The sequence below is a fragment of the Triturus cristatus genome, chromosome 5_1 (assembly GCF_964204655.1).
Source record: "Triturus cristatus chromosome 5_1, aTriCri1.1, whole genome shotgun sequence".
NCBI lineage: Eukaryota > Metazoa > Chordata > Amphibia > Caudata > Salamandridae > Triturus > Triturus cristatus.
In genome coordinates, this window is record NC_140587.1 from 581,945,699 (window position 1) to 582,089,877 (window position 144,179).

Here is a 144,179-nt window from a genome sequence, read left to right on the forward strand (position 1 = left end):
TCAATTCAATTCAAAAAGTGCTTTATTCGAGAATTACTCATAAAAGCAGACATACAAACATATAATAAGAAACAATTAAATCTGAGATGTCATATTGACAAACGCACAGTTCTTAAAAAGATACAAATTATTTTCAAAGATGAAATAAAATCAATCACAATAATAAAATTCATTATTATAGATAGTGCAATTGTGTACAGTTTATATAATCTTTGTGCTAATGAGAGAGCCATTTAAACATACATTTCACAGGTGTAAAGTTCATTAATGTTGTTAATACAATTAAGTGTAATTTTATAAAATCTTTGTTCTAAAAAGAATCATTTAAAATTGTTTTTTCCAGATGACACGATAAATTACACTAAACAGAGAATAGACAATACTCTAGCAGTCTCTGTTCATCTGGGCAGAGAGTAATCACCGGACTAGCAATCTCTGCCTGATTGTCCATGCCCACCCCAAATACTTGGCGGTGGCGATTATAATCCAAGTTAAAGTAGTCGATCTTACTATGCGCAAAGCCACCATACTACTTTTGGTACCCAGATTCCTACACATAGGTGCCAACCAAACACGCCTTGGAGTAGAGTATGGTTTGCAGGAAAACAAAAAGTGACCAAGTGTTTCATTACCTTCCCCACAAGCTGGGCATATAGCAGGGCCTCCTTCCCTCCATTTAGATGTTAGATAACGAAGAGGAAGAGAGCCCGCCCTTAATTGAAAAAGCAATTTCCTATCCAAAGGTTTGGATATATAATCCCAATACAGTTCATACATGGGGTACAGTTTAACCTCGAGAAAACTAGCAGTCATGGCCCCACAATTGATACTGAGGAGACTTTTATTAGCGACATTATCCCCAAAAATATTTTTTAGGGTTGTCTTATTAGGGAATGATGCCCCAGCTGGGTCGGACCATAGTGCATTCAGGCCTAGTTCAAATAGTACTAGTTTTAATAATTTGAACCATCTGATTTTGTTAAAGCAATCTGCTCTAATAACATCAGTGAACCCGGATGCATAATGAGTGAGCTCAGGTGTGGTCCATAACCTACGCCAGTATAGAATTGGTCGTAGTTTGGCCATTTCCGAGATTTCTTTTCTTCCAAGCTCGTATCTCAGAGGCAATAACGGACTACTCTGAGGAGTACCCGTTAGTTTCCTAAGAAATTTATTCTCTGAGATTTGCAACTCCTGTAGGTTATCATGCCCCCATAACTCAGCCCCATATAATGCCGACCCAATTGCTTTTGCCTCGTATATGATCAGGGGTGGTTTGATCGGTTTAGTTAATGATTTCCTATGCTCCTTTATAATGGTTCCAGCTAGTTGCTTGTGCCTCAAAGTTGCAATGTTTAGATGCTGGTTCCACCTATTATCATTAGAAATAAGGATTCCCAGGTATGTGAATGATGATACGACCTCAAGAGTGCGTCCACTCATGGTAATGTTAGATTTAAAATTACGATACGGATTAAAAACCATGAGTTTTGTTTTAGACGCGTTCACCTCCAGACCGTGATCCCCGCAGAACTTATCGAAAATATCCAATGCTTTTTGCAATCCACTTGGAGTTTTAGATAAAATTAACGTGTCATCGGCAAACATTAAAATCGGAACTTTTACACCTGTAAGAGAAGGAGCATCAACTGCCTGTGATTGAATACAGGGGACTATGCCATTAATGAAAAGGGTGAACAAAGTAGGTGCCATTGAGCACCCCTGCCGAACCCCACGCTCAACAGGAAATTCGGCAGTATCTTTACCGTATCCACCCCATTGAATTTTAGCATAGGTGCCTTCATGTAATCTCATGATCATAGTCAACAGGACTCCTGGGACCCCCAAGGCCGCAAGTACTTCCCACAGTTTCGCCCTTGGTACCATGTCGAAGGCAGCCCTCAAGTCGACAAAAGCCGCATAAAGACTGCCCCCGGCTAGCACCACAGTTCTCCACTGGATCAGCTGGAACCGAAAAACTTGGTCCACAGTACTAGTGGCCTTACGAAACCCAGCCTGAAATGGAGATAGAATATTGAATTCTTCCGCCCAATCGAGCAATCGATTAACAATCACTCGCCCAACGATTTTTTGCACTGTGTCAATTAGGCTAATCGGGCGGTAATTACAAGGCTGGGAACGGTCACCTTTTTTGTACACAGGGATGATAACAGCACTCCGCCATGATGCCGGGATAGCTGCTCCCCTCGCTATGTGGTTTATTAGTAAGTGAATATATTTACACCACCTATCAGTGTCGTTTAAGAAAACGTCCGCTGGGACTCCATCAATGCCAGGAGCACGTCCACTGTGTACAGTTTTGAGGGCCGACAGAATTTCACCCGTCGTAAAGACATTGTCCTCAGAAGTTATATAGATAGGGCTAATGTTATTTACAATCTGGACCCTGTTAGCATATTGATCACTTGCCCTGCTTTCTCTGGAAGAAGTTGAACTTGTCAACGGCTACGCAAATTGTGGGTAGATAATAGTGATCCAAGTCATCAAGAGCATTCACAAAAACATCCTCTTCTTCTGCTGTTCTAGCCTTCTCCAGTTGAAGGTAGATGCATATCCCTTCAGGACCCAGACTATGCAGTGAAATTTTCTTTTTAAGTAAGGAAGTAAACTCCTCAGACCCCTCCTCTTCAACTGCTGATAAATAGTTCATAAAATAGTCCTTCCATTCAGGCCATTTCATGTGTGGTTCCCCTGGTCCAGGTAAAAATGGCAATGGAGGAGTAAGTGAAAGAAAATTGAGCCTAGTACACAGTGTTTATATAAATACCCAAAGAAGATGGGAGCAAATTACTAACCCCACAAAACTGTTATGTAAACCTCTTAAAAATGAGCAGTGCACATCACCATAAATTTCATGTAGTGCGAAATGTGTGCGCATCCATTCACTTTGTAGAGCTAGAAGGCTTCAAGATGTGCACAAAGGATTGGAAATGCATCCCCAAGTGTGCGCGTCACTAAAACCTTGATGTGATGAAGAAATTAATATTTCTCTTCTTAAGATGTGCGTATCACCGTGACACGCAAAGCCAGAAACGCATCATGAACTTTGCACATTGAAGAGGGCAAAATTCCTCTAAAGGGGTGCGTATCACTGTGACACACCAACCCTGAAGATAATACTTCAACTGAAATACACCCCCAAGCGTGCGCGTCACTGAATCATCAACGTGTTGAAGAAAATTAAATTTCCTCACGAGGTGTTCATATCACTGTGATGCACCAGGCCAGAAGAAATGACTATACTGCTGCTGACGTACTTGTAATAACATGCAGCTGGCACTCCTCAGCACTGGTGCGGAAATAGGCGCATATCCACAGACTCATCACCGCAGTACACTGGTAGGAGGATCGGGGCAGACAAGCTCGTCCTCAACAACTTCTCGCAGCCTCAGTCAAAACCAAAGAAAGTACCTGCAAAGCTCTCGCTCTTCCTCCAGCACAGCGGTGGACCCCAACGAAAAGGACACAGTGTTAACAGGATTACTCACTGCACAAAGCCGTCGGAATAAAGAATCTCCTTGCGGCATACATGGCTCTCCAACACAGAACAAGGAAACTGCACACGTGGCTCACAGGTCCAGATGTAGCCAAATTGTGGTAAATAAGACTCCAACACTTCTTGTAGTAGTTTAAATAACAGTTTGCAGTTTAACAGTTTATTTATTATGATTTGGGACTCCGAGGAGTTCCACATAAAAGAAAAGGATACATCTAAAAATCAACATTACACTCCATCAAAAGAGAAAGAGAAAAGTACTAAATTCGTCATAGCATATCATATAGGAACAAGTAAAAACATGTACATGGGAACCATTCAATAAATGTTCGGGTGCCAAGAGGATTTATCTGCAATAAATCAAATTACCATCGATTGATACTCAGGGGACTTTTACAAAGATTATAATCTAAAACTACCATACAAACGTTCAAAATTCAAACCATATAATAAAATGCAGGGATCTGTGAATTCGTAATACAGTACAGGATAACCAGCAGCATAACCATGTAGTCGAAAGTGGGAATTTGTCCATTCATAGTACAGTACAAAACATCAACAGCATAATAATAATACAAAAAATATTTTAAAACTTCTCCCAAAAAAAAATCAGCTTACGATACTCAATAGCTAGCAGCAAAAAAAGATTGAAAAAGTGCAAGTGCTCAAATACACACTTAGAAAATCAGCATACTGTACTCGTTAGGTAGCAGCAAGAAGGTTTGGAAAAGTGCCGGTGCCTTTTCAACATACGGTACTCGATAGCTAGCGGTATAAAAAGATTGAAGACATGCAAGTGCTCAGATACACACATAAGAAATCAGAATACAGTACTTGTTAGCTAGCAGCATGAAAGTTGAGAAAAGTGCCAGTGCTCAAATACTTACATAAATAATCAGCATACAGTACTCATTAGCTAGCAGCAAGTAGGTTTTCAAAAGTGCACGTGCCCAGAAACATACGGAGTAAATCAGTCAATACTGTTCTAATATATATTTAAAAATTGTTTAAAAAAGCTAACAATGTAAAACACACGAGTTCAGGTGGGGGTGCCAGCAGACAGTTCCGTGCCGCTTCTGCTGTGGTAATATTATACTTTAGAAAACAATTCCTTAGGTATCTGCGACGTATTATTTGCAACGTCCGGCAAACAAATAGAACATGATTTAAGTCTTGTATACAGTTTAAATAAGTTTATTCTTCGTGAGGGAAAGCGACAGAGGCACGACTGGATAAGCCGCAGAACAACTGTCAACGCATAACTGTTCTCAACCGAACGTTCCATACCTAGGCATTCTCCCCCACGTGCTCAGTAGCAACATAGCACAACAGGTAGAACGCCAACATGACAAAGTACATGAAAGACGCTCAAGGCAAGTTTTATTCTGGCAGACACATTCCCTAGGTGCGCCTGATGGTACAATCTAGTCAGGTGAGTCGTGCACTCTCTCTGCACTGAAGTTCATTCATCTCTGCAGCATGTACATTTACCTATTTGGCCACTCTTACAGTTTTAGTTATATTGTACTGTCAAGAAGAGAGAGACATGTTTTTATTCATTCTATTAAATTTTAGATGCACTGGTCTCTAAAACTTATTTGGTGCCTATTACATAACATAGTGTTGATTCACAATTGGAATCTTGTCATGCTGAGCATAAAGCTCCACAGGCCCCTGCAACTTCCTCAAGATTTGTCCTAATTACTATGATTTTTTTTATGTAATGCGATTTTAGCGCAAACATTACCCGAAGGTGTCAGGGCGCTTTACAAAAGAACCAGTTGAATTACATAGGGACTTTGTATTGCACGAGTTACATAAGAGATACAAACAGAATGATGATATGAATGATAGTGCCGCAATTGTTTTGCAGAAGGGTCATTCTAGAAAGAGGATTTAGATTAGCCGCATTCTATCTCAGGAGTTTTGCGTTCGTTTCAAGATATTTTTAGAGCTTCTCATTGTTCACAAAATTGTAATGTGTGCTATTTAGCTCTTTCAAAGAACTTCATTTTTTTGTTTTTACTGACGAGAAAGAGCCACTCCAAGTGCCACACATTTTGCAGTCCAATGTCACCCGTAAGTGCACCATTGAAATGTCACGCATAACCAATCTAAAAACTTGGCAGGTAAGTTCATGTTCCTTTCTGCTTATGGATGGATAAAAGCGATAAAACAATGAAGTGTTGAACCTCGTGATACAATGCAGTTTGTGCTACGGTGAATAACCTGTTGCTATGGCTCAAGAAGACTTCCCAACAAGAGAAACGAAGCACAAGGCAAAGAAGGAAGTCAATGTGGTCTTTCAGCTTAATGAACGTTGAAGCAGGGCTAGGTTCGCAAAGTCATTCTTCAATACAAATCAAGAACAGCAGCCGTTTTGGTACTATTTGTTGAGCCGCTGCCACGTATTGATATGAGGATTTGCAGAACCTTAATGTATGTCGTATGTGGTTATTTGTGTTGAAAGTTTGTTTGAAGTATTAGAAAACTAACGAGCTGATTGTATTGTTCAGATACACTCATTTCCCCAATTTATTGAAGCAAATAGTTAAGATACGATCATGTTTGGGTGTTGAATGGTAATCTTACACCTTCTAATGAAAATTAAATCGTTCTATCATGGCGGCTATTTTCAATTGCTATTTTGTGACCGTGCCCGCATTGTCCTTTAACTATGTTTCTGCCTCCATTCTCGCAAGTCGCTTATCTGGTTGACAATTCGTCAGTTGCTAGTGCCATAGGTCCGAGCGTGCATTGTGAGGTAAACACTCCCGACACAGCTGCATGCCGGTTCTTGCAGTCCATAGAAAACACCCGCTAACCCCAGAAGCAGAATACGGTGGCAAAATAGAACTACATTTCCCAAAAGAGTGCCACTCTTAATGCGCCTGCGCATTGCCAGCCGGCGGGTGGGAAAGGCCGTTACGTCTGTCAACGGCTACACTAGGCATGAAAAGGCAAAGAGAGGCGCTTCCGTGTTGGTCGGACAGAGAATCAAAACAAAGGCCTCCCAGAGGACGATGAGCTGGTGAGGGTGCCCCACCAGGGGTGTCAGTAGGCATGGCCCAGCCTGGACCCAAGAGGAAAGACCGGCGCATCTTTTCGGGAAGTTGCCCGGATCCCAAATGCCAGGCGCGGCTCTTCTTCCCGGCTGCCCAAGGCTCAGCAAGCATCGAGTGCACTGAGTGCGGTCGCCGGCATGAGCAGAGGCAGCTTAGCGGAGTTGAAGAAGTCACCGATCCAGACGTGGTACTGCATAACCTTCTCCGCAACGCGCTTCTGGGTGTTAGCGGTGCCGCCCGATCTCGAGGCAGCGGCGGGAGCAACAACAGCAATGAACCTGTAAAAGTACTGGGCCTGAGCAACTACCACTGCAAGCTCCTATCTCCAATCCTGGCGCGCTATGGCATGGATAAGGCCACCGGCAAAGCAAAGCCGCTGCGCGACATGGGACAGGGTCCGGTCTTCGACTGCGCTCTCCTGGCAGACAGAGCTTTCCTCATAGAGCCAGAGCACGTGGACGCTGTGGGCTACGGCCGCGACCGCTCGGGCAGTCTGTCCTATCTGCGCGACACGCTCGAGGCCGTCCGCCGGGCCAACGGAGGCCGCGAGGGGCTAGTGCCGGTGCATGTGGACGGCGACGGGCACTGCCTGGTGCACGCCGTGTCGCGCTCGCTGGTGGGCCGCGAGTTGTTTTGGCACGCGCTGAGGGAGAACCTGCAGGCGCACCTACGGCGGAACCTGCCTCGCTACCGGGCACTTCTGAGTGACTTTATCGACGCGGCGGAATGGCCCGATATCGTGGGCGAGTGCGACCCTCTCTTCGTGCCACCTGATGGCGTGCCGCTAGGACTGCGCAACGTGCACGTCTTTGGACTGGCCAATGTCCTGCACCGGCCCGTTATACTGCTGGACTCGTTGAGCGGCATGCGCAGCCCCGGGGACTACTCGGCTACCTTCCTGCCTGGCTTGGTGCCCCCCGAACAGTGCAGGGGCAAGGACGGGCAGTTGAACAAGCCCATCTGTATTGCATGGAGCAGCTCTGGTCGCAACCACTACATCCCGCTGGTGGGAGTCAAGGGCGCAGCGTTGCCCCGTCTTCCTGCCAAGCTCCTACCCAAGGCATGGGGGATGCCGCAGGAGCTTATCAGCACATACATCCATCTGGAGGATGACGGCAGCTGCGTGATCGGTGGCGACCGTGGCCTGCAAGATAAGTATCTATTGCGGCTGGTGGCTGCCATGGAAGAGGTGTTTATGGACAAGTACGGGGTACACCCCAGCCTGGTGTCTGACGTGCACCATTACTTTTACCGCCGCACTGGCGTAATCGGAGCCCAGCCCGAAGATGTGACCACGGCCGCCAAGAAGGCAGTGGAAGAGAGCAGACTGCACAGATGCCTGGTGTGTGGAGCCTTGTCGGAGCTGCACGTGGCTCCCGAGTGGTTGTCGCCTGGGGGGAAGCTTTACAACCTGGCCAAGAGTACACACGGGCAACTAAGATCCGACAAGAACTATAGCTTTCCACTTAACAACATTGTTTGCTCCTACGACGTGGACAACGACGTGCTAGTGCCGGACTACAGCCAGAGTAACCTAACCGCCTGCAACTGGTGCCATGCCACCTCTGTGCGCCGTGTAAGGGCCGATGCCTCTATATGCTTCCTGGACGGGGACAGAACTAACAGCAGGTCCGCTGGAGGCAAGTGTGGCTGCGGGTTCAAGCACTATTGGGATGGGAAGGAGTATGACAACCTACCAGAGGCCTTCCCCATCAACTTGGACTGGAATGGAAGAACGGTGCGGGAGACCGTCTACTGGTTCCAGTATGAGACCGACGTGACATTGAATAGCAACGTCTATGACGTTGCAATGAAGTTGGTGACCAAACACTTTCCTGGCGAATTTGGGAGTGAGATTCTGATTCAAAAAGTTGTTAATACGATACTGCACCATACTGCCAAAAAGAATCCAGATGACTACACTCCTGTCAACATTGATGGTGCTCACGCTCCCCGCATCACAGATCCAGGGCATGAGGCAGAGAGTTCCCTTCCAACAAAAATTATCCTCACTGGTCAAAAGGGAAAAACGCTGCATAAAGAAGAATTGACTATGAGCAAAACAGAAAGAACAATTCAGCAAAATATTGCAGAACAGGCTTCGCTGATGCAGAAACGAAAAACCGATTCTTTGAAGCAAGAGCAGAAAGCACCACCTCGGGCAGCTTCACCTAGTTTGATGCGAGATGAATCCTCTTCTGCTCCCGCGACTCCTACGAAGGCTCTCTACTCACCAACTGCTACTAAAGAAAAGAAAATAAGAATGACCACTAATGATGGCCGACAGGCTATGCTTACTCTTAAATCGTCTACCACGTTTTGTGAGTTACAGGAAGGAATTACAAAAGAATTCGACATTCCCTCATATCTGCAGTGTATACGCTATGGTTTCCCACCCAAAGAGCTTTTGCCTCCCAAGAACGGCATGGAAAATGAACCTGTTCCTCTACAGCATGGCGATAGGATCACAATCGAGATCCTTAAGGGTAAAAGTGAACAACCTATCCAGCCCTCTTCTGCTCACACAGTAAAGCATGACGATGTTGCAGTGACAAATGCGATATCTAAGGAACTTCAAGAACAGATTGACAAGGAGATGTATTCTTTATGCCTTCTTGCAACACTGATGGGTAAGACTGACGTTGTTTGAATATCTAAACGGAGTGTTTGCGTTTTTCACTTGCCCTGTTATGTAACCTGATTATGCTATTTGTTACTGTTGCCTCAAGGCCACTTTATATCATGAAAGCGGAACCCCTAATTTGAGGTTGTGACCTCTTTATCAATAGTGCAAACGTGATGTTGTGTACTCATTAGATCGAGGAACTTAACGTGTTCCACAGCTTGACCTTGCACTGCCAGCGCCCATTGCTTTCACTGTATTGCTAATCCAATCTTCAAACTCTCCTAAGAATGCTTTAGCATCTGTGCGTAGTCCTATTTGGATGGGTTTTGGGACATGATTGGCCAAAGCTCTGTTATCTAAAGTTTTTAAAGTGAATCAAACCGAAATCCATAGAAATGTATTAACTATTTGCCATCTTAATTAAGCAGTTTCAAGTTTATTTTTATTTGCCTAGTTACAACCATTGCAATAAAATACAACAGACAATAAACCCAAAGACGTACAACAATATAAAAGATCGACAGCTTGCATCCGGTATCTATTGCAGATTTGACTAAATTTTAGAATCACAGCCATCTGATAAAGTGCAAGCAGGGTTTCAGCGAGGTTAACCACCCCTATACAATAAAATACAATAAGACAATAAAACCAAAGATACACAACAATCTAAAAGAATGACAACTTGCGCCATGTATCTATAGCAGCTATAACAGATTTGAGTAGATTCAAGAAACTCTTCCATCATATAAAGTGCAAGCAGATCAATAAAGTGCGAGCAGGGTTCCAGAGAGTTCAACCACCCCTTTTCTCAGTAGATCGTTTATCTGGATATATTTATTAAGTGCATAGTTAATTAAAACCATTACACTACCAGCTGTTCATTATGTGCCTATGTCCCATCTTTTACTATTGAAAGAGGTCTTAAAATGGTAATAAGAAACGAAGGGTTCATAAAAGGTGATGTTCCCTAAGCAGTTATGCAAATTCATTCTTGGTTAACCCCATTACACTGTGCTGCGGCTGCTACCTCGTTCTTGGAGAGGTCAAAGAATTGGACTATGCGAATGTTTGGCATAAGGTTTTGTGTGGTTAAATAAGCGCTTGCCTGCAACTCAGAATTCCCAGAGCCCTTAGTTCTTTATGTAGCAAGACCCTGTGGTGGTTCAACAAGCGCGCATAAATGAAAAAAAAAAACATGTATAAGGGTTCGTCATCTGAGCTACATAGTTGGCATTTTTTGCTCGTGTCAATCCCTGTTTCCATTCACTTCGGGGTATCATTCAAGATCGGGATAGACTCTAGCTGCAAAGTCATCAACTTTTTCATGATGTGAATTGAGTAGCTGGGCCCCAAATACGGTTGCTCCAGGCTATATGTAAAAGAACATATGGGACCTCTTAGTTAGGTTGTTCTTATCCTCCAGTCAACCTATCATTTGGCTACATTTATTTACTTATTATTATTATTATTATTATTATTATTATTATTATATATATTTTTTAATACAGCCTGGGTAGTTGACAGTTGCCACAGCTCACCAAGACCCACAATTTCAATGGATTCCTCTAAGTAGTTCTTAAAATGTACTGCTTCTGTGTGTGAATTTATTTCAGTCAAAATTTAGTAATTCAAGGATTCCCTTGCAGCAGACAGAGCTTTGTAGCAGAATTTCAAGAAGGCGCCTCTCCTGGCCCACGTTTGTTTTTGCCAGGACAAACTCGAGCCTTACTTGGGCTGGGGAAGCCGCTCTTGGAAGGTGGAAGATGAGCTTATACGTTCTGATCTGAAGGGAATCCAGAAGTTTTGCATCGCACCTGAGGATCAGTTAGCTGCTGTATGCTAGTGTTCGTGAACATTTGACTTTAATCACATCTAGAAGTGGCATCAGAGAGTGGACCCCTATTATTATTATTATTATTATTATTATTATTATATATTTTTTTTTTTGTTGAAAGGGCTACAAGTGCAAAGATCAAATCCATGGCTTTTTCCTTGATCATGTCTTTTTTTGGGGGGGGTGGGGCGGGAAGGAGGCCAGTGAGACTAGCTCAACTCCAAGATTATAAGAAGTTACGCCTTCTATCGGCTGGCCATTAAGCCACCTCCGGCCCTGTCCGGTGATGTGCTTCCTAAGTGACATCACGTTGTTTTTGTTTAAAGATTGATTGCCAGGTGGTTATACATTGTATACCTAGAGAGCTCGAATCAAGAAGTTGAAAATACACCAATACTTTTTTAAATAAGTGGACCATGTCACTTTGAGAGAGTGCTGTGCTTGTGTACAAATAACTTGCATTTGGTTTGAGTTTAGGGTTGGACACGAGCTACAGGTTAGGAATTACTATTGCAAGAAAGAGGAATTACATGGAAGACTCCTGTTGACCCATTAGTTTTTGACAAATATCACGTATTTGCTATTCAGACCGAAAAATGTTCATGTCTCGCAAAACTTATTCTCAATTTTGTGGTGAATGAATAAGTCAATCATTTGTAGGGAGCCAATAATCACCTGTGAGGATCTCAAGGTGCTGAGGGGCGGCAGCTACTGCTCGAACAGCCAGATCTTGATAAGTCTCCTGAAGGTCAGCAGGTCCTGGGTCTGTCGCAGCTGTGTGGGGAGGGTGTTCCATGTCTTGGTGGTGAGGTAGGAGAAGGATCTGCCGCCGGTGGAGGTCCTGTGGATGCGTGGGACGGTGGTGAGGGCGAGGTCGGCGAAGCTGGCGGTTCGGAGTGTAGAAGGTGAGACATTGGTTGAGGTATGCTGGTCTGGTGTTGTGGAGTGCTTTGTGGGTGAGGAATTTGAAGGTGATCCCCTTGTTGACTGGGAGCCAGTGCAGGTCTTTCAGGTGGGCAGTGATGTGGCTGTGGCGGGGTATGTCGAGGATGAGGTGTGCGGAGGCGTTCTTTATGCGTTGGAGTCTCTTCTGGAGTTTGGCCGTGGTCCCTGCTTAGAGGGCGTTGCCGTAGTCCAGTCTGCTGCTGACGAGGGCCTGTGTGACCGTCCTTCCGGTTCTGGTGGGGATCCATCTGTAGATCTTGCGGAGGGTGTTGAAGCAGGAGGAGGCGATTGCGTTGACTGGTTGGGTCATTGAGAGCGATGAGTCCAGGATGAACCCCAGGTTGCATGCATGGTCGGTGGGTGCGACTGGCCACCAGGAATCGTCCCAGGCGGAGGGGGTGGATCCAAGGAGGAGGACCTCTGTCTTGTTCAAGTTGAGTTTCAGGCGGCTAGTCTGCATCCAGCTGGCGATGGCCTTCATTCCTTCGTGGAGGTTGGTTTTGGCGGTGTCAGGGTTTTTGGTGAGTGAGAGGATCAGTTGAGTGTCGTGGGCGTAGGAGACAATGTTGAGGTTGTGCGAGCGGACGATGTTGGCGAGCGGTGCCATGTAGACATTGGTAAACGGTAGGGCTGAGGGATGATCCTTGGGGCACGCCGCAGATTATCTTGGTGGCTTCAGACCGGAATGGGGGGAGGTGGACCCTCTGGGTTCTGTCCGTGAGGAAGGAGGTGGTCCAGTCCAGGGCTTTGTCGCGTATTCCTGCGTCGTGTAGGTGTGTGCGTAGGATGTGGTGGCAGACGGTGTCGAAGGAGGATGAGGGCCGCGCTTTCGCTGTTGCCCAGTAGGGTCCTGATATAGTCTGTGGCAGCTACGAGGGCGGTTTCGGTGCAGTGAATGCTGCGGAATCTGGATTGGGACGGGTCCAGGATGTACTCCTTGAGAAAGTGGGTCAGTTGCCTGTTGACGATCTTTTCGATGACTTTCGCCGGGAAGGGAGATGGGGCGGAATTTCTTGAGGTCCTTTGGGTCTGCTGTGGGTTTCTTGAGTAGGGCGTTGATCTCTGTGTGCTTCCAGCTTTCCGGGAAGGTGGCGGTCTTGAAGGAGCTGTTGATGATCTTCCGGGGTTTGGGTGCGATGATGAGGTTTGCTTTGTTGAAGATGTGGTGAGGGCAGGGGTCGGATGGTGAGCCGGAGTGGATGGTGTTCATGGTCTTGATGGTGTCATCGTTGACGTTGGTCCAGGAGAGCAGGTGGTTGGTGAGGCTGGGGGGCGGCGAGTCTGCAGTGTCGGCGGCTGTAGGGAGGGTCTGGGTGTTGAAGCTGTCGTGGATGTCTACAATCTTGCGGTGAAAGAAGTTGGCTAGGGAGTAGCATAGGTCTTGCGACGGCGGGATGTTGTTGGAGCTGGGGTTGGAGAGTTCCTTCACGATGTTGAAGAGCTCTTTGCTGTTGTGTGTTTTGTCAATGCGTTCCTTGAAGGAGGTCCTTTTGGTGGCTCGGATGAGTTGGTGGTGCTTGCGGCTGGCGTTCTTTAGAGCTGCTTGGTTGTCCGGTGTCTTTTCGTGGCACCACTTTTTCTCGAGTCTTCGGCAGGTCCGCTTGGATCCCTGGAGGTCGGTGGTGAACCAGCTGGTCTTTCTGTCGGTGCGTCTGTTTTAGGGTTTGTTGCTCGGGCGAGAGTGTTGGCACAGTCGTTGATCCATTGCCTGAGGTTGCTGGTGTCGGTAGTTGGGTCTCTGGGTCAATGCCCGTATGCTGCTTTTGTATGCTGCTTCTGGCCCCGCCCCGCTTAATAGAAGCCACCGGAGCCCGGTAGTAGCCGTGCAGGAGCTTTGCAGTCGCAGCCAGCTTGTTTCCCGCAGCTGGTTTTTAGGAAGCCCTTTAGCCCTTGTCATGACTCCTTTCCCCCTGTGCCTGCCGTCTGATGCAGGAGTCGGAGCTGTGTGGGAGCTGCACAGGTTCCTCGTGGCTGCCATAGTGCCATTGGAAGACGCCTGTTTCGGCAGTTTGTCAGCGGAGGTGATTGGAAGCGAGACAGATTTGCTAGGTGCAGTGGGGGCAGTCCCGATGGCGGAAAGACCTACGCAGTGATAATTACGGTGACAATGGCGGACTGTGGCTTGTGCTGGCCCAGGTCGGTGGCCTGAATCTCCGGCCCACTAGCCTTCGGCCCCCAGATGCTTTAGGACTCATTGGGCTTTGGATAGGAGCCGCGCGAGAGCTCCATGACCCCCCCCCCCCTCCCCCCTCCCCCCCCCCCCTCCCCCCCTCCCCCCCTCCCCCCTCCCCCCCCCCCCCTCCCCCCCTCCCTCCCTCCCCCCCCCCCCCCTCCCCCCCTCCCTCCCTCCCCCCCCCCCCTCCCCCCCTCCCTCCCCCCCCCCTCCCCCCCCCCTCCCCTCCCCCTCCCCCTCCCCTCCCCTCCCCTCCCCTCCCCTCCTCCCAACCCACTGGTTTCATTTGATTGACTGCCTACTGCTTTCTTGACCTACCAGGAGGTTATTCCTCCGTGTTTTTAGACTACGCAGAGTTTGAGGCTCTGGTTATTGGGGGCCTTTAATCCGGTGACTTGAGGGTTTAAGAGCTGGTGTGATGGTGTCTTAGGGAGGCCTAGTCTGCGAGCCCCTTCGGTGTTGCCGAGGCGGCGGGCATTAGGCTGATTACGCTTGTGCCTCGGGAGAGGGAGCAAGGGGTCCTGCTCCATGCATGCACACATACTATTTTCTTTGTGCCCTCCCTTGCTTTCAACTCCTTGCTGCTTTCTCCCACTGTGCGTTGCTAGTTTGTGGAACTGCGGGGGAAAGGAGAGTGAGGAGAAGAAAGAGTGGGTAGCAGGAATCTGGTACTCTAAGCATCTGTGGGTAAGTTGTATATCAACCAAATCCCCATTGAGCCGGTTGAAGAACTTTGGCTATGTACGGTAGATGTAAAATCATTATATACCTCAATCCCACATGATTTAGCCATCAAAGCCATAGAAGAAACTTTGTAACACTCCAATCTTGACTTGAATTTTCAAATATTCCTCATGGAACTACTTCATTTCACCCTTTACCAAAGCTATTTTAAATGGGAAGACCAGTGGTTTCTACAGCTCACTGGAATGTCCATGGGCAATTGCGCCGCGCTGGCTTATGCTAACATCTTCATGCACAAATTCGAGGAAGATAACATCTTAAGCCTGACAACTTGGAAAGAACACGCTTCAGTATTCTTGAGATGACATTTTCATTCTATGGTGAGGGCCATATACCGTGTTGATAGCTGATGCTTTTGATGAAATTCATGACAGGATTTAATTCACGTTCGAAGTACATCAAAACACAATGAGCTTTCTGGTTGTTCAGATCGGTAGAATCTCCAACAAGCTGGTAACCAACCTCTTTCGGAAAACTACTGACAGAAACAATGTACTGCATTTTAACAGCTTTCACCAAAAAACCCTTAATCATCTACCGTACTCGCAACTGTTGCGAGTTAAACGCAATGTATCTCAACCAGAAAATTGTGCAGAACAAAGTGATATCATGCTCACGAGTTTTGCGCAACATGGTTACCCACAGAGAGTGTTGGTGCAAGCCAAAAGTCAAAGTGCCAAGAAAACACATGCTGATTTACTAATGAAAATTCAGAAGCCGGTACAAAATTGGATGGTGGTGGTGTCTAAATATGTCACCATGAGTCATCGTTGCAAGAATACCATCAACAAACATTGGTCGATTCTTGCCATGAAACCTGTATTTAAAGGCCTTTTTTTCTGAGAACCCCATTTTGGCATATAGCGGAGGTAAACATGTGAAGTAACTGTTAACCAAACCTCCCAAAGACACTACTTCTACCAATTACAAAGGAACTGTACCCTGTTATAATTGCAGCAACTGCAATAATGTTATCTAAGGATCTTGGATGCACCATCCCATGACGGGCACACATCAAACTGAAAATAACTGCAAACTGCAACACGACTAACGTTGTTTACCTTTTGAAATGCCCATGTGGCTTAGTCTATGTGGGCAAAACTGAAAGAAAAATTATAACTAGAATCCATGAACATAAGAGCATCATCTGGACAATGAATACAAATTCAGTGGTTGCTGCCCACTTTCTTGAACATCACCACAACATATGTCCACTATAGTTCTTAGTCTTGGATGTAGTGGCCAAATCGGAAGGAAGAGACCACAACAACCACCTGCTGCAAAGAGAAAACCACTGGATTAAATTTCTCGACTCTCTGAAGCCCAATGGTCTTAATGACAGAATGGAGTTTTTGTGTTATCTGTAACTCTTGTAACAGATTCTTACACTCTTTCAATCTCATTTCCCTGACCTTTCTCACTTTGTCCAGAGTGTGTTTTACCTTTTTAGGTCTCGGCTAGCATGGCTGCACACATGCGCAGCTCGCTCGGCGAGATTTAATGTCTTTGAGGATTTTCAGTAAAGGGCTTCAAGCCCGCCCCTCTTTTCCATTGGCTGGCATCACCGTTTATGCTAAACGGTGGCCAGCCATTGGAAAAACAGCTTTCTATGTTGCCTCGCTTTGGCTTTTTAGGACGGCCTACTTGGACTCCCTCGCCTGCTTTCCTCCCGTCGCAAACGTTTTCTTATCTTTATGTGGCCATGTGTTTCAAACACATGGCCCCATAAAGACAAGCTCGTTACATCTACTTATAGCAAGGAATACATAAAACTGCGCTTTCAATGCTCTCTAGAAGGCGGGATTCCACGTTGTCTGCCTGGTTTATATTTTGGGCTGGCTCTTCTCCGTCCGAGGTTTGCTTCCTCCCCCACCTGTTGAGAACAGTCTCAGAAGGCACCACTTGCACTATCCGGGCAAGGGGCGAAAAGATGCGCTCGGAGACCGCGTGAAAAAGCAACGCGTGTCCGGGAAAGAAAACATTAAAAAAAGATAATAATAAAAGCGACGTAGAAGCTAACATAAGAAAAAACAAGCGTCAACAAAAAGATCGCAGTCAGGTGCCACAACCTAAGATTCGTTTGAAATCACCAGAAATAAATAGAGATCAAAAATAACAAGCAAGCGACAGGCAGCCACCTCTCTCTGGCAGGGGTTAGCTCTGTTCCACGCGGGCGTGGGGACCCCTATTTTACGTGTTTCACTCCATCTTTCGATTTTCGTTCATTTGTGAAGGATCCACACAGCGGCAACGAGAAGCTTTCCTACCATGCTCGACTTAGAAAGTTACAAGAGCCGATTATCAACGTCTTCTCATAGCCGTGCCCCGGAGAGCTGCCACAGTACTCTATTTGGGGTCTCCCTGCCAGGCTGGCACAGAGGGTCCCCGACCAACAAATGCACAGCACCCCTACGAAGGAGTATGTAACGGACACTGTGGAAGGAAGACGGGGCGCGTCCCGTTATCTCCTCCGGGTTTCGGATGACATTTACTGCCTGGGCCACTGCCTTTCTCCTCCTTACAAACCCCCCCCCCCCCCCCCCATCACCTCTAATCGTATCTTCCCTGTGAAAAAACACATTGTTTCTACCCCCAAAAAGCAAGGAGGACCAGACATGGGGCTTCATTGAGGCAACACAATTCTCTTTGAGCCACGGCCCCTTACTCTTGGCCCAAGTTCTCCGTGTCTTAAACCACACAGACAGGGAGTTCCCGGTCCACCGGCTCAAGCGGGCAGAGCTAAAGGTTTTATTGCAACAATAAGTGACCATGGGCGCTTCCTGTGTGTATGTGAGTGCGGGGGGGGGGGGGTATCTCAGCCTTCAGCGCCCCTTGAATCAGACAGTCCTAATGGGCCCTTTGTGAGGCGCCCAGATGGGCTTTTATGTACATCCAGTCCTGGAGGTGAAGATTTAGGCGCCCGGGCCCCCTCCTTATTTACAAACTTTCATCCACCGTCCTCCCACTACAAAGTTAAGAAAAACAGCCCGGGGGCGGTGAGACATCTTGTGAACATCCTCCCGTGGGGTGGGTGTTTAGGGTTCAGATGCTCCGTTTCTGTGGGGTCTGCGCGATTCTCATAAAAGAGGCAAATGTCTCCCCACCTACCTAGCCCTGCCACATACCCATGAGTGGAAGTGTGGGGATCGTTTTAGGGTGCAGCTCTCACTTCCCGTTATTACCTTCTTAGTCCCCAACAACAGATATTTGATGTTTCTACATCAAGAGTAAGTTTTTAGGTCTCGCCTGAGCCAGCGCTTCAGCGCTGCTCTCGCGAGAGCTTTTGTAAAAGGGGGATTTGGAAGTGCAAACCAGTGATTTCAGGCCGCCAACTACAGTGCATGTGCGCCGGGCGCGCGCACCATTTGGCAGCCTGCGTGATCATTTCGCGGCCGCTTTGATGTTCTCAGTGAGCCGCGCGGCCACTGAGAACATCAAAGCGGCCGCGAAATGATTACTTTCACTTGTATCCTCCTGCACGTTGGCAGGAACACCCTGCAAGGCCATAAATCATTGGTTTTCTTCCAGCATGTCACCCAATCTGCGCTGGGGGCTATTCCTCCACCAGTCAAGTAAAAACGTGAAAGGCTGAGACTGGTTTTGCTCTCTGGGGGTCGTCTGAAAGCACTGGCACGCAAAGCAAAGCTTCACTCGGGAGGCCAAGAAAGAAATCTTATGTTACACGAAACGGGATGCGAAGTAAAGTCACCTTTTTAAACGCGACTGCTCGCTGAACCCTGGTCTCTGTTAATTAAAGCCCAGCGTCTCCGCCTCAGGCAGTCACATCCATAAATTATGTATAAATTAACCTTTAATAATTAAAAGCACGAACTAGAGAAATGAGGCGTTAGTGAAGACTCTCTGGAAGTAGGCTAGCAGGCAGCAAGCAATGCAAAGACAGGCTACGCAGAGGGAGGCTGTTCACCTTAATACACACAACAGCATGCAGAGTACAAATGGGGCTCGTGCGCTTCCATCTTCAGAATATTTTCAGCATACACAGTGCTTTTCTATTGAGCTTATTCTCTTTTATGCAGTTAACAACGAAGCAATGACTATTGGCTGTTAAACCACACATTTGGAGAAATGAGAAATGCTCAGTCTATATTCCTACATTTTGCTGAACACAAAAAAGTCATATGCAACTGCTACACAATACTTTATCACAGGCTGCATCCGGTGTAATAGAGAAATCTGCCTTTGGCATTCTCAGTCTTTGTTTTTTTAAACGCACAAAAAACATACATTTTCACACTGAGTTCGCAGATCAAAATGAAACCAGAGAAGCTGAACTGTAAATGCTGGGAATACTTATCAAAAGTTTTTATTTTACTCTGACAATCCTTTTCTCATCATATTTCTTCCTGCTCAGTGATCCTCCTCGCATGTCAGGCCCATCACTGCTTAATAACATCTCAAAAGCAAACAACCCCAAAACAAGCATTTGCAATGCAATAGGTCTCGCATTTACGCAAGCTTAGGCTATTGGCTTTGTAAATGACAACGCATTTTATTTAGGTTTTAAAAAGTATAACAAAACAAAAAAGGCATTGTCATTTAGAATGTCAATAGCTCAAACTCTGATAATTGCGAGACCTATTGCATTGCAAATGCTTGTTTTCTTTGTATTGCTCGGTGGTCCCAGGATGATGCATTTTTCAACATTTGTTCACTGCTAGCAGCGGGGCTTCCAGAAGCGGACGTTTTCCATGTTTCGGTTTCTTTTTAAGGTCTGGGCTGCTCTCAATTATCTGGCCTGTCTTCCCTGCTCTCACGTTTTTAAAGACGTGTAAGGAAATAACACTAGAACGTTTTTCTTTGGTATATTCTTGAGAGAGGGGCTGTACCTCGTGAAGCACTGAGAGCCACTGAGTGCTGTTTAAGTTCGGATTGAAAGGGGTAAAGGGGAGGGAGTGGGTCAGAAGTAGCGAGCAGTGCTGTATAGGCAGCTAAGACTGCCTGGAGAGTGCCAGTAAGGGTAGATAATGATGTACAGAGCGCTACGAGTGCCTGTACGGATAGATACCAGTACTGTACGCCAGCGAAGATTGTCTGGAGGGTGCCTGTACATGAAGAGTGTCTGTATGGGTAGATTTTAGCACTGTACATGGGTCTGAGTACATGGAGAGTGCCTGTATGGGTAGGTAACAACACTGCACATGGAGCTAAGTACCCAAAAAGTGCCCGTGCGGGTAGATTACAGTACTGTACATGGAGCTGAGTACCCGGAGAGTGTCTGTACGGGTAGATAACTGCACATGGAGCTAAGAGCTCCCAGAGAGTGCCTGTACGCGTAGCTTACAGTACTGTACATGGAGCGGAGTACATGGAGAGTGTCTGTACGGGTAGGTAACAACACTGCACATGGAGCTAAGAGCACCCGGAGAGTGTATATAACAGTGCATGCAGGGGAGCTAAGACTCTGTAGAGTTCCTCCACGAGCAGATAACAGTACTGTCCATGGAGATAAGGTTGCTTGGACAGTGCATCTACAGGTAGATAACCGTACTGTGCAGTTCGCTAAGACTGCCTGTAGAGTGTCTGTACTGGTAGATGACATTATAGTACAGGGACGTATTATTGCTTGGAGTGTGCCTGTAAAGGCAGATAACCGTACTGTGCAGTTCGCTGAGAGTGCCTGTACCATTAGATAACCGTGTTTATGTACAGGGAGGTACGATTGCTTGGAGGGTGCCTATACGGGAAAATAGTGCTTTACATGGAGCTAAGAGTACCTGGAGAGTGCTTTTACGGGTTCTGCGTGCAGGGAAGGCGAAGATTACATGTAGAGTGCCTGCATGGTTAGATAACATATAGGAATTAGGAGATCTTGGCCACGGCCCCATTGCTACTGCGCAGCCAGTTCGCAATGAGGCAGGTCAGGGAAGCACCATGGAGGAGGTGAGCCATCCGTGCTCAGAGCAGGGCTTATGAGTTCAGCTGAATCTCCAGCCGTGAGCATGTCCCTATGGTCTCTTGAGCTCACTTAACTAGCTGAACCAGGTACAAGGGAAAGTGAACCCAGAGAAAGGTTCTGATTTTGTTTTTAGATCCAAGCATGAACAATGTATTTGGAATGTAAATTGGGCAACAAACCACTATAATAGTTTGTTTTTAATACAATGAAAATTGCACTTCTACTGGGGAGAATTGTGACATAAGTGCGTATTTATAGGATTAGTCCTCAAATAAGCCCCCGGGGTCTACGGGCTTTGGACTCCGGATAGGGTATATTGAAAAGAAGCAAGGGTGTGAAAAAACAAACCTACACCAGGTGCTCCAAGAAGAAGCCTCATTTCGTTATCCTTCGTCAGTTGCAAGTTAAGATAACCCTGGGCCAGCCAGCTGTCCATCAATGACTATGAAGGAATTTGTAGAGTCTCTCAAACTGATGAAAATGTCATATGCGGAAGAGAACAGGGGAGCATGTTTGCGCTTGAGCGAGGATTGTTGAGGGTTGATACTAAAGTGGGAGAAGACAGGGAGTCCCCAAGGATATGGGAGTCTTAGCTCCATCCCTGCCAAGTTGAATTCACACCACAAACTGAATCGCCTACGTAAATAAGCAAGTCTATTAACCCCTTCGATGCTGCGCAGATTCCGCCGCTGTGCTGACAGAATCTTGCGCGGGTGTGGTCATGACGGAATGGTTCCGTCATGAGCACAGCTCAACCGTGGGTCATGACGGAACCATTCCGTCATGAGCACCGAAGGGGTTAAAACTGAAATTAATTTAGCCAGCAGTCGAACTGCATACACAAATTGGGAACTGTGATCCTGAGCACAAGAATGTGAGCGAGGCCATTGAGTGTGTGGACAAGCTCACACCTAATTAAAAACAAGCATTGAAAATGCAGTATGTCTCGCCTTTGATTAAGTTAAAGCCATTTGCTTTGCTACTATTGTATAGCAAAGCTAATGGCTTTAACTTAATAAAAGGCGAGACCTATTGCATTTTTAATGCTTGTTGTAATTATACAATTGGGTAACTGTTTTCGTGCTTGATGGATAATATGTATTAATATGGAGCTCCCTCCACAAATAAAATGGAGGAATGCATCCATTTGATATCATCTGGGGCAATAGGGCCGGATTAAATCCCAATCTCTGTTAAAAAATAGAAGCTAATCTATGGCCAGTCCTTCTTACCTTGATGTTTGAACACTGTTCTGCAGTCTCTCCATAATGGACTGGGAGCATTATTATAGTTAGTATCGGATTTCCACGGAAAATTAATTTTTTGGTTTGCTTTTAACTCTACGCTTGTTCTCAACACAGCCTTTTTCCTCCTTTTTTTTCCATACATGGGTGTTACTCTTCATAACATCTATCTAAAGGCTGCATTGTCCATGCACCTCACCTCACCTAGTAGTCGCTTGTTTCTCATCTTTTTACCTGCTAGCAGCATAGCTTGTGATTGTATCCTGTCTAGTACTTGGTGGAGGCGCGTGATAGTGAATTTCTCCCCCTATTATCGCCTTTATTCAGTAACTTACATACATTCACGCGGTGGGTCAACCGTTATTTTTCATATCTTAGCTTTACTCATATTTTGGTTTCCTTTCAGTTTCATACACACTTTTGCAGTTATACGTTACTGTTTTTATGACTTCCGGCTATGTCATTATTGCGTGTATCCACATTTCAAGATGGCGCTTGCTTGATTATAGTTTTACTTCCTGACTGCATTTAGTCCTCTTTCACTTGCCGTCATTTTTTTCAAAACACGGTTGGTTATAGCCCGGGTACACTATCTGAACCACGATATGCCACACGCAGTGTTGTGCTACTTGTAAGTACACAGGCTTTCAGTTGGCTTAATTTCGTCTGTGCTACTCAACATTTTTTAACTTTAGCACACACTAAGGTGAATAAACGTGGAGCTTTGTGTCTATCTTATCGTAATTTTTATAGTGTTTTCGTATCTTTTCACGTCACTAACTCCGTTTTCGTTTTTACCTTGTACAGCTCACTCTACTACTAACTTTTTATTACAATTAGTCACGCTACGCACGTTCTTATTTTGGCAAGCATCATCCGGGTTTTATTTTTTCACCGCGTTTTCTTACTTTGTTCGTATCTGACCACGTTGAGACACATTAGTTACGCTGAGAAACAGGCTACAATTTTGTTGTCCTTGATGGAGATAATTACACCCTTTCATTGCATTGTTATATTTACATTGCTGTATAATTTTTTTACAGATATTATCCCCTGACGAAGGGCACTAACAGCCCGAAATGCATCGGGAGAAATAAGTAAAAGCAGTTGAAGAGTCGCTGTTAATGTGACATGTGATGTTTTTATAATATCAAAAACGGATTAAATGTTTCTAACATTCCATCCTTTGATTGAAGACTCAATTCACTCGGTTACCTGATTTCTTTGCACCTTAAAATCAGTTTTTGCAGGATTCACTCTGTGCTCAGGGGGACGTCCCCTAATCAGGAGATGCTACTTTTTTTCTGTCCATATTCATACACTCTTTGACCAGAGAGTGAAACCCCAGATGCACGCAACAAACACAACCATTAGTCTATACAGGCTGTGCGTGTTCTAAATATTTTGTGTTGTATAAGATGCCATATAGGTGCTTGCTCTCTGGCTGTTTAGTTGTTACATCTGGACTACCCGCTAGCCACATTAGCTCTCCCAAAATAATTTTTTTTTAAAAAAAACCTATTCAGTGAAAGAAGCCTAAGACCCGTTTGTCTCTTCCGAAGTCTCACCCCTCAGGTTGTTCCTGTTTTCAAAGAGGGGGAGAGCGGCAGTAAATAAGGACTTGGAGATGACCTCATGCATTAATAAAGAAGATGACTTGAACTTACGGCTTCTTCCCAGGTCTCATTATGTCAGACCAATCGATTTGGCTGCAGCCCAGATCTGGACTTTCCCCTAGGTCAATCCAATAAGCCATGTTGTCAAGTGGAAGAAATGGACATAGAGCCTGTTCCCGAGAGGATTACTGTTGGCATCAAGTTGGATTCAGAGTCCGGTCCTAAGTGTCCTGTGGCCAAGATGTCGCTTTTGTATCAAATGTTGCTGTCCAGGTATCTCTTGAGCGATTCATGGTGAACACCGTGATGATTTGTGTTGCAGTGAACATGGTACGTTGAAGGACTATTCCCTGCTGGACACTGCTGCTCTTATAGAGCAGAATCGCATTTCGGGAGGCTAACTTAAAATTACCTACAATGGTCTTGAGCCCACCTCTGGACAGTCCTTATAGCCATCCTACTTTACTGACCGTTGAATAGTAGCACACCATTCTCAAGGGTCTCGATGGGTGCAATGAACGCTCTGAGCTGTGATTATCTGCATCCAATTGGGCACCAGTTCTTGTGCAGTCCAGTTTGGGAGGGGACAGATGGGGAAGGGTCCACTGATATTCTGTTCTCTGTTGAGAAGGTCCTTTCCTCGATTCTAGCCTTGTTGGATAGATCAGTTGCTAACTCTGATCATGTCTTGTCCCCAATTTTAATGGGGGTGCAGTACTTCACAGTCTTTGGGTTATGTCCTAGGAAGGAATTAAAAGGTGTTTATATGATGTATCAGGCTGACATAGTGGCAAAAAAGTTGGTGGTAGAATATGGGTTTCTGGCCGGTGACTATGGCGGATTTGGTTGCCACTCCTTTTGGCAATTCAATGTAAAACCAGAGGCCTTTAAGGATACTGACTACATGTCCTGTTCCTCCACTTTAAACTTGTTATCTGAAGACCAGTCATGTAGCTCAAAGGGCAAATATGACTGTAAGCGAGAATCCTCTTTCCATTTTTCTGATATATAAAAAAGGGCCTCCCCTTACCCCTGGGGGATGTAGTTTTGCAAGATCCCCCTTCTAGTGCTATATTTATCAAGGGCTCACCAAGATAATGTTTCTCCTGTGAAGGGGGACCCTCTGGGTTTATAATACCCCAAAACATCAGTAGGGGGGGGGGGGGGGGGAGAAAAGAACCTGCCGCATTATGAAGTCTAAGTCTGAAAAACATAGGTTTTCTATACTTTAGAAGAGTGTGCTCGCATTAATCGGCCTCAAAAAGTAGAAGGGAGATGAATGTTGTCCTCCATTTAGATCAGGAGTTCGAGTCCCCAAAAGTAATCCGTACGCCCTCTTTACCTAATATATCAGAAGTATCGACCTTAGGTTGTCATCAGCAGGAAAAGGAGCTCATGGACATGAGGGCAACTGTCCATAATAACTGGGATGGCTCGAGCGCGGGTATAGTGAAGGATGGGAATGCTAAATTGGGGAGCACCAAAGAAGGGGGTCGCAGAGTTCCCCATGAGGCTGAGTGGATCCCTAAAAGATCGCCTCTAGTTTCCTCCTGTGGGGATTCTTCTCCTTCTGTACATATTGCCCCCAAACTCGTGAGGACTCTTAATTGGGAGTCTCCTCCGTTTTATTTCCACCTGCAAAGCAGCTTAATAAAGGGGCTGGAATAAGGCAAAATAATAAACTAGTTGATGGACTTGGTTTTGACAATTTTTCTCATACTCTGAAATTTGTTTCCCTGTTAGATAGTGAATTGGGCCCACTGAAAAGAAGCCGCTGATAGCAGCTCATTATAGAAATCAAGTCCCTGCGTCTGGTGTCAAGTAGAGATATTGATAAGGTGTACTTGAATCGCATAGCCCCACTCTCGAGTTCTAGAGTAGTAGGGGTTTGCAAATCGGAAAGAGATCACAAGTCAATTGGTAGAGACACAGGAAGGAGAATGATAAATATGGGTTATGAGGATCATAGGGTTTGGGAATCTGGAAAGGGAGATGAGCTAACTTCCTGGAGTTTGGTAGCAGATGCATTGAAATATGGTGGCCTGGGAAGTCTAATTCCAAGTTAAACTTTTTTAATGCGTTTTTGTCCATTGATAATTTTCTTACAGTAAACTTGGATATGCTCTGAATTATTGTATATTTTGTTGTGCAGCAAAACCCACTGTAAAAGGTCATTCCAGTGGAGGTATAGCTACTTCACTTAGTAGCAGTATAAATTGGAATCTTATGGTGTTTGTCCATCCCTCTAACCATTACATTTGCCTAAAGGTAGCTCTGTGAAATGCAATGGGAAGATCGTATACATCTTATCTTTTGGTAAATGTTTGAATTCCACCTGGGAGGTCGTCTGACTCTTTAGTTGAGTCCATGTTCTCTTTTGTACATAAAATTGGTTTCTCAGAATATTGCATATTGATGGTGGCAGATTTCAACGCTAAAATCTCGAATTGTTCCTCCTTGACTTTTGGAAATTCGGAGTTGGATGAGCTGTGCAGTATCCCAGAGGCAATTGTAACAGAAAATGATAGATCAGATATAAGCGCGGTCTACGCTTTCTGGATTGCCTGAGATCCAATGACCTCATTGTGTTAAATGGTAGGTTCTCTGAGGATTCTCCAGGCTTCTTCACTTTTCATTCTTCTCGAGGGCAATCATTAATTGATGATATGGTGCAATCTTACCAAATGTTTGCTGTTTGTTCCCAATTTGAGGTATTTAGGACAGATTAAATTGATCACCGTATTCTTTCGGTGGCCATTGATTTAGAGCTTAAGGCGCTTGAGCCATGGAATTCCAGAAATGACACGATTGTCTATAATAAAACAAACAGGTGTACTTTTTGGTCAAATAACATGATGAATTTGGCCGGTCATGTTAAAACATCGAGTTTAGGCCATTCACCGAGAACCCCATTGTCTGGTTTGAAAAGCAGCTGACGTGGGAGTAAATAAAAAAACTACCAGTGTTAAACCCTTGGTGGTTATTCCATCGTGATTTGAATCCCCTTGTAGGGGAACAATGTAAGCAGTCGTTGCTATTGAGGCACACAGAAATTTATAATTTAAGCGTGTGAGAACAATAATGAAGGTGTCTGTAATAAGGAGGGAGAAGGACCAGAAATGGATTAAACTGAGAGAAGTCGCGCTTGTGGTGATTCGTGTAGCTATTGTTCCTTAATAGCCGAATACTGCGATTCCAGAATTAAGGTCGAGGCCATTTCAATATCCGATGTAGAGGGGGCTCGATATATCTCGCAGCTATATGTAACTAACTCTAGTTGCGCCTTTTTTCTTGTAGTCAAATTGTGAGTCTCCCTTATTGAACATATATGGCCCTCCTTCTTGATAGGAGCTAGCGTTTCATTAAGGGCGCAAAGTATTCTAGGGCGAAGGGCCCAGATGAACTCCCGATATCTCTTATTAAACAAGAGGTTTCTGCATGGGCTCTTATTTTGTGTCCGGTGTTTCAATATTGTTATTTGCATGTAGTTATACTGTCTTCCTGGAAAGGAAGTGTTGTGGTGCCTTTTAATAAATAGGGTCCTAAAACCTCTCCTGCTAGCTTCAAGCAGATTGCATTATTGTATACGGTTTGGGGAACTGTTTGCTAAGAGTATTCTTCATCACATTCAGGATTGGACATTTGGTAATAACCTTGCTCCTGTGGAGCAGGCTGGTTTTCGAAAGCACTGTGGTACTATGGATAAAATTACTGTCCTACAAACAGTGGTTAAAAAAATATCCTGTGGGTAACGGTATATGGCCTTATATTCTGTTTTTATCGATTTCTCCACCGTGTTCGAAAGGGTTGACTGTGGGACACTGTGGAGGAAACGGTCTGCACTGGGGATCCCCGATCACTTGCTGAGGTTAATTGTTGCTCTGCACTTATCACCTTGCACTCTGGTCCTGATGGGAGGGAACCAGGGTCTGTCTAGTGAAGTAGAGAATATTCTGGTTTAAAGCAGGGGCGCTACGTGCGCCCCTTCTTGTTTCCTTTTACATCAACGATTTACCTTGCTGAGTGGGACAGTGTAACCGGATTTGTGTTGGTTGTCTTCTTTGCGCTGAGGATGATGTTCTGTTAGTTATCCCCAAAAGGACTACAGAGGCAATTGTTCCGAGCTGGGAAACTATGCTGATGAACATAAAAAAGAAAAAAAGTAAATTTCTCAAAGAGCCAAGTTATGGTTTTTAGGTCTTGGGTGTGCAGGGTTAGAAAGGATTTGTACTGGTTTTTGGGGAATGATATGCTCGAAGTGGTGATTTTTGTACCCATATCTAAGTACATTTTTAGGTCGAGCGTCAGTGTGCATGCGTTGTCTGCAAGACCTGTTGTAATCGATAAAACCACTTTATTCCCGCCTCCTGCTTAAGATTGGTCCATTCCAGCGTCGCTCTTCTTTGCTACTTTCTGTCTCGTTCCCAAAGCCGAAAGCTGAGTAGCACCAGTAAAGTACAGTGTACTAGTGCTTGCCTTGTTATCTCCTGTTTCAGAGAACTTATTTTTATCTTTACTTTGTTTTCATGCTTTTCCCACCCATGTTCATTCCGCTTCTGCTTCCACTTTATATGCCCTCCTCCTAGCGTACACAGCCCCTGCAGTAGTTGTCTTTTGGCACGTCGACTGGAGCCGGGTGCTTCTGTAGCACAGTCCTGCTCTGAGGGGACAGGGTCAGCAGACACATGGCAGGCGGCACATGCACACTCACACCACTACAGGAGCAGGCGCCCCTCCCTCAGTACCTGGTGGAGCAGTGTGCGTTTCTCTGCCGTGGCCTGCTCTTGCAGGCTTGCAGAAGAAGCCGCTCTGCAGCTGATCTCTCTCCATGCACACACACTGGGGGTGGGGGCTGCTCCCCCGCCTCTGCTGCTGTCACACTTTGCATTGTCTCTTTCTGGCTCTGTCAGCTCCTCGAGGAGCTGCACTTTATGCAGGTTTTTTATTCTTTGATATTAATGGAGCGGCATCCCGCTTGGGGAAAAAAATGCAATACATATAAGATAATGGTGGCCTAAATAGATCTGCAAGCGGACTACCCCCCTGCCACCGCCATAGCCCTCATGTGGCCACCACAGCTATGCAGAGTGACAACTGCTTGCAGGGACACCTTGCATCTGCGGAGGGGAGCTAGGCCAACAGCAGCCGCATCCCTTTATGGCTGATAAAATAAGTGCCACAAAGATGGGTTAGCACAAACACATTTTATTTCAAGTGCCACAAACCGGATTGCAGCAGTGTATGGAGCGCTAACAAAAAAAGCTATTATCAGTTCTTCTCCGTGATACTTCCTGGGTTGATGTCAGCAGCGTGCTTCATTGTTTTACACGCACAGAGCTTAGGCTCAGCATTTCATCTGCCCGGGGTCAACCAATCAAGTTTATTTCGGGTTAAAGCCCATAACGCTTAAAACGCAAAAAAATACAGTAAATGCTCTTCGTTCAGAAGGAAAAAATTGCCACACAATATCATCCATTTCTCTAATAAAACCGTACCCAAATCTCTCCTCCCCCCCCCCCCCCCCCATGCTACACATAAAGGGTACATAACTTACTTATGAGTATCTCAGTTACACAGCGCAGCTGAGAGCTTATGACCAGCACGGATTTATTACTCAAAGAAGTAAAGATTGAGGCTGTTGCCAGCTCTAATTCCTAGGCTAATAATAAAAAAATAGCAAAAAGTTGTATTCTAAATAGCATAAGAATTGCCAAACCGCACAAATCAATTAATTTTTACTCCGGCAACAGTTTAGATAGATTGGGCTAGAAATTGCACAATCTGTCAAGCCTGCTTGCAGACTCTCTGCATCACTCTAACCTGTACAGATTTTGGATGTTCACCATTTTTGCAGCCCATTAAACCTTACGCTGCTAGGCCATTTTTCTAGTGAAAACTGTCCCTTTTTCGCAGTGTGCCTAGCTGTGGGTTTTGGACCCTAGGTCTGCCGGTACCTGGAGAAACCTAGCAAAACTGAACATTTTTTTAAAACTAGACACCCACGGGAATCCAGGATGGGGTGACTTGTGTGACTCACGAGGTTCTGTTACCCAGAATCCTTTGCAAATCTCAAACTTTGTCACAACACATTTTCCTCACATTTCTGTGATGTAAAGTTCTGGAATCTGCATGCATCCACAAACTTCCACCCACCCGGCATTCCCCAAAGTCTCCCAATAAAAATGGTACCTCACTTGTGTGGGTGGGCTAAGTGCCCGCGGCAGGGAAGGGCCCAAAACATATTGTGGAGATATCAAATTACCTATCACAAAACCTGGTTTTGCAAGGGGGGGTCACCTGGGTTTTTGGCCCTGGGCTCGGCGTCCACCTAGGGAAATCTAACAAACCCGGGCATTTCGGAAAACTAGACACCCGGGGGGGTCCAGGGAGGTATGGCTTGTGTGGCTCCCCCAACATTTTCCTACCCAGAATCCCCTGGAAACCTCAAATTTAGCTGGAAAAAAAAATCACATATATAGCAAACTTCTTAATGGAAAAACGATCAATGCCTGGTCATGCCATATAGTACTTGAATATCCTTAACTAGCGTTAATGAAACAAGTAAAATCCCTGTTTTGCCCATTTCCCTCCCTTCACATTGCTCTCCACCCTTTTAAAAAAAAAAATGTTTTTACTGCCACATTTCCTGAGCAAAGGCTAACCACTACTGGTGGATAGTTCAGTCGCAGAGTAGAACATTGTATATCACAATTGGTATGCATTTTTATAACCAACAAATGCAGACAAAACCCTTCCTACCCTCTGTTACCGCCAGCCAAAATACATGTTACTCACAACACTTGTTTAAGAGAATGCTCTTAGTGTACAAAAGAATTGCAAACAGGATAATGTGTTGCACAACAATAAACTAGAGCTCAGATATTGCCGTTATTGGACCACGTCAAGCGTCCCTCATAGGGAATTATTGAATGTCGTCGATAGAAGGCAAAGTAACATTTAGCATTGCTAGCTACCAGTGAAACATTAGAGGGAAGGTCTATGAAGGGTGAAAATAATCCTTTACTAAGGGTCTAACCTTCTCTAGTAGGAGGTCCCATATTTGTGAAATGTGATGTTTAAGAAGCCCTGCTCCCTTCCCTGTGTAAAGGTGTACTCTCAGAGAGGAACCAATTAATTGAGGTGAGGAGCAGAGCAAGATCTATGAATCTGTTTGCCAATGAGAGAAGAGGCCCATAATGACAGATTCCAGGGAACTTGTGATTTCATGCCCAGTAATTCTGAAGGGACTATCTAGTTCAGCGACCGTTATGATAAATGGGAGGTACATCACCATCGCATGTGGGGTAGGTTTGAATGTATCAACCGAAACCTGGGACATCTTGCCTATATATTAGGATAAACGCTATGTAGTCCCTGGGGCATCAGATAAGCTCTATTTATTATGTTGAATTGAACGTATTTGAATTGTGTGTTAGTCAGAATTTTATATGGATACAAAAGCAACTTTTCCCATTCAGTATCCTGCAAAGGCCTCACTCTGTCTCCCTCCCAGGTGCAGTGTATTTTTGACTGGGATATGTTTCGGGAGTTGTATGTAGGCTTTACACACCCACTATATTAAATGAGCATCATCGCCCATAGTGTATAGGACCATATGTGTCTGGCGAACCTAGTGTTGAATAATGTGTGGAGCACATCCTTAATGGGTCTGTAAATGAGAAACTGGCCTAGAGGCAAGTTATAATCCATGACCTGATCCGGAAACCTGTACTAAGTCTCCAACTAAGGAGAGCCCTGAATCTGTTTAAAAGGAGTGCCAGCCAGGTGGTGTTAAGCATGGTGGACGTGGAGGACAAAGACACTGTAAAGAGAACGTCAGCCAATATCTGAAATCATTTGCAAGGTTCCCAGCAAATAAACCCATTTCAGTCGGTGTGACCCAGCAACCAGCAAGCAACCCATTGGAGTGCTAAAAAGTAGCTTTTAAAATCCAGGAGAAAGAGGCCTCCACAGGCAGTTTCAATGTAGTAAGGGCAACTCTTTGTCGCCCAACTGCCCCTTATCAAGGCACCCATCAGTTGCCCTCACTCCTTGAAAGAAGAGTCAATTTATACAAATATAATAAACGAGAAAGCACCAGCATCTTGGCGAGCACCACTTGTCCCCTCACGGATGGTGAGAGCGAAGACCAAAAGGCTACCTGAAGGCACAGGGAGCGCATCCCCTGCCCAAGATTACCAAATGCTGGGCTGTGTGAAATACATTGATCCCTAAATAGCGGAGAGAAGTCGCTTTCCATATCGGTCTCCTCTCAAGACGGACAAGAGATAAACACCACTGAGCGGAAAAATGCAGGACTTCGACCAACTAACTGTGAGGCCAGAAATTGAAACAAAATCATCCTGAGTTTGTCTAATATCAGCAGGATCCATGGTGGAGTCCTGGATGTAAATAAGTATATCATCAGCTTACAGGGGCACTGCATGTGTCTGTCCTCGCGTTGGAATACCTCAGTGAGCTCAAGAGCACGTGCAATCGGGAAGCCAACAGTTGAGTGACTGAGGTGAATGGCTGGTGTGACAATGGGCACTCCTGCCGAGTGCCCTTTGTAGTTGTGCAGACATCAGAAATGCACTGTCCGGTCTTCACCCTCACCAGCGGTTTGGTGTATATAACGTGGACCCATTTACGCAAATACATTAGGAGGCCAAAAAGGTTGAGAACTTGGTGCATTGATCTCATGAATGTAGTGAGTAAAATTTCCTAGCCAAGGCCAGGCAGCTGGCTGTAGCCTGTCTCTTGCTATATGTATAATATCCCTTAACCTAAGAAAATTTGAGGCGCGATTAGGGGAGGGGATAAAACCTGACTGGTAAATGTGGACTAGCGATGGCATTCCTAGAATGGGGCACACATAAAGTACTTTGGCCAGGACCTTATAATCTGTGTTGAAGATGAATAATGGGCAACTGTAGTTCTACAATGTTGAGATGAGCGCCTTATTCATATAGGGGGTAGGGAGCCCTGTTCAAGAGCTTTGTTACAGAAAAATAATTGAGGTGAAATTTGCATTAAAAATAGTGTGTAAAATTGAGTCTGGAGATCATCCGGTAGAGGGGCCTTGCCACACGGTAACTGATGTCCTGTATCGTGATGGGTAGAGCCATCGAGGCAAAAGAGTTGACCAAGAGTCAAGATGGCTGGACCTGAGAGAGGAAATCATCCATTATATCACTGCAGGAAGATATCAGTGGATTGTTTAAGTCCCTAAAATAATTGAGGAATGCAGTTTTAATACGAGGTAGAGACCACAGATACTGGGTAAAGACCACAGATCTCCAGACAGTACTCTGAGGAAGAGAGATCTCTTGCCGGGTTTGTAAGGTGGGGGCTAACAAACAACCAGGTTTATCCCCTTTAGCTACCTGCTCTCAACCTGATTCTAGAACCTTTCGTGATTCCTTCAAGGGGATCTTGCTAACTATCCACTGGACTTAGTGTTTGTTGCCTTTGAGAAGCTATCAATGGCGCAATGATATTTGACCTGCTGTTGCGTTTGAGGCCCCACTGATCTAAGCTGCCATCGCACGAGGGTTCCCTCTACACCATTCATGCCCCAGTGAGATTTGTCACTGCAAATGAATGCGCCAGTGTGCGTAGGCTGATTCCAGAGTATCTATGATGATGGAGAATTGTGTTTCAGCATAAGCGTCTTCTACAATTATAGAGCTCCTGGGTTTTTATAGTGTTTTTGTTTTTTTTGGTCCGTAGAATTTAATAAAAAATCTTAAGGTCTTGTGTACTTGGTGGCTGTCTCTTAAAGGCATGACAATGGTGAAACATGGGGGTTGAGAGGTCTAGTTTCCTCGTCTTTCTTATAGCTAACTCAAAAGAAAGCAGCGCCTCTGAGTGCACTGTGTGCCCAAAGAAATGTGGCTGAGGACAGTTCTTACGGCTGTTACATTTCCTTGATTGCAGCAGCGAACTTCACAGAAAAGGCTCCTCTCATGAAAGTAGGGGTCAGTCTAGTTTGTAGAAGTGAGCAGTTTTTCCCTTGGGGTTCATTGGCTCATCATTTGCAGTGAGACAGATCAAAACAGAAATTCAGTCCTTAACAACATGAATAAGGTTATGAACTAAAAAAACCTAAAGACCCAAACCAAGTGTATTTAAAGGGAAATTTTACTAAACAAAGTTCCTCCAAAATGTATAAAGTGTAGGGGTATATAAAAACAATAAAATGAGATCATCAGAAATATAAGAAGAAAAAATCCTTTTATGCTAATCATTCATCAAGGGGCCTTATTGCAATTGTTGATAGCGGCACCTAGCCACAGAAATGCTTCAAACTGATGAGGACTGGGACGCTTGGTTACTTTTATGTGATTTCCACTGCAACTCTAAGGACGTGGGGGGGGGGCGCTGTTTTCAAGTTGTAGAAATCTTCAGGATAAGCTCTCTAACACTCTGTACCCTGTGGACGTTCGGGCGTGGCCAACAAGATGGCTGGGCGGCAGCACTGAAAGGGAGCTCCTGCTTGTCACAGGCACCCGACGTCGTCCTGCTGCCACATTGACACCGAAAACCCCAGAAAGTGCTCCGGAGAAGGTTGGCACCTGGGGGCACAGAAACGGAGCCCACCCCCCCACACCCTTTCCGAGCTGTTTGCAACGCTTTCCCCCAGCCAGAGGAAAGGCCTACCAGTCTTTGAGGCCCTAGCCGAACCTGGGCAGCCTATTAACACGGAGGGGCGGACCTGTAGAGCTGCTGCGGCGTGGTAGTCGGGAAGCGGATAGAGCAGCGTTGTAGCTGGCACGCCGACTGTGGTGAGGCCTGTCTTCTGCAGGCGCCTGAGCCCGGAGCGGGATCCCGTCGCCCCACCACCTCCGGTGGCAGCCAGAGTGATAACGAAACTGCACCTACACGGTTCCCAAACCACACCTCGTCGGTACCTAGCACAGAAAATACAAATGGCCCTCTCACACAAACACCAAGCTAGCTATGCCAATCTGCCTGAAATGCCCATGCAAGGGGTTGAAATGCTGCTGCTTGCTGTAAGGGGGTTAAATTCTTCCTTTTCATGTTCGAAGATCATTTTCAGTTTACTTAATATTTTTTGCTTGTCGCTGTTCCAACTAAACAAAAAAGAAATAAAAAAAGAGAAAAAATGGCATGTGCATTGCAGTATATAGTAATCCACTGGGTGAGTGGAAATTCTTTTTTACTGTGTAGTATGATGCAATGTTACCAATAAAGACAAGTTTAAAAAATTAATAATTGAGACACAGGTCACAGAACTGCTGGAGGAGGTCTCCACGCTGAAGGCAGCAGTGACCCCCTTTGAAGTTCATTCAAGTGCAGAGGGCCGTCACGATTTGTTAGATTCCCTGAGGGCGCTTAAGGTAATGCATCAGACTTTTCTGGAAGAATGGATCAAGACAGCACTCCCAAATTTGACAATTAATTTTTTTGTTGTGGAAAGGGCCAACAGGTCACTGGCCCCACTGCCAAAAATGGAAGTTCCACCCAGAACTATATAATAGCGGAAATCTCTCAACTACAGGGATCGGGATGAAATCCTACACGGGGTGCTGAACCACGGAGATATGATCTTTCAAAATAGCAGTATACTCCTCTTTCCTGACTACACAAAGGCAGTCCAGCTGCAACAGCAGTTCTTTAGTAGATGCAACCAGAAGCTGGGAACGATGGGCTTGAAGTACATATTGCTCTACCCCGCCAAACTGAAGGTGATGAGTGATGGCTGTTCTCATTTATTTGACACCCAAGAAAACTTGGGACTGTCTGGAAGTCCATAATGATGCTAGTCAGCCATCGGCGTCTCTGGGACTGGCTCAAGATGCACTACGACGTGGGGTTGGCCACCCACCTACTCCTAAGACAAGAAGCCGACGTAGACACCGTTCAAGATCTGCAAGAATGGTAGTGCAATCTGATGGTACTCTGGACCTTGAAACCCAACAATGGGAGCGAGAAGCAGCCAGGGTGTTGGTAGAGGCTGTTACCACCGCTGCCACCTCATGTGCAGACTCTGAGCTGGTGGGCACTCACAAACACTCTAGTGTACAGATGGCAGACAACTAGGGCTGATACATATTTGAGGACCTATCTGAAGGTGCTGTAGAATTATGTTGCACTTGACCCTGGTGGGACAGGTTTGAGTCTGGCTGGGAAGGGACCTGCTACCCAGCTAGATGATGGGATAGTTCCACTAGTCGTAGCCCCCCTGGGTGCACCTAGTAATTGCTGCTTGGACTTTAAGTGGGGTGGGCCGGGATGCGGTGGCTGCACTAATGGAGGGGCATGGACTTGCGTTCCCCTGAGTAGTCTGCCTCTTCCACCCCGCCTTTTCCCCGTTCCACTTGCTTGCCAGAGTACTAGTGCGTGTAATTGCTGATTTGGCTGCCCTCTGAGTAGGGTCAGACAGTTTTCTGCCCCTAAGATATAAACCCAGTTCATACCCGATAGAGGAAGTTGCACACACACTGTAGTTCAACTGAGATAGTTAAGTGGGCGGGAGTAATAATATGCTTGGGAAGGCACTAGTTAAGTTGCCTGGTGTTTACCCGGGGTGGGAAAGGGGGTTGCTAACTGTTTCGTGTTATTGTTAATACAGTGTTAATTGTGTGGCTGAGGGTGATGGGGAAGGTGTGGGTGGGGGTGTGTGTGTGTGCGCGCGTGTGGATGGGGAGCGAGAAATTGTGTGATGTGGTACGTTTGCTCACATAGAATGTGAGGGGCCTACACTCCTTTGTGAAACGATTCAGAACTCACACCTATCTTAGCAGGACTGGAATACAAATGGTACTCTTCCGGGAGTTACATCTGCTTAAGTCTGAGACCCAGAAGCTCCACAAAAAATGGAGGGAACAACTTCATTCCTCCACTTATTCATCCTACGCCAAAGGGCGTAGGATAAATGGGTGGCACCGGGGTGGTCTCGTTTCAGTTGTGTGGCTAGGTCGCAGATGTGGCAGGGCACTACATACTTCCAACTGGCCTATTAAATAAATGACATTCGCCCCAGCTCGGTACGAAGACCCGCATGGTGGCTAGCTTACGTGACACCATGTCTAGATTGCAACTGCTAGACATTTGGAGGGAGCTTCACCCCTCGGGTTGCGGAGTTCCCCTGTTATACCACCACCCACAGGATGCATAGTCGTCTGGACCGCTTTCTAATGAACAACAAAGGTTATCGGAATGTTCTGAAGGTGACTTACCAAGTACGGATCACGTCCGATCATGCCCCATTATTTTTGGAGTGTGGTGTTAGGGGACATAGGCCCAGAATTCCACTATGGCGATTGCGCCCTGAGGTGATTGCCCAGGAATTTAATAGATGATATATGGTACAGGCAATGACTGGCTTTTTTTGCCACAGATAGAAACTACTCTCACGCGGTAGGCGCAGAGTGGGCGCTTAAGGCGAGAGCCTCAGCAAAGTATATGGTACAAGGAGGAAACTAGAGTGGTAATTGCAGGAGGGTGAAGAGACCCTTGTGCATCTGTAGCGATGGGCGCGTGGTTGAGAGGCGGATGGGGGACCCTGGTGGAGGCGCATAGACAGCCAGTGTCTCCATTGAGACCGCGATAAATCAGGCCGCATGCTGGCATGGTTGATGAAGTGGGAATTCCCCCGCTGCTTTTCCTAGCCCTACGCTGCCCAAATGACACAATGATCACTGGACAGGTGGCAGTTAATAAGGCACTCTGACCACTTGCGGACAGTGTATTCAGCCCCGGCTCCAGTAGCTGTCGCCGGAGTGGGACACTTGTTGGACAGTACTGCCCTTCCCTGGCTTACAGAAGCGCAGGCGGAGGGACTCTGGAGAATGTTATGCTAGAGGTCCTTCAAGAGGCCCTTAGGCATATGGCTAGAATGAAGTGTCCTGGATGGTCTCCCGGTCGAATATTTCCAAACCTTTTTCTGCTTGTTTGCTCCCTGCTCTCCTGGAGGAGCTACGTGAGGCACCCATGACTGGTACACTACCAGACGCTAGAGGCTCTTCTCATAAATCTCCCTAAGCCAGGCAGGGATCCCACAGATCTTGGATCGTAAAGACCCCTTTCCATGCTCAACGTTTATGTGAAGTTGCTGGCTAAAGGGCTGGCATTGTGATTGAGCCAGGTGGTTACTCATTTGGTTCTAGACAACCAATGCAGTATTATGCCTGCCAGGGGCACATATATGAACTCGAAGTCTTTCCCACGTGATGCATGTGACCCAAGGCATGGAACTACGCACTGTTAATAGCACTTGACCTAGAAAAGGCTTTGAAAGCTTATCCCGGGAGTAGTCGTGGGAGGTGCTCTGTCATATGAGACTGGGTGAGGGGTTTCTGAAATGGGTGAGACTCTTTTGTTTGCTCAACCAACTGCAAGAGTGTGTACAGGTAGTCTGGTCTCCAAGGTATCCGACAGGGCTGTCCGCTGGAGCCACTCGCAATCTACCTTGGGGCTAAAATGCAAGATTGGAGCGTGCGTGTAAGAGAGACGGGGCATATTGTGTCTCTAAATGCCAACAACATTCATTTACACTGTGGATTCGGACCAATCGGTGCCTCACCTCCTTTGGCTAATGGCACAGTTTGGAGATGTCGATCAGCAAAAGACAGTGCTGTTTCCCCTGGCAGCGTTGGCTGACATCTCTACTCCCGAACTCCCTGTGGTAGGATTGCAGTGGGAGACCGTGAGCTTTCCTTATTCTGGAATGCAAATGACTCCTGATCAACAACAGCAATATGATATGAATATCGGCTGAGTAATGGCTCGACTCACTACGATTTTGGAGTACCCTACCGCTATCAGTTATGGGCAGGGTGGCATTGAGCAAAATGGTCTTATTGCCCCACTGCCTATATACCCCACAGAACTCATTCTGTGCATTGTTTCCCTTGCTGTTTCGAAGTATTGATAGTCTACTAGTGACCCTTGTATGGCTGGTAAGAGAAATGGAGTCTGCCTTGAGATCCTTAAATTAGATCCCAGCCATCCTTCTGGACCTTAAATTGCATCATCTGGTTTAGCTGTTGCAGTACGCCGCTCTATGGTGTGAGGAAAGCCCCAACTGGGAAAATAAACTCCTATCAGGATCCGTTGAGTTGGGCGATCTCCCTAGGTTACTTATGAGTTATCATGCGCTTCCGGCTGGTACCCCATTTCTGGTTATACAGGTGGCGTCTGCCTGGGAGAGGGCTGCCAGGTAATATGTTGGGTGCCCTATGCCAAGCTCCTTCTAATCTGGTGGTTACGCCCTATGTAAATATACAGGACTACGTTGATGTCTGGCCGGGGGCTGTCCGAGACCAGGAGACCTATTTTTAAACTGAGTCTTTCTGTCCTGGGAGACAATGGGAACACACTTTAAGATAGGTGTGTGGGCCATTTTTACAGTACACCCGTATCCCTCTCACAACCTGAGACATCTGGACGGCGTTCCCAGAGGAGCTGGAAGAATCCCAGGTGTTATAAGTTACACTGGATCCTGGGTCAGCGAAAGGCATATCTCGATTGAATGCATCCCTGAAGTCTGATTGACAGATTAACATAGCTTTGAAGCACGCAGCTTGTGACCAAGATCTAGAATACCCGCCTGCTCACAAACACTGAATAGAAAGGGACCCTGACACCGGTACATGAGGTGGCTAGTAACGCAAGTTTTGAGCTGACCCAGTTTTATTATATATCTATATTTTACTTGACACCGCAGCACCTACACAGGATCTAACAGGAGAGACCTGGAGAATGTATTCGCTGTAACGTAATCACGGCTGATTCCAGGCACGTCATGTGGAAATGTCCACTGCTCCGCCCTTTTTGGGATGCAGTGCTGTGAGGTTCGCAGAGTAACACATGTGAATGCAAACTTGACAATCCATCATTGTCTGTTGTGGTTTTTACCTCTCCCCCGATACGGAGGAAACCAATGCAGTACAAATTTATCCAGTTGGGTTTGGTATTAGCCAGTAGGCTTATAGCTATACATTTGGCGAGCCCGACTCCTCTAATGTGGACTAAATGGGTATCTGATCTCCTGGAGTGGACAGTGACTGAAGAATGCAGACTCTGGAGAGTTAGTACAGCTAACAATACAGAGCGAGATCTTGAGTTCTGGGACAGTATGATTACTAAATTACCCTATCATGAAACTGAAAGGGAGACCGACTCTTGACAGATTATCGGAGGGAAAACCTGCGAACTTCCCCATGCAGGCTGCTACCCAGCTGACCCCTGACTAGTTCATGGAGCGCATTTGTACACCCTTGCCCTGTGGTCCTAAATGACCGAAAGGACAAAGTGGGAAGTGCTTGAGTCTGTCTCATGAGATACACCAACTCTGCAAAGTTTGTACAGTAACATTCTAATGGTCTTGTGAGACTCCCCTCCTCCTCTCAGTGGTTGCTCCCCTTTCTCTGTTCTCCCCCTGCCTCCTACCACACACACAGGGAAGGTAATGACTATAATTATTATTGCTGTGGTTTCACTCGCACCTGCTGAGGATACATGATAACGCTGTAGTTGTGTTTTTCTTCTATTTTATATATTTTTATTTGATTTTATGATCATGAGCTAATTGTGACGGTTTGACCCCTTGAAGGGTTCCTGTGCCGAAGAATTGCCTTCCTGAATGTCAGAGGAATATATGACCTAGTTATTCTAAAAATAAATAACATCTTTTCAAAAGAAAGCAAACACATTGGATGTGGAGGGCACTCAAGAACAACATGTGTGCTTTGCCCACACCAGGCACTAGTAGGTAAACAGTTGTTGCTCGATTGACGGATACCTGGGATCTTCAGAGAACATGCAGATCTAAACTCTTCGATCTTCCCAAATGGATTAAAAGCAGGTAGGCTGCTTGGTGTAGGGCCATATAGTTGACACCTCTCTATAGGTAGAGACGGTTTGCAGATTCCCACCGGACGCCTTCCTGCAGCCACTTCTCTCAAAAGAGAAGGGTCCAATAACCTTGCAAATCAGGCAAGGCAACAGGCTCCACAAGTCCTGATACATATCGCTCTTAACTGAATCGTGCCCTGAAATTCAGTGTATCATCGTGCCTAATGCAGTAGAAGTCCCTCTTGCAGTAGTAGGTGAGACTTTCTCATTATTCCACATTCCAAGGAAGTTCTGAGTGGCAGTGGGCCATGCAAGATTTTGTTTTATGTCCTAATCTTTTTATAGTGTGTACTCTGAAAAGAAACCGTGGTCTGTACATGCAATACTAGCACGACCAACTCTTCAACTGAGCACCAAAGCATAAGGCCCTATGATAGGCTTATTCTTGTGAAAGCAAAATTTAAGTACAATCTCTTTGTGTGACTAGCCTGGAATCCGCACTGGCTCAGTAGCCCTGACTGGCGGGAAGGAATGAAAAGAGTGGAGCTGGCGTAATCAATGTTCATTAGGCATTAAACATAGTAATTATATCAATCACTATATAAATTGTCAGGTCATTTATTCACGTCCCCCTCTATGGCACGATTATCCGGGGGAAAACATATCGTAGCAAAACCCCTGCCACATATGTCCCCAACTGCCATATATGTCCCCAACTGCCATCTGTCAGATCACCCTCTATTTCACTCCAGTACAGTAGCACTGTCGATGTCCATGCTTAGAATTCTTGTCCTGTGTTGGGGTTTACAAACCGAAAAGTTTATTGCCACCTTTCACATTAAGGCATGCTGAAAAACCACATGATAGCCACTGTCCCACTGATGTTAATCTTTCTTTAGCACTTACAGATCCTCTCGGTGCCTCAGTGTGATGAGGATAAACTCTGAAAGTATGTGTACCCTGGAACCATTCACAGTTATGGCTCTTTTTTGTCCCCTTTTGCTGCTGCTTTGGTTACAGCATCTCTGTCCAGCATGGGATAGTCCATTGTTTTATTAATGTGGGCAGTAGTTTCCTGCTAGCATCATTGAGCAGCCATAATTGGGGGGTTGAGGCATGTGTGCTGTAGAACCAATGCTTTGCATACTCCTGCCATCTCGTGTTGGGTCTGAATGTTTGCAGTTGGTTTCTCTTTGAAGAAGTCTTTTCCAGTCACGAGGTAGGTGACGCCTCCTTTCGGAAATAGTGCGCATGGGCATCGACTCCATTGTTAGATTGTTTTTTTTTTCTTACGCCATCGGGTTCGGACGTGAATTGATGCGCTCCGGTTCGACACAGTTTCTTCGGTTTCCCTCGGTGCGCAAGACACTCCCTCTCGACTGAATTGTTTTCGATCGCGTATCCCATTCTCCGGGTATCGTATTTCCTTCCAAAAACCCTCTTTCGCGAAGGTCGTGGAAGGCCGGCGGGCCTACCCGCGTCGGTCCGCCTCGCAGTTGATGGAACGGACTCCATTCAAATTCTGTCCTCGGTGCCACGCAAAGTTTCCACGCACAGATTCATACGAAGTGTGCAACCTGTGCTGGTCTCCGGAGCACCGAGAACAGGACTGCAATGCGTGCAAGGCTCTCCGCTCCAAGAAGACGCTTCGAGACAGTCGGGCTTGATGTCGGGACATGCGGAGCCAACACGCAAGTTCCATTCCAGACCTCTTCAAAGAGGTTTCTGAACAAGAAGCCGGAGGCGTCATGGGAGCCGGAGAAAAACAGGATCCCATCTCCGACTACGGCTCCGATGGGGACGATGAAATCCCGCAAGGGCAGAGTGACGCGAGTACAGATCCTCCCTTGCCCTAAAGTCCACCTCAGTCCAAGAAAAAGGCTCCGGTCCATCCCCCGCCTCCGGACCACGGTTGGCACTGACAGGTTAACGATGCCCCGCCCTCCCGCTCTGCACCGAAACACCCCCAAAAGCCTTCCGAGTCCAGTCGCACGAAAACTGGCTCCGACCTGAAACCTTCAGGATCGAAGTCGAAGACAGGCTCCAGCCTGCCCTCTTCGATGTCAAACACTTTCGGATCTGAAATCATCAGGATCCAAAACCTCGGCAACAAAACCATCGGCACTGAAACAACCGGACGTGCCGATTCGGTCTCAAGAACAACATTTTGATGCTCCGCCTACCAAACAGGATCCGAAACAGAGACAGTTGTACAGCCATCCAACTACTGGACATATCGCCACAAAAGTGAAACTTAAGAGGAAACCTGACACAAATGAGACCTACCACATTCCTTTAAAGAGGAAGAATGTTGGGACTAATCCTTCTCCTCCTTCCCTTCCATCCCCTTCTTCTCCTAAGCCTCCATCTTTAATGACTTCACCTGAGCACTCCCCACCACACACCAGAAGATCAGGACGATGAGGATGGGGCTAGGGATGGGGCTGGGGACAATGCACAATTACTCCCAGATCCATGGGCAGATTATAATAACAACTCTCCCACAGGAAATGACCCTGTCCTGTACCCTATCAAGGCATCTTCACCGGACGACGGCAAAGGTTACATAGAACTGCTGGGTAGAGCTGCCAACTACATTGGTATACAGCTGCACAAAGAAACTCTTAAAGAGGATTTCCTTTTTGAAACCCTTAGCAGCACACAAAAGTCATCCCACACACTCCCCGTGCTCACGGGTATGATCAGGCACATTGATGACATATTTAATGACCCGTCAGGGCCCGTATCTTTACCCCTTGGGTAGATAAAAAGTACAAGTCAGCACCATTTGACCCAGTGTACATAAAAGGACCATTCCCATTGGACTCCCTAGTGGTGTCCACCGCATGTAAAAGGGCCAACTCCCAAACTACAGGAGATGCTCCACCTCCAGATAAAGAATCTAAGCTCATTGACACTTTGGGGAAAAGGGTAGCCTCTCAGGCAGCCATCTTCTGGCGCATCTCTAACATGCAAGCGCTGCTCGCAAGGTATGACAGAGCGCATTGGAACGAGATGGAGCAGTTGCTCCAATTTCTGCCCGATTAACATAACTCTAAAGCGCAAGACTTAGTGAGGTAAGGATAGCTTATTTCAAATAATGCAATCGGGTGTCCCCTAGATGCTGCAGACACAGCTGCTAGAGCTGTAAACAGCAGCGTCCTTTTAAGAAGGCACGCCTGGCTACGTATCTCAGGTTTCAAACCTGAGGTTCAAACTACCATACTAAACCCACCTTTTAACGAAGAACACCTCTTTGACCCCTGTGGTAGATTCCTCACTGGAAAAAATGAAGAAAGACACTGAAGTGGCCAAATCTATGGAAGCCCTTCGGCTAACACAAGCACGTGGTTCCTTTTGGCACTCCTTCTACTGCGGAGGATCCAAAAATACCTCTTCAGAGACCACCACGTACAAGGGCAACAACCAACCCTCTGCCTCTAAGGGTTACTTCAGAGGGAGTTACAGAGGCAACAATGGCAAAGGTAGAGGATCAAATACAGGCACCTCCCCCTCCAACACAAAGCAATGACTTCCTTACACTCCCCCGTCCCCCTGACCATTTAACACCTGTCGGGGGGGGGGGAGACTTTCAGATTTCCTACCAGTCTGGCAGTCCATAACAATGGACAAGTGGGTACTGGAAATTATCTGTTCTGGTTACTGCCTAGAGTTTACCAACAATCCTCCAAAACATTCTCCCAAGATCACAGAAACTCTCACTGGGTCACCTACACCTCCTCAAACAAGAGGTTCAGTCTCTCCTTCTGAAAGGGGTTATAGAGCTTGTACCATCACAACACCACGGGTTGGGCGTCTACTCCTTTTACTTTCTAATACCCAAAAAGGACGGTTCTCTCAGACCAATATTGGACCTCAGAACTAAATCTTTACATAGTCAGACCATTTTCACATGCTAATACTTCAACAAGTACTGCCACTTCTGCAAGAGGGTGACTTACTGTCTACTCTAGACTTAAAGGACACCTATTTCCATATTCCAATCCATCCCGCTCATCACAAATTTCTCAGATTTGTGATGGCAGGTCAACATTACCAGTTCAAGGTACTCCTGTTCGGAGTCACCACTGCCCCCAGAGTCTTTACAAAGTATCTGGCAGTTGTCGCTGCTCGCCTGAGAAGACAACACATTCATGTCTTCCCCCTACTTGGACGGCTGGCTTATCAAAGCCAGTACATATCCAAAATGTCTCCAGCACACTCACAGAAAAATTCAGTTACTACATCAACTGAGGTTCACAGTCAATGTGCTAAAATCACATCTCCAGCCTGCCAATACTCAAAACTACCTAGGAGCCACCTTGAATACTCAAAAGGCTCTGGCCTTTTCCAATGCAGCCAGAATTCACAACATTCAGGCTTTAGTTCTCCAGTTTCAATCTAATCACTTGCTTCCAGCTTGGGTATATATGCAACTACTGGGAATGATGGCATCTTGCATCATGATCGTTCCACCCATGCCAGGCTGCACATGCGTCCCCTTCAGGAATGCTTAGCGAGTCAGTGGAACCAATCACAGGGTCTGTTAACCGATCTAGTGTTGGTAAGCAGCTGTACTCCTCGCTCTCTGCAGTGGTGGAACCCACAAAATTTTTCAAAAAGACGGCCCTTAATAGACCCAGTTCCACAGACCATACTAACAGCGGACGCGCCCCTCACTGGCTGGGGAGCTCATCTTTAGCACCGCACAGTGCAAGGCCTATGAAGCCAACAGCAAATGTTGCTCCACATCAACCATCTAGAACTGCTTGCAAGCTTTCTAGCTCTCAAGGTATTTCAAACTCACCTGGTTGGTAAAACTGTCTTGGTTCATACCGACAACATGACAGCCATGTATTCCTTACTAAAACCGGAGGATGGAGGCACACTCTCTCTAACTATCCCACTTAGCCCAAGACATCAGGAGTTTGGCCATTCACCACAAAATCTATCTCCTAGCGGAACACCTCCTATGAGTGAACAATCCGATTGCAGACTTCCTCAGCAGGCAAAGGCAGCAAATGCACAAATGGGAACTCCACCCTTCGGCTCTCCTCTTATACTTCCAAAGTTGAGGAGTCCCTCAGATCTGTTTGCCACACAACAAAACGCAAAACGCCAAAGCTTCGCTTCCAGGTACCCACACCCGCTCTCAAAGGGCAATGCACAATGGATGAACTGGTCAGGGATATTTGCCTACGCTTTTCCGCCTCTCCCACTCATTAGTGGTTCGGAAGCTCAGGCAAACATCCCTCCCACTGATCCCAAGTAGCTCCCACATTGGCCCGTCAACCATGGTTCACAACCCTGTTGGAGCTGTCTGTGGTCCCGCATCAAAAGCTGCACCTAACATCTAGTCTCCTCACACAGCCATGGAGAAATCAGACACCCAGATCCAAAACAACTGAACCTCGCGATCTGGCTCCTGAAGTCATAGTTTGGTTATCTGAACTTTCCACCAGACTGCATGAACATCATCAGGGAGACCAGAAGGCCTAACAAAAGAGCCTGTTACACAGCTAAATGGAAACGCTTTGTTGTTTATTGTAATAACACTCACATCAACCCTCATGATGCTTTCATACAAAACATCATCTGCTATCTGTTACACTTGCAGCAGTCAGGATTGGCTTACACCTCCATCCGGCTACATCTTGCTGAAATAACTGCGTATCTACAAAGTGGGCAACATTTATCACTTTTCAGAGTGCCGTAATTACAGCTTTCATGGAAGGACTTAAGAGTCATACCAGCAAGGCTTCCACCTGCCCCAGTGTGGAATCTTAACATAGTCCTCACAAGATTAATGGGGCTACCCTTTAAACTCGTGTGTCAATGCGAGCCACAGTTTCTCTCTTGGAAAACTGCTTTCCTCATTGCAATCGCTTCACTGAGGAGAGTGGGTGAACTACAGGCACTAACCATAGAAGAACCTTTTTTTCAACTGCACAGTGACAAAGTGGTTCTTCGTACAAACCCAAAATTTCTACCCAAGGTAGTATCTGCATTTCACATAAATCAGTTGGTAGAATTACCTGTATTCTTCCATCAATCTGATTCTGTTGCAGAATGAACTCTAGACACCTTAGATGTCAGAAGAGCACTTTTATATTACATCGAAAGAACAATCATTTCGTAAAACTAAATAACTTTTTTGTTGCTTTTGCACCACCACACAAGGGCAAGCCTATCTCTAAATCAGGTACTGCAAGGTGGATCGTTAAATACATTCAAACTTGTTATGCAAAAGCAAAAAGAACTCTAACTGTACCCTCTAGAGCGCATATCACTCGCAAGTTAGTGGCTACTATGGCTTTCTTAGGAAACATCCCCGTAGTTGACGTTTGCAAAGCTGCAACATGGTCTACAACGCACACTTTTCACCAAACACTATTGTGTATGTGTGTTAGCGAGACAGCAAGCTAATTTGGGCCAAGCAGTACTTAAAATACTATTTAGGACCACTCCAGTAGCTACAGGTTAGCCACCGCTTTGGGAGAATACTGCTATATAGTCTATGCAAAGCATGTGATCTACAGCTCGCATGCCTCGAACGGATGTTACTTACCCAGTAAATATCTGTTCTTGGCATATACAGCTGTAGATTCACATGCACCCACCCGCATCCCCGGGTACCTGTAGCTGCTGCAGTTATCTTTAGTATACATACATAAGCATGGACATCTCTATTCTACTCTTACTAACTCCATTCTCGCCCTCTGCGGGAAAACAATCTAACAATGGAGTCGATGCCCATGCGCACTATCACCAAAAGGAGGAGTCACCTACCTCGTAACTGGAATACAAAGCATGTGAATCAACAGCTGTACATGCCAAGAACAGATGTTTACTGGGTAAGTAACATTATCCTTATTTCCTGTGTGAGGTAACACCTGGCCTTCAGCATTCTTTTCCAATCCACTTGATAATTGGGCTCTCGGTCAAAAAAGTCCTTTGTTTATGGTGCCACATTGTTTACTCACTTTGTGGGTCATCGCAGGACCTGCCTCAGGGCAGCACTTATACCTGAGCAAGGCCCTAACCAGTTGTTAATCTACAGTGGAAGATTACTCTCCCCTCACAAGGTCTCCGCTGTGCTACTCCTCTGTGCCAAGACCACCGGATCATCTTCCGGCACCCTTGTGAGCCCGTATGCCATACAGGGTCTGTTTTGCCCTCAGGCCACTCTGACTCATTTACCTTTGCTGTTGGTATTGGCAGTAAGGGAGATTATCACCATCCCCAATTGCCTCTGTCATATTGTTGACCCAGTGCTATTGTAATGGGAAGCAGTAGGCCCAGGCGGCTGCAGGAAGGACCCAGAGAGCCGCTGGTACAGTGCCTCTGGTTCTGCATGCCTCAACTGCCCGTCCCTAGTCAGACTCTTCCCCCTACAAAACTAATTAGACATTTTATTTGGATTAAGCCCACAGTATTTCATATTTACAATTCTACGGCCCCGTTGTACTCTGGAGGATTGTGTTTTACTAGTATTCCGCAGACTAGCTTTCTAAGTTAAAAGTAAAGTTTCATTTGTTTTCTAAGTGATATGTCGCTTCGGCTGATAGATACCAGTGCAGCATGACCTTTCTGATGAGAGAAAATAGTAACCGGGTTTATCCTGCACCCTATCTTTCATATGGAACCTTTAGCAGCTTTATGTTGCTCTTACAGGAAGTCACCGGAAATCCGAATTAGTTATCCAAAAAAACATACTCTTACACACTCCCTTTCTCTAGTGCAGGAACCTGAGAGGGGTTTGACATAACAATCATTGACCTTCAGCTTTAACAACATTTTTTTTTTTTTAGCTTGTAGGACCCTTGAAGAAATGTGACTAAGGTATCAAGAATTTGGTAAGATGTATTGAACAGTAAAAGGTCCCCAGAGGCAGTGGTGGGTGTTAGCAGATTAATGGTCAGAAGTCTACTGGCCACACAATTTAAACATGTAAATAATAAACTGAAAGATCTCGTGACCGGAGGTGCATGAGGTGGAGAATAAAACCCAACAGCTATTTAAATGAATACATAGATTGTTCCCTTACAACCAGGCATGGAATGCATAGCGAGACAAACCAGTATTATGCTTGAAAACAACAAGGAATTACATTTACCCGATTCTGTAACCTTTTTACTGAGATACAAAAACAAGGTGCACTGGCTGTCACTTTAATCTGTGTCTGAATTATATTCGAGCTATACCCAATTCAAGCAGCATCCAGGTCTCCAAACCCAGCAAAGATGTTTTTAGTCTTAACTGATGAGGAATTCTGACGATTGGGGGTTGCTGGTCACCGGGATCATTGCTGCTCATATTGTGGTAGTACCATAAGCTAGGTATATATTGGGATAAGATCCTGACGGCAGTTGGTGATATGATTGAAACCCACATCTTGTAGGAACCATGAGTAATCTCTTGGGTCTCCCACATTAGGCCTTGTTGATCATTGATAGGGAAACTGTTGGTTAAGCATTGGTAGCTGCAGTCCAGCCCATCCTCTTTCTGTGAGGGGGACAGCAACACCACCCCACTGGGGGGAGTGATTGGCTTGGGAAATTTTAGCGAGGGCTAAAATGACCTTTGCACTTGAAAATAAGATAATTTCTCTTTTAAATAGACTGATCTTCGTGACATAGCTGTGAACCTGATATAAAGAACGTGCTTGACCATGTTTGTTAAGGTTCTTGCAAGTGAGTCATGCAGAAATATCTGCTCTTCTCTCGAAGGACAGCCTAGAACGGGGGCCCTTTCTTCTCAAGCACCAATTCGCAACTAGTGCTTTGACCCTTGTACACTGGGCAGTAGCGTGGAACATGATATACATGCCTTCTAATGTAGAGATTTCTTTACGTGCTCCTTATCGACCAGCTGGTTTTGTAAGACTAAATATGTAAGGCTAAAATGTTCATCCTAACCTTTTTTGTTCAATTGTTAGCTTTGTATGTTGAAGTACCTACCTCCTTGAATACTGCTGCGTGACTATTATGCCTAGAGGTAGGCTTAAAACTTGAATTTGTTTACATTGCTGTAACATAAATAGCCTTTATGTAATATGACAGACGTAGCCAAAATTAATTCAGTCTTTAACAAGCTCCTTTTTACTTTTTTTGTATCTAATATAATAAACTATGCGACCATTTGTAGTAAATGCCTTTTTGAATGCCGAGGTATCTTAGGCCAGTGCAATTCAGTAATCTGAAACAATTTGGATTGCACTATCAAAATGTAGCACGTTTGCTAACTTAATCAGTCTATCAATTCTCTTTTGTCAGTCAAACTGAACGATTTACCTTTCTTTTTCAGGTGAAGATGTATGGTCTTATGCAAGAGGGCTTCCTCATTTGTTCCAGCAGGGTGGAGTTTTCTACAATATAATGAAGAAAAATATGGGTAAAAAAAATGTCTTTCTTACTTGTGAAATCTATTTAAATAACTATAAGTACATCTTCATTAGTATTCATAAAAATAAATATTCACACTCTAGTATGTCATGATCTGGTTATAATTTAACGAGAAATTTCTTGTTAAAGATTATATCCAAACGTGCCTATAAACTGATGGCTTTCTTAATGCAACATTTTCAGCATTTTTGCTTTCCTTTCTCAAGTGGAATTTGACTTAATAAGTACCAAACTACTCCGGAGAACAGGCCCCCTTTTTAGGTCTCGCCTGGCGAAAGTAGCGCATGCGCTGCTCTCGTCAGAGAGGACCTTGTGGAATCGATTCTCCCCGTGGTCTCATGCACGCGCTTGCATGGACGAAGATGGCTGCTCTCGCCATCTGTCCATAGCAGACAGCATGCGCGTGTCCGTGGGACAGTGGACAGTCCGCCGCCATCTTGTTCACGCCGGGTTCCTTCAACTCTGGCTCCAGCGTGTTTTCACTTTAAACAGTGCACGCGCGCGACGGACCCAGAGTTGAAGGAAGCCGGCGCTGGGATAGTGGACAGTCCGCCGCCATCTTTGGCATTGCCACCATTTATTACCATAACACACTAAGAATGTATTGTAAAGGGTTAAGTGGTTATCCTATATTACCATGGGTAGTATAATACCACCACAGTACACTACAGACGTATCGCGAAAAATTAGGTTGTCAGCAGAAGGAATTTCACCGCTCTGGGCTCCAATTCCCAGAAATCTAAGGGTCAATACTTTTTCCACCAATAGTTTTCATTTATTTCTTCCTCGGTTACGTTTAAATAAAAACATTGGATGGGGCAGTCAAAATAAACCTTGGAAAAAGCAAGACTCCAGACCCGAAAGTGACCGCTTAAACAACAACCAGGTCAAATACCGGCAAGCCATGCATTTACGAAAGCTCAGTGATTAGACGCCCCGCTCGGAGTCCACGCAATGGTGAGGTATGTGTCGAATAAATGCAGTACAGGCTATTACCGACTATGTATGCAAAAAAAGGAGGGACGTGGGGGGCCTTTTTCCACACAAGAAAGAGTGGGAGGTCCAGCATATAAAGGGTCCCCAATTGATCTACAACGAAAGTGAAGATATGCTGTTCCTCTGGAGTAAGGACATGCAGAGTCAGGAAAGAAAGGAACCAACAGAATGCCCTACGTGGGTTAGTGTTGACAAGCAGTCCAGTCCAATAATATTTCTGCTGCTTGCGTGTCTTTTCCACAGGGACAATCAGTCACCATAGTTCACTGTGGAGAATCACTACATGTTTTTATTAATAGTTTTTTAGACGTCCTCACAACACACATCGCGTTCACTTCACAGATGTTAATTAGCAGGTGTCAGTCACCATTAAGATCGTATCAATGTTTGTTATGTACCTCAGCCTGAATGATGCCTTATCTTTTTCCTCAACAGGTAAATCCAGGTTTTAACAGGTACCACTAATAAATCACCACTTTTTACCGGGAATATCTCTGCATACCACTGATGCGAGGTGTAAATAGTTTACAAAATTTTCGGTCCTGAAGAATCGCTAGTGCAGATAACTATAAGCGAGAAACATGTTGACCTACACTTTGTAATAAGGACACCACTGAGCGAGATACTATACTCCGGCTAGTGCCTTGTTCATTTCTTTTATGTAGGGTAGGAGACCCCCAGAATAAAGTTTTTCCCAAGGTACTCGCAATCCTATTTTAAATCACTTCACCACATCTACACTGTCCTGGCCCCACACCCGCACTTCACCGCACGGCTGTTGGATAGAAGATCTCCGTTAAAATGCCCCTTTTTTAGGGTGCCCGTTGGTATTGCACCGCCGACACACCGAGGAGCAGCCCAGATGATGAGGCATGACACCTGCAAGGGTGTGTGAGGGCATTAAAATCCAACATATGAATTGCCAACACTAACCCACGTAGGGCATTCTGTTGGTTCCTTTCTTTCCTGACTGCATGTCCCTATTACCGACTATGGACATACTTGGCCGTAGGTTGTGCACGGCATGTTTTATATTGGAGAAGCTTAGAGGCATAAGTCAACCGGACCGTTTTGAGCGAGTAGATGTATGAAGCAACCTGCCCCATGGACAAGTAGATATTTTATTAAATTCCACACCCCTGAGCCTTTGCTCAGGTGAAGTGTCGTTTTTTTGTTGGAACGGCACACAGACCTTAAAAGATATGTAAAATGTGACCAGACCTGCAAGTCGAGTAACTTTACTTACCTGCTCGACCTAAACCTAATGGTCTATACACAATATTTTTATAAGGAACACAATCATTTTATAAGATCCATAAGCATGTGCCTGATATGGTTTCATAGCTGTATTTCATATCGGAAAATAAAGCATCAGCTTTTCAATTGTTATCATCTTTAAAGACATTTCTATATATTTTCATGTACAAGTTTTCAGTAGAGCTGCAACTTGATCAGAATATACTTTTTTTAGAGTTGGGTAAACATTGTTTTTTCTAGTACCATGCACACATACTGCAGCGTTTGCAATTTTGTGTATGGAGAGTTCAATGTAATATTTTATTTTGGTCTCACATAGGCAGCGCTTGCGCTGTGCAGTATTCATTATATGGGCATTAAGCTCTGCCCATGTGTACCGCCCATCTTTACATTTAGCTCCTCTTCCTTCCCTTTGTAAATGATGGCTTTTGATTCGGCAATAGGCTTCGTAGTCCCTCCTTAGTACCTCCTTTACTCTTTTTGTAACCTCCCATAAGGACTGGCCCTCTTACATGTTAGTTGGTATGTTTTATTTACTGTCTATGGGCACAGTTTTCTTAAATGACTCTCTCCTATGGCACACAACATGATTTCCTGTAATCTGCAACTGCTTGTTTTCAATTTACGACTGATGATTGAGGCTTTCTGCCGTCTGCTGCAAGTTTTACATTGACACTGGAACACTTCCACATTAAATGTAGTTTTCACCATCTGTTCATCATGTATTTACATTGTTTTTTATTTCTTAAAAATCACAGTTTTGCTGAGACTCGAATCATGTTCCCCTAGGTCCAAAGTCGGCAGCTCTAGAGGTTACGCCACATCCACCTTCCTGATGGCTACACATTTGGGGTGGTTTGCTTGTGTGTGTCAGGTGATTGCCTATGATAGTCTAGGTACAATTAAGCATTCTGTTTCGTCCTGTTTTGACCCATTTGTCGTTTATTTTTGGCAAGATTTATGCCTTTTCACTTCTGCTTGATGTAGTTAACTGCCCAGATTTTTATTTTTTTTATTTTTAAATTGCCGCTGCAGAAATGCGAGCTGTTAACGGAGGGTTTAGTGATGCATGAGGGCAGAGAAAGATTAGACTTGAAAAAAGCACGTTTTTAGGCAAACCCACATGAAATGTAGTTTCTCCCACGGTAACTTTTTCTTTCTCAAAAACTAGAGATTTACAGCCATTCTGGTATTAACAACAATGTATTTTAATTTTCTACTAATGTTGCCACCTTGTGGTCTCCAGACATCCTTGTACATGAATCGGGACTGGGGAAAGACTTTTCCCAAAGGCGAAAGCTAGCCGAACAGAAAAACTATATGGAAAGACAATTATGCACGCACTGTGTTAGAGAAGGCATTTCAAGAAAGGCATAAATCGGCTACATTCACAGATTTGTGTGAACCTTCAGAGAACTTCCTATTTTGTTTTATTTTATTTTAGGCACTGTTAAGGAAAACTACTACAAAGGTGCAGTGTGGCGCTTTTCTAAGAACATTTAAAATGCAGCAGGAGCAAGATGTATGTAGAGTATTGTTTATACGGTCCAGTTAAAACAAATGGGGACATATGATTGGGAAAAGGAACAAATGATGGATGGAATGCTGAACAATGCAAACATTCACCCCCAGTCACAAAGATCTGCGTTTAATCCATTGTTCTTTTGCTCACAACCCCAGTTCGGACGCAGCCATAGGCAAATCAGCCAGGTCTTCCCTGGACCGGAAACATCTGTTTACGGTTGTACCTCATGCCGACATTTTGCAGTTTGAGTGGTGTACGTAGCACACTATGACCCAGGACATGCCAGGATTTCAGCTTGTGATTGATCATAACCAGTCGTCTCTGTGAGCGTTTAAGTCCATTATCATTCTTGAATTGGCCACTATATATTCTGTTTGGGACTAAAATAAAATTGTGAAAATGAGAATATATAAGTGATGGTTAAACATGCTTGGACGGAAATAAGTTTGAGTATGGACTCTGCTAAAGCTACCAGTCTGCACTGCTGAATCAATCCCAAATTATATAAAATCCTACTGAATGTTTCTAACTACATCTGAGCGCCTTTCTATGTGTCTCTATGCAATAACCGTTTCTACTTTTGAAGCTGCAAAGCTTCAGCCTACGGTATCTCCAAATAAAGTATTCTTGGGTGAAGCCTGCCAAACAGCATAGTCTTCTGGTTGCAAAAGACCTTTTGTCAGTTTACCAAAAATATACAGGGGCTTGGAGCCACTGCCTATCATTGGTTGACATTCCTGTCACTCATTTGCCTGTTTCGTATTCTTGTCTCAGCTTGTCAATCTTCTTTTTGTCCTTCCCATGGAGCATAGCCTGTTTACCTATTATGATTGGCTGGCTTCTGTGTCTGTGTGCCGCCCCGCCCTCCGCTTGCTTTTCTAGCATCACCCTTCTTTTGCAGTGGGGGATTGGGGGAGGGGCGGGTGTAAGCGCTCCACAATAGTGCCTGTTCCCTAGTTGTGTCCATATATTTCTCTTCCCTTGCACTGTGTTGCACACGGTCACCAGTGAGCTTTTCTCTGACCCTCCATTTTGCCCTGGCTCCGTTGTTCTCACCCCCCCACCCCCCTTTTTAGATTTTTCACCTGTGTGCTTCTCCCCCATTTGCTCCCTCCTCTCCACTGCAGCCATCCATGTTTGTTTCGGTCTCCTTGCCCGTCGTGTTTTAGTTCTCACCCAGCTGTGCATTTTTTTTGCTGCTCCCCAACTTGTGCTTCAAGTAACTCCTTCTGAGCGTTTACTTTTTTATTTGATAATCCAACACAGATCGGCAAGTATAAAGGAAAAAGAAATGGTGCATCATAGCCATTTTTTTCATTTAGGTTTGCTGCACAGCATGGTGAATGCTGTATGACCTGGTTAAAATCATTGACAAAGTCAGTAGATCTCAAATGCGACACTTACTTGCTTTGCCAATATTTGTTCAAATTGACGCAGAAACAAACAATAAGCCAACTGTGTATTTAATGCTCACTTACTGATAATGAGTTTGACAGTCGTTCACTTGAGGATCTTCTGACTTAAACAGCTGTGAGACACACTTCAATGTGGCTAACCTGCTTCCCCGTGCCTCTGCTGGGATGGTTCATAGCTTTGTTTTCTGAGCTTTGCTTTCCTTTTAAATCCTTTATTTAAAGTTATTACCCTTAAATCACTTTAACCCAGAGGTCAAGAAGATTGTTATTAGACTATCTTATTCAATTAACATAATCATTGATGCTCTAAATCGATGATTCTGAACCTCAACCCTGGGGGTCCTGCTCAGGGGATCCTCAACTGCTTAGAAAATAAAACAATAACCTATTTAATAAAGTCTATATAACTAAAGTAAAATGTGAAACTGAAAATGTTCTGTAAAAAAAAGAATTTGGAATTGGAAGCTAAAAATTAAGTTGGTAACCTCTGATTGGTTTATGAGAGCAGTGGAAGTGTATCAACTAGATTATAGTATGAGCCATGAGTGGCCCCAGTTGAATTTAGAAAATCCCCAACCTATCCATTAAATTATTATTATTTCAATATTTGTTTGTGAAAGAAATAAAATATTTAACCATCAAAATTGCTTTAACTGGGGCCTCCACCATCCAGTAATGACTTGGTGAGAGCCCTGGATTCCAATAATGACTCAATTAGGGGTGTCTCTGGATTCCAATAAGGATATAGCGGTGGTCCACAGAAGTTAAAAGGTTTAGAATCACTGCTCTAAATTATAAGTTTTATAAGCCCCTCACAGTATTGTTAGTATGAGCGATAGCAGGATCCCTTCTCAACCATGATGTGATCAAGCAATAGGTGTGATACCTCCATTTGTAGCAGCACGTGATAAAAGAAGAAACGTTAAGAGCTGCTAGAATATTACTGCTGAACATTGTTTATACCACATAGCCTCATGTAAACCTAGAAACTAGCATATCTATCCCTCTTTGCCCTCATATACAAGGCAACACATACATCCCATATCAATCTTTATGGTAAGGATAGAACCTGAAAGTCAGGCTGATCGAATCTGTAGTGTGCAGGAGAAGGAAAGAAAGAAGAGAAAAAATGATGCGGTGTTATGGGACGGATGTAGAAAATGTTTTGCAATATATTTGTAGAAATGGTCAAATGGGAAGAAATACTCCTGCACAGGTAATGAACAATTTTGTATAGAGTTCAGGTAGCAGGGGTAAGCCGAACAAAAACTGGGATAGTGCAACGGTATCTGGGATATAGGTGTTGAAATTGTTTTGCTCTATGAAAGGGGTCCCAGGTACTCTGAAATTGTACTTTGAATCTGTATATAATACGTCCGTGGGTAGCTAGTCATGAGTGCCAGGGCCCTTTTCTTCCATCTAGGCACTTTCAATTTCAAGTATTTTGATTGCATAATTTTGCCATAGATAATGCCATCCAGCGTCTCCAGTGCAATGGGGCCGATTTTATGTCAGTCTTATCATGCAACAAGGCTGGCTTATTTGAATGTCAGAAGAGGTTATTGCTAGTGGTCTTGCCATAGATTCGTACAGTATTGTGGTACATGGAGGAGGGGGTACAACAACAACCATAATATGTATATTGGATCACATTGAGGGGCTTTAGTCCTCCAGCATAGTTTACGAGTCGTACATTTTGCCCTATGAAGCTAATGAGGGACAGTACCAATCACAGAATTATAAAGTATGTGAACTAGATTTGTGCTACTTACAACTCTCTATTGTAGGTATCCAAGTCCAGTCTTCAGAGTAGTCTGTCAATAATTAGGCCAATCAGTGTAGTGTGGTACAGCATTCAGTCTCTTGAGAGTAAAATTTCGTAATGAGCATATTAAATATAGCAGATACAATCTTGGTACCATTGCCTTATTTATCTCTGTAGGAAAAAATCAGAGATTTGAAGGTGTGTGTGTAAGTTTCTCCTCCTATCGAGTCTTCATAACCTTGTGTCGGTTGTCTGTGTTTCCAGGATTGGGAGGACAGCAGCCCGAACTGTTCTTGCATAGCTGTGGACAATTTTAAATGGCTACCTTCACTTGGATCTTCCATCCTCAGTCCTTTGAAAAGTGCATACTAGCCATTTGAAAGTGTCTTAATCAATTACGCTGACTTCATTGTTCCACAAAGGCAGCTCAGTATGCAGGTATCTACTGTTGCAGATATTCAGGTGTTTGTAGTCTGACACCCATGCTTCTCTGAAGGCTTCATTCTTCCTGTAAATATAGGGAGAACCTCACTCTTGATCCAGTTTAATTCTGTCACCCGAGAAATACTATAACGTCTCAATCAAGCTGGAACTCAGTTTCTAAAAGGGAGTATGATGTCACCCTTTGCATGTTAGAAGATCGGAGTAGTCCACCACCAAGTGTCCTCCCTTGGTCGAGCTTGGTTCTGTCAAATTGCTGCTGCCAATAGTTTGTGGGCCAATAACGGGAGTGGGAACAGACACCAGCCCTGTTTTATACCTCTGTATGTTGAAAACCTATAATATATGAAGCCTTCACGGTCTATGCAATATTACATTTATGTAGTAACTTTTCACGTCAAGACCTACACCTCTCCTCTGCAGAGCCCGGAAAAGGTGGCCCCAATTAACTAGATCAGAAGCCTTTCTGGCATGCATCTCCCTCTGTTAAAGAATCCTTGGCTTCCACTCACCCTGGAGCAGTTAGTACAGCGCGTCCTGAACATGCATGATTTAAAGACAGTTTGCGATTTATTTACAGATGGCATTCTCAAATCCAGATCCATTCTGGTTCAGCTAGGACAAACCACAATAAGACAAATGTATGTTTCATTGCATACACAGTGCACTATGCGATGTGCTGCCTGCCTACCCAACTGAGCCAACCGACTTCCTCCACTCATATTAGTGAACACTTCCTCTGACAACAGCCAACTGGTCTCCAGATTTTGCAGCGTGAATCTTTCTGGATTCACTATGCTGTGCATTATTCCGCGATCTTGTGGTTGGGTCCGGATTCGTAGTCTTTCTTTTGTGATTTATTTTTTTTTTTTTTTTTTTCGTAGCCCAGGTGGGCGTCGACGTCCCACCATTTGGTGTACCTCTCGTGACGTCGGCGCGCTTCCTGCGGAAGTCCCACCTTGGGTGCGCCATCTTCAGATTCTTTTTTCCGCCGTTGGGTCTGGATAGTCATCGAGAAGCTCCAGAGTTGAACGAAGAAATAGATAAATACGCGAGTTTCATCGAAGGAGAAAGTATACAAGACTACAGAAAAGAAGAACATACAGCTGGGACGACGAAGAAGGTGGAGTTCCACGGAAACTTCGACGCCCATTGGAAAATGCGCACTCAGAGACTCTGAGCGCAATGGACAAGACACCATTCAAATTCTGCCGTAACTGCCACCACAAATACGCGCAGAAGGATCAGCATCCAGTCTGCAACCTTTGCCTGCCGATCGACCACGTGAGCAAGGATTGCAACGCCTGCGCCGTCTTCACGCCGAAGACGCTCCGAGTGAGAGAAAGGCAGAGAAGAGCCAACTTCAACATGGAAGGCAAGGGTAAGGCCCCGTCGCTGTACGAGCTGGGCCTCTCCACCGACTATGAGGACAACATCGCCGAAGGACCCGACGTCTTCACGGTCGCAGAGACCGATAAGAAAACGCCTGACAAGGTAGGAGACTCTTAGAGTACGAAAGCCCCGAAAGGGCCCCGAAAACCTGAGAGTGACTCTCAAAACAGAGTCAAAGTCCTCGAAGGGAACACCGGCGCCGAAAATTTCGACGACCGCAAGTGGATCCAAGGACGAAAGGCCCGGCGGATCCTTCGAGAAGGACTTCAGGTGCCGAAGCCCACCGAAAAGCAGGGTTCGTCGAAGCAGGGCCTCGAGGTGAGCCGCCCGACGACGAAGGAAAAGGCCGCGTCGACGCAAGCTCCGTCGAAGAGACCAGCGCTCGACGCCGATCCCGCCTCCGAAATGGAGAAGAAAAAGAGAAGGCTCGAGGCGGAGATGGAGAGTATCCTTCTGAGGAAGAAGGAGTTCGACGAAAAAATGACAGTACAAGATCCCAGTAAGGCCGCCGACCGAGGTCGTGGAACAGGAGGACTTCGACACCGAAGATCTGTCGAGAGATCCTGAAGAGGAGGAGGAAGCCTACTATGAGGGAGAAGAAGACGAGCAGCAGTCGATCTACGGCTCGGCGCTGTCGACGACTCAGGAGATGGAATGGCAAGACCTCGACGCCGAAAGTCCCGAGGAACCCGTGGAGACATATCCTTCGAGGCCTTCGCCGCCAGACGACATTGGAGCATACAACATGGTCGTCAGGAGCGCAGCAGCGGCATTTGGGGTGAAATTGGACGAGGAGAAGCTTTCTACTGGAAACACTGCTCCCCATCCAGACTAGGAGCGAGTAACCTCCCCATGCTCCAAAGCGTAATGAACCAAGGGAAGGAGGCATTCAAGGAGCCCGGAACTTGCAGATCCATCACTCCAAGAACTGAAAAGAAGTACAAGCACTCTTCACAGGATCCTCCATATATCAAGGGATCAGTCACAGCTGACTCCATCATTGCTTCCACGGCCAGGAAGAGGGCCAATGTGCCGGCTACCTCAGGGCCGCCTCCCGACAAGGAGAGCAGAAGAATGGACCTCACCGGGAGGAAGGTGGAGAGAAATGCGGCCATGCACTGGCACATGGCCAACTCAATGCCCTTCTGAACAGGCACCAGCACCAACACTGGGACGAGATGGGAGACCTAATTAAGCATCTCCCAGAGCAGTACAGACAGAGAGCTTCCCATCTGGTCGAGGAAGGCAAAAGCATTTCTAACGCATGCAGTAAGACCGCATTGGATGGGGCAGAGACATCTAGCAGGCTGATGGCTATTGGTATCACGGAGAGGAGGCAAGCCTGGCTCCGAATTTCTTGCTTCAAACAGGAGGTCCAGAACAACATACTGAACACACCATTCAACGGTGAGACGCTGTTCGGTGCCACGGTGGACGAAAAACTCTCCCAGCTGAAGAAGGAAAATGAAACGGCCAGGTCCATGGGGGCCCTGCAATTCAGAGGGATGCGAAGAGGCACCACAGCTCGGAGACCCTTCGGAAGGGGAGGAAACCAGCCGGGTACGTCACACCAGACTTTCCAGCAAGGACAGCAGGGTGAAGGTCACAGCCAGCAGGGCCAGCAGAAGCAGAACTGGCAGTACCAACCTCGGGGCCAGTCCTTTCGCGGGAGGGGAAACGGACGTGGACAGAGAAGAAGAGCGGGAGACCAACCCTCCTCAAAGTGACTTCCATCGAAAGAAGAGGCTCACCCTCAGGATACCCCAGGGGGTGAAGCGCATAGTGAACACAGGGGGGGGTTCACAAACCAAACGCCTACGAGCATGCAACACCAGTAGGCGGAAGACTAAATCTTTACCTTCAACAATGGCAAAAAATAACATCAGACAAATGGATTCTGAACGTCATACAGTACGGGTACTGTATAGAGCTAGAGAAAAGGCCTCCAGACAAGAAACCAAAACGAAGGCAACGCTCCGGGCAGGAGCTTGCTCAACTCAAAAAGGAGACTCTGCTCCAAAAGAAGCCCATAGAACCGGTGCCATACAGAGAAAGGAACAAGGGAGTGTACTCAAACTACTTCCTGGTCCCAAAGGTGGACGAAACACTAAGACCCATCCTGGATCTACGGTTCCTAAACAGATTCATAAAAATTCAGAGATTCAAAATGACATCGCTGCAAGAAGTGCTGCCCCAGTTACGAGGAGGAGACTTCATGTCCACGGTGGATCTCAAAGATGTCGGTGGATCTCAAAGATGCCTACCTGCACATCCCGATGAACGGTCGACACAAGAACCTGGTAAGGTTCACCATCAACGAGGATCACTACCAATTCACAACCCTGGCATTCGGCCTCAAGTCCGCGCCAAGGGTGTTCACAAAATGCCTGGCAGCGGTAGCAGCATACCTTCGGAGGGAATGGATCCATGTATACCCTTACCTGGACGACTGGCTCATCAAAGCAAGTACTCGCGACAAGTGCGAGGAACACGCAGAAATAGTGACAAATACACTAACAAGTCTAGGGTTCTCAATTCACTGGGGGAAATCATCAATGGAACCAGAACAGGTGAAGATCTTCCTGGGGGCACAGATCAACACCATAAACAACAGTCATGCCCAGCAACAGGAGAACAGAAGCCCTGCTGAAGGAGACACGTCTCTACCAGAAGGGGCGAGCTCTGACAGTGAGAACGGCGAGCAAGATCATGGGGATGATGGCGTCATGCATGCACACATGAACAAGCTCAGAGTGAGAGGTCTGTGGACTCCAACGGATGCGGTCAAATACATCAACTACCTGGAATTGAAGACCGTACTGCTAGCCCTGAAGGCTTCCAGAGGCAGCTGTACAACCAAAGAGTGTTGATACAAACAGACAATACTACGACGATGTTCTACATCAACAAGCAGGGAGGAACGCAATCGTTCCCCCTATACAAACTGGCTCAGGAGATCTGGAGATGGGCAATCCCACTGAAAATAGACCTGCTGGCCATACACCTTCCAGGAAAGGACAATGTGGAAGCGGACTGGCTCAGCAGGCAGACTTCGGCATCCCACGAGTGGGAGCTCAATGGATGGGAAACGCAAAAACTATTCAGAAGGTGGGGGAAACCTACAATAGACCTATTTGCAACACGCCAGAATGCAAAATGCCAAAACTTCGCATCCAGACAACCAGAAAAACAATCCCAGGGGAATGCCCTATGGATAAGCTGGTCAAAAACATTTGCCTATGCTTTTCCACCAATACCACTGATGCACAGGGTACTCCACAAATGCAGGACAAGCAACATGACGCTGATCCTAGTAGCACCACAGTGGGCAAGACAGACATGGTACTCTCAGATAGTGGAGATGGCAGAGGGCCCTCCACACTAATTCAAAAAAATCAAAGCCTTACTCTCCATGCAGAACGGAGAGGTTCTACACCCAGAGAGCCTCAGTCTAGCGGCTTGGCTCCTGAGGACCTAGAGTTCGCACACCTTAAGCTACCTCGAAGCACTATGCGAGTGCTGCGTGAGGCTAGGAGGCCAACGACACGGAAATGCTATGGAGATAAATGGAAAAGGTTTACTATTTGGTGCACCAGAAATAAACTGCAAAACAAAATGACCAAGGAATCAACGGTGCTTAGATACCTCACACACCTACTAAAATCTAATCTATGCTCGTCGTCACTAAGAGTCCACCTAGCGGCGATTGTAGCATACACACGAGGGGAGACAGGAGGAAGTTTCTTTACCTCTGGGGTAGTAAAGAGATTCCTCGAGGGAGCTAAAAGATTAGCACCACCTAAAAGAATGCCGCCGCCGGCATGGAACCTCAATTTAGTCCTGACTGAACTCATGAAGGCGCCCTTTGAGCCCATACACAAAGCCTCACTACAAATGCTGAGCATGAAAACAGCCTTCCTGGTAGCAATAACATCGCTATGCAGGGTTAGCGAACTGCAGGCGTTAACACTACAGGAGCCCTACATACAGATCCACAAGGACAGAGTCGTCATGAGGACAGACCCACACTTCATGCCAAAGGTGGTGTCCGCTTTCCATATGAACCAGACCATTCAAATACAAGTTTCTTCCAAAACCCGACAACGGGCGCAGAGAGGGCACTTCACACTCTCTACGCCAGAAGGGCGGTGATGCACTACATAGAGAGAACTAAGGAACATAGGAAAACAAAACAGTTTTTCGTGTCATTCGCTACCAGTTTCCTGGGTAGACCAGTGACCAAGGGCACCATCGCACGATGGATCGCGCTAACAATACAATTCTGCCACAGGCAGGCAGGACAAGAACTATCGGAGGGGGCACAGGCACACTCCACAAGGAAGAAGGGGGCAACAATTGCCTTTCTGGCAAACACGCCCATTCAGGACATATGCCTGGCGGCAACCTGGGCTTCAGTGCACACGTTCACTAAGCACTACTGCGTGGACATACAGATGAACAAGGAAGCACAAGTAGGACAGAAGGTGCTCCAACATATATTCAACGACCAACGCTCATCTTCCACCGAGCCGCCACAAGAATAGCAAACTGCAACAAAGTCTATGCACAGCATAGTAAATCCAGAAATATTCACGCTGCAAAACGAATAGTTTCTTACCTGTCGGTGTAGTTTTGCAGCTTGAAGATCTTTCTGGAATCACTAGCGGACCAACCCACCTCCGCCAGAAAGATGAGGCAGGAGAGCAAGGTGGAATAACAAGTGAGGTTGAGAAGAATACAATACTGAAAAGAGACTTGGAGAATAAACAAGACTAAAACCGCCTGGGGTTCAAAAAAAAAAGAGAAGACAAAAGAACAAAACAAGGGGAAAAAAGAACCTGAAGATGGCGCACCCAAGGTGGGACTTACGCAGGAAGCGTGCCGACGTCACGAGAGGTACAAAACCAAAAGGAAAAACTACGAATCCGGACCCAACCACAAGATCGCGGAATAATGCACAGCATAGTGAATCCAGAAAGATCTTCAAGCTGCAAAACTACACAGACAGGTAAGAAACTATTCGTTATACCACACTTCTATACAATTGAAGCCCGCAGGTGTGGAAAAGACCAGAGCGGCATGGGCGTGGGATCTAGGCATCATGATTTCATACAGTACTACTACTGTACACAAACCAAATTGGTGTCATGCAACCACCACCACCATAAAATATTTGACCCCTCTAGACTCCACTGCTGCCCTAAGTGTAGGGCAGACCATGCTGACTTTTTCCATCTGACATGGGTGTGTAGGGTGGTAGCAGCCTTCTGGATTGATATTTACCCTACGTTGTCTTCAATGGTTGGACAGTCCTTCACGCCTGATCCGCTTATGGCTTTACTGGGGTATGTTAAGTCATTGCCTTTAGGGATACGCTGTTACACTGCCATTATTTTACTATTGACTAAAAGGCAAATTTCACCTTACTGGGGATCACACACACCCTCAACGAGTGCAGCCTGGCTTAAAGACCTATCTCATTGTGATACCACGCCTGAAATATATGCTTCCTTACAACCGATTACATCTAGACAGACATTTGGCAACCATTGCGTGATTATCTGTTATCTATTGAAAATGATTCTGATGTCAATTCAACACACTGACTGGGTTTACACTTTGGGGAAGGTATTCTTTTCCACCTTGAAGGCTACCTTTACGTTCCCTTGATGTGTTCCATGTCACTATTGGATTTAGTGTACTTTTCCATATATTTGTACAATGTATTGATTGTTTTTCCCCCTCATTGATTTAGATATTTTATTTGCTTTTGTAGAACCATTGTACCACTAACATAAGTGCTGGATTCTATCGTCTGCTTTGGCCTTTGTTTGTGCTGTTATTTGAAACTTCCAAATAAAGCTTTAGAAAAAAAGAAGCCTTTCTGGTGGTGTTTAAGATCACCATGCCAATGTCCTGCTTCCTTAAGATGTCACTGTATGTTGGAGAGAGGCCTCCTGTGGATTCTGTATCAAAGTCCAAGTACAAAGCCCATCCGTGAGTCATGAATTAGAGTCTGGATGGCCCTTTGTAACGTGGTGGTCAAAATCTTTAAAAGTGTTTTTAGATTTAACGAGGGGTCCATAGCTAGCACAAGATGAAGGGTCATCTCCCAGTTTGGATATGAGACCTATTATGGCTTTGGTGAACTCTGTGCACAATTGGCCAGTGTTCTCTTGCTCCAAAGAACATTGCATGCAAAATGGGTGTAGTTAATCCATTGTTTATTTTGTAAAGCTTGCCAGGTAGGTCTTGGTTGCCAGGTACTTTATTGTACAGAGGGCTCAATGTGGTCACCTCAATCTTTCAGTGTGATATCTCCCTCCTGGTTAGCTCTACCAGTCTCCAAAAGGATGGAGATGTAGAGGGAGCTAGGAAGGCATCCCCCTTTCTTTCAATATCATAACGCCGTGATATAACGCTTTTCAAATATCGTGCAAATGCTTTAAGAATGTTGGTTGAGTGAGTGAGGAGACATTGGATTTTGTCTACAATGGCTGGAATAGCCATCTTTGCAGCTCTCCGCTTTAATTGTGCGCATAAGTCATCCATCCTTGTTCCCTCTTAATGCAGGTCAAGGCATATTCCGCCCTTGCAGTACATGGGAGCTAAGGTTATACTTCTTACATTCCAGCAGCTGCATTTTTCCAGACCTTGGGCCGGCATGGTAATCGTGTCTCATACTTCTAATCTCACGTTCTAGTGTTGTTTGATCGATTCTCAACTTATTCTTAGCAATTGCAGTTTCTTCTCAATGTGCCCCGAAAGCAAATCAGAAGGAAACTAAAGTCACAACTCTTCAATAAGCCTTCACCCCTGACACATTAGAACTCGCCTACTGCCAACCTCCAATTAACAATTGCATTATTCCATAGGCTCTGGCTCATTTTCAGCACTTGTTTGCTACTCTGCTGTATCGGAAAGAGACACGTTGGTGATGGATTCCTTACCTTAGAATATCCCCAGGCGTCTGACTGGATCCGGAAAGTTTTCATCAGCAGTACCCCTGCGTGTTGGTAGGCATCGTTGTACGTCTCCGCGTACGTCGCTGGCGTCGTAGCCGCCGAGATTATGTCGTCTGAGCTACTTAGACGCGCGCCGACGTCAGTTTTTTTTTTTCCCGCGCCAGCAGCGCATATCCGAGAGAGCGGTACACCTAGTTAAAAGTTTTAACTTGGTTTCTGACAACTTGTTTTGTCGAATACTCGACTCCTGGTGCAGTAGGGATGCCCGGGTTTAAGTCCTGTAGGGCCTGCCGTCTGAACATGTCAGTAGCGGACCCGCAAGACGTGTCTCTTCTGCTTGGGGCATGCCCCGATTGTCGGGCTATGTGCCGAAAGCTTTGTGGGAGCATTCCGGAAAGTTGTTGGAGTTCCGACAATCGGTTCCGCAACAATCAAGTTCCCGCTCCCGTGGGAGGTCAAGGGACCGGTCGCGGAGCCATCCGCATCGCTCACCGGAATCGGGGACACGTAGGTCACGGCTCTATAAAAAGTAGAAGAAGCGATGTCTCTCTTCCTCTACCCCTCACTGGTCGCAGGACGTGGTGGAGGGGTGCGGGCGGTCACTCCCCCGCAGCTCCGTTGGAGCCTCTGTTGTTGCCGCTGCCTACCCACCCTTTCCAGGCCCGCACGCAACTCCGGACGATGTACAGGCCTTCGTGTCAGCCTAGCGCCATTTGTTTGCCCCATCGGGTCCCTCCGGAGTGCCTTCAGGCCCCGCGGAACCATTGGGTGGACGTGGCCTCTGCTACGCCGGCACCATACCATCCTGCCACTGACGCCAGACAGCGCCGAACCAGGATTGGTCTCTTACCCCCCGATTCCATTTCTTGGTGGTGAGTTTGTCACATATCCCCGGGCACCTCGTCCTTACCGGCCTCTTCAACAACCGGTGGGTGACTGGGAGTACTGGGAGGGCGACATGGAGGGTCCAGTGGATCTGGATTTCTCTCCACAACCTGGTACACTGTCCCTTTCTTCCGTGGCTACGGAGAAGGTTGGGACTTTTTCAGTGGTGTTTCGTAGGGCGGCTGAGGCTCTTAACCTCGAGCTCCCTTCTGTGCCGATCAGGACCAATCCCCTGATCGAGGTGCTGCAGCCAGCGTCGTCCTCCGCGGAGCCGCTGCAGCCCTTCAACAAGGCGCTTACTGACATCCTGTTGAGCACCTGTAATAAACACAGGGGTTCCTGTAGATAAGGGTGTGGCATGCCACCATCGCCAGGCGACCCCAGCTTTCTCACACAACACCCGACGATGCCTCAGAGTCTAGTTGTCCAGGCTTCTGCCTCACCAAGCGCATTCCGTTCTGCTCCTCTGGGAGCGGTGAATACTGCATCCCTGTTGGGCCGCTATTCACATTCTGTGTGGGACACCGTGGCACAGGTGCTGCCTCAGTGCCCTGTGGAAGCTCGGGCGGTGCTCTCCCAGGCCATAACCGAAGGAAGAGATGCTGCTAAATTTACTGTCCGTTGTGGCCTTGACACGGCCGATTCCTGTTGGACATGCCCTTTGATGGCACACGCCTCTTTGGTGACAAGGCGGATAGCGCCCTGGAACGCTTTAAGGACGCTTGGGTCTCGCCACCACGCGTACTCCTTCAGGGTCCTCTTTTTGCTCCTTTCTAGGTCAAGGTCGAGGCGCCCAAGCGCGTTCCTTTCAGGCCCGCAGGCCTGCGCAGTCTCAGCGCGGACGTGGGACCCGCCGTGGTGGGTCCCGAGGACAGCGTGCATGTCAATCCACCACCGCCCCTGCCCCGCTGCCTCAAAACCTTCCTAGTCCAGTGTTTCAGGCCCACCAGACGTGAGCGGGTGGCAGGATTCGCCGTCACCTTTCCCACTGGCACGCCATCACCTCGGACAGGTGGGTTCTGCAAATAGACTGAAGGGGCTACTCCCCCCCCCCCCCCCCCCCCCCCCTCCCCTTCGAGTCTACCCCTCCAGCCATGCCACCTCAGTACCACCGCATGTTGGATCACTTGTCACTTCTCCAGCAGGAAGTTGCGGCCCTCTTGGCCAAGGGGGCCATCAAGTGCGTTTCAACGCCAGAAGTAGCTCGTGGTTGTTATTCCCACTACTTCTTGGTACCAAAGAAGAACAAGGACATGCGTCCTATCTTGGACCTCCGGAACGTCAATCACTTCCGGAAGGAGAAGTTCAAGATGCTCACGCTTGCTCAGGTCTTGTCTGCCCTAGACCCGCAAGTCTGGCTGGTAGCATTGGACTTGCAGGATGCTTATTTTCATATCCCCATCCTGCCGGCCCACCTGCGCTACCTACGGTTCACAGTAGGCCACAAGCACTTTCAGTTCACCATGCCCCCTTTCGGCCTTACCAGCACACCTCGGGTGTTCACGAAAGTGATGGCGGTGGTCGCTGCTCATCTGCGCAGAACAGGGGTTTCAGTCTTCCCCTATCTCGACGACTGGCTGTTGAAGGCGGCTCGCCCCGAACAGTCGTCTCCCACCTCCAGAGTATGGCCGACCTGCATTTGCTGGGGTTTTCCATCAACGTGTTGAAGTCGCACCGGATTCCTCCTCAGAAGCTCCTCTTCATCGGAACGGTTCTGGATACGGCGCAGTTTTGGGTTTATCCTCCCGAACAGCGAGTCTGGAACATTCCTTCTAGGATTCCGATCTTTCGGCCCTGGTCCTGGGTTTCGGTCAGGAAGATCCTGAGGCTGCTGGGCCTCATGGCCTCCTGCTGATCTATCATGCCAGATGGCATATGCGGGCTCTGCAGTGGGACCTGAAGTTCCAGTGGACGCAGCATTGGGGAAACCTGTCCAACTACGTCCAGATCACATGTCCAGATCACAGGACTTGCAGTGGTGGCTCACGGACCAGCGTTGGGTCAGCGGCAGATCCCTCTCCCTTCCCCAACCGGAGCACACAGTAGTGACGGACGCTTCCCACCTGGGATGGGACGGCCACATGGGAGAGGCTGAGATCAGAGGCCTCTGGTCTCCGGCAGAGTCCAACCTCCATATCAACTTTTTGGAGCTCAGGACGATCCTACTTGCACTGAAAACATTCCTTCCCTCTGTCAAGGGGAGAGTAGTGCAGGTGTTCACAGACAACACCACCGCCATGTTGTACTGCAACAAACAGGGCGGGGTGGGGTTGTGGACCCTATGTCAGGAGACTCTACGTCTCTGGACGTGGCTGGAACATCAAGGCATTTCCTTGGTGGTTCAACACCTGGCAGGTACCCTGTTCGCCAGGGCGGACGAACTCAGCCGCAGGTGCATGTTGGATCACGAATGGCTTCTTCACTTGGAGGTGACACAAGGTCTCTTTCAGCAGTGGGGAGAACCTTGGTAAGATATATTCGCCACCGAAGAGAACGCGCAATGTCAGCAGTTCTGCGCGTTGGAGTTTCCAAGGCGGCACTCGCTCGGAGCCTGCTTTTTGTCGCGAGTGGAGTTGTGGTCTATTGTACGCCTTTCCGCCTATACCACTTCTGCCCAGAGTGCTGAAGATCAGACGCGACTGGGCCTAAGTCATTCTTATGGCACCGGACTGGGCTCGAAGAGTTTGGTATCCCGAGCTAATCAGTATGAGCGTGGATCCCCCGATCCGACTGCCTCTTCGGGAGGATCTCCTGTCACAGCAACAGGGGACAGTCCTCCACCATAACCTGTCCAGCCTCCACCTCCTTGCGTGGAGATTGAGCGGCGACAGCCGATTCCATTTGACTTGCCTCCGAAAGTCTGTAATGTGATTCTGGCAGCCAGGCGTCCCTCCACTAAAACAGTATACGCCTGTCGGAAGAAATTTGTGGCATGGTGCACAGCGAAAGCTGTAGATCCTCTTGCTGCCCCTCTTTCTGAGGGCCTATTGTTCCTTCTCTCTTTGGCCCAGCAGGGCTCTGCTCTGGGCACTATCAAGGGCTACCTGTCTGCTCTTTCAGCCTTTCTTAGGCTGCCTGATCAGCCCTCTCCTTTCAAGTCCCCAGTTGTCAATAGATTTCTCAAAGGCATTACTCACCTTTTCCCTCCTATTCCTTTTGTGATGCCTCAATGAGACTTGAACCTGGGATACATCTGAATCAGAAGTTGAGACAGACCTATTGTTCATCGGGGCAAGGACACAAATAGTAAGCATTGCAAAGATGGCTGCTATGGAAATTCATTGTAGTGAGTTGAATGTCGTTTGTTTTTATGACTTTTTTTTTACATAACTACTCAAATGTTATCTTATTTAAAGGTGAATAAGTTGTATGGTAACTAACACTGACGAAGGCCAAGAGGCCGTAACGCGTGCGTTAGCTCTTGAATCTTTGGAGCGAGCTGGAATAAAAAGATTATATTTGCATTGAGCAGCTTTTTGGGGGGGAAAACAATGGGATGCAGAAAATGGTTCCTCAAGTAGGAGGTCTCTGTCGGACATTCATTAGCCTGCCCAGGAAGAAGAGGTTGTTACCTCGAAACTCGCCAACATAAGGGGCACAAAAATAATGACCGGATTGAATTGGTTTGTTTGCCGAGTGCGTCCAGGAATGCTTATGGGCTTTGGATAACTACGCAACGCCCTTGCCGCGCTGGATAGCACCGCTGCGAGGTATAAACTATTCCACACCCGATATGTGGCACTGCTGTTGTGGCTTAAAAGAAGGAACTCTCGATCTGTACTCCTACTAAGGATTTTTAATTGCTTTACAGAATGTCTGCAGAATTTAATGTGGATTTAAAATACTCCACTCCCCCCCCCCCCACCCCCCCCCCCCTCCCCCCAAATGAACTACAGACCCCAGCATGCACCTACAGGAGAAATAACAATTGCGCACTTGGCAACGCCCACTATGGTTGGGGGAAAGCAATGGCATGCAGAAAATGGTTCCTCAAGTGGGAGGTCTCTGTCGGACATTCATTAGCCTGCCCTGGAAAAAGAGGTTGTTACCTCGAAACGCATCAGCATTAGGGCAAAAAGTGTGATTGTTTCTTTGCATAACTGACTAGGTGTGTTAGTAACTCTGGATGAGTGGCGGTGTGAGTGTCTGTATAGGTGTATGAGTGCATATGGTAGTGTTGTATTGATGAGTGATTGCATGTATAAGTGACTGTATGTCAGAGCCCCAGGAGGCTTACCTGGTATGCTCGTGAGGCTATCTCGCAGAGACGACACGAACAACCTCCACCATCCCCCTCCTTACCTTAGCAACGTGGATATACTGACCAAGGCAAGGATGGGACCAGGGGAAGGCAAGTTGGTCTGGTTCTTGAAGCACCAGAAGAGGGCGGGCCCACTTGCGTGGTAGCTGGGTAAGGACGAAGAGAAAACAAGGAGCGCTCCGGTGCAGTGAAGGTGAACAAAGGAAGCCGCGATCAAACGTTACCTGTGCGTGGCGCGGGAAGCACAAAGAATAAGGCGCCCCTGCGCGGTGAAAACAAACCAGTAACTGTGAGCACGCTTTCCCTGTGCATGTCAGTTGTTGAAGAGGCCGGTAAGGACGAGGTGCCCGGGGATATGTGACAAACTCCCCACCAAGAAATGGAATCGGGGGGGGGTAAGAGACCAATCCTGGTTCGGCGCTGTCTGGCGTCAGTGGCAGGATGGTATGGTGCCGGTGTAGCAGAGGCCAAAGGCGGTCAGGGAGGGCTAGACAGTGTGTGGTGGTTGTTTGATGGGTTCCGGTCCGTGGTTGGCGTGCAGCGCTGCAGGGCAGGTCAGTGGTCTAGCTGTCCTACCAGGAAGTGTACCAGTCAGCTGGGAAGCGCTACCAGGTGAGACCGCATAAAGCCGCAGTGCTCAAACCCAACAGCGCTTCCAGTACTGTTCCAGAGTGCAAGCCTGCCGCTTGCGACCCATCCACAGACGCCTTACTGCACTCGACCAGCTCAGTACACAGTTACACAAGAAGAAGTACCTGAAGCTTATGCTGACCTGGCCTCTGTATTTGACAAAGGGGCCAACACCTTGCCACCACACAGTCCTTGCGATTGCAGGATTGATCTTGTTCCTGGTTCAACTCTCCCATGTAGTCGTGTTTACTCTCTCACTGAGAAAGAAAAGAAACGCGTTACTTACCTGTAACAGCAGTTATCCAGTATTGGTGTCTCTCATAGATTCACGTGCCTGAATCATTCCCCGTCGTCGAGACGGGAGCCTCCGGTACATAAAGTAATGTCCTATAGACATACATAGAGAAAAATAGGCCTAAGGGCCTCCCCTTAGCAGCCTATCCTAGTCCTTATGTAAAAAGGACCAAACTCTTAGAGTCAGCCAATCAGCTATCACCTCCCTCTAGAACCTTCCTGGCAGGAGCCTCAGTCCCTCAGATTTTCTACCGCACGTTGTGCTAGGGAGTCTCCAACCTGAGTTCTCCTCAGGATTTCTTTCAAGCCAGATTGTTCACTTTTTTGGTGACTTTCTTCTTCAAGAATTTCAGCGCTGACTACTTCAGGCCTCTTATTGCTGCAGTGAGTTTTAATTAATCTACAACTCCTGGCATGTCTGAATCCCAGAAGAAAGCCCTTTTCAGGGCTTGCTCTTCATGTGGGAAGAAGAGGCTTCATGTGGACGACAAGCATGACCTATGCTTGTATTGCCTTTATCCGGACCACGTCCCTAAGGACTGTAAAATATGTAGGTCTTTCCCGCATAAGACCTTGAGAGACGGGGAGGGTCGCCTGCTTATCTGGCTGGACAGGCTCAAGGACAGAGAGAGTGTGGTGTCCTCAGAGGCGAGCTTTTCCGGAACCTCTGAAGTCTCCCTGAAGAGGCCGAGAGTGACATCTCCTGGCCCCTCAGACGCTCCTCCTATGAAGACACACAAGAAGTCTTCAGAGGCAAGATCTTCAAAATCTTCAGTGTCTGACAAGGACTCTCTCACTTTCAAGAAGCCTACTCTGTCGGCCACAAAAATTGCGACACCTTCCTCGGCGCAAAAAAGGCCATGTCTCCACAGCGACGACGACGACAGTGTCCACATCGACAGCGTCGTCTGTCTTCTCGTCGACGACGACTACCCCTTCATCATCGTCAGCAGGTACTCCTATCTCGTCTATTATACTGTTAAAACCGACGTCTAAGTCATCGTCGACGACGAAGATTGTCCCGTCGATGAGGAGCCCACCGTCGACGGAAGAGTAGACGACGAGGATGTCGACGACGAGGATGACGACGAGGATGTCGACGACGAGGGCGTCGACGACGAGGGCATCGTCGACGAGGAAAATATCGTCGACGGGGACGCCGTTGGTGACAGCCATACCGTCGACGACGGGGTCGTCGACGGGAACGTCGTCGTCGTCCATGGGACGGGAAGACAGCAGGGGTTTCTGTACAAGGATCGGCTTCTGGCAAACTGGCCAGACCACAGATTACACCGCAAACGACATCTCCAAGCAAGGTGCAAACCAATTTGCCTATGGAGATTCTGCAGAGTGAAGAGTCTGAAGAGGAGCTCTTTGAACAGGCTACTTCCCCTTCGGAACTGTATGTCAAATGTCAAAGCACGGACGAGGAGCAGGAAGATATAAGCGCGCAGGAGCGCCCCGTCCAGGAACAGGTTCGCACGGAGGTCACTCCGATGGTATGCCTTCCTCTGTCAATAGTTCAGGACCTCAAATTCCTTATCCGGGACTACAAACAACGTTTCCCGGAATCGCCGGCGCTGGACGCAGGGGTCCCAGTGCCAACTACAAACCCACCGACGACAGCCCCAAGGCAATCACGGCCGGTTACGCAGGTCTGCCACGAGAAACCGCCACCTGCGGTGGTTCCACGCCTGGATAAGAAGTATAAGGCTCCGTCCACGGCACCAGCTTGCCTGACTGGCCACCCGAAACCGGATTCGGTCGTGACCAAAGCGGCCCAAAAAAATTCTCGAAATCCCTCCTCGCCTCTGTCAGCACCACCGGACAAGGAGGGCAGAAAATTGGACACAATTGGCAAAAGGTTTTCGACCACTTCGGCAATGACCATCAAGGTGGCCAATTCTATAGCCCTCTTAGGGCGTTATAAGCGCCAACTTTGGGAGGATATAGCTCCATATTTAGCAGAACTTCCGAGCACAGTTCAGGAGGAGGTAAAGGCACTACTTTCTGAGGGCCAGACCTCTGCGGCCGAGATCATCGATTGCGCCATAGACGTGGCCATGACAGGCTTTCGTCAACTGGCTGGGGCTGCGGTCCTGCGCCGCCAAGGATGGCTGAAGGCAACATCGTTCAGGCAAGAAGTGCAGACGAAGGTGCTGGATATGCCCTTCGACGGACATCTATTTGGAGATAAAATTGACGAGGCGCTCCAAGCTATTAAGAAGGACACTGACACGGCTAGAGCGCTTGGAACCTTGCAGGCAAGGAATCAGTCCTTTCGGGGCAACAAATCTAGAGGCCAGTCCTCCTACAGAGGATCCTTCCAGAATAGGTCCTCGTATTCCTTCCAGAATAAGACCCAGTACCAGCAAAAGCAGCAACAAGGTCGGCAGTCGTCTTATGGAAGATCTAACTTCAGGGGTAAGAACCAAAAGAGGGGCACCGGCGGACGCCAGTGACCAGTTACTCCAGCCAGTCCAGCTACCATCTCCCTCTTCGCAAATTGGAGGAAAATTGACCCATTTCCTGGAAAATTGGCGCATCATCACCTCAGATCGCTGGATGCTCCAACTCCTCAGATTCGGCCATTCCCTAGAATTTACCACCATCCCGCCTGCAACCCCTCCCCGCAGGTTCCCACACAAGCATCTACGGCTGCTGCTCCGGGAAATATCGGAGATGTTGAGGAAAGGGGCGATCGAGCGGGTTCCATCGGCTCAGAGGGAGAAAGGATTCTACTCCCGCTTCTTTCTGATACGCAAGAAAGAAAAGAAGTGGAGGCCCATTCTAGATCTTAGGGCACTCAACTCTTTCCTGAAGAGTCAGTCGTTCAGGATGGTGACGCTCCAAGAAATCCTAGGCATTCTAGAGGAAGGAGATTTCATGACATCCTTGGATCTTCGGGATGCCTACTATCACATCCCGATACTCGGGGGGCACAGAAAGTTTCTACATTTCGAGGTGGCAGGACAGCACTACCAATTCAAGGTCCTACCGTTTGGCCTCAAATCCGCTCCGCGGATTTTCACCAAGTGCCTTTCTCCTGTGGCAGCTTTCCTACGTCAAATGGGTCACCAAGTTTTCCCCTACCTCGACGACTGGCTGGTCAAGGCGCCCACGGCTGTAGGCGCAACCAAATCCTCCAACGCTTGTACCAATCTTTTCCAACATCTAGGATTGACTCTCAATCTTCAGAAATCACATATGTCCCCAACAAGAAGCATCACCTTCCTCGGGGCGACCTTGAAGACGGAATGCGCGAGAGCATTTCCTTCAGACGAAAGAAAAAACAAGATCATATCGCTGGCCGTGGCGGTGGCATCAAGGAAATCCCTAAGAGTTCGCACCTTCAAATCACTCCTGGGAATGATGTCTTCTTGTATACTACTCATCCCTCACTGCAGGCTTCGGATGCGTCCATTGCAGGAAGCTCTCACGAACCAGTGGACTCAGAGTACAGGTTCGTTCGAGGACATTGTGAGCATAACACCGCGAATATCCAAGAGCCTCGAGTGGTGGAAGGATTACAGAAACCTGTCGAGGGGACTGCCGTTCCTGCTTCCAGCAGCGCCACTTGTGATCACCACCGATGCATCTCTAGCGGGCTGGGGAGCTGTCCTTCAGGACCTCAGAGTAAGTGGCAAATGGTCAGATCAGGAGCAACGCCTCCATATCAATCTGCTGGAATTGAGGGCTGTGTACCTAGCGCTGCAAGCCTTTTTACCACGCATCCAGAACTCCCAGGTGCTCGTCAGAACGGACAACACCACGACGATGCACTATCTAAACAAACAGGGAGGAACGCGTTCGCTCACTCTATCGCGCGAATCGCAAAAGATCTGGAACTGGCTTGTTCTCCATGGGATCACCCTCAGGGCGGACTATGTCCCGGGAAAGGACAACACCATTGCGGACGCCCTAAGCAGGCAGAAATCCCTCTCCCACGACTGGGAGCTCGACGAGAGTGCACTAACACACGTATTCTCAGAATGGGGAGTCCCAGGAATCGACCTGTTCGCCACCAAGGAGAACGCCAAATGCCCAAGCTACGCAAGCTGGCATCCCCAACCAGAGTCGCTCGGAAATGCCTTTTCCATAGGCTGGTTCAGCGTATTTGCGTACGCTTTTCCACCGTTCCCGATGATTCCCAGGGTCCTCAGGAAGATGAAGGCGAAGCCCTGTACCCTGATCCTGATAGCCCCGTACTGGCCGAGGCAGCACTGGTTCTCGGACCTACATCGCCTCTCCATCAGGACACCGATTCGTCTAAGACAGCACCCGAACCTGCTGACAATGTCCAATGGGCAGGTGCAATTCCCGAACCTGCAATCGCTCAGGTTATCGGCCTGGCTCCTGAGCACAGAGAATTCTGTCATTTGAACATCCCGCAGGAATGCAGGGACGTGCTAGCAAAAGCAAGGGCGGACAGTACCAACAAAACCTACTCTCTCAAATGGAAACGCTTCTGCGTATGGTGCTCGGAGAAGGGCCTGAGACCACTTCATATAACGCCTGAACAGATATTGCCATATCTCCTGCTCTTGGCACAGTCCGGACTAGCGCATGCATCCATCAAGGTGCATCTGGCGGCAATTTCACGTTTTACCAGGACTTCCAAAGGCCCGTCTCTCTGGTCCAGTAGACTTATCAAACAGTTCCTTAAGGGTCTATATAGGTCCTTTCCAAGACCTCGACGGGTCCCACCGACATGGCACCTCAACTTGGTCCTTAACCAACTCATGAAGCACCCCTTTGAGCCCATTCATCGAGCTTCCATCAAGTACATCTCATGGAAAACGGCTCTGTTACTCGCTCTAACATCTGCCGGGAGAGTCAGCGAGTTGCAAGCTCTCTCCATTCAGGAGCCCTTCATGCAGTTCAAACAGGACAGGGTGGTGCTGAGGACAAATCCCAAGTTCATACCGAAAGTGCCTTCAGACTTTCACCTCAACGAGCCGGTGGTCCTACGTTCCTTCTTCGCAAACCCTACCACGGCAGCAGAAAGGACTCTCCACTCTCTGGATCTCAAACGGTGTCTTAAGTTTTATATAGACAAGACAAAAACCTTCAGAAAGTCATCGCAGTTGTTTGTGGCCTACAGCAGGCCAAGGTTGGGTATGCCTCTAACAAAACAGAGCATTTCAAGGTGGATCTCTTCAGTAATAGCATTCTGCCATGAAGGGGCCGGACGGCCTTTGAGAGACAGGGTGGAAGCACACTCCACCAGAGCGATGTCCACATCAGCAGCGCTGTTCGCTGGAGTGCCGATTTTGGACATCTGTAGAGTGGCGACGTGGAAGTCACCGCACACCTTCTCCAGACACTACTGCCTTGATGCCGAACTTACGAAGGATGCGGCAGTGGGCCAGGCGGTACTTCGCCATCTATTCCAGTGAGGTGAGCCTTCCAACATCTCGCCATCCTGGTATGCACATTCTTTACTGATTTACTGTTTTGATGTATGCCAATGTTTCAAACTGATATGATAATAGTGTATTATCTCAAATATCTTTATGGCATGTTACATCAGAAATGTGCATAATGTATTGCTAACTACTCTGATTCAGGCATGTGAATCTATGAAAGACACCCCTAATACTGGATAAGAAACGCGTTACTTACCTGTAACAGCAGTTATCCAGTATTGGTGTCTTTCATAGATTCACATGCAACCCTCCCGCCTCCCCTGGAAGGACTCGCGTCTCTAACTATATTACGCCTACCTAGCTTGGTGCGTACGAAAATCTGAGGGACTGAGGCTCCTGCCAGGAAGGTTCTAGAGGGAGGTGATAGCTGATTGGCTGACTCTAAGAGTTTGGTCCTTTTTACATAAGGACTAGGATAGGCTGCTAAGGGGAGGCCCTTAGGCCTATTTTTCTCTATGTATGTCTATAGGACATTACTTTTTTATGTACCGGAGGCTCCCGTCTCGACGACGGGGAATGATTCAGGCATGTGAATCTATGAAAGACACCAATACTGGATAACTGCTGTTACAGGTAAGTAACGCGTTTCTTTTCTTTCTCAGTGAGAGAGTAAACACGACTACATGGGAGAGTTGAACCAGGAACAAGATCAATCCTGCAATCGCAAGGACTGTGTGGTGGCAAGGTGTTGGCCCCTTTCTTGTCAAATACAGAGGCCAGGTCAGCATAAGCTTCAGGTACTACTTCTTGTGTAACTGTGTACTGAGCTGGTCGAGTGCAGTAAGGCGTCTGTGGATGGGTCGCAAGCGGCAGGCTTGCACTCTGGAACAGTACTGGAAGCGCTGTTGGGTTTGAGCACTGCGGCTTTATGCGGTCTCACCTGGTAGCGCTTCCCAGCTGACTTGTACACTTCCTGGTAGGACAGCTAGACCACTGACCTGCCCTGCAGCGCTGCACGCCAACCACGGACCGGAACCCATCAAACAACCACCACACACTGCCTAGCCCTCCCTGACCGGAACCATGACACTGTATGGGTGGATGTGTGTGTAGACCTAGGAATCAGTGAGTGCGTACGTAGTAACTGGTATTGGTGTGTCTATGGTTTTGAAAATGGTAGTCTATTTTAGAGTGGGTGTATCAAAGGTTATATTGGGGTGTGAGGAGGTGCATCTGATTTTCACGTGGATGACGTCATCAGTGATGTCATTTGAGATGTCATCAGTGATGTCACTGACATGTCATGAATGATGTAAAATGTGACGTCATCAGCAGTGCATTGTGAGGACCCGAGTTATAGTTAGCTGAACTATCTGTAACGGACGAATTTCTCTGGTTTTGTACGAGCGACGTGTCCAACTAACTATAATGTCCTTAACATCCCTGAAACCTATGTTTTTTTCAGTGAAAAAATATATATATATATCATGGCCTTTATTTTCTAAGAAAAAGGCAAAATAACAGAAGGCATGTTCTCCAGTATTAGGGTGTCTTTCATAGATTCACATGCTTGAATATTCCCCGTCGCCGGAGTGGGAGTCCCACGGTAAATAAAATAGCAATATATATAGCAAAATATATACATAAATAATAACATAATTAGCGTTATACAGGTGTAAAAACACCCATAGTGTACCTATATGAGAAACTCCATAGGAATACAATGGAGAGAGACAAAAGACTTTTGTAGTCTCTCTGTCATTATGGAAGTCCGAACTCCAGCCAATCAGGCGTCAGCCCCTCTCTAGAACCTTCTCCTCAGAGCCTCTCACCTCAGATTTTCTACCGCACGTCGTGTGACAGGGAGTCTCCCTGAGCTCTGCTCAGTTTTTGTCAGGATGTCTTCTAGTAAGAAATCTTTGTTTAGACCATGTTCTTCGTGTGGAAAACTGCGTTTATTTTCTGAGGACCCACACAGTAAGTGTATTTACTGTTTTAGAGTGTATTGGGGTGGTTGGTTTGAGGGACTGGACCACGATTGTATGCCACGGGGGCTCCTCACATTATCCATGGGTAGTCACCCTGTATGATTCACAAGACGGCGCAATGTGACTAAGTCAGCCGTGGGACTGGACTGCGCATGTGTCCAATAGCGGGAGTGTGTACAGGCTACTAGTGCTACTGGTGCCGGACATGCGGGGAGGGGAGGGCGGGGGGGTTACAGTTTTTTCTTTATATTTTGTTTGGGTTATCGGCATTGTAATGTGCGTTGATAGCTTCGAGTACTCAGGGTAGGCTGTAGTTGGGCACGGGATGAGGGACCGAAAGCTGGCAGCACTCGCATTGGTTAGCAACAGGAGATTTACTTACTAAGGTTAAAATTGCTCACATGATGCTTCGACACCGTAACTGTGTATTCTACTATGCTGTCTGAGACTGTATGACATTATGCCACGTATGCTTATGATATTGTATCATGTTTCGTTGTTTATTTGATTGGTTGTGTAAAATCAATAAAAAACAGATATAAAAAAAAAAAAAAAAAAAAAGTGTATTTACTGTTTATACCCAGACCATGAAGTGGCAAAATGTAAATTTTGTAGAACCTTTTCTACAAAAACTTTAAAGGACAGAGAAGGCCGCCTGTTATTATGGCTACAGAGACTGAAGGATAAGGATAACCCACTCTCTGATGTTGAAAGTCTTCTTTCTGGCCGTTCTCAACCAGCCTCTAAGCGCAGTAGTGTGCAGGAGTTACCATCTCCTTTCCTCAAGAAAAAGAAACTATCTTTGACTGACAGCTGCCACTTCTGCTGTCTCACCTACTGCTTTATCGCCTAAGGGACACTGTTCTCAGGCTGCTGAGGCGTCTACTTCCCATTCCTCAGGGAAAAGATTGTCCGCCTCGTCGTCGATACTCCCGACGACGAGATCTGCTGTTTCTAGCTCGTCGACGGTGACTCTGACGACGACATCAGCTGCTTCGTCGTCGACGAGCGTTCTGTCGACGTTATCCTCGTCGACGATTACCATCAGTACCTCGAGGGCGGTTGTGAGAAGTTGGCCTGATGTATGATGTCACTAGTTCTAGTGTACACCTTATATCAGTCCAAATACCCTTATGGTGATTGGTTGTAAAGTCAACCTTATAGACCAGCTATCCTAGTGGTAGCATGGACAAGAGCAGTCTTAGGCTAAACTCTGAATGGCATGTGAAGCCAGCTGTGATACCATATATAATCCCTTGAATACCAAATGAAAGGACACCACAACAGATATATATATAAAATAAAGTGTATTTATTCTAGTCAATCCCTCAGCACTCTTTATGAGATTAGAGGTAAGTACAACACAGTCTTATTAATGCATACAGTAAGTCACACAGGTAAGTAATACAGTTAGGCCCTAGGGGCCACGCAAACCATATACTAAGTAAGTGGTATAAGAACCACTGTCACGGAAATAGAATAGGCCTAGGCCTAGGGAATCGCTGGGGCTACACTACACTAGCGTTAGTTAGGAAGTGGGAGGCCCACGGGATTCGTGTGCAGAGTGGAAACACTCACGCGTAATGCGTAAAAGTCAATAGCAATGTTACAGTTTAGAAATAGATAGATTTAGGACACTTCCGGAGTAGCTAGGAAGTTGAGACTTGAAAACTAGACACTAGGATAGTCACTATCCTGATGAGCACCGGAATACCCAAGTTACCTAGCCCACAGGCTGCGGGTGCATAGGGGTGAAGATGCGTCGTTTTCGTCGTCGACTCCTATGGATGCCTGAAGAAAGATGCTGACAGGCAGTCGGGAGAGAGTGTCCGGTGGATCCCAAGCCTGGGATCAAGAAGAGAAGAAACCTGCAAGCAGAAGGGACAGAGTCAAGGTCACTAGCCAGTGACCACGTGGAACCAGGAAGGAGCCAGGCGATGTCGTGAAGAGTTGCAGGTGAAGGTGAAGCTTGTCGCTGCAGCCAGGAGGACCAGGAAGCGTCGAGGGCGACCAGGAGGCGAGCTGTCCCACGAAGGCTCTTGCTGTCGGCGGCGTCGAAGTTGGACTAGGACTCACCAAGCCTTGGCAAGCGGAACCCACGAAGAACAAGGGACTTGCTTCTGGTGCAGACCAGGAAGGTCTGGGGTGCTTCTTCTTTGCAGAGAAGCGGGAGCCAGTCTGGAGGAGCCAAACCAGCGCAGAAGATTTCAGGGAGCGTCGTCACAAAGGCCACTAGCCAGCGGGCAAGCAACCGGACAGACGCGGCAAGCAGGAAAATGCTGAAGGGCCCCACGCAGGACTCGTGGAGTGTGGGGGGCTGATCTTCGGTGCAGATGGTGCTTGGGGTTGGGGCTTCTCAATCCCCGGTGCACAACTTCGAGGGTACCTCAGAAGCTGCGCTGTAAGTCACTAGCCACTTTTCCCAGGTAGCCGGTCCCACGTCGCTCGTCGCCTCCACGGATCTCAGCTCTGCTGCCGATGTGGATGAGGGTCGGAGAAGTCTGGAAATCAAGGCTCTGGTCGGGCTCTGCAGTCGGTTCCTCGTCGAACGTTTCACAAAGCAAAGGGTAGTCACTTGATGGTGCCTGTTTGCACAGGGTAGCCACTCCTTGGCTACAAGGGAGATTCTTCAGTCTTCTTCTTTCGTCGAATGTCGAAGGTCCAGAGTTTCTGTTCAGTTTTGCAGGTTCAGGATAATCTAAAGTCTTGAGGCCCAACTCCCACTCTTATACTAATCTGGGGGCTGGGATACCTGCTAGGTCACGCCTTATGGGTGGGACCTGGGAGGGGGTGGTTACACCCACTTCCCTTTGTCCAGTTTCGCGCCAGAGCTGGGGCTGGAGTGCCCCAGCGCCGGTTTGAACTGGACTATGCAAGGAACACCTTGTGTGCCCCAGGCATGTCTCATTCCTTTCAGCCCACCCTGCCCCAATACACTAAAGGCTGTCTGGGGAGGTGCTAGCACCTCCCCAAGCAGGAAACCTATTGTCCAGGCCTCCCTGGCTGGGATCACTCCCAGCTGCAGGAGGTCAGACTTGTGTCGTGGCAGCAGCATCCATTTTGTGATGCTGAGGCTTTGGTCAGAGGCTAACAGTGAAGTATGATTTTAACATGTCTTTCCCTCTAGAAGGGGGGAATAATATCCTCATGTCCAGAAATGGCATGGGGGTATTATTCCCGAGTGTTAGACACCTTACACGACATGTTTTGATAAAGCCAAACCATAGTTACCATAACCGTCTAAGATTATAAGGCACTTTAAGAGTATATGGTAGGCTATATCATAGAACAGCTATAAGGACATGGTTCCGAAAGCTGCAGACAGGCTCAGCTCATGCTAGAGCACCATCTCACATGTTACCAAGCACTCTGCCTCCAGGATTGTCAAGGCCTGCCATAGGAGTGACTGATAGGTACACATGTGTCTATATGTAAGTTAGGCATAGGAATACTACACCTAAGCAAGGGGTGATTACACGACCTTGCCCCAGCTGAGTGATCAGCCAGTTGTGTCAAAATGGAAGGCCAGGCCAGGGGTGGCACAATACATGCTGCAGCCCCTGGTAGGCCTAGGGTACACCTATGCCCTGGGTACCTAGGGTACACTGTACAGGGGCCAATAAGGTGATCCTATCCAAATGGGTTATGCACCTAAAGTACATAGTAGTAATTTAGAGAGAGAACAGCAGGGCTGTGGGTCTGATTAGCAGGCCCACAGCCACATCTAAGTCGAAAACCAGTAAAGCAAAAGCAAAAAGTGGGGGTGAACATAGAAAGCAGACCCTACTCTCCTACAGCGGTGACTTCTATTTTGCCCATTACTTCATCGTCGACGAAGAAGGTAAAGGTTCCGTCGACGAAGATTGTGTCGTCGACGAAGACGTCGTCGAGCTCGTCGACGCCCACTCCGTCGACGAAGAAAAAGAAGATCCCGTCGACGACATTGTCGACGGTGGTTCCGTCGACGAAAGCCTTGTCGACGAAAACATCGACGACGGCTCCGTCGGCAGCGGCTCGGTCGACGGTGGCTCTGTCGACAGCGGCCCCGTCGACGGCGGATCCGTCGACATTGATTTTGTTGCCACAGACTCTGTCGACGATAGTTCCGTCGACCATCATTCCGTCGACGACGGCTCCGTCGACGAGGGCCTCTCCAAAGGCGTCTGCAGAACATACCATGCAGCAGTCGACGGCAGGGACATTTGTAAAGATAAGAGTAAGCAGCGTTTCGTCTGCCCAGAAGACAAGGAGGGAACAACTACCTCAGCTAACTTCAGCGTCGGTTTCATCTTTAACTGGGGTTTCTTGGACACCATTACCTCCTAGTGTTGGCCTGGATAGCCAGGAAGACAATATTCCTGTGGGAGATGCACAGCCTCCCTCACCATTATTCGCTACGGATTCTGATCAGGAGTCCGAGGGGTTACCGGAGTCTTTTGGAACGGCACAAAGCCCGTCCGACTTAGTTATTAAATGCCAGGATGTCAGCAGTGAGGATGAAGATCCAGTTTACATACAGCAGGTCCCTCCGAAGCATAAAACGGCGACTCTTCCTTTGTCGCTCATAACTAATCTCCAACGCATGTTGGACGACTACAACCAACGGTTCCCTCTATCCCCTCAACGTTCAGAGGTTCCGTCAGCCCCGGTGATTCCGGCAAATATTCCACCGGTACCTATTGTAAATCCGGTTCCTCAGATGCCGTCTGCACCTCCAAGACAGGTTCCAGAAAGGTTGTTACCTCACTATGAGCCTGTAGAGGAAGGCCCTCAGGACACAGAAGAGGGTGAAATCCCAGATGATGATGGGGATGTGGATGACAATGACGATGATATGGCGGAGTGGGACAATTACCAGGCACAAACACCATCCCCCTCACAGATAGTAACAGGGGATTCACCTCCAGTGGACATAGCCAATTTTCACCAACTGATGGAAAGGGCAGCACACCGTTTTAAACTAACACCGGAGCGCAGAGAGTAAGATTGCTTCCTTTATGATTTCAAGAATCAACCTTATAAACAGACGCATGCTATTCCCATTGTGGAGTTTATTTGGGAAGAAGGCAAGAAATTAATGCAGACACCGAATACCTTGCCAGCACAGGTGCCTCGATTAGAAAAGAAATATAAGGCACCAATAGGAACCCCAGCATGCCTCATGGGTCAGGCTAAACCTGAGTCAGTCGTTACGCAGGCAGCGCAACGTAAGGCGAAAAATCCTGCATCTACTATCACCACACCTCCGGATCGTGACGGACGTCGGATGGATGCAATAGGGCGTAAATTCTCTTCTATGGCCTCTACTGTGGTTAGAGTAGCTAATGCCTTGGCCATCTTGGGACAATATGACAGACAAGTATGGGCTGATATTTCGGATGTGGTTCAGGAGTTGCCAGAGCCATCTAAGGTGGAGGCAATGAAGTTGCTCCAAGAGGGAGAAGCGGCATCGGCGGAAATAATCGATTGTGCAGTAGACATCGCCTGCATGGGGTTCCGTCAGCTTGCCGGAGCGGCTGTTCTGCGTAGGCAAGGATGGTTAAGATCGACATCCTTTCGTCAGGAGGTACAGTCCATGATCCTTAACATGGCGTATGACGGCGAGGCGTTATTTGGAAGCCACGTCGATGAAGCTCTACAGTCCATAAAGAAGGATACTGAGACAGCTAGATCGTTAGGAAACCTTCAATTTCAAAGGAGCAATTTTCGTGGTGCACGCGGACGCGGCACCTCCTCAAGTTTTCGAAGGGACAATAAACAATACAAACCTTACAATCAAGGATCCAACCGTTACTCTTATGGCCAGCAACAGCAAGCATCACGACAGCAAACCTCCAAGTCATATAGAGGAAAATCCTCATACAGAGGAACCGCGTCAAAGAGACAGTGACTCTTACCAGACGGACAAGGTTGGAGGTCGAATCTCTCTGTTCTTTTCCCAATGGTCCTCCATCTCAAGGGACTGTTGGGTTTTAGACATTGTAAAAAAGGGACACACCTTAGAATTCACCAAATTCCCTCCTCCCACACCACCCTCCGGACCGCCACCAGCTCACATGAAAGAACTGTTGCATCAAGTTCGACTTTTAAGGCAAAAAGGAGCTATAGAATTGGTGCCAGTGTCTGAAAAGGGAAAAGGTTTTTATTCCCGGTTCTTTCTGATCGCAAAGAAAAACGGAGAGTGGAGGCCCATCCTCGATCTAAGGGCACTAAACAAATATATAAAGAGCCAATCCTTCCGTATGATGACGCTAGTAGACATCTTGCGCTTACTCTTGCAGGAAGATTTTCTGGCAACGATAGATCTCCAGGATGCCTATTTTCATATCCCTATATTACAGCGGCATCGGAAGTTCCTGCGTTTTCGAGTGGGTCAACACGATTACCAACTCAAAGTGTTACCATTTGGCCTGCGCTCGGCCCCTCGAGTGTTCACGAAGGTACTAGCTCCAGTAATAGCGTTTTTGCGACTCCAGGGAGTGCAAATATTTACAAACCTGGACGATTTTCTCCTGAAATCTCAGTCAAGCACTCACCTGCAACAACACACTCTTCTGTGCCAGGACGTGTTTCGCTCATTAGGTCTGTCCGTAAATGCAGAAAAATCCCAACTTCATCCGTACCAACAAAGAGATTTTCTGGGAGCAACTCTGGAAACTGTATCAGCAAAGGCGTTTCTCTCCCAGGAGCGTTTACAAAAGATGCTGCGACTGGTGTCTCTGATCAGATCAAAAGAGTCCGTTTCTGTGAGACTGTTAAAATCGTTTCTGGGAATGGCGTCATCATCCATTGCCTTGATCCCTCATTGCCGACTGAGGACACGTCCTATCCAGGAAGCTCTGGATGCTCAGTGGCGTCAGGTAACGGGATCTTTCCACGACATGATATGTGTCACAGATCAAATGAAGTCAGCACTCGCATGGTGGACAATTCCAGCCAACTTGACGGAAGTCATGTCATTTCTGTCGGTGCCGCCGGACAGGACAATCACGACAGACGCCTCATTGGAGGGATGGGGCGCACATTTGGAGGATCTCTCTGTGAAGGGAAGATGGTCAACACATCGAAGATCTTGGCACATCAACAAGTTGGAGCTGATGGCGATTTTTCTGGCTCTAAAATCATTTCTACCTTTGCTCCAAGGAGAGTCAGTGCTAATACAGACAGACAACACAACCTGTATGCACTATGTGAACAAACAGGGCGGAACAAAATCCCCAAGTCTCTCCAGGTTAGCTCAAAGAATTTGGGACTAGTCTCTCAGTCATCATATCATGATTACGGCAGTACATCTACCAGGAGTATCCAATGTCCTAGCGGATTCCCTGAGCAGGTCCTCCTCGTCGACCCACGAGTGGGAGTTACACCAACCCACTCTAGAGAGGATATTCCAACTATGGGGTCGTCCGCAGCTGGATCTCTTTGCTACGCCGGAGAACCGGAAAAGCCGAAATTACGCAAGCTGGCATCCCCACAAGGAGTCGCAGGGGAATGCCCTTTTGATAAACTGGTGCAATCTATTTGCGTACGCCTTTCCTCCAATACCCCTCATACCTCGGGTTCTTTGGAAGATGAGGAGACAACCTTGCCACCTGATTCTAATAGCCCCGCGCTGGCCACGACAAGCGTGGTTCTCAGAACTGCTCCTGCTGTCCCAATGCCAACCAATCCTCCTGCAACATCGGACGGATCTGCTCACAATGAGCGAAGGGAGAATTTGTCATCCAAATCCCTCCTCACTGAGCTTATCGGCCTGGAACCAGAACACCATGAGTTCGCCCACCTAGACATCCCGCAGGATTGTAGGGATATTTTGGCCCAAGCAAGAGCACCCTCTACAGTCAGGACGTACAAGTTCAAATGGAAAAGATTCTGCCACTGGTGTGCTGCTAACGGAGTCCATCCGATACATTCCACGGCAGAGCAATTGCTACCATTCTTCTTGCACCTAGCTAGTTCTGGACTGTCTCATGCAACCTTACGGGTTTTTCTAGCAGCTATTTCCCGATTCCGGCAAGATGGATCAAGTTCCCTTTGTTCCTCAAGAATAATCCGCCAATTCTTTAAAGGCTTATTCTGAAAATTTCCGCCAGTTCGGCGTCCTCCTCCGTTGTGGCACCTCAACGTTGTGTTAGCGCGATTGATGAGACCTCCGTTCGAGCCCATTCACAAGGCCGACCTAAAATATCTAACTTGGAAAGTAGCCCTACTTCTGGCACTAACGTCTTCACGTCGTGTCAGTGACATTCATGCTTTTACCATCAAACCTCCTTTCCTGCAGTTCAAACCGGATGCTGTAGTGTTACGCACCAATCCATCATTTCTACCCAAGGTGCCTACTGACTTTCATATTAATGAGCCAGTAATATTAAAGACCTTTTTTGCCAATCCTCAGACACCTGCAGAGCAAAGATTGCATTCTTTGGACGTGAAGCGGTGTCTAAAGTTCTACATCAGTAAGACAGCTTCGTTCCGAAAATCCAATCAACTTTTTATAGCATATGGACGCTGTCCTAAAGGACGTCAGGTTACTAAACCAACGATTGCACGCTGGATCTCGGCAGCTATTGTCTTCTGCCACCAAAGGGCAAATAAACCTCTGCAGTCTCCAGTAAGGGCACACTCCACTAGGGCAGTATCATCATCTACTGCCTTATTTGCTGGAGTATCTTTGCAACACATCTGCAGAGCAGCTACGTGGTCGACCAGACACACGTTTACTAAGCACTACTGCTTGGCAACTTTAAGCGAGGAGGATGCTGCAGTGGGACAGGCAGTGCTGCGCAATCTTTTTAAGTAAGGTGAGCCTCTTCCTCCCTCCTCCATATTGTTTCCATTTATATTATGCATTTACAATGTTACAGTTGTTCAATACTGTTTTTATGCATAAGAAGATTGATTATCTTTATATTTTGAATCTATTTTGGCATGGAAACAATGGTGATTGTTACTGCTAGCTATTCTATATTCAAGCATGTGAATCTATGAAAGACACCCTAATACTGGAGAAGAACAATTGTTACTTACCTGTAAACAGGTGGTTCTCCAGTATTGGTGTCTTTCATAGATTCACATGCGACCCTCCCTCCTCCCTTCAGAGGCGCTCTTCTCCTCATACACTCTAAAGTCACTTTGGTGCTACGAAAATCTGAGGTGAGAGGCTCTGAGGAGAAGGTTCTAGAGAGGGGCTGACGCCTGATTGGCTGGAGTTCGGACTTCCACAATGACAGAGAGACTACAAAAGTCTTTTGTCTCTCTCCATTGTATTCCTATGGAGTTTCTCATATAGGTACACTATGGGTGTTTTTACACCTGTATAACGCTAATTATGTTATTATTTATGTATATATTTTGCTATATATATTGCTATTTTATTTACCGTGGGACTCCCACTCCGGCGACGGGGAATATTCAAGCATGTGAATCTATGAAAGACACCAATACTGGAGAACCACCTGTTTACAGGTAAGTAACAATTGTTCTTAGCCCATAGGCTGCATAGAAAAACTACAACAGACTAAACATGCCGCCATGCCTTTAAGACCTTCATGCTCTACAGGTCAGTTTTTTTTTCTGGCTCCTTCTGTGAGGGTCCTGGAGCATTGAGCTAGTCCGTTTTTGACTTTCTGTCAAGAATTGTTATATTGAAGTTGTTTATTTACCTTCATCCAACATTTTTTGTACAATCTGTGCTTCCGTCCTGTTTTTTTGACTTTTGCTATTATGTTTTGTCAAATACCCACCTTGTTCAACAAATGTCCTTCATGTGGGTGGGGGGGGGGAATGGCAAAATCTGATCCACACTCAGTATTATGTGTTTGCCATCTGTAACCTGGTAAATAATTGACTGATTCTTTGCACATTATGCCGCTAGAGAATACAAGTAATTCATTTAGCACCGGGTCCACGTCCCGCGAGCCATTCTAAGATGGCAGGCATGTTTTCCACTGATTCATTTAACCACACTATGCCACTGATGCACCTGCGCCGTTTACACATGTGCAAGCATTCTGACTTTTTAATGCCACTATTAAGCATGGGCTTTACATCTCGGAACCGGTGTACGACAGTGTTTGACCCAATTCTAGAGACTGCAGCCCCCGAGGAAAATGAAAAATACCCCCCATGCACGGTAAGCCTACAGAACTGGCCATGTTTAGCACCATTGAGATGTTGTGCCCGTTTGACACATTGCCAACTGCTGCAGTATTTAGTGCTTTTCTCTGTCCCACTGTAGATCGGACCGCAGGGTTTGAATTCAGATGGGCCTACCCCACTGTACAGATGAGGACGAGATGCATCCACAGTGGATGTTGGTCCCTTTTTTTTAAATGACCAGTAGACACACCGTAACTAGCGGCTAGGCACTTTATGTGCAAACTGGCCGGAAGCGTCTGGTTAAGCCTCGTACTTCTATCAGTAGCAACGAGAGTATTGCTTACTGTGTTTAAGAATGCATACTGCACTATTGAATAGACACTGTGGTGGCCACACACATTTCTATAAACTATATGCATGAACCACAATTGAAGTCCGAGAGACGGTGGCAACATAGAGAATTTCACTTGCCCTACTCCACTTGACAATTTCATCTAGTTTTTTCTGATGTATTTAATTTGAGGTCCTCTGTGCTGACTCCTGGTGACTAGAGCAACATTGCATTTATAAGTAAAACGTGCATATACATAAAATTACAGGTTCCTCTACTTCCTATGTCCTTAAGAGGCCCAAATACAAGGGCCGAAACTCGTCGACTTCTTTTGACTGGAGGAGTCTGATTTATAAACAAACTTGATGCATGTAACTAGCGACATCTCAGAAAACCTTTGAAGATAGGACGTTCCCTCATGGGTGCAACCATAAACACTACCTCTAATATTGATTGCCTATGATATTTAGAAGTTGCAGCCGTAAACTTGCATAAAAAAACCTGAAAGACAGTTCCTATTGTTATAGGGACATTGAATATATGTGTTCTTTGTTTGACTGTGTTCATTTTTTGGTTGCTGTTTTCGAGGAGTTGTCTATATAAAAAAAGTCTCTTTATATTGTGAATAGACATTTGTTTTATCACTGTTAAATGTTTATATATACTGTTTTCTGCACCCCTGCCTAGGAGTTTGGGGATTTGCTGTGTAATAAGGTGAATAAATAAAATTTCTTAAGTCTAGACCAGACCTGTGACCAATTAATAAGCATACTGGCTTAGTTAGGCAATCTATTCCCACAGGTGACCAACATTTTTGTTTTATTTGCCACCGGTGTAGAGGCAGCAGGCTTCTGGTTCACCTTCACAGATGTCCAGATCACTTTCGATGTTGAAGTGCAGGCGACTGAAACAGAGATTAGCATCAAGATCTAGACCATCTACGTCGAGAAGCACACCATCCTCTCAAGACCTCAGAATTGTGCAGATTACTCAGGAGGGATCTCCTAGTCGAGAACAACGGACACCGCCAGTTAATCTTTCACTGCGCTGCCTACAAAGTGTGAAACAGTAGGGAGTTCCAGGACAGATTCCAGGTTCAGACTTTTCTCAAACCTATTTACTTTCAACAATCTCCACTGGAGCTCCTCCCCCTGCTACAACTCCCACAAGATCTCGAAGATGGCCATGCTCTCCTTCAACAAAGTCTCTGTCTAGGACACCTCACAGACGATCACCTCCTAGATCTCGTCACTCCCACTTGTCCAAATCTCTGCGCACATGTAGGTCTCCTTCGCGGTCTACAGATATATCCAGGTCGTCTGTTTGAAACTACTCCGCTACCCTGTATGCGACTCCCTCCAGCTAGGGTTTCACCAGATATTGTTGCATTCAATGAGGTCCTATGTAGCGGTGCAACTAAGATAAACATTGAGATGTCTGCTCCAACCATCTCTACCCGAGTAGTCTTTGGGACACTGCATCACAGTTCATCTTCTAGACGTCTGCATCCTCTGGTACCTGATCTGCTTGAAACAGCTCTTCAGACCTTTCTTACATCAGCATCGATATGGCCATCATCGTGCATTGCAAAGCAGTACAAAGCACCAGACCAGGATCCATTCTTTCTGAGACCTGATCCACCACTGGACTCAAGTCATAATGGCAGTGGCTAAGATGACTCGCCCAGGGGTGGTGTCCTCTACAGAACCACACGATAAGGACAGTAAGCAGATGGACTCCCTTGGGGAAAGAATGTGCAACACCTCTGCTGACTATATGAAAGTCGCTAGTGCCTCAGCACTTTTTGGAAGATACAATAGGGCTGTATGAGACTCCAAGTCTAGGTCGATGGAAAAACTGCCAAAGGAGGATCGGCAGGATTTCCAGGCGGGTGGATTAGTGGCGAATCAGATAATCAGCACAGCAGCTAATGCTTCGGATCTAGCAGCCCATCGATACTCACATGGCATTTGTGTTAGGCGCTCCTCCTAGTTACAGCTCACTGGACTGAAACCAGAGGCACAGCACAGGATTCTGAACCTGCCCTTCAGTGGAACCTCACTATTCAGCACTCATGCCGATGATGAAATGGCAAGGATGAAATCTGATCTAGACAACCTGAAGACACTGGGTCAGGAGAAGGGGTAGGAGTTTGGGCGCAGATACCACCCTTACAACCGTCATCAGTATCAGCAGAGGGTTCAAACCCCTCACTGGGCGCAGATACCACCCTTACAACCGTCATCAATATCAGCAGAGGGTTCAAACCCCTCACTGGGCTTTGCAGCAACAAGATCAGTCCAGATCCCATTACCATCAGCGTCGGCCAGGACGTGGACGGGGAGCAACTAGACCATCAGCTTCCGCCGGTAAACAGCCGACAAAGCAATGAGCGTTTGCTTCCCCCATCTGTATTTTCATGTACCGATTTCCAAAAAACATCAGAAATTCCTAGGGTTCCAGGTGGAGTCGGACCACTTCCAGTACAAGATCCTCAGTTTCAGACTCAAATCAGCGTCCGCAAGTTCTCAAAATGCATGGCGGTGGTAGCAGCCTTCCTGCGGAAGCAGATGCTCTTGGCCTACCCGTACCTGGACGACTGGTAGCTCAAGAGCTTGTCACCTTGTCAACTGCAGGAACACCTTCAATCCTGCATTCGAGTGCTAAGCCTTTTGGGTCTTCAAGTACACTACATAAAGTCAATCCTCAACCCAACCCAAAGGATTCACTACCTGGGTACGACTCTGGATGCTGCAGATGCAAGAGTGTATCCTTCGGAGAAGAGGTTATCCGCAGTCACCAACAAGTGTTGCACTCTCCTCCGCACACTTCATCCAATAGCCAGACAGGTATCCTCGCTATGGGGATCCATGGTGTCCTGCATTTTCATTTTTCCCAATGCCAGGCTGCAAATGCAACCTCTCCAGCAGGCATTAAAGTATTAGTGGTCACAGATCTCGGACCGCTGGGAGGACACAGTGACTCTGCCTCAGATGGCCAAAGATTTCCTTCAGTGGTGGATGAAATATCCTCATTTGTTGAAAGGGGTCTCTTTTCATTAGGACCTTCCCAGCCAGATGTTCATCATGGACGCGTCCCTCCAGGGCTGTGGAGCCCACATGTGCCCTCTTCAAGTTCAGGGATTGTGATCGGAAGCAGAGAAGGGGTATCACATCAATATGTTGTAACTGAGGGCTGTACATCTAGCGTTCAAGTCAATCTTCCCATCCACCCAGATACTCTCCCTATTAGATCAGACCGACCATACCATGGCCATGCATTACCTGAACAGACTGGGAGTAACCAGGTCAAGGCACAAGCCATATGAAAGTGGCTACATCAGGCCTCGAATAATCACAAAAAATGTTACTAGACCTGCAGGTCTAGTGACTTGAATAATCTACTCGACCTATGTGTAATGGTCTTGACCCATAAACTGGTTTCAAATGATGTGATCGGGGGCAAATAATTTAATTAATTGAGCCGCCATTTTCTTTATTATGCATGTCTACTGTACAAAAAACTCTTTTGGTTGATTTAATAGACTAAACTTTCTTTCTATAAATAATACAAATCTAGCCACGTATAGGATACACATGACCCCTGTCTTGCCTCTTAGTTTATTAACAGCATTTTCATCAAGGCGAGGGCAGCAATTTTTCTCAAATCAGGTTTAAAAACTATCACTTTTTAATAAATACATAACTAAAGCATGAAGTGGTAGCGCACTGTCATTTGTAATCGGCAGATTTTACATTGAAAATGGCCTCAAACCCTCCCACTGACATGCAGCTTTACTGATAAAACTATATAGTGTACAAACAATGTTTGGAAATAAGAGTTTCTGCAAATATGTGTCATTTGCACATCACCAAGTACAGTGTTCTGGTTTGTTTCGCTCCTATATAACTCTTTGCTTGCATCACACTTCTCAATTACAAAAAAGTGCTTTTGTAATTCCGGATATATTTTTACATATTTATAATGTACAGGCTATTTATTTAAATGTTAGAGAAAAATAACAGACCTCTTCAGACAGCTCACTTGAGAAAAACCTCTAACTCTAGTAAGCGAGAGTAAAATAAACCTAATTTTCCAAGCAGCAATTAGTTAAAAGGCAAACTGCCATTTAACGTCTTTGCTTGAACAGACAGCAAATGTGTCAAGATAAAAAAAAAAATTAATGGCATCTTTATTGCTCGTTCACTTTCTGAATGAACGGGACACCTGTCCCTTTCCAGTCTAAGTTTACTGGCCAGACAGGACTAGTACGTGCTAAAAATAGCTCAACCTGATAACATTTTACTCACAATTGCGAGTGGGCGAGTAGATTTTTCGAGGCCCGTACTGGTGAGAAAGTTGACCATATCTGCGATCCATCTCCTAGGTATCCTCAGTGTTCATGCAGACACTCTCAGTTTCAACTTTGTTGAAGCTCTTGACTGGGTGTTGTGCGACTTCGTCGTTTAAGAAATTTTCCAGTAATGGGAAGTACCAGACATCGATCGGTTTGTAGACGCAGCAAACTCAAAGTGCTGCGTCTCTGCATCCAGATAGCCCCAACCAGGCTCCAGAGGGAATGCGCTTTTGATCAACTGGTCGCAGACCTTACTCTACGCCTTTTCTCCAATGCCGCTCATTCTTCTAGTCATCAACAGGTTCTACAGAGCCAAGACCAGGATGATCCTTATTGCACTGGAGTGGCCTTGACAATGGTGGTATACGGACTTTATTCACCTGTCTGAGATGCCACACAGGAGGTTGCCATGCCGTCCGGCTCTACTCTCCAAACTTGGCGGTGGGTGTTTCACCCCGAACTTCCCTCTCTAAGCGTGACGGCATTGCTCCTGAGTTCCTCCAATATGGACATCTAGTTCTTTCATCAGACTGTATGAACATTCTGAAAGAATCAAGAAGGACATCTATGCGAAAATCCTACACTTTCAAATGGAAGCGTTTCTACTTGTGGTGCACCAGCCATAATCCCATCCTAGGGCAAGAACAGGTTATCCTTCCGTACTTATTGTATTTGGCTAAATCTGGTCTTAAATTCGCCTCTATAAAGGTGCACTTAGTGGCCATTGCAGCATACCGGAAATCACCCATGCAGGTTTCCATTTTTCAGATGCCTTTATTTAAAGACTTCCTTGAGGAGTTGAAGGTCTAAGATTAGATTCTGACATTCAGGCGGATGCTCAGTTTGGGCAAGCCTTAAGGAACCTGTTTGTAAGTAAGTTACCCTTCGAGTGATAACTGTTCTGGTGTTCATCCACAGGATTCTGGGGATGTGCTTGCTATTCTAGTCAGTGCTTATGACTATTGATAAGTATCCCCTGGAAGAGAAGGAGAAGTTACTTACCTGTAATCCTAGTTATCTTTTAGGGGTATACTCATCAGTCATAAGCAACCCACCGAGTTCCCTGGAGGAATACCATTTACAGTAGCACTCTTATTCCTTACTATGACTACTCCTTATGATACGCCTTAAAAAAAGACCTGACTTAACTGTCACCTGTGGGGTATGATGGGAGCATGGAGATCTTAAAGGCATGGCGCCAGTTTTATTGTGTTGTGGTCTGTCTATGAAGCCTATGGGATAACATGCCTTCTATTACTTTGCCTTTTTCTTTGAAAATAAAGGCCATGTTTAAACAGTGAAAGCGTGCATGTTCTATGTTACAGAAATGCTAATGAAGATATATTTTAAAATCAATGCATTGTTGGTATTTCATCCCTTGGTGTTCTAGGATATATCCATCTAATATATGGGTACTTCGTGTTTTTATTCCCTAAACATACGTGTGTGTGTGTGTATGTATAGATGTATGTATATATGTCTGTGTGTGTATATATATGTGTATGTGTGTGTATGTATGTGTGTGTGTATATATATATGTATATATGTATATGTATATGTATGTATATGTATGTATATATATATGTGTATATATATATATATATATATATATATATATATATATATATATATATATATAATGGGATGTTCTGGGGTCCATGCACGTGGGCGGGACTATTCAGTGCTTATGCTGGAAGAGAACTAGGATTACTGGTAAGTAATTTATCCTTCTGCTATTGATTTTAATGCTCGTCTTTGACCATGTCCGTGCTCTGCTGCTTTTGGCTAGGTTTGCACAACAAATACCTTATACACATACTTGCTTTCATTCCTATACAAAGCACCCAAGTCGGCCTGCACATGTCTGCTAAATAAAGTCAAAGCTGTTATTTCAGCTGCAGTGCTGCAGAAGTCCAACAACTTCTGTGTTGTCCCCACAGACCGTGAAAGCAAGAGTTTAGTTACTAAGGGGAAGAGAATCTTGTGTTTGCAGCTACGACTGCTAAGATTGCAGATGATAGTGTCATCATAACCCAAGAGGGTATCTGCATCATCCACCTTCATAAAAGCATCACTAGATGCTTCTAATACTGTAATAGTGTTGGACCCGGCCTCGTAGTATGGCCCTACGTGCCCCCGCACCACCGAAACCTGGTACCCGCAGCCCCAAGCACACGGCCCAGCCGACCCTCCCCGCCAGGACACACGCACCCGACCCGGACATCCCCGTCCAAGGCCTCTCTCCTTTCGGCCACCCCGGGCCCGCGTGCCCACTTCATGCACCAAGATGGCCGCCCGGCCCCAGCGCGACCCGGGCCTAGAGGCGCCACTCCGGCTGGAGGACATCACGCTTCCAGGGGATGAGAGAGGGAGGAGCAGTTTCTATCGCACCTCTGAACTCCCCTGGGACGATGGGGTTTCGATCGGCCTACCGGCCTCCCTGAGGGCTGGCTCCATGCCTGCTGGGTGTCTGGGACTCCTCCCGACCCGGCCCTGAAAGGATCAAAAGACAATGACAGGAAATCCCGACAAGCGACCCCCAGGTGACAAGACCCCTGCCTGCACAGACTCCGGACATCAAAGAGGGGTCGACCTATAACAAGGGGTGCTCTGGGTCTGTCCGGCAGATTCAACGCTGGAACAACGAGAGCCTGCTGACGTGGTCGCGGCTCCTGGAACTTGGACCCACCTGAGCCTGCTGAGTGACTCGCGGCTCCCTGAAGATCGTAAGACCTCCGAACTTGTACCTGAGCCTGCTGAGTGACTCGCGGCTCCTTGAAGATCGTAAGACCTCCGAACTTGTACCTGAGCCTGCTGAGTGACTCGCGGCTCCTTGAAGATCGTAAGACCTCCGAACTTGTACCTGAGCCTGCTGAGTGACTCGCGGCTCCTTGAAGATCGTAAGACCTCCGAACCTGTACCTGAGCCCGCTGAGAGACTCGCGGCTCCCTGAAGATCGTAAGACCTCCGAACTTGTACCTGAGCCCGCTGAGTGACTCGCGGCTCCGACAGACTCTCACGGTCCCGCCGGACCCCGACTACAACAACGTATCCCCCCAGCTCGAGGATTGTGAGCTGTGCGCCGGATACGTCCCTGCCTTGAACCTTTGCCAGAGACTGTCCCGCTACTCCCTACCCCTTCCGAGACTCATTGAGCCCGTGCTCTCCTTGTACATATTTGCAGTGATAACCTACTTGATAAAGATTGATTTCTAAGAACCCACGGTGTGGTCACTCTGTGTCGTGTGGTGCCAGAAGTACGATCCTAGATCCGAGATTCCTCCCCCTGGGGAGTCTCCCGCCAGTGCCCGGCTACGGTACTTCGAGGGTGGGTCTCAGGGTAGTCAGGACCCCTTTCCGGGCTCCTCTGAGGTCGCCGTCTAACATTGGTGGCAAGCGACGGGATTCGGGCCCATCACCTAGAGATCGTACCGTGAACGACGGACGCACTACCGACAAAGATGGCAGAAGGAAGCGCCATGAGCCCCGCAGAAACCAACGCCAACAGGGTGTTCCAGGTGGAGCATCTAGAAGAATACACACACAAAGAGCTAAAGCAATTTTGCAAAGAACTTAAAATCGCTACCACCGGTCTCAACACTAAAGAAGATTTGCAGAAAGCACTGAAAACTTGGGTGGATACCGGGGCCTCCCGCCCGGAAGGCACGGGGGAGCGCCCCGACGAAGCCGAACCCCCCCAAAGTGAAAGCAGCAGCAGTCCGGTGCGAGGCATCGTACCAGACGGGGGCCTATCCCCGGAAGAACTCGCGGACAGAGAGAGAAGTCGCAATCATGAACTCGAGTTGGCCAAACTCAAAATCGAAGGCGAATTGAAGTTAGCGGAAAAAAAGCTAGCAGTAGAGCAAATGCGTGTACAAGGCGAACTGGAAGAAAAGAAGCTCCAACGGGAGCACGAAGGAAGGAAGCTCCAACTGGAGCACGAACGCAGCTTGAAGGAACTCGAGCTCAAGGCCAGAAACGAGGAAGGGAGGCCCCGGGAAACCGAGAGACGGCCTCCCCAGCGGAACCGAAGGTCCACATCCCCAAGGACGTGGTCAAAGAATATTATAAAAACGATGACATTCAACAATGGTTCAGGGCCTACGAGGTCGCCATGACCTCCCATCGGGTCCCGCAGAAGGACTGGGGGGCGGGGTTGTGGGGGCGGTTTCTGAGCGAAGGAAGAGACACCCTGCTCGACCTACCCCTCTCCCTGCAGACCTCCTACAGCCACATGAAAGAGGCTCTACTCACAAGATACGGCCTCACCCCAGAAATGTACCGTCAGCGATTCCGGGACTGCAGGAAGATCCCGGGCACCACCTGGGTGGAGTATGTAAACTTTTTCAGTCGGGCCTTCGATGGGTGGATCAAGGGCAGCAAAGTCACCACCCTTGCCGAACTCACCGACCTCATGTTGTGGGAACACCTGGCTGCGAACTGCTTCATAGAACTACGTCAGCATCTGCTTGACAGCAAGCTCACAGATCCCAGGAAGCTGGCTGTGGAGGCCGACCGCTGGACCAACACCCGGGTCTCCCGGGGCATGGTAGGAGAGTACCCCCGAGCCAGTCGGGGACCACCCCGCCAGAGAGGGGGAGGGAACCAGGGAGGGCCGAGAGAGTCCCAGCCTAGCCCCCCGAAAACACAACCTTCACCTTTCCCGGCGCCCCCCCCACCAGTGACAGGGCCCCCTGGGAGACGGGGACACCGGGTGACCGTCACGTGTTTCCGTTGCCAGAAACCCGGGCACTACGCCAATGACCCGGAGTGCCCCATGGCCACCCAAGTCTCCCCTACCACCCCTGCGAGACAGATAGCCAATGTAGCCCTGGGGGAGGAGGTTGAGGAAACCGAGGAGTGGGAACCCGCAGCGATGGCCCCAGTATCCCTGGGAGATAGGGAGATGATCCCTGGTAGCCTCCTACCCTCCAACACAAAGAAATACGGGCAGCTCGTCAAGATCAATGGCCACCAAGTAGAGGCCCTGCGGGACACCGGGGCCAGTATCACCGGTGTCCTCAGGCACCTAGTCCCCGAGGAGCAGATCCTCCCCAACGTCTTTTGCCCCGTAATTTCCGCAGACAATGGAGAAAGTATGTGTCAGGTAGCCCTGGTGCCGTTTGAGTGGGGAGGGGTGATAGGTAAATTCAAGGTTGCCGTAAGAACCTCCCAGCCGGTCGGCTGCCTCTTAGGGAACGACCTGGAGAGTTCTCCCTGGAAGCACGTCGAGCGCAAGGCCCACCTAGGAATGATGGGACTCCCCGAGTGGGTGTGCGCCACCACCCGATCTATGTCAGCCCGACTCACTCCCCGGAGAGAAGTCGAAAGCACCCCGATCGAAGAGACCAGAACAGTCCCCCAGAAGTCCTTAGGGTTCAGCCCGTTTGAATTACTCTATGGACACCCCGTCCGAGGTCCCCTCAGTTTGGTTAAGGAAGGGTGGGAGGCAGCACCCCAGACCACCCCCCGAGATGTGTTCCAGTACGTCCTGGCCCTCCGGAACCAGACCAGGAAGTTCCGAGAACTGTCCGAGGCCAACCTGGAGGCAAGCCAAGAAGAGATGAAGCGCTGGTACGACCAGAATGCCACTCTGGTCGAGTTCCAGCCGGGCCAGCAGGTGTGGGTCATGGCCCCCGTGAAGCCTGGCGCCCTCCAGGACAGGTGGACTGGGCCCTACAAAGTGGTTGAGCGGAAGAGTCAAGTCACATACTTGGTGGACGTCCAGTCGCCTCGGGATCCCCTCCGGGTCCTTCACGTGAACCGCCTCAAGCCTCCCTTCGTGCGGACAGAACTGAGCCTCCTGCTGGCCACCGATGACGGGGCCGAAGAGGAGTCTGATCCCCTCCAGGATGGCTCCGTGGAAGGAGTGAACCTCTCCCCAGCCCTCACTGCCCAGCAACAAGCGGACTGCCGCCAGCTCCGAAGACAATTTTCCGACCTCTTCTCCCTGACCCCCCGGGTCACCGACTGGTGTGTTCATGACGTGGACACCGGGGACAGGCCGCCGGTGAGACACCGAGCCTACCGAGTTCCTGATCGGGTCCGGTCCTGCATTCAAGCTGAAGTCTCGAAGATGTTGACCCTGGGGGTGATCGAGCCATCTGACAGTCCCTGGGCCAGCCCCGTGGTCCTGGTCCCGAAGGCAGCGGCCCCCGGTGTCGCCCCCGAGCTCCGATTCTGCGTGGACTACCGGGGGCTCAATGACGTTACCCGAGCCGATGCCCACCCCATTCCACGAGCCGACGAACTCATTGACCGACTAGGGGCAGCCCGGTTCCTCAGCACATTCGACCTCACCTGCGGATACTGGCAGATTGCGCTCACCGAGGGGGCCAAGGAGCGGTCCGCCTTCTCCACCCCCGATGGGCACTACCGCTTCCGCGTAATGCCCTTCGGAATGAAAAATGCCCCGGCCACTTTCCAGCGACTGGTGAATAGAGTCCTGGCCGGGCTAGAGCAGTTCAGCGCAGCATATTTGGACGACATCGCTGTTTTCAGTTCAGAATGGAGTGAGCACCTCCAGCACCTCCGGAGGGTGCTAACCGCCCTGCGCCAGGCAGGCCTCACAGTAAAAGCCAGCAAGTGCCAGATCGGGCAAGGATCCGTAGTCTATACCTGGGGCACCAGGTCGGGAGCGGCCAGGTCGCCCCTCTACAGCCAAAGATCGACGCCATCCTGGCCTGGGAACCACCCATCACCCAAACGGAGGTCCGAGCCTTTCTGGGACTCACTGGCTACTACCGAAGATTCATTCGGGGGTATGGCAGCCTTGTCGGCCCCCTCACAGAACTCACGTCTAAAAGACAGCCAAAGAAAGTGCAGTGGACGGCTGCCTGCCAGGAAGCTTTCGGTGCCCTAAAGAAAGCCATGTGTACTGCCCCCGTCCTCCAGGCTCCCGACTACTCCAAGGAGTTTATAGTCCAGACCGATGCCTCCGAGCATGGCATTGGGGCCGTCCTGTCCCAAGTGAATGACCAAGGCCTAGACCAGCCCGTCGCCTTCCTCAGTCGGCGGCTGTTGCCCCGAGAACAGAGATGGAGCACCATAGAGCGCGAAGCCTTTTCCGTGGTCTGGGCACTCAAAAAGCTACGACCCTACCTGTTCGGCACCCATTTCAGAGTCCAAACTGACCATCGGCCCTTGCGATGGCTCATGCAGATGCGAGGAGAAAACCCCAAGCTACTGCGGTGGTCAATCTCCCTCCAGGGGATGGATTTCACCGTAGAACATCGCCCTGGTACGGACCACGCCAACGCTGACGGCCTCTCCCGGTTCTTCCGCCTCAGCGAAGAGAACCCCCCAAGATGATGGGCAGTTCTCTCCGGCTTTCAGCTGGGGGGGTCGCGTGTTGGACCCGGCCTCGTAGTATGGCCCTACGTGCCCCCGCACCACCGAAACCTGGTACCCGCAGCCCCAAGCACACGGCACAGCCGACCCTCCCCGCCAGGACACACGCACCCGACCCGGACATCCCCGTCCAAGGCCTCTCTCCTTTCGGCCACCCCGGGCCCGCGTGCCCACTTCATGCACCAAGATGGCCGCCCGGCCCCAGCGCGACCCGGGCCTAGAGGCGCCACTCCGGCTGGAGGACATCACGCTTCCAGGGGATGAGAGAGGGAGGAGCAGTTTCTATCGCACCTCTGAACTCCCCTGGGACGATGGGTTTCGATCGGCCTACCGGCCTCCCTGAGGGCTGGCTCCATGCCTGCTGGGTGTCTGGGACTCCTCCCGACCCGGCCCTGAAAGGATCAAAAGACAATGACAGGAAATCCCGACTAGCGACCCCCAGGTGACAAGACCCCTGCCTGCACAGACTCCGGACATCAAAGAGGGGTCGACCTATAACAAGGGGTGCTCTGGGTCTGTCCGGCAGATTCGACGCTGGAACAACGAGAGCCTGCCGACGTGGTCGCGGCTCCTGGAACTTGGACCCACCTGAGCCTGCTGAGTGACTCGCGGCTCCCTGAAGATCGTAAGACCTCCGAACTTGTACCTGAGCCTGCTGAGTGACTCGCGGCTCCTTGAATATCGTAAGACCTCCGAACTTGTACCTGAGCCTGCTGAGTGACTCGCGGCTCCTTGAAGATCGTAAGACCTCCGAACTTGTACCTGAGCCTGCTGAGTGACTCGCGGCTCCTTGAAGATCGTAAGACCTCCGAACCTGTACCTGAGCCCGCTGAGAGACTCGCGGCTCCCTGAAGATCGTAAGACCTCCGAACTTGTACCTGAGCCCGCTGAGTGACTCGCGGCTCCGACAGACTTTCACGGTCCCGCCGGACCCAGACTACAACAACGTATCCCCCAGCTCGAGGATTGTGAGCTGTGCGCCGGATACGTCCCTGCCTTGAACCTTTGCCAGAGACTGTCCCGCTACCCCCTACCCCTTCCGAGACTCATTGAGCCCGTGCTCTCCTTGTACATATTTGCAGTGATAACCTACTTGATAAAGATTGATTTCTAAGAACCCACGGTGTGGTCACTCTGTGTCGTGTGGTGCCAGAAGTACGATCCTAGATCCGAGATTCCTCCCCCTGGGGAGTCTCCCGCCAGTGCCCGGCTACGGTACTTCGAGGGTGGGTCTCAGGGTAGTCAGGACCCCTTTCCGGGCTCCTCTGAGGTCGCCGTCTAACATAGAGGGTAACAGGTGCCATCTTGCAGAGATGTAACTGGTTCAGTAACAACTTTTCTCCTGGCGTCGAGTCTAGAATATTAGGCATGCCATTCAGTGGTCAAAAATTGTTCTGCAAGCGTGGATGAAGCCTTGCAGGTCCTAAATATGGGCACAAGAATATCTTTATGGGTGCTGCAACCGAGACAAGGCTGCTGTTTAGGAGGACCTTATGGACTGCGAAGCTCATATCAGCAAGCCGCTTCGGATATTTTTCGCCCCATTCACGGACACTACCCTCAAAATAAATCTTGCCTCGCAGTGCAGAAGACAACAGCCCAGAGGAAGAGGTCCATGTAAACCAAGAGGCCCATCTACCATCAAGGGTCAAGATAGAAGCTGCTGCAGTTTAATTCCCGGGCAGCCTGCCCCTTCACTCTCTATGCCTGTTGGTGGGAAGGTATAGACACATCTTTCGGCCTGCAAAAGCTTACAGTACATTGTTGGGTGTTGGATACAGTGAACTATGGAAACACAATAGATTTCTTGTCAAAACCACCAATGCCTCTTCTCAGTCATGTGGTGCTTCCTCCTGGATGGGTTCAACCTCTGGACAGCAGACATTGGCAGACTGATTAATGGGCCCGCGAGGGACTGCAGGGTCCCAGATTACTACATTCTGATCGGAGAGACTCTTACATCTCTGCCAGGCTCTTGCTTGCGGGGGACATGCCCAGGAGACATGGGCTGTAAGTTGGGGATCCATTGGTCGGGGTGGCTTGCATCCCCCCGTTGGGGGTTGTGGGACAGTCCCACCGCGACAGATACTTCAGTGTTCTTGAGGTATAGGGTGGGGGGGATTGTTGGGTGGGGGTTGAGGTTTACAGATCACACTTTCACTTATTGTCCGTTGCTCGCCACACGTGCACCGAAACATCCTCATCCTTGTTGCAGATATAGTCTCAGATGGCCAGCATACCCACTAGGGGGCAGGTGACCCCAGGTACTCTCCGCATCATTAGTTCTAATGTGCTTGGTGCCCTGGACAAGATTAAACATGGGGCCATTCTCCAGCAGGCTAAACGGGCTGGGGCGATTTTGATTCACCGCAGGGTCCCCTATACACATCAAACAGTGGACGGACACACAGGGGCGCTATTTATTCCTCCGGGGGAAGATTGGGGAGGATCCTCTGGTTCACACCTAACCCCCCCTCTTTCACCCCCCCTCCCACCCCCTCATTGCAATGGAATCTGGTGGAGCGGCTCGTGAGGGGGGGGGGGGGGGGGGGAGACATACCAGATGCCCTATTCGTAGTTGGCGGTGACCGGAATGATGTTATGGACATGGCCAGGGATCGATTGAGGGCTGGGGGCGGTCCGGAGGGTGGTTGCTCCACGAAATTGTACTCCTTAGTGACAGAGCTGGATTGGGTTGATGCATGGCGGCGCCTCCACAGAGATAATCGGGAATTCACCTACTTGTCGGCGGTCCACGATTCCTACTCTAGAATTGATTATCTCTTTGTTCCCCGGCTGGCGGTTGGCAGGGTGGTGTCGGCGGAGATTCTTCAATGGGGCCTGTCGGATCACTCCCCAGTAGCCCTCCTGCTCCAAGTAGGGCGGATGAAACAACCCTTCAGATGGCGTCTGCAAAATGACGACTACAAGGAACACATGAGTGAGGCTATTGATCAATACCTGACAGCCAGTGTGGGGTGGGGTCAGTCCCTAGGGCCGAGGTGTTATGGGAGGCACTGAAACCCAGGCTGAGGGGGTCAGACATTTCCTGGTGCAGGAGTCGGGAGGTGGCCAGGTTAGGAGACAACTATTGATGGCACAACAGAACTATGCCGCCCTCCTGATGAATGAGGCCCGCCAAGCCTGGCTGGCGACGCGGAGCAGGGGATATCAGTGGGGGGGACAAATCCAGCAAGATGCTGCATCGACTATGTCAGGGGACGTTTCATTTTCAGGCCCTACCTGGCGTCTTGGGCCCGTCGGGTGAACCGCTTACAGATCCTCTGGCCCTCGCGGAAAGCTTCGCCACATACTATGCGGACCTTTCCCCTCCCCCCCCCCCCCCCCCCCCCTCCCCCTAAGGAATGCTTACACGCTGCCACCATAGATAAATTCATAACTCATCTTCTGCCCAAAGCCCTAACAGATGAGGTAAGGGACCAGTTGGAGCTGCCCCTGACAGATGAAGAGGTAGGCACAGGTTTGGGGGAAACTTAATCCCGGGAAGGCGCCGGGGCCCAACGGGTTCCCTAGTGAATTCTTTAAACGTTATTTCTTGTACTTGGCCCCTCATTACCGATCTGTGGTGGTGGAGGAGGCTAGAGAGCGGGGCTCACTCCCTCCGGACTGGAGACATGCGGAGGTGGTGGTGTTCCATAAGCCGGGCAGGCCCCCGGAGCAGCATGCTTCGTATTGTCCCATTTCCCTCTTGAATGTGGAGGCAAAAATTCTGGCCAATGCGTTGGCCAATCGCCTATTGCCCCACATAACCACCCTGGTCCATCCTGACCAGGCTGGGTTTATGCCCCAGAGGGCGACCAGGCACAATATACGGCGGGCGCATGTGGCAGTGGCGGCTATCTGGCATTTGGGGGAACCAGCGACACTCTTATTGGCCAATATGGACTGAGTGTTTGACTCCTTGCTGTGAAGACTCAACCTTGGACCGCGTTTCCTTTCCTATCCAACACTCTTATACACTGATCTGACTTTGTCGGTGCGGGTGGCCGGTGCGACCTCATCCACTTTATCAGGCGGGGTACACAGCAGGGCTGTCCCCTTATTTATTTGCTCTGGCGCCATTGGCAGCATGGGTGCACATCGATGCACAGATACGGGGATTTGAATGGGCTACGGGACTGTCAGATAGGATCGCACTATATGCAGACAACGTCATTTTCTTTCTCACAGCCGTAGACCAGATGGGGCCGCTGCTACTGCGTATCATGCAGATTTTTGGAGAAATGGGGCGGAGCTAGCCAAGCAGCGAGATGGCCGCGTTTTAGGCGAGCTCCTCGCTGATGCCCGCATTTCATTCTTTAATAATCCTACACATCAAGGCTAGATCGTCGCTAAGAGGTACACCTGATTCCAGCAAGTCGCTAAGCACCAGTTGGAGCCAGGAATCGGCGAAGCTTGTACACTTTGGCTGACAAAATCGCAGACTGGGATCTCCAGGCCTAGCCGCAAAACAACGAAACTGAGGCGGCGGACAGAAGTTAAGGACGCCGTGACGCAGAGCATGCACAATGGCCGTGAATGTGACCCTTACCCGGTGGCGCCGAAATGGCGTGTCGGAAATCCTGGATGACCGCTACAGCAATGAAGAGTTGAGCCCACGCTGTGGGGGAGTGAAGCATGCGACCGCTAGAATCCGCTGAGGAGGGGGAACAAATAGCCACCCGATACACGCGGCACTAGCGGAACTGCGACCATCGTCTGCTGCGGCTCCCTGGGGTGCCTGACGGCTGGGGCGCTGCTAATCGCACATAGCTTTTGAACGAGCAGACGGCGCGAGGTGCAGGGAGGCAGGAAAATGCAGAGCTGACCGGCAAGTGAATGCTATACAACAGGGAGGACAGCACTTGAAATAAAAAGTCAGCCTGGTGCCGTGTGCGGCCTCGTGCACTGTGTATTACTGTGTGACAATAGCGACGTGCCATCTGCCCTGAATTGGCTGGGGACCTAGGACCTTAAAGACAGGAGGTTATACCTGGGTCTGACAGGAACTGTGATACCAAGGACCTAGGCTGGCAGTCCCATAGCACGAGGGGGGCACCTGACAGCCCGACCAACAGGCGCACCTGGATTATCTAACCCTACAGTGCACAGCACATAGTGAGCTTCCTGAGATGCCACCAAAAGACCAGCTTCAGTGACAGCACATGAGTGATTGGAAGTCAGACCTCCCAGGAAGCCTGACGCGGCGTTAGGTAATGCAACATGACACTTGACTGACCGACATCCTCGACCTGCAAGAACCCTGGTAATAGTACTGGCAGGGGACAGTGTGAAAGGTGATGCGGGTCTCAACGGCAGGCACCCTGGAAACCGGTCCCACCAAACCCTGCATGAGACACCATTGACTACGGGGCCGCGCAGTTGTTACGTATGCAGAAACCCCACGCGAGAGGAAAACCAGTCACAGAACCACCAACGGGCAACATAAGACATTCCCACATCTGGTATGGCTCATTCCCGAACAAGCAAGCGCGAGGGCAGGCTGGAAGCTGCGACCATGGGTAAGACAGACAGGACCCAGCCAAAAATAACGTTCGAGAATACCAAGAAACAAATGGACCGAGGAATGGAAGAGCAGTCGCAGCAACAGGAGGAGGCCGGAGCAACTAGCGGAGTCACAAATGTCGAAGTGCAAGCCATGTTCACCACTATACAAGCTGCTCTCACCAATATAGATGGGAAAATTGACTCTCGCATAACGAGTCGACAGAATGTCGGAGCGCCTAGCGCCTGGACAAGCATACCGAACGGCTGGACATGGCCGAACATAGAATCTCCGAAGCTGAGGATGGCCAGATGCAGATGGATGCGAAGCAGTCGAGAATGGACAAACAAATGGTGGCTATATCCGCAAAGGAAGAAGATTTGGAAGCGAGGTCTCGCAGAAATAACATCCGCCTGACAGGTATATCTGAGACAACGAACACGGGCCCCATGGAACGATACGTGTAACTGCTCATTACAATGCTGGGGCAGGACACCTTCTCTGAGATCTTTATCGTTGAGCGGGCACACAGATCCTTGGCGCCAAAACCGCCAACCGGCTCACCACCAAGACCAATTATAGCGCGGATATTAAACTACGGGGACCGTGATGGAGTGCTCCGAAAGGCCAGACAGTTGGGAAAGCTGAAGGTATGGACATATCACTTTACCCTGATTTCACGATGTCGGTACAGGAGGCAAGAAAAGTTTGGTCAGGTGAAGCAAAAACAGAGACCTAAATATTCCGTATGCGATGCTGTATCCGGCAAGGCTCAGGATCACAGACTAAGGGAAGGTGAGAATATATACTGAACCAAAGGAAGTGCTAAAATTTCTACAACAGAAAGAACACTCAAGACCAAGATGGAGATCTCCGAGAGGGGAGCTGGAGGAACAACCTACAACCTCAGACGTCGAGTAGCAAGACTCTGCAAAGGTTAACAGCCACCATCACCCGCCTGACAGATATGTAAAGCTCAGGGTGGCAAAGAATGGATAAATAATGATCGCCGCCGCCAGGGGTGGGCGCTGTTATCACAGCTCTGAAGATGGTGGACAACCGGTCACTGGCTCTAGAGGTTCGCTGGAATGCTGAGCTAATGGACAGTAGCAGGACGCACTTTGGAGTGCCAAGCACCCGACGCAGATAAGTCGAACACCATTGAACATTAAGCAACCCTGTGAAATGTTATATTGTGTATTCGACTTATATATGTTTGAACTTCACTCACTTCCAGAGACATTGTCTTACTATTCAGGACTCACCTGATGCACCTTTATTGACATAATATGCTATGCTTAGTCTTGATGAACATGTTTTGCGGGGCATTTGCTCATGTGGGGACAGCCCACAGGAAACTAGCTGGCAGCCATTGACCTCGCGTGTATACCACACTAGATCACTACAGGGGTTTTTAGGTCTCGCCTGACCCAGCGCTTGCGCTGGTCTGGCGAGACTTTAAGTAAGGGCTTCAAAAAATGCTACCGCCGGCTACAGCTTGCAGTGCATGTGCGCTCGCTTGAGCAGAGGCGCCATATGGTGTGATTACTGCTGCTCGCGCACATGCACTGCAAGCTGTGGCCGGCTGTAGCATTTTTCCCCCGCTGTGTTTTATTTTTCTATAGATTCTCCCTCCCAACGGTTCCTCAGTCTATTGTGCTTTTAACACCTTCTACACGTGTTTCAAACCTTTTCTCTAACAACATAATAAACAGTGCCTTCCGTCATAGCACTTTTCCAATAAGTATTAGCCATGCTGCATGGCTGAAAATTATTTAAAAAATAGCTCAGTGCTGCACTGTAGTACTTTGACAAAAGTTATTACACAGCCAGCACTGCCCGCATTATACCACTTTTGTTTTTTCTTTCAGTCATGCTACACGGCAGCCGTGCTGCTGTAAAACATGGGTAAAAGACAATGACAAAGCCAATAGCTCTCCCATCTGCGAAACCTTTTGGCTTTGTCAATGCTTGTGGTGCTTTGTCTCTACTCAGTTCAGTGGTTTGAAATCTCACGCTCCTCATTGCTTACTTACATTTGTCTTCTATCCACTCTGTTTAGAAGGAACACATGCCAGCCCCGGCATGAACCATTCTTGGTATATTATTGTCTGGGTTCAATTGACCATTTCATTTCTATAGTGCACACTGTGCTAAATGTACCCTTTATTAAATTCAATAAATAAACGTTTGCACTAACCACTCCTAGTCGTCACCAACGAGAAGCTACTTACAACTGTGCAATTTCCTACACATGGCAGAACTTGCAATTTTTTTTAATTTGTGAAGTTTCCAAAGTTTCTTAGTTTGCTTACCTTTTTGCCCTTGCGAGATTTTGCTTCACAGTAACTACAAGATACTTTCACTCTAAACCAAGAAAGTGGCATACAATTAAGATACCTACCACTTTGAATCATATGTCTAATGACACCGAGCGAGCACAGCAAGCTAGCCCAATCCTCCTTACAAAACTTCCCTTCCACCCTTCCTTTCATCAATTAATCCATTTGTCCTTTCCACTTCATACACCCATCCATCCTTTCCCCTCCCATCCACCTATTAATCCATTTCTTCAATCACCTTTTCATCAATCCACAACACATTTATCCACTATTTCACCTTTCCATCCACCCACACATTTTTCTATCAGTCACTTTCTCTTCTATTATCCTTTCACCTAATATCCATCTATTCACTCATTCATCCTTTCACCCTTCCCTCCTTCCTGTCCTTAATCAATCCTCCCAGTCATCCTTTCTCTGTTCATCCATTCACCCATCCTTTCTTCCTTCCATTCTCAACTCATCCAGCCACCCTACTCCCTTCCATGCACTCTTCAATCTTTCCACCCTTCCATCCTTTTGTTCCAGCAGTCTTCCAGTCCTCTTTTCATTCATCCATCCTTTCACTTGTCCTTCCATCTTTCCAAACCTTCTTTCACCCTTTTGTTTTCCTCTTTTCCTCCAACCCCCTTTCCTTCTGTCCCTATTTTAATTCTTCCTTCCACACTTCCTTCTTTGCACCTTTCTTTTGTTTCACACTTCCTTCCACTCTTCCCTTCACATTTCTTTGTTTTTTCCTTCCATTCATACTTGTATCCTTCCTCGTTCCTTCCTCATTTCACCATTTATATTTAGCAATATTTTTCTTTTCTTTCCTCTTTGATTTTTACTTTCTTAACTTTATCTGTACCGCTATCTGTTTGATACCTCTATTTTTCTGGTTTTCCACATTTTATTCATTCAATCCTCTGTCTCCTTCACGCACTTGGCTCAGTTGTCAGCGGTATGCCTACACGCCTCAGCTCTTTCTGTTCTGCAAACCTGAAGACAGACTAAGCTCACAAGAGTCAACATTTTAGTGCCTTATCAGCCAATTGGCTCAGTGCAACACCCACCACACCTCTAGCGGCTGTAGTAGAGGGTTTAGGCACAGCCAATAGGTCTCGCCTTTGGGACCTTATAAGTGTTTAGTTATCCAGCACAATATCTTTGGTGCAACAACATCAACTGTTGCATGGCTAAACACTTATAAGGTCCCAAAGGCGAGACCTATTGGCTATGCCAATGCTTGTTTTTTCTCTCTTTTTTGTCTTTTTTTTTTTTTTTTTTTTTTTTTTTTTTTTTTTTTTTTTTTTTGGTAGGTTTTTCATGGTTAACCGAGCTGGGAATGACTCCACAATTGGGGACAGGGCGGAGTGGGAGGGGTGGGGGTAGGGGAAGTTAGAAAATGTCTGGTCGGCAAAAAGAAGCTCTTCACACAGCTGATACTACACATATGGCATACGAAAAACACTACCACCTCAGGCAGAGGTATGTGAACATGGCTGATACTGGTATGAAGATTCGGAAATTGACATTTCTGACATGGAATGTACGGGGATTTCAAAACCCACAAAATACGTTAAGTGCTTGCATATTTTGACAGACAAGGTATTGATGTGGCATGTATTCAAGAAACGCACCTTACCTCAACAACTGAAACGAGAGTGGGTACCAGATGGGCTTCATACCACATAGCATCGTCATACTCCACGTATGCAAGAGGGGTATTACTGTTAATTAGACGAAGTACCCCATTTCACCTACTCCACACATTGAACGACGACCAAGGCCGTTGTGTTATGGTGCAGGGTGATTTCGGAGGCACTGTATTAACAATCGTCACTCATATGGCCCAAACATAGATGATCCCGGGTTCTATGCTGAAATATGGGCCAAACTTAGAGAATTTCCAAGCGCACCAATAATATGGGGCGGAGACTTCAATACCTGTCTGGATCCAGCACTAGACAGATCGACAGGTAATGAATGATACGGCAAACAAGCAGCCAAAGCCCTAAAAGATGGTATGGCAACGTGGGGAATGACAGATGTGTGAAGGATGAGACACGAGAGCTGTAGGGAGGGCACATGCACATCTACTACACACAACACGTGGTCTCGAATAGACAACTGGCTGCTTACAGCAGAGGCATGCACGTGGACACGAGCGGTTGAACACCTACCTAAGACACTGTCAGACCACTCCCAGGTTAGCCTCACGATGGACATCCCACACACATACCCCGGCATTTCACATGGAGATCACAGGGAAGTGCCCTATTAGATCAAGTATTCCAAACCGAGCTTCGACAGGCAATAGCTGACTATTTTGAGTTAAACGTCGGATCAGTGGAAAGTGCTGGGACATTGTGGGAAGCATTTAAGGTAACGATTCGAGGTCACTGTATTAACAAGCATGCCATCCTGGAGAATATCCAACAGCAATTAAATGTAATAGAAAAGGACATCAGTACGCTGGAAGCGGAACACATACAGTCCCATAATCCAGCCCTACTGGAAAAAATTAGGGAAAGAATGGACGATGACCAGAGATATGCTGCGGATGAGATAAAATGCAAATCAAAACGATACACAGCGCGGAACTACGGGGAGGGTGCTAGGCCGGGGCGAGCTTTGTCGAGTAAGATCAGACCTTCGTACACGACATCATACATAACACAGATCAGGGATGACGCGGATCAAATGTTGTACGACACTACGTCCATATCAAACTGTTTCAGGAACTATTACTCACAGCTCTATGACAAACGTACACTACAGCAGAAGAAATCAATCACTACCTTCAGGACGTAAGATGAATTCACGGACGCAATAAACTCATTACCAAATAACAAAGCTCCGGGGTTGGACGGACTTCCCGGGGAGTTATATAAAACGTATAAAGACCTGTTAATACCACATTTAGCAGAAATGTATGAGGAAGCGTATGAAGAAGGTAGACTCCCTATCTCGCTGAGCGAAGCACACCTAGTGGCGCTCCGCACACCAGATAAAGATTTGTCACGATGTAACTCGTATCGTCCCTTATCGTTGATAAACATAGACACAAAAGATTCTAGCCAAAATCCTTGCAACTAGAATACAGCTCCTGCAGGAGAAGCTGGTGGGAGGAGTCCAACCATTTTTTGAATTAAACATTAGTTGCTTTGCGCACACAATTGATTGAGCTAGAGGAGTGATACCTCTGCCGCTAAGAGGACTACCTCTGAATGTAACACTTAGATGTAGAAGTGTACATGGTAATGAAGTAGTTAGGGAAATGTATATGCTGCGTATATGATTTATATTGTATATATGTATTTTTTTGTAATTTGTTTGATCAGTTTTTCATGTTGTGTTTAATTCAATGTGAATGTACATGTTGTCTTGAGTCTCGCCGATGGATATTTGTACCTGACAAATAATTTTTGAATAATTGTGTCAACATAAATATTAAATTGCCAAGGTAATTTGTGGTTCCTTGTGCAAAAATAAATAGATTGATCCCTCTATACCGTTTGCTTTATATATTATAGGTATTACCTGACCAAGCAGGGTTTGTACCCACCAGATCTACTACCCAAAACATAAGCACCATTTTTGCCCTGTACCACCATTTGGATCCAGAATTGCCGGCAGCACTGCTGGACGCCGCAAAGGCTTTTGAATCGGTAGAATGGCCATTTATGTTTGTTGTATTATGCAGGATGGAATTCCCACAACGCTTTCTCAGATGGATAGAGAATTTATATCATGCCCCAACAGCTAGGATTACACTGAATAATAAGTGTCTGACCCTATTGAAGTGAACAGGGGGACAAGACAGGGGTGCCCGCTATCACCGATCTTGTTCACCTGGATTCTGGAGCCCCTTGCCTGTAGGATCCGCCAGTGTCACCGGGAAGCTGCTCTACAGTTTAGCCTACACCCCCTCAGCATATCCTTATATGCCGATGACATGGTATTATTCACACGTCACCCTAACATACATTTAAACCACCTTATTGGAGAATACATCCGTTTTGAACAATACGCAGGGTTCCGAATAAACTGGGACAAATCGGTGGTTATACCACTAACACCAGCCACGACCCAACCAGCACTAGACTATCCCCTGAAATGGCAAACTGACCCGGTGAAATATTTAGGCGTATGGATACATAGAGACCCAGACCTTGTCATCAGGGAAACTATGGTAGGGCAATGACTAATCTGGATGAGCAAATACCTAGATGGATATGGATCCCCCTAACGTTGACAGATAGAATTGCGCTGCAAAAGACGATTGTATTGCTCAGGTTTTTATACCGGTTTACTAATATCCCAATCTGGTTGACACAAGCTTTCTTTGCAAAGCTGCGGTCAGCGATGCAGAGACTGACGTGGGCGGGTAAACAGGCCAGGATCAGCTGGACTATACTGACGAAGCCATATCATATGGGCGGTTTCGGAGCACTGGACCTGCAGCTATATTTCTACTGCGCACAAGCGCAACATGCACACTACTGGACTAAACCACATGCGTACGTTTCGCATGTCGCAGTGGAAACAGACAGTGCACAACCCACTCCACTGAGGGACACGATCCAGCCTGTGTGCTGCACCTCACGTGCGTGGCACGCATTAGCACATAGGGCCAACAAACTGCCTATATACGCCCCAGCGCTTCCCATTGCTAATCATCCGAAATTATCAGTAACACAAGAAAAGAACATGATGGTATTGCTGGAAGATATGAAACTTTCCACTATGAAAGATGTTTTCCCACACGGCAGATTCATAAAAAGAAATGACCCAGCACTAAGCACACACAACATACCAATGAAGGCATTTGCTCACCTACGGCTGCAAGCAGCGGTTAGGGAATTATATAACACCTACCCGGAGGAGCCACCAACGCTACACGCATTACAGGCCCTACTCATAGCGCCATCACGCCAGAAGTTAGTCACCCGCCTATACAATACGTCACAATCGGAACGAAGTGGGGCGGCCATTAGATCATTAGCTAGATGGGAAACACTGCTAGGAGACAAGATAGAGGAGCAGGATTGGGAATATAGCGGCACACAACTAAAATTACTGACATCAAACTGTAATCTACGGATAATACATTTCAAATTTCTCCACCAATTTTATTACACCCCACCCCAACCGAACTCCAAAGATACGGCCTCAGAACACATGAAAGGTGCTAGAGATGTAACGCTATGAATGCGGATTTCCTACACTTGGTGTGGGCATGTCCACAGATACATAAATACTGGCATGAAATCATGGGGGCGGTAACCGAAATGCTGGCTGAACAGGTGCCTTTGTGCTTTTTGGGGGGGATATATAAATTAACGCCGACTAAAAGGCGGAAGTTTCTGGCTGTGGCACTGCTACTGGCGAAACGGCAAGTAGCCATTAGATGGGGGGGGAAGTAAACGACCCCCTAGATTCAAAGACTGGCTTACGGACATGTCATATTGCAGGGAAACCATGGAGATGTACGCGGAAGAGCTACTGCTTTCATCGAGACCCCGCGATTTCTGGGAACCACTGACACAATACCTTTTAACGCTACAGGAGGATGAGTAATATATGTTAATGGATGACAATATACAATATAGAAAATGTTCTGTTATAACTTTTTCTCCCGTTTGCAATTAAGGAGAAGATGGAAGGATTCATGTTTCAACTTAATGTGTGATGTAGTATAGTATCTACTGATGCCTGATGTGCCGTAAGCCCAGGATGATAAGAGCTTTATTTCAGTAATACGAAGAGATGCGAAGTCCACTGTCAGCTATGCCTGCACGGAATGATAATACTCATCACTGTACACTAAAGCTTACATATGTTATGATGAGTACCTTATAAATGAAAAATGCCACAGTACGTGTAAATTGTAATGTTGACCAGACTCGATAAATAAAATATATATAAAAAAAAAAAAAAAGATTTTTGGAGAGACATCTGGGATCTATATGAATCCCCGTAACTCCATGCTATGGATTCTGGGGGATCGAACAGGTGTGGGCGCGTGGATCTCTTCGGTCCAGCTTGCGGTTGGGGGGCTGAAATTCCTAGGTGTGTTCATGTCGGACGTGCCCGTGGTCTCCTGGGAGCGTAACCTGGTTCCGGTGTGGGAACGAATACGCGAATATCTCAAGGCCTGGTCCCGTATGCCTCTGTCGATATATGGCAGATCGGCTATATTTAAGATGGTGGCGCTACCCCGGCTCCTTTATTAGCTACAAATCTTCTGAATACATACTGCATAGCCAGCTAAAACATCTCTAAACACTACCTTTGATATCCTATTAAGACCATCAGAAAATAGGCTAGCTATCTGGGTATTCCATTTCATAATCTATATTACTTAAGCTATACACACACCCTCTTCCTGATACTTTCTAAGGGGAGCATATCGGTTGTTACACCTTGGATTTGATTACCATTGCTTTTCAGAGTCCTCGTCTGTGGTGGTGCATACAAATGAGGTTCCCAGGTAGTGAACACTTTTGTCTGTCCACGAGATAAGCATATGCTGATCTAGGGTGTCCTGCTGTCATGGGGGTGGGTTTAACAAGTGGACCTCCAACTTAGTTAAATTAATTTTGTACCTGGCGACCCTCTGGAATATCTGCAGCTCCTGGATGATCGCAGGTAGCCCCCATTTCGAGTCCATCAAGGACAGCATGAGATTGTCTTTAAACATGGTAACTTTGAACAGGACCCTCTCGATAGAAACCCTCTTTATGGTGTCTTTCTGTCTTACTGCATGAGCGAACAGCTCAAAGGTAAGGGCAGACGAGAGGCAATTGGGGGCAGCCCCGTCTCATCTCCCTCCCCCCTCTTTATCAATTGGTTGTGAGGTACCCCATTTACCCGGATCCTGGTGCAAGGCGCTTGATAATTCACCCATCTATTTAAGGAGCATTGTCATGTACGTTAAATATACCCTATCGAACACCATTTCTGCGCCGAGTGATGAGCAGCACATTTTTCTTGTTCTTTAGGCATTCCCCACAATGACAGAGATTTTTTTTGTTTTTTCCCAACAGTGTCTGCCTGGGACAAATTAGTGGAGTTCAATAAGATTTGGTAGGTAACTGCCTAATTTGGATGCTAGGATCCCTGTAAGTAATTTCACATCAAGGTTGAGCTGAGTTGGGTCTATAGAATTGGCAACGGGTTGGGTCTTTACCAGCTCTTAGGGATGACAATTATAGCTTTGTCTCGCATTGTATCAGCGAGCAGACCCATATCCCTGATTTAATTGACTAGCCCGGTTAGCAGGGGAGCTAAATCATCACAGTATGGCTTTGGGAAAGAGTGCAGTATACCTATCCAGTCTGGGGACTTGATTCACTTTCATTTTGGAATGGTGGTTATAACCTTCTCAGTCTTTAGTCTGGTTTTCTCTGATGTCTCGTGTTTCTTGAGGCAGTGGCCTTCCGGTGTGTACAAATCTTGCTAATAAAAGTGGAATTTGTCCACAATAGAATAGTCTTCATGGATTAGGGCTTCCCTTACGGAGGCAATCATTTGGACCCTCTCCATGGCCCTCTGCGCTTTCAGCTGAGACATGAGGAGCTTCCTTGCTTTATCAGCAGACAAATAAAATTGTTTCGTTGAGGGGGGCAAACTCTGCGCCATCCCAGTCCAAAGCTTTCAATTGTTGTTGAAAGTTTATCACCTGGCCCCAAACCTTGTTAAGTGTGGCATGTTTATGTTCTGCCTCTACTTTCTTAACAGAATCTTTAAGGGTGGCCTGTTTGTCATTCCTCATTTTCTTATATCTGGCTGCTGTTGTGATAATTATGCCCATCAGATCAGCCTTATGGGAGTCCCACAGCATGGAGGCCAAGATTTTAGTTTTGTTTTTTTAAGAATAAATCGAAATTGAAATTAATGTATACAAACATAGGCAAAATTAAAATTTCTCAGAAGAATGTATCTCTTGTTGAGTGCTTAAGTTCCTGGGCTTGAATGGGAACAAATCCTGGTTAATGACCGAATAAAGATTAACGTGAGGGAGAGCCAGGTTTACAAGTAAGTAACTTTCTGCTGTTGGAATGCTTACATCAAGTTTAGGATATTGTGCTTTATTGCTTTTTGCCTCTGAGTTTCATAGGAAATAAATGCTTGTAATAATGAGCCTTTCAATTGGTATGAACCTATATCTTTAACTCACTACATTACTGTTTTGTTAATAGGAGTAGCTGATGGGAAACACTGTACTTTTCCACATCTTCCTGGTAAAACATTTGTTTACAATGCTGCAGAAGATAGACTGGAGCTGTGTGTGGATGCTGCTGGACATTTTCCTATTGGCGCAGATATAGAAGATGTGGTCAAAGAGGCCTTAAATCAAGTGCGAGCTGAAGCGGCCTCAAAGAGCAGAGAGACTAGTCCCTCTCATGGACTTATGAAACTAGGCAGTGGCGGAGTGGTAAAAAAGAAATCTGAGCAATCTCACAATGTGACAGCATTTCAAGGTAAGGGACACTCACTAGGAACTGCATCTAGTAGTCCACACCTTGAACAAAAGTCTAGGGATGTACCACTTGCAAGAAGACATAGTAAAGGGGTGGATATTAATACCACTCCAACCAAGAAAGAGCCTTCTAAATTTTCAACTGCTCCTAGCGACAACGAACTTATCAGGGTAGCTCCTGGAATAGTGACCTTGAGAGACAGACAACTTGACCCTAATGTTGTTGAGGCTCAAAGAAAAAAATTGCAGGAAATGGTCTCTTCAATTCAGGCATCAATGGACAAGCACTTGCGGGATCAAACTGAGCAATTTGATGCAGCTGAGCCACCACAAAGAAAGGTTGGCATTGATGAAGCTTCAGGATCCGAGAGCGCTCAGACTGGTTTGCCTGAATCAATTACTTTAACTTGTAGTACTGATCTTGATCTTAAAGAAACCACTAATAGCAATGTGGCAAATGCAGTAGAAACCACAGTCTCCAAGGAGCCTAAAGGTGAACGTGGCACTTCTCCAGAGGAACCTGAAGCCATGGACAGTCAAGATGCAGAGATTATTACAGCAGAGCCAATGGATCACTCTTGATTGATTGAAAGCTTATAAGTAAAGATTATATTATGTTTGTTGGCTGGGCCACCTGAATGAGTATCCATTAAAAAAAAAATCTTGTATGTTTAAAAATGTATTAAATCTCCTTAGCCGCTGCATGTTATCAAGTGTGTGATTGGCAATAGCTTTTAATATCTGCTGCATAGGCTGGCTCCAAATGAACTGTAAGTAATTTGTTAGGCAATGCACTGAGATGAATATCCTCTGTAGATAAGGGTAAATGGAAGGTATTTGTAATTATAATGCCCTCAAAGTCTTAATGTTTACTAGACGTGAAATTCTTCCCAAACATTCATGATTATTGTTGATTTAGATACTGAGGTTTTCATCGAAATTGCACTTGAACTGTACCCTAGGTGGATTTCCCAGTATTCTTGGTGGTAGTTCTAATAAAGAGAATTCCACTTTATGTACACCAGTTACAGTTTCAAAAAGCAACATTTCTGTTCATTTACCAACTTTGGTAACATCTGCTCATTCAATGACATTTTTTCACTTTATTCTTTAAGTACGACTGCCTCGCAAGTTGCCTCTTGCATCATCTTTGTGTCTTTCAGATTGTATTTTTCATCATTACTTAAACGTATTCTTCAAATGCCACTATTATAAAAGCCTGTTCTCTGTCTTTGCATATTATTGCTATAAGCAAATTAGAAAGGAGGTCTGGAAGTTCAGCTTTGGGTGGTGCTGTGAATTGATTTCATAGCATTGGCAACTATCACATTTAAGTAGCACTAGTGGTAAGCTGATGTTTGAGCATATCAGATTTCCTGATGGGTATTGGCCATTAGCTGAATTTAGTGGCAAGCAATTGTTCCAGGCGTTCTTATTGAAAATACACACAAATATTATTTCTAGTACTATGCCTTTCGCTGGGCAAAAAAGGGGTGTATTTATGTCCTTTGTTAGTAACTGATATCTTTTAATTTCTACCATACATGAGTTACATGTCAGTGCTTTGACATGCCTTTATGGTAAAGTTGAACTGTCCTTCAAGGGTGTATTTCTTAAAATACCAGTCCTGCTTGCAGGGCAACATCTGCAAGAAACCAATATTTTAATATACTACAACTGCCCTTGCTACTGTGATATCTTGTGTTCCACACTATCAAATGCACATGCATTTAAAATGTCATCCTCTTATCTCTTTTCAATTTAAGTGAAAACTAAATGTTTGCTTGAGGAGTAATGTGTTAATAAAATTCAAATGACACCTAGAATATGTAGACTTTGCTGTGTGTGTGTGTGTGTGTGCTTTTGATTTGTTTTACGCTTTCAATACATATTTTATGTCGGTGAATGGTTTTAATTCCTAAATTTCCTTCACTCGCAGTCGCTTTTGTAGATGGAAATGGGAGTAGAGCAGTTTAAATTTGATTTAATGTCTTTCGCCACCTTGACATATGGGATAAAAAGAATAACGTAAATTTACTGAACATTGCGTAACAAATGCTGGCAGGCTGGTTTGAAAAATGTTTGCTCCGTTATTTTCATAAACTTGCAATATTGAGAATTATTTATTTTTAGGTTTTCGGTCTAAATAGTGAGCTCAACCTGATTTTACTTGCATCTGATGCATTATTCAGTACATGTAAAGGAGTGTATTTCGACAGTTTGGTGTCACACCAAGGTAACAGTACCTAGATCCAAAGATGTTAAAACAGTGTGGTATTCATGGAAGGAATTGCAGAAACTAAATACACCTTAGTATGTAAAGAATGGTAAAATACTTTATTTTACAGTAACTAAAATGTCATTACATTTTCAAGCTTTCTCTCAGCTGGTGCTTTTTTGATATTTTTTCCAGAATAGCCAATCCTTACAGACAAAAAAACAAATCATGATTTCTGTTGCCTTTTTTCTCTATAGCTATTGAGTAGTTACTTTCCAAATTACCTCTGGTTGGCAAGGTTTTATGTTTTTTGTAGTACCTTGTGAATTCAGCTTCAGGATATTGAAATAGTGAAGATATCTCAGTTACTTATTAATGGAATGAAACTGCTGTTGTTCTCCTGTTTAACATGCAGGCAACTTTAGAAATTTAGCAACCTGATGTTGCTTGAAGTATGTTTTAGCAATAATATTATGACAATGTATTATCTGCCTTTCTAGACTGAATTAATGTTTAAATCTAACAATGTTTGTTAGAATCTGTGAGACCGCATCATTTCATGACAATGTCATGTTCTTTTCAAAGTGATTCACTTGTATTAAAAAGGTTTCACACATTCCATCTTGTGGCTTTTATGAGGAAGTACTTGTGTCAAGCCAGAAATCCACAATGTTAAATGCAGGACTAATTTTAGATTTACTTAAAAATAAAAATGATCTAGCTTCACAGAATATCCACTAAATACATTTTCTAGCAGTAAAATATAACCTTGGTTTAGGTAGTATTCCTATACCATGTATCAAGCCATATAGTCTCACAAGAGGTGTGCTTGGTATCTTGCCTAAAGCGACTAGTGCCATTGAAGACAAGGCACATGTCTAAAAATCAAATTTGTTTGCTGCAAACTAAATTAACATTTGCAAAAATGTAATGACTGCAGCTTTTCTGTGTCTCGCACTTAAGTGACCTCCATGAAAGTTAGAATGTTAACAATAGTAAATGATTAATAATATTCCCTTCTCCATTATATGCAAGATATTTGATACTTCTTTAGCTATACGTTTTACCTGTTATGACTGCCAGGAAAACAAAAGCAAACTTGATTTCCAAGTTTCACATGCTAATGATTAAGGAGTATCTGTTGCTCTTCACAATTTACATTTTTAAAGATGCTGAATATTTTAACATCCATAATTCTTTTGAGCCATTTTGCCTTGCGTGGAGCAAAAATAGATTTTAAGCACTATCGACAAGACAAACATAATTGCGTGCACTTTGGGGAAGAACTGTTCTTTACGAGATGTATAAATATGCATAGCTTTGTATATATTTAGAAAAATATTTTTTATGTTGAATTAAAAAATTAGTGCTCCCCAAATATAAAGATCTTTACAGCTACTCTGGCTGTAGGCTGATTTTTATTTCTTTGATTGAAGTCCTACACCTGTTTTTTTCTGTAAATGTAACAATAGTGTATCATATGGGTATATAGTGTACTATATTACTTGTCACTGTACAGTATTTGAAGTTCTTTCTTTGATCGCTCTATTAAACATGTATGTTAAAGACTGCTTAAAATCACTGTCTTTGTCCTTTTTTTATGGTTTGCCTTGTTGATAGTGTCTTGATTGGTAACTACTATGTAACAGTGTGTTGGTCTGATTGTCAGTCTCGGTGCAAGAGAGATCTTGTGTAATAGATCCAGATTTTTTTCTACCATTGCTTTTCTATAGGCTGAACTTCAGAGCTAAACAGAGTTACTTTACAGTCAGTGCGAATTCTGGAATATGCTATGCGCTATGCTATATTAACAGAATTGTATAATTACAGAATACTAAATTTAAAAGGTACCCTTTATTAGGGCTATAGCTTATATTTACACCATCAGTTTATGCAGTTGTCTTTCATTTTGTCCTTTTATACCATGTAAAGAGAATCTTCGGATACTTCTGCTTTCCTTCCAAAGACTGCTTCTTTTTACAATTAGTGACTTTTCACCAAACTATAAAGTGAGTGGTTCTCTTTATTCCTTATGATTTATATTAACTATGTACCCTATATATTTCTTTGGCACAAAGTTTAAGTTCTGAACCCGTTCACTTTATTCTTGATTGTCCTTTTATTTTATTCTGCTAGTATCACCTACGTTTTATTTTAGTTTTCCTTGTGGTTTTTTTGGGGTGGAGGGGTATTTTACTTAGGTTTGGCTGGAAGACAGTCCATGAACTGGCTGTTATGAGAATTGTAATGAATATGGTTTGAAGTTTAAAAAAAGGTCATGCGTTCTGTTAAATTGCTAGAAAAGGCAATGTAAACACGTTTTTGTTAACTTATACTTTTTACGTACAGGGACTTTTAAGATTGAAAGAAATTAGCATGTTTCAATACAAGATGTCTGCCAGCTCCATCTTGCTCCACACAGGAAAGATCGATAGTCTTCTTTTGTTTTGGACTCCAGGCTTGGCCAATCATTTTTTCCACAAAGCAGCATACCATTTGAACATTTCGTGTATGGTGTTAATTCTACTGGAATGTCAAAGAGGGTGCCATTGGTGATCCTTTGTCAACACACTGTCAAAATGCCATACTTCCTCCGTTTATTATGGGAGTTGTGTGCTATCACCAAATCCATAAAATCTGCTTTAGCAAAGCAAGAGAAGACTTTAACCCAGGGAGGGTTTGTGAGAACCGTGTTTTACAAATAAACCAAAATGAAATCGAAGGCGAACTAGGTTTGTCACTTGGCGAAAAAGGCAATAGATAATAGGATCATTAGGTAATCATATGTTACTATCACGGAATCATTCATACCTAGCAGATGCAATCTGTGTTCATATTCCCTCATATTAGAATATAGCCATAGTTTGATAAAAATGGGGTCCTACTCAGTATTCATAAGCACTGAATTGTCCCAGCCACCAACGGTATCATGGAGCACTTTACTAAAAATAGGTTTTAAAAAATGTACATATGTACACCTGGCAAATCTTGTCATTGGAAAAGAGCACCCTAGTGGTAGAACCATTCGGCTTGGAGCCCTTTCAAGGCTAAAACTGGCTAAATATAATGTTCGAGGCATATGAGCTGCAGATTACACACTGTGCATAGATCGCCATCTGGTGTTGGGCCCAGATGTTTGCAGTTGTTTTTCTTCTTGGAAAGTCTTTGGAAGTCACGAGGTATGTGACTCCTCCTTTGGATTATACTGCGCATGGGCTTCGGCTCCATCCTCCGATTGTTTTTTTCTGCCATCGGTCTCGGATGTGTTCTTTGTGCTCCGGTTCCGAACCGTTTCCAGTTACAGTTCTTCTCATCAGCGCGCAATCCTTCCCTTCCACGGTATTGTTCTTGATCACGATCTCCCCACTCGACGCGACTCGTCGATAAACCTTGATTCCAGGTGTCGACGCAGGCCTTCGGGCCTACCTCAGCTCCGGTCCTGGCTCATGGAAAGGACTCCATTTAAGAAGTGTCCTCGATGTGGGTCCAAATTTCCCCACACCGATCTCCATGAGGTGTGCAACCTCTGCCTCTCCCCAGAACACGATGCTCGAGACTGTCCGGCGTGCAAATCCTTCCAGTCCAAGAAAACTATTCGAGACCGAAGAGCGAGGAGAACCATAGCACACGCGTCGACTGCAATCCCCGACTACATCTTCGGAGAAGGCGTCGATGTTCCCGAGGAACAGCACACCAAAGAGGGCCTCGTCAGCGCCTCTGAAGCTGACGACTCAGATGTCGAGGACATCACTCCGGCACAGAGGGGCATGAGTACTACTATCGATCCCCACCCCCCACCTTCGACGGCATCGAAAAAGGCTTCGGTCACGCCTTCGCCCTTGGGCCTAGGCACGACCAAAGACACTGCTTCACATACCTCGCTTTCGGGCCCGGTTAATAAGCCCATCCAGCCTTCTGGCAGCTCTGGCTCGAGCCAGCCTGCCGTCGGTGCCGAGAAGCACTCCGCACCGAAAAAGAAAATGGCTTCCTCCGCGCCGAGCTCCACACCGAAGCACTCTGTGCCGAAGACAACCACTGGCTCCTCGGTACCGACACCACCTTCGGAACCGAGCAAAAAATCCAAAGCCATCGACACCCACACCTCGAAGCCGAAAGCCATCTCGGAACCGAGGAAACAACCGGACATGTCTAAACCACACAGTTCAAAACAACGAACTGATGATTCCAACACTAAAAAACAAATGGCTTGGGCGTCGGCAGAGCGGCCTCTCACAGAGGACGATCCACTCCAAAAAACACTTACTAAAGACCCTAAAACTGGACATTTGATGCTCCGCATCAAAAAGAGACCGCTGGACAAGCCTTCCCCAGCTCCACCTCCACAGAAAAGAGACTTTGGTACCTCCCCTTTGAGACTACCCTCACCTCCACCACCTCCTCACCTCATCATTTCCCCACACCCTCTCCGGATGATGACGACGTCTATTACGACATAGGGGAGGGACCCCATGACCAACCCACAGGAGACCCCACTCCTACAGGCTCCCCAGACCCATGGGACGACTACAACGTCCCTAATGTCCCGAAGGACGACCTTTACCCTTTAAGACCGTCCCCACCCCCAGAAGACACTATGGGGTTTAACCAACTGCTACATAGGGCTGCACACTACCACGGAGTTTATCTCCATACAGACCCCGTGGAGGAGGACTTCCTCCTAGACACTTTTGATACCAACCACAGGGCCACGTCCATTCTGCCCATGCTTAAAGGTGTTATCAAACGCGCGCCAGAGGTCTTTAAGGACCCAGTCAGAGCCAGTCATCAACCCTCGCATCAAAAAGAAATATAAGGCAGCCCCTACAGACCCCACCTACATCAGAGGGTCCGCACCACTAGACTCTCTCGTAGTCTCCACTACAAGGAAACGTGTAAACTCCCAGGCATCAGGCGAGGCACCACCACCTGATAGAGTCCAAGCTCCTAGATGCCTCTGGCAAACGAACGGCATCCCAGGCTGCCAACATATGGCGCATTGCAAACACACAAGCTTTATTAGCACGATACGACAGGGTCCCTGACCAGTACAGGAGTAGAGCCAACGAGCTAATCCAGGAGGGTAAAACCAACACCTCCATACGCTGTGCCTTCGATGTTGCTGACACGACCTCTAGGGCAATTAACACCAGCGTCCTCCTCCGTAGGCATGCCTGGCTACCAATTTCCGGTTTTAAACCAGAGGTACAGGCTTCCATCCTTAACCACCCTTTTGACCAAGAACATCTCTTTGGCCCAAACGTAGACGTTGAGCTTGAGAAAATGAAGGACACCAAAACGGCAAAATCTATGGGAGCCTTACAGTCACACCCTCCTAGGCGCTCCTTTCGCCGTTCTTCCTTTCGAAGCACCTCTAGAGGCTACTCCTCCGACAGCGCTTCAACTTCCTATAAAGCCCCTACACAATCCACCTTCACTAGGGGTTACCAGAGAGGTGGCTACAGGGGTAACATCAATAAAGGCAGAGGCAAAACTAATACCTTCCGCTCTGCCTCCATCCCTACCCAATGACTTCCCTTCACTCCCCCCCAGACCATCCCACTCCAGTCGGGGGCAGACTCCACGATTTCCTTCATGTCTGGGCTACCATCACCTCAGACACATGGTTAAAACAAATAATTCAGTCAGGCTACTGCCTCGAACTAAAATCAATCCCCCCAAACATTCCACCAAAACTACGCCCAATGTCACAGGAACATTCGTCACTTCTCAAGCAGGAGGTAATCTCCCTCCTACAAAAGAGTGCGATAGAGCCAGTTCCTACCCAACAACTCCCTATATTTCCTCATACCAAACAGGGATGACACTCTAAGGCCCATCCTGGACCTCAGACCCCTAAATCACTATATACACTCGGACCATTTCCACATGGTCACACTCCAGCAGGTACTTCCCCTGCTCTCCCAAAACGACTTCCTTGCCACCCTAGACCTCAAGGACGCCTATTTCCACATTACCGTTCACACAGCTCACAGAAAGTATCTCAGGTTTGTAGTGGACGGTCAACACTATCAATTCAAAGTGCTCCCATTCGGAGCCACCACAGCACCGCAAGTGTTTACCAAGTGCCTAACCGTCGTGGCAGCACATCTGCGAAGACAACACATCCACGTCTTCCCATACCTGGACAACTGGCTAATAAAAGCGATCTCATACAACCAGTGTGTACAACACACTCATGCCACTATACAGCTACTTCACGAACTGGGCTTCACAGTAAACCACACGAAGTCCTATCTGCAACCGTCCCACATAAAACAATACCTAGGTGCCACGATAGACACCTAGAGCACTAGCCTACCCCAGTCCTGCCAGGATAGCAAACATTCAGGCCCTACGCGCCAAATTTCAACCAGAACACTCTTCCAGCTAGAGTGTTCATGCAACTCATAGGAATGATGGCCTCTTGCATATTTATAGTACCTCATGCAAGACTCCAGATGCATCCTCTCCAAGAATGCTTAGGGCGCCAATGGAACCAGGCCCAGGGTCAACTGACAGATCTGGTGTTGGTAGGCGGTCGTGCCCATCGCTCTCTGCAGTGGTGGGCCACCAAAAACCTTTCCAAAGTGCGACCGTTCCTGGACCCTGTTCCTCAGATAGTACTGACAGCGGACGCATCGCTCTCCGGCTGGGGAGCTCACCTACTACATCACACCATGCAGGGCAGGTGGATACCTCAACAAAATTTGTTCCACATCAACTATCTGGAGCTACTAGCCATATTCTTAGCACTAAAGGCATTTCAAACACACACATCAGGCCAGACCTAGTCGGCACGGACAACATGACAGCCATGTACTATATGCAGAAACAAGGAGGCACAGACTCTCCGCAGCTCTCAGCTAGCACAGAGCATATGGAGATGGGCCATACCCCAAAAAATCTTTCTCCTAGCCCAACATGTCCCAGGAGTCAAACTCTATGGCCGATCTACTGAGCAGACGGACACAACAGATCCACGAGTGGGAACTACATCCACAAGTTCTTCTCCCGTACTTTCAAATGTGGGGGCATCCACAGATAGACCTCTTCGCCACCCACCCAAATGCCCAAGCTTCGCCGCCAGATATCCACAGCCATTGTCCAAAGGCAATGCGATGTGGATGAACTGGTCAGGCAAATTTGCGTACGCTTTTCCGCCTCTCCCACTCATTCCATTAGTGGTGCGCAAACTACAAAAACACTCCCTTACTCTCATCCTAGTAGCTCCAACGTGGGCCAGACAACCGTGGTACACCACACTGCTGGAACTATCTGTAGTACCGCACCAAAAGTTACACCTCTCTCCACACCTCCTAACCCAGAACCATGGAGAGATCAGGCCCCCGGATCCAGCTCAACTCAACCTTGCGATCTGGCTGCTGAAATCCTAGAATTCGGTTATCTGAATCTTCCCCCAGACTGTATGAACGTCATTAGAGAAGCTAGACGTCCTACCACTAGTGCTTGCTATGCAGCCACGTGGAAACGTTTTGTGTTTTGTCACAACAATAACTTCAACCCCTTAGATGTGTCCATTCAACACATCATAGGCTATTTATTACACCTACAAAGATGCAATCTAGCCTACACGTCTATTAGACTGCACCTTGCAGCCATAGCAGCTTATCTACAAAACAGGCAACATCTGTCACTCTTTAGAGTACCTGCCATAAAAGCCTTCATGGAAGACCTCAAACGAATAATTCTCCCCAGATTGCCACCCTCACCTGTGTGGAACCTAAACGTCGTTCTCACCAGACCTTTGATCCTCTGCACAAATTTGAGCTTCAATTCCTAACGTGGAAAACTGCGTTTCTTGTAGCCATCACTTCCCTCAGAGGAGTCAGTGAGATACAAGCACTCACCATTCAAGAACCCTTTCTGCAAATGCACCACAACAAAGTGGTTCTCCGCACAAACCCTAAATTCCTTCCTAAAGTCATTTCTCCCTTTCACCTAAACCAATCTGTGGAACTGCCTGTATTCTTTTCGCAGCCACAGACCATCGTAGAACGAGCTCTCCACACATTAGATGTCAAACAAGCGTTACTCTACTACATCGAAAGAACTCAACCGTTTCGTAAGACTAAACAACTGTTCTTGTCTTTCTTACCACCACACAAAGGCAACCCCATCTCCAAGTCTGGGATAGCTAGGTGGATTGTTAAATGCATAGAGATTTGCTACCATAAAGCAAAGCGAACACTGTTCCCCCCCCCCCCCCCCCCCTCCCCCCCTCCCCCCATGGGGGCTTCCATGGCATTTTTAGGGAACATTCCCTTAGATGATATCTGCAAAGCAGCTACATGGTCTACACCGCACACTTTCACTAAACACTATTGTGTAGATGTGCAAACTAAGCAACAAGCTAGTGTGGGCCAGGCTGTCCTCAAAACACTGTTTCAAACAACTGCAACAGATACTGGTGGTTGCCGCTAGTGTGTAATCTGCAGCTCATAAGCCTCGAACGACAAATGCTACTTACCAGTATGCATCTGTTCTTGGCATGTAGAGCTGCAGATCTACACACGCCCACCGCCTCCCCGGCTACCTTTATCTGTTCCAGTTTTATCTTATTTAGATACAACACACATGGGCATCTTCACTACTTACTACTACGCTCCATTTCCCTGCTGGCGAAAAACAATCTAAGGATGGAGCCGAAGCCCATGCGCAGTGTAATCCAAAGGAGGAGTCACATACCTCGTGACTTCCAAAGACTTTCCAAGAAGAAAAACAACTGCAAACATCCGGGCCCAACACCAGATGGCGAACTATGCACAGTGTGTAGATCTGCAGCTCTACATGCCAAGAACAGATGCATACTGGTAAGTAGCATTTGCCTTCTTTTTCATTCTTTAAAAAAGTATTCAGTGAAACCAAATATTACATTTTTTTGAAAAAGGTCTTTACAAACCTCTTTCTACAGGGAAATAAACAGGACCGAAGGACAATGTTGTTAGGTAGGCTGCACTACGCTTGAGAACAAAACTGGCACTGTACCTTTAAGGGCCTCTCTTTTCGTGACTGTATCCCTTCATGCCTCACAGTTGATAGTTGGGACATATATCTTTATGGATCCGGAAGATTTTTCGTGAGCAGTACCCCTGCGTGCCGGTAGGTGGCATCGGTCGGCTTTGCTGGAGTCATGCGCAACTGAAGTGACATCACTGTACCTATATAGGTGCCACCCAGGCACGCCAACATCAGTTCTTTCTTTCCGCGCCAGCCAGCACTGATCCAAGAGAAGAGCTTCTCTCAGTCAGTTTCTAACTGAACTTTTTTGACGTTTTGTCTTCAGTTTGTAAGTTTTTCTTTTCCTTCTGGTTTGTGGAGGATGTCTTCCTGTAACACTCTATTTAAGCCCTGTGGAGCCTGTAACTGGCTGATGTTGGTGACGGATCTGCACCTCGGCTGTCTGTGGGGTTTGAGGCGCGACCATGACCTGGAGTCGTGCTCTGATTGCCAGGCCATGCACCCGAAGGCTTTGAGAGAGCAGTTCCTACAGAACATAGAGGCCCGGCATGTGACTCAGCAAGTCAATGTCCCGGTCAAGGGACTAGGTCACGGGACCGGTTTCGGAGCATCAAGGCTACGTCGTCCCAAAGTCCTTGGGACATTCAGGTAAATAGAAGCACAAGAAAAAGAAGCTGTTGAAGCATTCTTCGACTTCTCGTCCGTCAGCTGACGTGACAAGGGAGTATTGGTATTCTAGGCCCTTGTTCCCTGGGAACCTGTGCCGACTCCGCGCCTCGCTGATTTTCCGAGAGCTGGAGCAACCCCCACACAACTGAAGGAGTTTCTATGTGAGCCTCATGTGGGTGGCTCAACCCCTCCAACATGCCTGCAGGCCCCACGGGGTCTGAGGGAGCCCCATCTGGTTCCACACCTCCGGCCCAGCTTTAGTGGGCCCCCAAGGATCCTTTCCTGGATCAGTACTGATGCCGGTCATGCCATCTCTATCGTCCCTGGCACCTGTCCCGATGCAGGCGCCACCAACTGCTTAATCCCTACTGTCATCCCGACTCTTACCCAGAGCCAGATGAACGCTGCCCATCTCAAACGCTGACAGGAGCCTTGCCTCCTAGATTGCATCCTGAGCCCTATTCTCTTGGGCTTGGCCTTGGGGAAGACTGGGAGGGGTCGCTAAACCCTTTAGAATACCAGCTGTATGAGGAAGAACAAAACATGGACTGGAGTGAGGAACTGGGCAAGGGCAATGGCCTGGATACGTCTCCAAATGCTGGTTTACTTTCTCCCTCACCTTGGGTGCGGAGGAGGGAGCATCCTATGCATTGGTGGTGTGGAGGGCGGCTGAGGTCCTTGGCCTTCAGCTTCCCTTGGTGGCAGTCAAGACTAACCTCTTGACGGAGGTGCTGGGACCAGGAGTCTCCACGTTTTGAACTCCTACTCCCTTTTAATGACTCACTCACTGATGTTTTTTTGGTTCCTGGTCCAACCCCAACACAGGGGCTCCTATGAATATGAAGATTGCCCACCGCCATCGTCCCACATCTGGGGACCCAAACTTCCTCACAAAACACCCTACCCCTGAGAGCTTGGTAGTCCAACCCTTCTCTTCCCAAGGCGTTTTTCTTACCGCTCCCCCAGATAGGAAATCCAAGAGGCTGGACTCAATTGGGAAGATGTTTTCTTCTGCCAGCCTAGCATCGCGGTCTGTGAACACTGCATGGCTTTTGGGCCGTTATTCCTACACTTTGTTGGCTACAGTTACACAAGTGCTGCCACAGATCTCTGAGGAAGCCCGGGCCATACTCTCCCAAGGAGAGATTCAGCAAAGTTCACAATTCAATGCGGATTTGACACAACCAACTCGCTAGGCAAAGTGGTTTCCACAGCAGTGGCCTTTAAGCACCACACATGGCTGAGGAGGACTGGCTTTTCTGGCATGTCCAAGTTTCCCTAAAGGTCATGCGCTTCGATGGCCCCCGTTTTTTCGGAGACCAGGCAAATTCGGTGCTCGAGCACTTCAAGGACTCTTTGGGTATGCCCAGGTCTTTGGGCCTCAGGATGGCCCCCGTCCCGAGGCAGATGTGGCGCTAGAGTGCTTCAAGGACTCTTGGTGTATGGCCAGGTCCTTGGGCCTCACGTTGGCCCCCGTCGCTTCCAATCCATCTTTTGTGGGTACGGAAGGGGCTTCCAGCTGCGCCACTTTCTGCCCAGCCACCAGGCAGCTCATGCACCCAGTCTCTGCGTGGACGAGAGCGCGGTACCCACAGACCTCATCGATCAGGTGGCCAGTGGTTTGGTTAGTCTGCCACCCTCCACACCTCGGACTGCAACAACCTCCAAACCCTCCTAGCCCGCCCCTTCACCACCATGGGCACCCAGTCAGTGGCAGGATTCACCATCACCTGCCCTAATGGCAGTCTATAACATACAATAGGTGGGTTTTGCAGATCATCCCAATGGGCTAAACCTCCCCTTTAAGACTACCCCTCCCCATGCCACCATCTCACGACCGCCCGACTGACGGAGGCCGAGACCGAGGCAGCACAGCTTTCATGGCCAAGAGAGCCATAGAGAGGATTCCACTGCCAAAAGTATGCTATGGTTGTTATTCCTGTTACTTTTGGGTTCCCAAAAATGACAAAGGCCTTCGTTCTATTCTAGATCCGGGAGTCCTCAATCTCTTCTCCATGAAGGAGAAATAAAAAATGCTCATGTTGGCTCCGGTCTGGTCTGCCCTGGACCCATGAGACTGGATGGTAGAGTTGGACTTGCAGAACGCCTATTTTCATATTCCCGTCCTGTCTGCCTACCGGCACGGTCTGCAGTTTACAGTAGGTCACAAGCATTTTCTGTTCACCGTGCTCCCCTTTGGCCTTACCCGCGCGCCTCCGGTATTCACCAAGGTGATGGCAGTGGTTGCAGCTCATCTGCAGAGATCTGAGGTATCGGTCTTCTCCTGTCTTGATGACTTGCTTCTGAAGGCGGGCTCTCTCTAGGCTGCCATCTCCCACCTCCAGTCTTCGGCAAACCTCCTGCACCCGCTGGGGTTCGCTATCAACTTGCCAAAGTCACAACGACTCCCTCAGATTCTCCCTTTCATCGTAGCTGTTCTGGACACGGTGCAGTTTCGGGCTTCTTCTCCTGAGCGCCGAGTCCAGGATTTTCAGGCTATGATACAGATGTTTCAGCCTCTATCCTGGGTTTCGGTGAGACTGACTGAGGTTGCTGGGTCTCATGGCCTCCTGCATCTTGCTGGTGACACATGCCAAATGGCATATACAGGCTCAGCAGTGGGACCTGAAGTTTTAGTGGGCGCAGCATCAGGGGAATCACTCCCACATGGTCCAGATCTCAGAGGGAACTGTGCAAGTGCTGCAGTGGGGGGCTAATGAACCTCGATTGGGTCAGAGGCAGACCCTTTTCCCTTCCCCAACCAAATCGGACAGTGGTGACAGATGCCTCACTCCTGGGATGGGGCGGTCATCTCGGAGAGGTGGAGATCAGAGGTATCTGGTCTCTGGTAGAATCCATATGTTGGAGCTCTGTTCAATCTGTCATTGAAAGCCTTTCTACCCTCCATCAAGGGAAGGCTAGTGTAGGTGTTCACAGACAACACCACCGCCATGTGCTACTGAAACAAACAGGGCGGGGTGCTTTGCAGCCTGACTCCAATACATTCTGGGCTGGGTGACAGCTACACTTTGTGCATACTTTCTAGACCGCAACAACACAGGAAGGGCTGGCCGTGATGGGGGTTACATCTGCACGCTGATAGTCTTCCTGGGCAGGGATAGCTAGTTCACACTTGTAGAGGTTGTGTCCTCCCCTCACACAAAGGGCTGATTTACCCCCTACTGATTTTCTGGAGCCAGGGCTGGATTGAAAGAGATTGTTGCACATTTCTAAAGGTTCCTTTGAAGTCACCCCTTCATCAAAGAAATTGAGTGTAAGTAATGGGGCTCTGACCCAAAGTTCTTGACACTGCATCGGATTTGAAACCAGACGCTACTGGCTGTACAATCTGCACATTGCCAGAGGACTGGTATACTGCCAGGCGGAACCGCCATTTGGACTACCTGTTTTGTTGTGCTAGTCTGCTGCCTGCTGGGGGGAATACTACTCTGCAACTAGGAATTTTGTGTTGGCATGCCTGCTGTTCTCTTTGTGCCCCTAGTACTCCAAGGGTGTTGCCTTACCCTCTGTTTTCCCAGAGTCTCAAGTCCAGAAAAGACTTTGCAACTGCCTGATTGCTGTGGGATTCTGAGTCCGGCAACATCCAGCTGCCTAACAACCCAGTGCCTCACTTGGCTTCAAATGTAGCGCTCTGTGCTGCCTTGGAACAGTACGTCTTGTAGGCCTGAAGTACTCGGGCCTTCCCGTCAGGCCCAAGCGTCCGGAGTTATTCCCCTGATGCCACAGCATTGAACAGTGACTCCCACCGGAGCCGCAGTGTAACTGGCGGATCAGTGGTGTCTTTTAGGGACCAGCATGCCCCTTGTTCAAGCCTTCCATGCCACCCCTTGACTCGAGCTGCCTAGGCCGAGCACGCTGAGCATCCGAGCTGCACAATGTCGTAGACACGTTGCCTTTGTAACGGAGGTGTATCTGCGCCGCCTTGCCCCACACACAGGGAACTCAGGAGCTCGGAGATGCAGGCCCCAGCAGCCAAGACCCGCTGACCTTCCTGCGATGGCAGGAAAGAGCTGTTGCAGACTCAACTAGAGGTCCCGGCCCCCTCAAGGTACTGTGACCTGCTTGTTAGACCCGCAAGGTCTGTGCATCGGCCTGCGCCCTGCAAATTGAGTGTTATATTCCTAAAGATTGGGGCCTGCCTTGCTCTGGGCAGAATCCTCAGCAGAGGTTCCCCGAGTGAGGTGTGCGTATTGTACAGGTCTCAAGATTTCCCCATCATGGGCTGTGGAGGAATTCCACCCCTGCACGGGGAGAACCCTTTGTTGACTGTTGCTTGAGATTACTGTAAATGTTTTTTCTTGCTCTGGGTCCTGTGAGGTGGATTACTGCTAGGGCTCCTTCATATATTCTGCTCCCTTTATGTACTCTTCTCCCTTCTTGTATTCTGCTCCCCCTGTATGATAGTTAGTGGATAAGTTTGAGGGCCGGCATATCTTCCAGTCAGAGCACACTGTATTTACATTCCTGGATGATTCGGGCAGTCCCCGGATTTAAAGGACTGGTTTTCTTAGGAGCCCCCTAGAGTCTCCTGTACGCCCGGAGGGAAGGTGAGGTGCCAGGTTTTCCAGGCTCAGCACCATAACATTAAAATAGAGGTGGCGGTCTGGGGGGGGGGGGCTGGAAGCGGCAGAGAGGATCTTGTGCGGGAGACGTGCTGCCGCCGAGATTGGATTCAGGAGTGACGGTAGTCGGGTGACTGCCTATACTTTTTTGCGCTGGGTTACCAGGTCAGGAGTAATACCCACAAAAAGTGTACTAAATTATCCACCCCATAAAATAAACAAAATAAAACAAATCAAAAGTATAAAATGTCAATGGATTGAGGGTGTGGGAAGTGATCTGTTAGACCCACAGAAAACCGTTTTTAATGCTTGGTCTCCTCAGATGACCCCAGTAAGGAGGAAGGGGCGAGATTGGGGGCCTAAACTGAATGTGGAGTGTGGTGGAGCCGAGGGGGAAAGACCGGAAGAACTAGGAACAGGACTTAACAAACTTAATAGGTACACCCTCAGAAGTAGGGATATCTGGGGCGAAAACCAGTTACCCCCTGAGATGGATAATAGAGACCCGGTGCCAACATCCGTACTAAGATTTCAAAACCTACTCAAAACTTAGTCACGGTTCAGAATAAAAAGGCTCCCCCGGGAAAGAGTCCTATCGGTAAAAAACAAAAGAAACAGTTGAAGGCAAGCTTAGGCAGTTCCCGTGTTGCTCCTTCACTTAGATCATATTTTAAAGTCCAAGATACACTGCCTATAACTAACACATTAATGGATTCCATAGAGCCTATAGGGCTAAAGAACAGATTTGATCCTCTAGCTCTTTTAACTGATGCTGGTGCTAGTGGTAGTGCCTCTACACTTCCCCCCCCCCCCTCTAAAAAAAAAAAAAAGACAATATGGAGACTCTATCTACTGGAGAAGCGATCCTGGTCAACAGCTTTGGTAGTATACAAACAAATACCCCACGAGGCAATTTAATTGTAGCAGACGAGCTGGAACCAAGGGGGATCCCAATATCAACAAGCTGCACGGGAGCTCACCCCGTCACAGAGGACTTGTTAATGACTCTCTTAAAAGAAGTAAGAGACAAATTTGCTATCTCCGAGAGTAACCAACTGAAAATACAAACAGCTTGCGAGACTCTAGAGGCTAAAATGAATGAGATATCAGAAAGAGTAGGGGAAGTGGAGTCAGCCGTAGATCAACTCAAAAAGCAAGTAGATTAAAATACATGGAATATTCAAACAATAAAGAGGCGACAAAATTTTGCTTGAAAAGATGGACAGTTTGGAAAATAGCGCACGGTGAAACAACATCAGGCTTTTGAATATTCCTGAAGATACGGAGTGCGGGGACATTAGAACCTTTATAATCAGCCTGCTTGCAGAATTACACCCTAAAATCGAGAAGCAAATCCTGGATGAGGACATACAAAGAGTTCATCGGAACCCATTTTTTAAAAGACCAGGGGAAAAAAATCCAAGAAGGATTTTAGTGAACTTTAAAACCTATGTACTCAAAGAGAAAATCTTGGCAGCCAGTTTAAAAGCAGGGATGTACAAGAGAGCAGACGGGTCGTTCCGTATAAGGTCAGATATCTCCCATATAACTCAAGACAAACAGTGGGAGTTAGGGAAATCAATGCAGGAACTAAGAAACTTGGGTGACACAGCAAATCTATGCTTTCCTGCCTCTCTCAAAGTTATGTGGAACAATAAAATGTTTAACTTTAGGGATCCGGAAGAGGCAAATGCATTAATTGAGCAAATAAAGAGCACATCCAAATGAACGTGTTTGGTGCCAGACCAGAGAGAGAGCCAAAAATCAGAGGTATCCAATCTTACCTCTACCAGAAGTAAGGGAGGGTTCCCCATGAGGAGGGTGGGCGGGTCACATATAAAATGGAAAAATCAAAATATCATGCACAGGGTGGGGGAGCAAGTGGGGAAAAAAGGAGAAAAAAAAATGTCCTCATTTATTCTTTTATTGTCAAGGGTGGTACGTAGGCTTTGGGGGCCTCTGATAAAATACAAATGACGGTAGGGTTTTCAGTATGTCCCGGCCCGGCCCGGCCCTTATGAATAAGGGAAAAATAAATAAAATACGAACCATGTCTTGGAATGTCAACGGGTTAAGGGTTCCCTCTAGAAGGAAAAGAATACTAGAATATTTAAAATTGTCGGAGTGTACTGTTATTTTGGTTCAAGAATCGCACTTACATAAAGAGGAGTGGGAGGGGGTTGTAAAACAGCAAAAGTGGATTGAACACGGTCTGTACAACACAATCTTGTACAGTAAAAGGAGTCGCCATCTTAATTAAAAAATCAGCCCAGGCTATGTTAGGGGAATGTACGGTAGACCTTCGGGGGAGGTGGGCCATTGCCAGAGTTAAGATAAATGATATGTGGAAATCCTTTGTAAGTTACTACGGGCAAAACCTAGACGACCCTGCCACCCTATATACTCTACTTCACCACCTAGTAAATATAAACGAGAACATTATAATAGGGGGGGACGTCAATATGGTCCTTGACCCAAATCAAGACTCTACATCAACTAGAGTAGGTTCAAATACTCAAAAAATGAGAACAGCCTTGAGACAATTAATGTCAGACATCAGGCTTGTAGATATCTGGAGAGAGAAGTCCAAGGAACACAAGACATTTGGTGGTAAGTTCACCTTTTACAACAAAAAGTGTGGACATGGCTTTTTCTTCTTAACCGACATTGCCATAAGCAGAAACATCAATTTAGTTAGACATGTCTCGGAACACCTTTCTGATCATTCGGCAGTTGTATTAGAACAGGAAGCTGGAGTAAGTTCTCCCCCACTTAGATGGACAATTAACCGAGTATTACTACAAGATGGTGAAGTAATTGAAAAGTTGAAGGGGGAGACGGGAATTTTTTGAAAATAATGTAAACTCAGCATCCCCCCCAAATAATTTGGGACACATATAAAGCCTACTTAAGAGGCTCTTTAACCGCTATATCGTTTTTCCAGGCAAAAAAGGTGAAAGAGGAATCAAAAAAATTGGAAGCGGATATTCAGAAGCTGCAGGAACAGCTAGAAGATGATCAGGGGAATCCTAACTTTCTTAGAGAAATAAATATTGCGAAACGTAAACTCGCAGACTTTTTAGAAATTTGAGTTTAAAAAAAAAAAAGTGGGACGCCAGTAAATTATCACATCATAAGTATGGTGAGGGTTGCAGTAAACTCTTGGCGTGGAAAACCAAGGTAGACCAAACAAGAAACTGGGTTAGGGACCTCTGATGCTTGAGCACTGGTAACATCATTTCGGACGATTCCGAAATAGAAGAGGCCTTTGTCCAGTTCTTTCAGAGTTTATACACTGAGACTCCTCCTGAGGAAGCTAGAATGGAGGAATTTCTGTCAGGTATAGTTCTTCCCTCCCTACATCGAGATGAAAAAGAACAATTAAACCTCCCCATATCTAAAGAAGAGATAATTCAATCGATCAGCTCTCTAACAAGGGGGAAAGAGGCCGGTCAAGATTCAATCCCTAATGAAGTTTATATCAGTCTAAGAGACTAACTTGTTCCTTTCCTCCTTCAACTTTTTAATTCCTGCTTTATTGAATGTTTGAGCCCCCCGGCCTCATGGGATGAGGCCACGATAACAATTTTATTAAAACCAGATAAAAATCCTAGACTCTGTGTCTTCTAGACCCATTTCACTTTTAAACTGCGATCACAAGGTTTATTCCTAGATAAGCACCAAATGCCTGAATAAAGTAATGGGCAGCCTAATCCACACAGACCAAAAGGGTTTATGAAAGGGAGGCAACTCAGTGAATTGACCATGATCTAATTGCGGCAATAGACATGGCACAGACCCACAAAATCCCTTTGGCAGTAATGACATTTGATGCTGCCAAAGCTTTTGATCGGGTCAACTGGGCTTTCCTGTTTAAAGTAATTCAAAATCTTGACTTAGGCGAAAATCTATTGTTGGCAATCAAAGCCATTTATAAGAATCCTACTGCTAAAATTCTTATTAAAGGGAAACTAACCAGGTCATTACAAATAGGCAGGGGCACTAGGCAGGGGGTGTCCCCTTTACTTTTTAACATCTACATTGAGCCCCTAGCATGTATTTTGAGAGAGTGCCAAAACATCATCCCTTTCAGCTGTAACGGTTGGGTAAATAAAATTGGGCTATATGCAGACGATCTCATAATTTATACCAGCGATCTAGCAAGATCGCTTCCAGAGATATGGTCTAAATTAGAGACCTTTGGCAAGGTTTCTGGGTATAGTATTCACCAACAAAAAACTGAATTAATGAAATGGAATACCAACTATAGGAATATGTATACAAAGAAAGAAATCAGATATCTGGGCATCCAAATAGTCCATAATATTGAAAAAATAGCAATGGTTAACTTCGAAAAAGTCACAAAAAAAGTCAGATCACAGTTGCAATCATGGGGAGGGGGGGGGGGGCTCTCACTTTCACTATTGGGTAAATCAAATCTACTGAAAATGTCGATCCTGCCAAAGTACACCTTTCTGTTTAACTCTATTCCCCTAGATTTTCCAAAGGTGTGGTTTAAAAAGGTGCAGGACCTTTTTTCAAGTTTTATTTGGGTAAACAAAAATCCCAGAATCTCCCTAAAAAAACTTAGAAGGAATAAAGGTTACGGCGGCATAGCAACCCCCGACCTATTCTTATACTTTTGCGCTTTTCATTTAAAAAACTTTTGACAACTATTATTGGAAAGCAAATTCTTTTCTCCACTCTATAAGGCTCTCACAGCAGAGGTTTCCCAACAAGCGGGGTGTTTTCTACTAAAATTTGGGCACCCAAAATACTTTAAGAAGGTCAAATTAAAGATGCTTGGTTTCTGCTATAAAGCTTTGGTACCACGTTAGATGTCTTTTAAAGATTCCATACTACAACGAGGCAGCTCCCGTTTGGGACTCCCCTGGAACACCCTTATGTCTGGAAGACGTCTTTGCAACCCCCCTTCGCACTTGCGGTATCACATCCTGGGGACAACTGATTTTTTAAGCAAAACTGATTTCTTGGCCCCATTTTTCAGCAGTGTGTGAGGACTCCGTTTCAAAGTTTAAATATTATCAGTTGAGTAGTTAGGTAAGATCTGTGGACAAAGAGTTACAAGGGAATACGGGACCGACATCAAAAATTTGTGCCTATACTACAAAGCCTAAAGACGTAGCAGAATGGTACTGGCTTTTAGCCCAAAACTGAGAAGATATGCAGGTCGCATTCAATGAGGACCTGCCGTGCGAAGACCTCAATATAATTGGGCAAGTATCTGTCTTTTTTATGGTCATATGTGAATGCTGCACCTTCACAGTACATAAAGCCTACTGGACACCCCAGAAGCTATCGAAAATGGGAAGTCAAGAAATCAAGAAGTGCCCAAAATGTGGAGAAGAAAAACAAATGAGGTGCATATGTTTTGGAGTTGCCCGGTAATACATTCGTTTTGGCAGAAAATAGGTAAGACCATTTCAAACATTATGGGCTTGGAAATAAAATTAAATACGGTGGCTATAATATTTGGGATTCTGCCAAGGGATCTAACTGGGGTTTTCTTAACAAAAAAAACACAGAGCATTGTTTTTCATTCTAATACTTCTGGCACGAAGAGAATTGTGCATTAAATGGATTTTAGCATGTCCTCCGACTGCAGATGAATGGATACATTCTATCCAAAGGGTAGCAAAATTAGACCAAGCAGGTACAAAGCGAAAAAACTATTATTTGGGAAATCTGGGATAATTGGGTGGAGAGGAGTTCTGGGACTTGGGTCGAAATTTCCTGATCAGGGGTCTTAAACTAGTTAAGGTATGATAACATTCTGAATTATAGATACATGGTTTTCCTATACCCGTATTTTGGGTTTGTGGGGGGGCACGGGTGTAGATTATTTAGTGTTGGCTGGTCCAATGATTGCAAAATATGCTGTAAATAGACCCCAAAGATTGGGGATACTAGTGGCGTAAGCACCTTTCAAGAATCAAGATTGGGGTTGGCCCTCTCACAACAAAGCCGAAGGGAAGCTCTTCGGAGTCTTGGGACATTCCATCTCTCCGTAAGGAGTGACTGGAAGCCCCCATAAAACACCCGGCTAACTGTGATAGGTGGAAAACTTCCATCCTTGCATTTAAAGCATATTTAAAGATATATGAGGATTAAAAAAAAAATGATCGTAAAGCCCCAAACAGAAGGGGATGAACTTGCCCCACATTCAACAGGGAGCTCATCGCTTGAGGCAACTCAACCAACCAATTACAGTATCACATGTAATAGGCGTGCATGTGCTCCTTCAGTCCACGTTTTATGCCTACAATACAGTAATTTCAACAGGGCTCACAATTGCAATATAAAGTGAAAATAGGAGCGCAGGTCTGCTGTGGTCTATGTTTTTGTTGTAATTTCTGTGATTTACCATAACAGCCTGCATTACTTGCACTACTGATGTATTATTCCTTGTTTTATCTTGCTTTGATCAGAATAGCGAGTGATACATTTAAAAGTACATGTACTGTGATGTTTGACAATTGCATACATTTGTTTGATGTCGTTTTGGTCTCATAATATATCAGATATATAAAGCATATTTTATATACCCTGTGTGGAGCCTCTTTTATGGTGTATTTATTGTGTGTGTGTGTTGCACAAACGCTTTACACATTGCGTCTGATAAGCCTGCCGTCCCTGCGTCAAGCTACCACAGGGTGAGCACAGGTTATCTCTGGTTTGTAACTGACTTGCCCTGACTAGAGTGGTGCTTTCTGAATGGCTTAGGTGCATACACTATCCAACCTGAAACCCTATTTGTAACCAAGATCGTGCCTCATTTGACCTCCCCAACCACGTAAAAAAGCTGAAATCACTGGTATCTATTGGAAGCGCCAGGTTATCACATCACACTATGATCATCTGGTGCTTGGCAGGCTAGGAGACCTATTGATGGAAAGTTGGATTTTTCATCTTTTCTGTGATGCGTCCCTTTTGGTACAGTTCCCTGCGAGTGCTGAAAACAAGTATGTTTTCTGCCCCCTTCGCTTGCAAAGATAACAGGAAGCCATTCCCTTTGGAAGGTCCTGCAACTGACATCATCATGTCAGAGATGCAATCACATCAGTTGTAGGATGTTGCACCCCCTGTCCTGGAGCTACTGGTGCCAAATGCCTTGACATAACCTCCCCCACTAAATAGCCCCCACCATGAGCTCTCTTTGCAGAGATGTCACATCTATAGTGCCCAAGGGGTAAATCTCAAAACACTTAAACTGAGACCGTTTGACTTTTTTTTAATGTGAACTGAGATGTACTCCATGAGGTATTTTAACATGACATGAGTGATGTAATGTGTGAAGCCATAAGCACTGCATGATGAGGCTGAAAGTTAGAGTTCGGTCAGTAGAGTACAACTGGTAAATCCCAGTGTATTTTTTGGTTTGTGAATGTTAGTTTTTATGTTACAAGACAGCACTTTAAAGTCACTTTAACCGTTTTCTTCGGTGGATTTCTTACCACACCAAACTATAAAATTACTTTAACCTTTTGTTTTTTACCTTGAATTTCTGTGTTTAATTTTTAATTTTGATATCACATACACCTAACTGAACAAAGCTTTAAGCCAGGAGTCACAGGGCCAGCGCTCAACCCCCTATGGAAAGCCAACTGCACATGGACTATGACCATATATTTTTCTTGGTTTGAAACTATTTGTACCGCAGTACTGCAAGACCGCGCTACCTTTTACTTGTTGATACTTGTGTGGTCTTGTGGTACCACAGCTTCCGCAGTATCTCATGGTGGTGCCACTTTGGTCCCGCAAGAGTACCACGGCACTAAATAAAGTTTTTTTAATTTAGAGCCGAGGAGGGTACTCCTCCCTTGCCGCCTTACATTTTTAGGTCTCACCTAGCGAACGCAGCAAAGCTGGTTCGCTTGGCGAGACTCTATTGTTGTGGCTTTTCCTAGCGAAGGGAGACAAACCATGTGCGCGCACGGCCATCCGATGTGCGCGCGCATGGTGTCTCCTCTGCTTCACATGCTCCCACCGGCGCTCCCGAATGGCGTCTCGTCTCTGGCTCCCACCGTGCGCTCACAAGCGCATCGCATTCTTTCACTTTCCGTCCCCCGTCGGCTCCACGGAGACAGCTTGTTCTTTTTTGGATCCATTTCACAGGGAAGCAACTAAATGAAAGAAGGAAAGAGAGGTTGTGAACCGTTTCTTCAAGTCACGTTTTTCAGTAAGTGAGATGCAAGACAGAAAGAGAGGAATTAATAGAAAGAGGGTGTGTGGGGGTGGGGGGGCAGCTGCCAGCACAGAAAAGAAGAGGACATTGTCTGTGTCTTCGCTGGGCAATAAGGCGCGGATGTCCGTATCGTGCCAGCTTTGCTTTACTAGTCATTACTACCTCTTGTTACCAGACTCTTGCAGTTTAATAGCAATGTTAAAAGTCGTTTTCCAACTCGGGATGGCTTACTGGTGATCCGAGAGTCTAGTGTACATTCTAGCGCCTGGAAGGACCAAAACCCTTGGTGTAATTATTACTTTTTTGTGGGAATTCAGAATATTACGAAACTAGCCCACCCGATTCCCGTATGTTTCTCAGCTGTTTTTTCACACTGACGTTTTCGATTCTTTGCGCAGATAAACCTCTCAACTTCAAGTCGTGATATCTCCCCATGAGTGACAATCTCAATGCAGATGGTATCTCTCATGAACAGTAACATCGGGATTACTGCGCCACTCGCAGCCCTCGGCGGTGCTCATTTTGATGCCCTAAAAGAATGAAAGGCTGACTGAGTTACAAAATTCAAGTCTTCAATCTTCAGGCCCCTTTTGACAATAGGAACCCTGACCACCCAGCTACCAAAACCAGCTCTACCTCTACTGGACAATCCTATCTACTGGTTTTTTTGCTTGTGTATGCAGGTATGTCTGTATGTGTGTATGTCTGTCTGTATGTTTGTAAGTATGTCTGTCTATGTATGTATATAGGTATGTCTGTATGTATGTATATAGGTATGTATGTATGTATGTATATAGGTATGTCTGTATGTAGGTATGTATGTATGTATATAGGTATGTCTGTATGTAGGTATGTATGTGTATATGTCTGTTTATGTGTGTCTGTAGGTATGTATGTCTGTATATGTGTATGTATGTATGTCTGTATGTATGTAGGTATGTCTAGGTGTGTTTGTATGTACGTCTGTATGTGTGTATGTATGTAGTATTACTATAGCGCACATCTAGCCAAAAGCCAATGAAGATGATGTAGGCCCTAACTCACATGAACAGAAGATGCATGTATGTTACATATGTTTACCTGTTTGTTACATTCCACCACCGATTTGGCATTTTGACGTGTGCAAGCAAACAAGTTCTTTCAAGGGGGGGGGGGGCTAAATATATGGAAACTAAGTTACTGTTTGCAAGTGGGAGGATGTAATTTTCAACTATTGAGGCTTTTTAAAACAAGCATTTGCAATGCAATAGGTCTCGGATGTATCCGAGTTTAAGCTATTGGCATTGTGACTGACAATGCCTTTTATTTATGTTTTAAAAAGGCATTTTCATTTACAATGCCAATAGCTTAAACTTGCGTAAATGCGAGACCCATTGCATTGCAAATGCTTGTTAAAATGTATTGAAAATGTATTTGTTAAGTCAGGACACTGGAACCGCATCACTGAGTCCTGAAATGGTAGCTGCAACATTTCTGTTCATGTTGCAGTCAGTGAGTCAGATTGCTTTGTATTGATAGTTTATTTCCAGATCGTTATGTCAGTAGTTGTATTTACTGTTTGATACAGCTACAGTTTGTTGAGTTCTAATATTATGCAGTGTTGTTTATAGGTGTGTGTTTTTTGTGACCGTTTTATTAGTAAGCATTATGGCTACTTGCAGGCTGACCACCTAACAGGATGTTGGATTGTTTTTTGAAGCTGCCTCTAAACATGGCTCTGAGACTGACTGCGTCTGAGGCAGAGGACTAAGTTTAAGATTCTGGCTGTGAATTTGCTGTCCAAGAGTAGTCATCTGATGATGAATCCACTATTAGAGCTAATGAAGTGCCTCATTAGAGGAGGACATTATTGTGCCTGTATTGGAGCATAAGCAAGCTGGATTGCAGCCATGGGCTAGAAGGATTCCCGTTGGTAGTCCTGAACCCTGAGTTGCCTCTAACATGGTACACCCTCTCTTGCCTGCCTATAGTGGTGGTG

The 144,179-nt window shown here is 46.9% G+C and overlaps 1 protein-coding gene across 1 annotated transcript; it reads left to right on the forward strand.

The window, feature by feature from the left end:
* The first annotated feature begins 6,402 nt into the window (after positions 1 to 6,402).
* On the forward strand, positions 6,403 to 121,342 carry VCPIP1 (valosin containing protein interacting protein 1). Its single transcript, XM_085605510.1, has 3 exons — positions 6,403 to 9,212; positions 49,812 to 49,898; positions 117,266 to 121,342. The coding sequence occupies exons 1-3, from the start codon at positions 6,581 to 6,583 to the stop codon at positions 118,126 to 118,128; spliced, it is 3,582 nt and encodes a 1,193-aa protein (XP_085461636.1). The 5' UTR covers positions 6,403 to 6,580; the 3' UTR covers positions 118,129 to 121,342.
* The last annotated feature ends 22,837 nt before the right edge of the window (positions 121,343 to 144,179 follow it).

Excerpts from the sequence above, each read along its gene's own strand:
- VCPIP1 (XM_085605510.1), top strand. The coding sequence starts at position 6,581 with ATGGCCCAGCCTGGACCCAAGAGGAAAGACCGGCGCATCTTTTCGGGA. Across the intron at positions 9,213-49,811 it reads CCTTCTTGCAACACTGATGG|GTGAAGATGTATGGTCTTAT; the intron begins GTAAGACTGACG and ends TTTCTTTTTCAG. Across the intron at positions 49,899-117,265 it reads TATAATGAAGAAAAATATGG|GAGTAGCTGATGGGAAACAC; the intron begins GTAAAAAAAATG and ends TTTTGTTAATAG.